Source organism: Medicago truncatula, chromosome 7 (assembly GCF_003473485.1).
Source record: "Medicago truncatula cultivar Jemalong A17 chromosome 7, MtrunA17r5.0-ANR, whole genome shotgun sequence".
Taxonomy (NCBI): domain Eukaryota; kingdom Viridiplantae; phylum Streptophyta; class Magnoliopsida; order Fabales; family Fabaceae; genus Medicago; species Medicago truncatula.
In genome coordinates this window covers 54,570,172-54,713,001 of record NC_053048.1, presented here as the reverse complement: position 1 = coordinate 54,713,001, position 142,830 = coordinate 54,570,172, and the positions used below count along the sequence as shown (strand labels likewise).

The following is a 142,830-nucleotide window of genomic DNA, read 5'->3' as shown; positions in this document are numbered from 1 at the left end:
TCCTAAAGCACCACATGTTTTGGAGAGTACTCTTTTTAGTAAAATTGTTCAAGATATGGAAGTTAAGTTTGACATGACCACTAGACAGAAGACAGTTTTAGGATGTTTGCAAGTAGCACATGCTCAGGATTTTCTTCTAGCTATCCTGATTGATGAGTTATGTCAACATATGTCAGTGGAGTAACGTACTATCCATAGATATTGCCTCATGATTCCACTATTTGCTATTGACGAGGTGTGCTCTGTTTGTCGTAAGGCGCGCTTGGATACTTTTGGGGAGCACGTCGTTTATTGTAAGAAGCTTCCCGACTTTAAGTACATCACGACTTTGTTAGGGATGTACTTTTTGATATATTCAGGCGGGCGGGGGTATCAGTGAAGAAGGAGTCGCGTGTGAACTTTCTGACTGACGCACTAGATAGAAGATCGACACTTTGACTTACGAATGTAATGGCGTGCGAATGGGTAGGAGGAAAACATACATGTCTAGACTTGACTAGGGTTTCACCACTTGTGGGGGTTAGGGGTAGCGGCTTTTACAAAAGGACGAGTATCTCTAAAAGTTGCGTCAGCAAAGTGACAAAATATGAGAAAGTGTGTTCTCACAATCAATATACTTTTATACTATTTGCGTTTGACATTTTCGGTTTCCTAGCATCACAGGTTGTTGACCTTCTAAATAGAGATGCTTCCTTAAAAAATATTATTGATCGATGTGATTATTAATATTTTTGAAACTTAAAATTGTTTTTATTTTTGTTTTAACATAAACAACAACCAGAATACTATACACGTGAAAATCCCAGTTTTATAACCCTACATCTAACAGCATGGTCAAGGAATAAATAGTACTGGTACGTATTTCACTTTGAATAACAAAATGCTGGAAGTTTACCCCCAAAAGAAAAAGAATAATGAAACCAACCAGCCCAACAAATTATTCCAAGAGAGAACTAAAGTCCATTGAGACAAGAGCAGACATAATTAATGGCAGAAATCCCGAACAGGAATTATATGCTATTAAGAGCATAATGTGCTTATATTTCCCTGTTCAGCATGCACTGTGTTGTTAAAAAAAATGAGTGTTTTTACGAGCACACTCTATTTTAACAATAGTAGTGGAGGACGTTGATGACACGCGTTTGATGTTGTTGCAATGTGAAGACCATAATACATAGCCTTTTTTAGCATTTGTTAGTTTGCAAGTTACAGCAGAGGTGAGTGAGTCCACATACATATGTCTGAGTCTGAGACCACAACAGTTCTTTGCCTTGCCTTAAATGACTTTGCAATAATGTGCGGTACTATAGTTTTTTGGCTCACTTCTGTGTTTTACCATGTGACCTGGTGGGGGAAATGCCCCCAAATTTTTGACACTTTCTGCCAAAACAAAATTCCAATGCTCGAGAATCTATCAATTATATGCATCACTCAAACCTTGCTACTGTAAGTAATACATTTACAAGGAATTCATAAGACACTTTAAGCAAATTATCACAAGTTAAATACAACTCTTTCACCATGGAGAATCCACTTTGTGTGTTTAACAAATTATTAGGAGTTTGATAGGACTCTTGTATTTTACTATAGAGAATCGACTTTGCATGTTTAATGAATTTATCGATGGAGATTAGTTATCGTTAAATATAAACCAATACTTATTGAAAAGTTAATAATATAATGGACTTTTAACGTCTAAGAAGATATCCAACACCATAATTTTATAAGGTTTTTGTTTTCATTTTTTTCTCCAATCTAACGAACCACTTTCGAAAGAGCAACACCTTTGGTATTACGTAATAATATATTGGACTAAGAGCAATCACACAAGTGAATCTTAACATCACATCTTCATATAAAATTGTAAGACATTGTATACATGTTTTCTCTAAAAAAAGAAAATACTAGTTTTCTCACTTATCCAAGTGAAGTTAAAATATGAGCCAAAGATTGTCTTTGGCTAGCTTGGTGGAGATGCCTTGATGATTCTCACGCCATATGTGTTACCGTCTTACAAAGTTTGATTCAGAGGAGAGTACTTGCGAAGATAACTTACCCAAAAAAGAAATTAATTGCAATACAAAGGACTAAGGTACCTATTTCTTTTATTTTAAATTAAACTATCAGAAATACATAGGAGGATTAAGGTGCCTACTTCATGTCCTCGTGAGTTTAGCTCAGTTGGTTAGAACAATGCATAAAATATGCAATGTTCGGGGTTCAAACCCCAACCAATACAAAAAAAAAGGTGGCTACTTCGCTTTTCTAGGGACACACTCCCTAACACACTCTTTTAACACACTCCAATTAAAATTTGCCACATCACCTCTCATTTTTATTCCTTTTACCTGTTACATGTTTTTCCGGTTGCTAAACTTAACAAAAAAAATGGTGCAGTTTTTTTTTTTTCATTGTCTTTCTAGTTTCTACTGTGACAATTTTGCAGAGTGACAAATATTGTTGTGATAGTGAGCCATCATCATCGTTCCACTTTTTTCCATTTCTTCTCCCGTTCTAATTCACTTTTATTTTCAATTTCTAACAACAACCCCTCTTCTCAATTTGTGAAGATGCAAAATGAAAGAAAAACATAAATCTTAAAGAAAATTGGTGACAGTGAGCGCTGGAACAAGTATATTGGAGTCATGGATGACAAAATGGGGATGATGAGATTTTTTTCATGGGTGCCATGGATCTTAAGGAAAAGGGGTGTATAAGTCATAAGGGACCACAAATTGAAAAAAATCAGAAATGGATCTTGTTCTGTTGGTGTCGTTATTTTTCAAGAAGGAGGATCTTATAGATGTCTCCAAACACCACCATCGGCAGAAAACAAATCAAGGAGGAAGACGGCGAACAAATTTTTTAACGTTAAGCGACTTTTTTTTTTTGAAGGAAAAGTTAAGCTACTTGTTGTGCCGGTGCCAGGTTAAAATAATTAAAAGAAGGGGTGATGTGATTAAATTTTATTGGAGTGTGTTAGAGAGTGTGTTAGGGAGTGTGTCCCTAGCATTTCTCTTGTTCATATTGTAGTTGAACTATTTTATTAGATTTGACTATTTGTTTGATTAATAATTTTGTTGTATTTGCCTTCAATTTATGAAGTTGAGAATGATGAGAATCATGACATGATTTAGCAAGCGTGTCACGATTTTCTAGGCAGTGAGCATGGTTTTGCAGGGTGTCCAATCGTGACACGATTTTGGGAAAACGTGACACGATTTTCGGCTTGCTGGGCAAGTTTTCAGGATAAGGTTGGTCGTACCTTGGGTCGTACGCACCAAACGTGTCACGATTTTGGAAAACGTGACACAATTTTGACAGTTGAAGACTGATATATAAGTGTTCTTTGCAGATTTTGAAGAGGAGCTTGAAGAGAGAGAAACTTGGGAAATCAAAGGAGATAACTTTAGGGTTGAGGGTCTTTGATTAGAGTTCTCTTGGGTTGGGAAACATTGTAAACACCTTGGGTGAGTGAAAATCAATGAGTGTCTTGTTCATTGGTGAGATTGAGAAAATGGGTAGAAATTAGGGTTGTTCTTTGTGAATTTGTTGAAGCTAATTTCTTGTAACCCATTTGTATCTCTTTGTAAGAACTCAATGATAGTGGAATGGAGAGATCAATCTCTCCCCCATATTAGGTCAAGTTGGACCGAACTGGATCAACAATCTTTGGTGTGTTTGTTCCTCTCTTCTCTCCATTTATCTTTTGCTTGTGGTTTTGTGCTTTTCACTTTGATTACTAGATTAGATCTAGGTGTTGTTATTATTGTTGTTGCTTGTGTTCACTTTGATATTGGTTACTACTTTCCTTTGCTCCACACATCATAGTTTGTATTGGTGTGAGTTTTGTGTCCGAATTCACAACATTGGCGCCCACCGTGGGGCATAGGAGTGAATTGGTTTAGTGAGTACCATGGGTTCAAAGTGGTATATTGAGAAGTTCACCGGAAGTAATGATTTTGGGTTATGGAAGGTGAAGATGCAAGCGGTGTTGATACAACAAAAGTGTGAGAAAGCTTTGAAGGGTGAAGGTGCGTTGCCGGTCACCATGACACAAGCGTAGAAGACCGAGATGGTGGACAAGGCTAGGAGTGCCATTGTATTGTGCCTCGGTGACAAAGTTTTGAGGGATGTCGCAAAGGAACCTACCGCGGCGTCGATGTGGTCAAAGTTTGAGTCATTGTATATGACCAAATCTTTGGCTCATAGGCAATTCCTTAAGCAACAACTCTAATCATTCAAGATGGTGGAGTCAAAGACTGTGATGGAGCAATTAACGGAGTTCAACAAAATCCTTGATGATTTGGAGAACATTGAGGTGCAACTTAAGAACGAAGACAAGGTTATACTCTTGTTGTGTGCTCTACCGAGATCATTTGAATCCTTCAAGGATACCATGCTCTGTGGCAAAGAAGGCACTGTCACCTTGGAAGAAGTTCAAGCGGCTTTAAGAACCAGGGAGTTGACCAAGTCTAAGGACTTGAGAGCGGGTGAAAACAGTGAAGTTCTTAGTGTTTCAAGAGGAAATGGTGGAGGTAGAGGTAACCGAGGAAGCTCAAAGAACAGTAACAAGGATAATTATAAGTGTTTTAAGTGTCACAAGTTTGGCCACTTCAAGAGGGATTGTTCGGAGGACAATGAGAACTCCGTGCAAGTTGTGTCCGAGGAGTATAAGGATGAAGGTGCTTTGGTGGTGAGTTGTTGGGAGGATGAAGAAGGTGAGGTCTCTCAACTTGGTATTGATTCCTTGTAGAGTGGTGTTCGTCTGGAGAGACGTTAAACACTCAACATCATCATGGAGAGGCGGTGGGAAGAATACTCATGGTTAGCCTGGATAGGCGGTGTGAAGAGTACTCGTGATCAACCTTTAAGGTGGAGTTGCAAGGTGAAGGCATAGTGTGTGTACGCATTTGGAAGTTGAGGTAGAGAAAGCTCAACTTAAGGTGGAGTTGATGACACCTGGAATGGTACAACTATGGTGGCCTTGAGTGATATGCTCTAGTTGTGAGCATGTGAATTCTTCATGAGGACGGAAGACATTCCAGGGTTTGAAGAATGTATGGTGTGGCTTGTGTGATTACCTAAAAGATCAAGGGTGATCGGATGCAAGGTGATCTTCAAGGAAGCGGGAGACGTTCCGTGGTTGAAGAGGGTTTGGTGTAGACTTATGGAGCTACTTGGTGTAGTTGGATGCAAGGAAAAGAAAAGATAATTAGTGGTTGGTGGTTAAAGTGGCATCATCATCAATTTGAAGTCAAGGTGGAGAAATGTTGTATTTGCCTTCAATTTGTGAAGTTGAGAATGATGAGAATCGTGACACGATTTAGCAAGCATGTCACGATTTTCCAGGCAGTGAGCATGGTTTTGCAGGGTGTCCAATCGTGACACGATTTTGGGAAAACGTGACACGATTTTCGGCTTGCTGGGCAAGTTTTCAGGATAAGGTTGGTCGTACCTTGGGTTGTACGCACCAAACGTGTCACGATTTTGGAAAACATGACATGATTTTGACAGCTGAAGACTGCTATATAGGTGTTCTTTGCAGATTTTGAAGAGGAGCTTGAAGAGAGAGAAACTTGGGAAATCAAAGGAGGTAACTTCAAGGTTGAAGGTCTTTGATTAGAGTTCTCTTGGGTTGGAAAACATTGTAAACACCTTGGGTGAGTGAAAATCATTGAGTGTCTTGTTCATTGGTGAGATTGAGAAAATGGGTAGAAATTAGGGTTGTTCTTTGTGAACTTGTTGAAGCTAATTTCTTGTAACCCATTTGTATCTCTTTGTAAGAACTCATTGATAGTGGATTGGAGAGATCAATCTCTCCCCATATTAAGTCAAGTTGGACCGAACTGAATCAACAATCTTTGGTGTGTTTGTTCCTCTCTTCTCTCCCTTTATCTTTTGCTTGTGGTTTTGTACTTTTCACTTTGATTACTAGATTAGATCTAGGTGTTGTTATTATTGTTGTTGTTTGTGTTCACTTTGATATTGGTTACTACTTTCTTTTGTTCCACACATCATAGTTTGTATTGGTGTGAGTTTTGTGTCCGAATTCATAACAAATTTAAATAATATTACAAAATAATTAAATAGTTTAAATGAAAGGTAAAATTAGAAGAAAAATGTCAATCAAAACTATATAAAAATAGAAGAAAAAATTGGTGTTGGCCTTCCTGTTCATAAAAAAAATAAACCTTAATGATATGAAGTTGGATCAAGATGTATATAAATTTTGGTAAAAAATTATTCCGCTATAAAATCAAATTCAAGTTCCTAAGGGGTGTTTATTGAAAATTTGATGACATGTCATATACTTTGAGTTACATGTAGTTCCTATACCTCTCCAAAAAAAATGTGGTTGTACACAAAAATTTCTTTTCTACAATTTCCATTCCATCCCTTTAATATTCTTTTCTTCTTATTTTCTTTCCTTTAATTTTCTTTAACAATCAAAACAAAGCATTGGAGTTAGGTAAAAATAGACACATTTTTTCGTCAAAAATCAAAATCAAAATAAACCCATTTTCATATATATTATTGTACCTTCCATTAACTTTATTTTCAAAACTTCTTGTTCCCATATACATCTACACGTCTATTGTGCAACTTGCTTGCAAACAGAATAGTACTTGTGGTCCTTTGTCAAAGGAATCTCTAGCTGATCGAGTTAAAATACAAGCTTTGGAGACATATCTATGCCAATAATAATTGAAACTAAAAGTGAATCTCTAGGTAAAAAAAATTGATGTTGACATATTTCATAAGGCTGAGACACACAAATAAAATACGTAAATGCTCCCTCTTCATCAAAGCTATTTTCACGAATTGCAAGCAAATCAACTGCACATTATCACAAGTAAGTTGTATCAATCATTTTAATGATAATGTTAGTTTGTTTAGGTTTATTTTTAAAAAAAAATTATAGTAGTTTGCATGTGGTTAGGGTTGATTTTAAAATTGACAATTTGATGATTGCATGTATAATCTATGAATTGATAAATGAATGTAGTTGTTGCCTATGTTGTTTAAATCATAATGTGGCTTTGAATGGTGGCAAATGAACACAATTTGAATATGTTTTATACTTTGCACACAAAGTGTTTGATCAAATGCCTCAATGAAAATTATATTGATTATTTAGTTAGTTTAGGTTATGGAAATGATAGAAATGATGTTAATTATAGTTTGATTAAGTGTATATTGATTTTCTAGTTAGTTTAGGTTATGAGAATTATGATGGACACAAATGATTAAGTATATAGAAATGATTAAGTGTATGTTAATTATTGAATGATGTTTGGAAATGATGAACATAAATTTTATTGTAATGATGATTATATTTAATGATTTTAGGTTATGGAAATGATGTTCATTGTTGTACTTTTAATGTGTTTGATTATGTTTATGTTTAGTTTAGGTTTAATGTGTTTGATTAGGTTATGAAAATGATGTTAATTTTATAATTTTTTGTGTAGATATGGCCGATCAATACCCCATTGATCCATCTAAGATGATTGGTTGTAGGCGTGCGATGGTTTAGGGAGATCCCAAAGAGGGGAAGAGGTCGGAGGGGAGATGGTTTAGGGAGTTCTCAGGCTACACAGCCTGAAGAGTCACAGGTTGTTGACCCGTCACAGCTTGTTGACCAGTCTGAGGTGGAGTACCAGAATTATCAGGATCAGGTACACCACGATGTGACTGATGGTGGGTATGACCAGAATCATATACCAAAGCAGCAGCAACATGAACCAGACGATGATGAAATTGCAGCAGTGGCTGCCCCGGAGGTGTTACCTGTGGACCCTCCCTTTCCTAGAGGACCGGAAAACCTATCTCTGCTGCACTCGTATGCCAAGCATGTGACATTGCCGCTTTAGTATAATTCAGAAAACGTAAGTGTAATTTTTTTAAATATTTTTTCTTTATGTTTAATTATTTTCTTTATATGTGTGTTTGTTTAATTATTATATAAACTTTTATATGTGTTCTTTTTAATTCTTTTCTTTATATTTTCTTTCTTTCAACTTTTATTGTTTTCTTTATGTATAATTATGATTTAAATTGTTTTTGTTATGTTTTTTTTTAAGTTTTACATGTGTTATGTCTTAAATTAAAAATATGTGCGACAAATTAAATTTGTGATTTTTATTTTTGCATTTGTTAAGTTTTATTTTTATTAGTTAAATGTTTACATTGTTTAAACTATGTTTATTTTTCTATTATTTCAGTGCCGCAAGTTCCGTTATGTAAAACCGATTAATCATGGTGCTAAGATTTTGAGTCTCGGACGTCCAAACGGCAATCAGAGATGGTTTTGGGATCTGCTTAGGGAGAGAGGGTTACATGATTTGGTTTTCTTGGGCTACCCCACTGTGTCTCATGCTTTGCTGATGACTCGAGAGGTGGCATCCCGAGACCAACACTTTTCACATGCCCATGGGGGAGATGATCGTGACTTTGGAGGATGTCGCATGTCTTATGCATCTTCATGTTGAAGGGCGAATGTTGGGCCACCGAAAGAAGATGCTGAGACATGAGGGAGAGGCACTACTGGTGAGGCACTTGGGTTCGTCGAAGAGTGAGGCAGAGAAAATTTGCAATAAAGAGTATGGTGCGTACATTAGTTATCCAAAGCTGAGGGAATTATATACGACTAGCCTTGGTAGGGCTAACATTTTGGCGGATACAGAGGAGCTGGAGGAGTTGGAGAGGGTTAGGACTTATTGTGTGAGGTGTTACCTTCTCTACTTGGTTGGATGCTTGTTGTTTGAGGATAGAAGCAACAAACGCATCGAGTTGGTCTATCTGACGACCATGGAGGACGGCTACGCGGGGATGCGTAATTATTCGTGGGGAGGGATGACACTTGCATACCTATACAGCAAGTTAGCTGAGAGCTGTTTACCTGGAGACAGACAGATTGGGGGAAGCATGACACTGCTCACTGTAACAAAACTTATATTTTATTTTTTTGTTAACTATTATTTTTTTGTTATATTTTTCGTGCGTAATAATTTATAAATGTGATTTGTTTGGTTTGTGCACACATGGTTTTTGGCGCACTTTCCTAAGTTTTATGTTGTTGATCCAAACACCAAGTATGTTGAAAACTTACCGGTTGCGGCGAGGAGGAAGCTTCATAAGGGTCATATAGAGGGGGTCGCGTATCGGTTGCTTGATTGTATTATGTTCGATGACGTATGTTGGAGGCCGTACAAAGAGCACAGGGACTTCCAGGCTTTTGAGGAGGTATTCTGGTATTCAGGCTGGATTATGTGCGGTGATCGTAGGGTGCACCGTCACTTGCCCGAAAGGGTTTTGAGGCAGTACGGATACGTCCAGACCGTACCTAGACATCCGTCGGAGGTTGTAGAGCTGTCACCGGCTGAGATTGTGCAGGCTTTCGTCAACTTCCGCACTCACGCGCTTAAGTCGGCCGATTGGGGTGAGCATCCAGGAGAGGAGACATGGCGTATAGCATATGGCTATGTATGATGGTACGCCATTGTGTCTCACCCTCAGAATTTGCCACTTCTTCCAGGAGATATTTCGAGGCCTCCAAATGAGGAGCAGATCATTGCAGAGCAGTGGGAGCGGTACGAGGCGAGAAGCTCGCCTGATACCTATGACATGGTTAGCGGCGATGTTGCCCATGCCGATGAGTTTTTGGGTCAGGAGGTGATGAGCATGACCCCTCAGCAGTTGTATGCGGCCTTGCATGATGTTAGGCACCAGATCGCGCCGATAATTACCAGGAGGCGATGCCAGAGGCCGAGGAGGAGGCACCAGTAGCATCAGCAGGACCAGGACCAGCAATAGTTCGTTTTTTAGGACTTGTGTTTTACTTTTGGTATTTTGATGACATTGGTTTGTATTTTGATGACATTATGTTGATTGTATTTTGATGACATTTTGATGAAATTGGTTCATTAGTTTCTTCGTTTAATAATCAGTGTTTGTTAATATGAGCCAATTTTGTTTTGCCATTTGAACCATTATGCGTAAAAAAAACAGTTACATATGTTCTGTTTTGTGTTTGAAACACATTACAGGTTCAGGAAATGAATCTACTGCCTCTGCCTTGGCTTCAGGACGCTTCGGCAGTTTACTGCAGAGGAAATCTTTGGTAGTTAAGTGTCGAGGAAATCCTCGGTAGTTAACTACAGCCGATTTCGTATTTCCTCGGCAGTTAACTACCGAAGGGGTATTTTGGTATTTTACTCGTGTTTCTCAGCCTAACAAAATGTGTCAACAACAATTTTCCTAGATCAAAGTGTTACTATGCAAGAATTTTAACTTTGTATAGATGCTCGTACTTCTAAGCATTACACTATCACTAAATTTCCAGTTAATTAAACATATATGAGATATACAAAATTTCACTCCTTTGACCTAATTTGAAGTTTGAAACAAGTCTCTTTTATCTTCTTTACTTAATGTTAAATTAGTCATCATGTTGAGTTAGTCATTTTTCTTTTATATACGTAACCAAAATAACATTTAAATTGTATGACTATTACAGTATCTAATCCATAAGCCATTCCTTAAAAGAATTTGAATTATACGTCTCTCTTCTCTTATATTAAAATATACATCTAAATGGCATTGGAAGTCAAACGTTTATTCTATCAAAAGAGATTGATGTGAATCGGATTGTGTCAGACGAGGTGCAGCTGTTGTAAGTGGTTGTGGCTCTTTTATGTTTTTTGGCAAAGGTTGAGTGTGTTGGTGTATGGTGCAGAGACTTTGTTTGATTTTGGGTTGTCGCTTTGGTTCTGGTTATTGTTGGGAGGTTTAGTATTTGTGATCTAGTTGTACCGAAGGGCTTAGTTTTATATCTTGTTGAGGCAGAATTGAGTAGGATGATTGTTTGTTAATGAATCAATTTGAAATTTGAAAGTTTATTTTGTATTGAGTTGTGTCGAATGAAGTGTGGATGTTGTAAGTCGTTGTCATTGATTTTTTTTAATCAACAAAATTTATTTTTACCAAACTCGTGCAAGACACATAGAACTGGAAAGGAAATACAATGATGTCGCATATATACGGAACACCGAAAACATTAAACTTCCTCAACATGAAAATAAAGCTACATGTTAATCCCTAAAAACACAATAGATTAACCACACCCGAAAGTAGCCCAAGCGATATGTTTGTGATTGTTGTGTGGAGGTATAGTGTCCATGCTGTTGTATTAGAGGATGTGTTTGTTTTCGGGTGGAAGGTTTGTGGTGGAGGTTTGTGGTGGATGTGTTTATCATTCAACGATCATGCACATAAATTTATAACGGATTACGAATGAAAGTTGATTCAACAATATAATTTTTTTAAAAGTTCAATAACTAATTTGGTACCAAAATAAATATAGATGACTTATTTTGAACATTTAAATTTAGGGTTAATAATGCTTTTCACCCCTGTAATATATGTCATTTCCGGTTTTCGCCCCTATAAAATTTTCGGTTTGATTTGCACCCTCGTAAAATTTTTATTTTCCGAAAAACACCCGCCATTCAAAAACCAAAATTTCTTGAAAAAAAAAAAATCTGAAAATGGCCTATTAGGGGTGTTTTCCGGAAAATAAATTTTTTACGAGGGTGCAAATCAAACCGAAAATTTTATAGGGGCGAAAACCGGAAATGACATATATTACAGGGGTGAAAAACACTATTAACCCTTAAATTTAAGTTAAATCATTCATGTTAATTGTTACGTTGTAACTTGCTATGTAGCCGAGAAATTAATTTAGTTAGTATTCAAGACCAATTGTTTTATTTAAGTAAGTGACTGTCAAATATGGTCCTCATGAGCTTAGTTCAGTTTGTAGAAACAATGCATAATATATACAAGCAGAGGCGGAGCACCATATGGGCTGAGGTGGGCCACGGCCCACCCCCAAAAAATAATTAATTTTTTTTTCTATAGGGGAAAATACAAATACACCCTAGATTTTTAAATAATTTACATGTTGGTCCATACTGTCTTTTCTCACGCAAGTTCAACTCACTTTTTCCCTCACCCTCTCCTCTCTCTTTAAATGTATTTATTCAAGAGAGAGAGGTCAAAAGCCAACAGTTTAACTTGATATTGAAATTTGTATGTTTTATTTGTTGTTTCAGTTGTTCACATATGGATTCTACATAGTCTACAGATAGATTTGTGAAACAACAATTTTGATTGGTTCTCATTTTGTACACATTACACAAAGCTGGCGTGAGTTTTTTTATTTTATTTCTAATTATACTAATTCATATACCTATTTTACTTACCTAAGTCGCTGATTTTGACTTTAATTTTACTAAGAACAAAGAGTTCAATGTATAATGTATTCTTTAATTTTACTATGAACAAAGGGTTCAATGTATTATGTATTCATCCTCTCTAGAATTTTAGGAGTCTGTTATTAATTGAGATATACACCTCTCCCATGGCTGTCACAATATTGCTGCTACTTTAATATTGACTGCATCTTGTAATTGATCATTCTATGTCGTCGTTTGCAAGCAAAACTGTAATTATTATTACTAACTTTGGTGTCCAGTTTTTTTTTTTATGGATCCGCCACTATATACAAGGTTCGGAGTTCAAACCCCAGCAAAAAAAAAAAAAATGACTGGCAAATATGGTCCCGTGGCTAGTCTTACTAAACTACTAGTTAGTAGCCCGCCAGATATGTGTCAAAAAGAAAATAGTAAATAGTATGCCACAAGATATAATAATTCAAACGTTTGAATGTTGACATGATCTTCATTTTTAGTAGTTTTATTTTATTATCATACAAATGTCAACCCTTGTGACATACTCCTTTATATTATATATAAAGTAGAAAAAGAAAATTTCAAAACCTACTCTTGACTACCACGCGGCTTGAATATAATTAGTAAAATAGTAAGGGAATGCAATGCAGCCATGCCAGCTTACAAATTTGACGGTGCAAAGATGGTTGATGAAAAGTAGATGAAACTTGTAACAAATGGCCAGAAGAAAGAAAAAAAATAATGAAAATGAAAACAAGTATACCCATACCCTTTTTTTTCTTGATATTTGTTATTATACAAAAAATAATAATTATAGAAAATTATACAAATTAATTAATTAGATCCACAACAAGAATAAAAATTGTATTCTATAAACTTTTCCCCTTCTGTAAAACAAACTATCAGCTAGGGTTCAAGAATCACTTTGTGTCTATATATATGTTACATATATATTTACCTATAATTGAATCATATATATGATATAGGAGATTAATTGGTGATCATACATGTATATATTAATATATATGATATAGCAAACTATAAATGTGTTAGTATACAAAAATTGTATGATGCAGTTAGTTTTATACATTTAACAAGTAATAACAAGATGTTTGTATCAAAAAGAAAAAATCTCTCATAAAAAAATAAAAATCAAAAAGAAAAAAATCTGTGTGTATAAAAATTACATCTTATCAAAAAAAAAAAAGAAAGAAAGATCTAAGACTGATTCATGATATTGCAATCATTTTTTAAATTGTAGATGTTTGTCTGATTCAGTGAAGGTCTTGATGAGCTCTCTTTTTTGTTCATTATTAATAACAGCTGCTCCAAACTTGGGAATTATATCTGCAGGAAAAGGTGGTGGTGATGAATGAACAACGTTAATATGTCCAGCAACATGGATTTCAGCCAAAGTACAACGCCCTTTACTGCGACCAGGAACTGTAGAGCATGGATTCTTCGTTGAACCTTTCACTGGACCTCTTTGTAGTAGTGTTCTTGCTGCACTTGTGTTCTCTATACTCAATACAAGAAGAATTAATGTTGTCAACAAGAACAACTTTATCATGTTATTGCTACCCATAATTAATTTGTGTGATCAGAACTTCAAAAGAAGAGAGAATGGATTAGCTAGGGATTTTAATGAAGGTGGAATGTAAATATGTGTTTAATGAAATTTGAAAGAGATGTTTAAAGTTTATATAAGACGAGGTTTTGATTTATTAATTAATTTAGTTGACCAAATATTCCGCGTATTGAAGTTTTCAAAGAAATGTGCAACTTGTATGTATGTATGTATAATTCAAACATCTTGAAATTTCCTTTACATTGCTAAGCATTCACATCACGGATGTCCACGTAATAATAAGTATGAGTATTAATATTATTACTTTAATTGAAACTTGAAATATTTCTCTTATTAAATCTGTTTATACTATACATTTCTACTTTATGTCCTTTGTTTATTTTTAGGCCATGGTAACGCATGTTTTCTTTCATTTTTTTATGGCTGGTCAAAATACTCAAAACTTGTGGTACACGCACGCTTCCAAGCTTCACGTTTTGTCAAAACACACTTCCGAGTTGGAGGTGTTGAACGAGTCTAACTAACACTCCGACATTAATGTATAAGTTAATTAGTCCACAAAAAGACCATACAAATATGGGCTAGCTAGTATAATTTTGCTCTCCTTTAATTTCAATATGTTAATATTTCTAGTTTTGTCGTTCATCCTCATGTTAATATGAACGTAAAAAATTGGTAACAATCATACACAAAATGTACACATTAATCACACTTCCATTTTTTTTTTTTTTAATATATCTAAAAAAGTTAGAAATGGGTTTATGTCAGAAAATGGTTTTCTTTAGGTTTAGTTCATTAACTACCTGATTAGGTTCATATTGCTTTCTACAAAAGACAAACCATTTTTCCACATAAACCCATTTCTCACTTTTTTAGATATATTAAAAAATGAAAGTGTGATTAATGTGTACATTTTGAGTATCATTGTTTCTAATTTTTTATATTAGAAAATAAATTATTAGTATTAATCAGAAATATATTTAAAAAAAAAGTGATGAATACATTTAATAATTCAAAAGAACAATTACATTTAGGGACAAATTTGCTTTTCCAAATAGTCCTTATAAGAAGGAACAGAGTGAGTCTGCGTGGACTAAAACAAAAGAAGTATTATTCGGGCAAACTAATATTTTATATAATTTAGTTATGATAAGTGGTGAAATCTGTTTTGGAGTAGTTATACATTAACCAGTAAGGTTTTGTAATTTGTTTTAGAACTCTGCTCTTCTTCCATTACGTTTTGCTCGCTCTCAATCAAACTTTCCAAAATATTTATGTTGGACATAACACTCGCTTGAGTTAACTCATGTAGGAGTTAAACATGAAAAAACACCTGCCTGAGTTAACTCATATTGAGTATAACGACTGCGTGAGTTAACTCACGCTTGAGTATTTTGGGAAGTTTAGTTGAAAACGAGCAAAATATGATGGAAGAAGAGCATACTTCTTTGTTTTACTTGTTTTTTTACGGTGCAATTTATTTTATTTCTAGTTATATATATCTAATGTTTTGGCTCACTATGAATGCTCTAGTGGCAGGCCGTGCTACAACCCATTGAAGAGAAAATAACAGTTACTTATACCGTGCGTTTGAAGGTTTAATTGGATTTAGCTTAATGATATAAGCATTTTTGTAAGTATATGAAAGTGTTCATGAAAATATCTAAATTTTTGGCTTATTTTCATAAACTTCTCTACGACCGTAAGTTGCTTCCACCTTTGCAGTGTTTTTTTCTTCTTGAATTGTAGAAATAACTTATACTTATTGAAAAGTAACCTTTACGTCTAAATAAGCTATTTCCTTCAACAACAAAAAAGTCAAATTATTACTAACATGAGTATTATCTATCTATGTGAACGTGGATTAGGTGATTAAATTGAAAGGTATTCGCTTAAGTTTTCAAACTTTAATGTATAGTAGTATATTGGTTTATAGACTAGATAACAGACATCATCTAAAACATATACACAAATGTGATTTCCATATTTAAATGTTCAGTTTAACAATATTAATACCGTCAGTTGAATAAAATCTAATAAACATCTCACTTTTATGTTTTTTTTCTTTTTTTAATAATGTATATAAGCAGTTGAGATAGGATTAAAGTGAAGTGTCAATTCAGTTGGGACATTTGTTAATCGTGTCGTTTTACTCTTGATTTAGAAAGGAAAAAAAGAGTCTAACAAAAATAATATATATTTTTCTCTCTATATATATTCACCCATTCCCACTTACATTTTTTTTAATAAATAAATAAATTTACAGTATTTTCAAAAAATTAAAGGTTGTTATTTTACTAAACTAATGATTTATTATAACGTACGTACAATATTTACCTTTGATTTATAAATCAATGGTTAATGTAGCTCACCTTATTTTTTTTTTGACAAAATGTAGCTCACTTTATAAAAGTCGGATTCCAAAAATATAACAATATAAATTTATTGATGTAACTCATTTATTTTTAATTTTTGAGGTGTTACAAGAGATAGTAAACTATGAATATTCTATTTTCGTATTTTAGCTCGATTGATGTGAACAATGTATAATATATACAAGGTCTGAAGTTCAAACCCCGACCACCACAAAAGAAAAAACTATAAATGCTCTAAGAGTGTTCTTAAGACATTGATTAAGAGAACAAAAATAGAGAGATGTTTTAAAAAGTGATGAATTAAACTATTTAAAAGTTTAAAAATTGTAATTTTCAATACAAAACTACTATTTTGTAGAAAATATAGCTGAATTGTTTTGATGATTAAGACCTGTAAAATGATACACAAAATTAAGTGAGCTCCATTTAAAGAATCAAAACTAAGTCATCCCCAACCCACTCTTATGACCTCCACCACTATCATTAGTTTGATTTCATATTTCCAAAATTTATTTACATTCGAAATTTATCAAACAAGTGTATTTTTTATCGAAGTTTTTGGTGCAAAGTATTTAACATTTTTTTTGGTCAAATACTGATGGCCTTTAACAAGGCCTTCCTCCCATAAGAGTATTTTAAATTCACATGGCTCAAAATCAGGACGCTCTTCAAAAGTTCTCCAAACTCAGTTTCATTCATACTAGTGTAATGTTGATTATCAAACAAACATGTGTTTTTAGTATATCAACTTCGCAAAGTAATTCTAAGAGATAATAATTTATGAAAGAACTTTTTAAAATTACCCTTGCTAATCAAATCAAAGCACTGTGAAATACAGACACTGTTCCACTCTCGTTTCTTTCTTATCTCTCAAATGCAAAAATTCATCACTCTCAAACTCAAGGAAACAAGGGAGAAAAACACCACATAAAATAAAAGCCATATACAAACAATGTTAGTTCACACTGTTTACAAAATACTCACTTCAATACAAGAAGACACAAATTAAACAAGCAACCACTCATTGCAATTATTATTCATTTTACAAAAGAAAATAAAAAGTGTGTAAAAGACAATTCAAATGGGCAGAGAAAAACCTTTACAACTCAATGCAGCAAAATGTCCAAGGAAACTATCCCCTAAAAAAGGAAGGGTGAAAAAGCTCTCAATATAATTTGAAATCCCATTTTCTTGTACCCTGGATGATATCAAGCTATATTGTTACTGTACAGTTGCAACCAGTCATGGTTTACCTGGTTCACCGTTGTTCAATGTACCTTCTTGGTGGCTGATCATTGGTATACGAATCTGTAAAATCTAAATAACAAAAATGTAAAAATAATGGTACACAACACTGAAATCAGAAGCCAAATTGCATTTTATAAACAAACACTCAGAAAACAATATTCAAAACAGATGCCCCGTGTCTATTAAATAATCTTATTATGATGCGAAGTCTTCGCTCCTTCACTCTTGTTAAATATCATGCTTAGGATTGTGGTAGTTATTGGAAGTTTTAGTATTGTTAAACTATGTAAAAGAGGTTGTGTGTGTTCAGTTTGTATTATCAGACCAATTTCATGAATGAAATCAGTTATTTCTCCTCTGTCTTGTTCATTTCCTGCAACTGTTTTCTTGTTCAAGTAACAACAACTCTAAATAGTTTGTTAATACAAATTATATTTGAATAACGTACCATTGTTGAGAGCAACAATATATGATGTTCCTAAAACTCTAACTACTGCACAAGTGGAGTGAAGATTTTAACTTCATATATAATATAATGGCCACAGTCATTATTTGAATTTTGGTTTCAATAGAAAATCCAAATTCCAAACCAGTTCATATATTAATTTTTCTTTGCTAGTATGTAAACAGTCACGTGAATATCTGTCATGATGAGGTCTGCAACTTAGAAGCGTAATTATGAATATGAAGTTTGGTATGACATTGATCAATGATATTCTTAGTTGTCTCTCAGTTAACGAAATTTTCTAGGGGATGATCGAACTAAACACCTTTAGTTTTGTGGCATGCACATTTCTAAATTGATTAGAATATCCTGAATTAAAATCCTGCTGTTTCACACTTGCTAGCTATAGTTAATCTCAGTCCGAATATGTGCTTACACGATTTATTTATCCATCAATGAATATTACACTCTGGCAACTAAAGAAATAATCAATGCCTTAAAGAAGACTTCACTCAATCTACTACTGCACATTAAAATTCGTAAATTCCAGCACTGAATCATACTATCATCTGGCATCCTTTTTCTATAGAACAGAACTGCAGTTAAATACCGCGATACCGACTACCAACTAAACTTGAATAACTATATTACTATATTATCCAACCGCATGTTATCTCGACATGGACACGAATCCTCCTCAAAAAACAAAAATATAAATTATCAATGTATCATTACAGGGAGGTCGGTTCATAGTTATCTTAAATTTGCATAAACAATCTAGCAGTGTTGTAAATAAGACAATAAAAAAATAACTAACCTTGAGAATAAAGTGTTCTATTTGTGAAATTTTCCCTTACTTATCTTGGATCACAGACATTTATCCATACTCAATATGCTAAAATAGATTTCATTATAGTGTATGTAAGTTTAAAAATGACTAAAGAGTGGTGCTTTTATTTACTGAAATGGTTCTGCAGAGACTACTAACCTTATATACATCCTCAAGCAACAGGTTGATCTATTTCTCTTATCCCGATCCTGCGTAATTGTTGCAGACGATCAGCTATTTCCTGCAATAACTTAAGCCCTTCACCTCCATCGCTCAGTAAGTTGATAGTATGCTCAAGGAAACTATGGTCTGCCTCAAGAGCTTGTAACCTTTCAATAAAATCTGAAACCAATCTTCCAGTAGAAGCTAAATCATTATCTCCACATAGAACAGAGGAGTTGTGTCCAGAGTATTCAAGTTCACCGTTTTGCTTGCAAACTGGAGGTTTTTTGGATGACGGGTCATCAACCATGGCATCTGAATTTAATTTGAATGACGAAACCGAATCTTCCATTGGAATATTTTTGTCCAACTTTTCAGAGTTTTCTGGGTATTCCTTTACAACATTTTCAGAATTAGGCCAATTATCCTGAGACTGGTGAGAATTCAGGAAAAAGTATACTTGCCTCTCCAATTTCTTCAAACGTTCAGAAATATATAACTTTTCATCTTGAAACTCCATTTGTGAACTTTGTGCAGATTGAATATTCTTTTCTTCCGAAGACATGAGTTGAAGGTCAGCTTTGTCATAGATATTAGGATTTGATTTTCGGGGGCCACTTTCATCATTTTCAATGAAAGTGCATTGTGAAAGATCCAATCCAATATCTTTTACCTTCATTTCAGAGTTTTTCTCCACCATGTTCTCCGGCATTGAATCATCAGGGAATTTCTTCCTATAAAACTCAACCTTTGCTTCTAAGTCTTCTAACTCCTTCTCCTTCTCAGCAAGAAGGTCATTAGCTTTTTGCAAAGCTTCCAATTCATATTCTGACTGCTCATCCATCATCCTTAAGTGCTGCAAGGCTTCCATATGTAATGTTGCCTTTTCTTCCTGCAGTCTAGTGATCATAGCTAAAGCTTGACTTGCAGCAATTGCAGAAGCGTTTCTCTCTTCCTCCAGCTCTTTATACAAAGCATTCATAAGTTTCCTGTCATGATCAACTTGTCTTTTAAGCTTGTCAACCGGGCTTTCACCTTCAATATCACTGACAATGCTTCCATCTAGAGACAAACCAGATTCATTTCTCTCAAGCGAAATCATTTTTTGAAGTATCTGCATTCCAGTAGAGTTAGTAACATCAGAACTCTTTGCTTCTTCGCTATTCATAGACAATCTAGGACTGATATCATTAAAAGACATATCAGTCCCTCGAGTGGCAGAGAATTGTGACAACAATATCTTTAGATCTTCATTAACTCTTGAGGAATCTTTCCCAAGCCAATGTTCTGCAAGCATGCCAGACAATTGTCTTCCTCTATTACTGACAGCTAGCTTATAAGCATCACCAAGATCCAGCAAATTAGAATTTTGCTGACACGTATCAATAGAAACTGGGGTTGGTTCTAAACCTGTTTCAGATGTTATTAGCTTATTGCCTGACTTAATGTTTTCTTCACGGTCCATGGCGGGTCTTCGCTCAGATGTTAGCTCCTCTTCGTCAGTTCTAAAATCATCTATACAAGAAACAATAACATTATGATTCTATATCATTTAAGAAATGGAGAAAAGGTTTTTCATATGTATAAAACTAATGCACTTATGAACTGAAAATAGTGAAATATAGATTTTTCAGCTGTATAAAAGGCACTAGACATTTTCGTCCTACATTTATAATAGATTATTTGGGTATTAAAAACTAGATTATTTAATTGCATCAACTTTCTACAAAGAATTATACCAGACTCCTCTATCCTTCAAATCCAAGCATTACATGGTAAAGAAAAGCAATCACAAAAAGTAACTTACACTTTTCCTTTGATACTTCAACAGGCACTTCTGTTATATTTGATAATATAGGAACATCGTTGAAGGAAATAGGCTCGCTTGGGGACGGACAAACATCACTTCTTTCAATCTGCTGCCAGTCAAGTTCTGTCAAACCATTTCCACTTTCCACTATTGCTTCTGCGGTTTTAATAGCACAAATATCTTTGTTTTCTACTTGTACTCGTGGTTCTGACAACAATGGCTCAAGTACAGAAGCTGAAGTCCCAGGCTTCCCGGAAGTCAGATCCTCAGTTGAATCAACACTGCAAAGCTCCATATATTCACATGGAACTCTTATATCTTCCTTGGTATCATCTTTCCCGTGAATTGGTATACTTATACCGTCGTCATCTGATATGGGAACTTCAAATTCAGACTCGGTATCAGAAGTAATGTTAAGTTCTGTGTAACCTACACGGGACAAAGGATCCGCATGATCGTTTCTCAGTCGTGCATCTCTGAATGATACAGATAGCTTTGCAGTTCTTTTCCCGTAAAAATCATTTCCAACAACACCGGAATCATCGAAATCAACAGCCCTAGACCGAATTGACTTGGCAAATACCAAATTTTGATCATGACCATCTAACTGGAATTTCTCACTACAACAAGAACAGTGTCCAGCAACTGTATGTTGACCAAGTAATGGATCATGATCAAATACAGATCCAGATTCTTCTTCTTCCCCTGATTTACCAACCAATAACCGGGAAGTCTCAGCATTGGATTTATCGACGGTTGCAGAAGACAAGACACAAGTTTCACAAACTCCTTGAATATTTACAAGCTTGTCGTGGGCACGACAAAAAACTAATTCAGAAATTTCAGACTTATGAAGACTACAAATCAAATCTAAATAGTAACCTCTTTTCTGTTTGCCTAAAACATGATCAAGCCTTGAACAAAACAAACATGGTGTTTTCAATTTGCAGTAATTAGCAAATTTAGTAATAACATAAGAGAAAATAGCACTAATAAATAAGAAAATGATCAATAACCATTCAAGTAAAGCTGAAGCCAATGATGTTGTAATTCTTGTATAGAAATTTTGCCATCTAGAAGAAGATGAAGATGAAACTTCATTGGTAGTAACCATTGACTTTCAAAGTTTGAATGAATCAGATCAAACTTATATGATTGATACAATCTGAAATTATATGAAGAACAATACTAGTTTAGTTTGTATAAACAGGTTTGATAAAACAAGATCAAATTAAGAAAAAGGAGTTATGAGTGATTAATTATTATTACATATACATGAAACTGAAAATAAAATGAAATAGAAAATAGAAACGATTCGTACCGTAGAAATGAAGTTAAACAATAATAATAATGTGTTTGAGAGAAAGAGAATGAAATAATAATAACTACTCCCTCCGTCCCTAATAATTATAAGACCTTTTTGAGAATTTTTTTTGTCCCTTTTTATAAGACCACTTTGCTATTTCCAACTACATTAATTATTTCTTTACATGCATGCCCCTATTTATTATACATAATTTTCTTCAATCAGCAATAAATATCATGTTGAAAACATAAATCAATTCTGTCTTAAAAGATAAAATTGTAAAAACAATAGTAATTATAAATATATTTAATATAAATATCCACTATCTTAATTCCCGTAATTTTTTCAAAAGAGCCCTGTAATTAAGAACAGAGGGAGTAATATGCGATCAACACAGAGTAAACCAACCCAAAAAAAGGTTTAAGCTTCAAAATAATACTAACTTCTTTTTAATTCTTTTGCGGAAAAAGAAAAGAAACGACAAGGACAAAAAGGAGTGTGCTGAGTGCTGACACAGTGAGATAATTGTAGTAATTGTATTTTTAAATAATTTACATAACTATGCGTCTAAATTCATACTTTTAATTACAAAATACTAGTTGTAGTTCAAAAAAAAAATATTGATTCTGCTAACCGGTGCTTCGAGGCACTGATTAAGCATACCATAAAAGGGAATTATTACCATAAAAAAACTGCTTTTAACTTTATTATAAATTAATTACACAATTTCAATGCATTAATTACTATATAATTTTCTTTTTCATATCCTTAACCAGTGCCCCCGAAGCACCGGTTAGCATTTCCAAAAAAAATATTTAGAGATCTTATTAGAACTATTGTTTAAATCTTTCATAATAGTTCCAAAGTAGCTAAAACTATACCAATAGGCAATAATCATGTCAATATCCTAACTTCAATAGTTAAAAAGCAATACATTATGCATATGTGATTATGTGAATGATTGTGACTGTTTTCAATCAGAACAGAAGCATTGGTTAAAAGGTTGAAACCGACAGGTGGTATATAAAATGTCGGTTTATGTGGGGGATGGTCGGCGTGACCTTGTTAAGCAAAGTGTGTGCTATATAGCTAAAAAGATTATGATTAAGCTTTGGCTACTTTTATGATAAAATAAAAAATAAAAAAAAAGATTTTTATTGCAGAATTTGTAGCCTAGCCGCCATTGAAGAAGATAAAGTTGAGTTGTTTTTTGCGACCTCTGCTCAAGTCAATTCAAAGCACAACACTATTCTTGTTCAAGGGCTCTCTTCATGTACTTTGGCAAATGTTGGATGTCAGAATTACAACGATTTGCCAAGATTTTTAAAAAACTACAATATGTAAGTTTTAAAAAATCAGTGTCATTAATGGCATAGCCACCATGATACCAAACATTAACATATTAAACGAACTGATTGATTGTTACAGCCTTTATTTATGTGTGCTTCTTGCAATCAGGCACTTCTATGTGTTGAAATCTGTCAAAAAACACTAGTAAAACGTGCTTCTTGAAAATGTGGCATTTTAGGGGATGAGTAATCATCTCTAATAAGCAAGCCCTAATAACCAAAAAGGGGATGTGGCCCGAATAACATCAAATTGAGCTACAAGCTCGTTGGCATTTCCCCTAGTATTTAACTAGCATGCGATTTATGAAAAGATAGGAAGAGACACAGATGCACTAACTAGATACAATCAAAGAACAAGTTAATAATACATTACAAGGCCATCAAAAGTTTGTTTGACCTTTCCAAATGACTGCCAACAGAAACAGAACACTGGTGTCAAAAATAAGTTACAATTTTTTGTATGATTCAGAAACAAACCATGAAGCGCAATGTTGAATAGTTGTTGAATCATTACACTAAATAAATATGTTTCCAACATTCAATAATGGAAGCTTTAGTTCTACTGCCTCATCATTGGTACCCATAGTTTGCACCATAAACTGCACCATAGGCTCCAGCATGTCCTGGATTGGAAGGTGGTGACGCATAGACAGAACTATGAGCAGGGTAGGAATTGTATCCTTGGTCTGCAGGAGGCCCACCTGTTTGTTGCTGCGCCGGTGCTGCAGCTTCAGCCATAAAATTCTGCACCACAGATTCAAGATTATATTGCTTGAGTACAATGCAAATTGATAATGTTAGGTCAATCAGTTCTAACATCCAAGACATGCATCCGGTGAGATAGGACTATGCACAGTAAATTCATAGCTTTTCTACGGAAACAAATTGAGAAAATAAAAGATAATGCATGAAATGAAATAAGAGAAAAGATTGAAGATAATTTCCTTGCATCAAATAAATGACGGGGTGAGGACGGATAAAATTACAAATTTCTTACTCAACCAGTCAACTTATTGAAAAAATACTCGCGGAAGGATAATAGTTTAATTTAGAAATTTAACAGTCTTATAGTTTACTCTCTCTATTTTTACATAAAAAATTAATCTTCGATAAAACTCTAGCGCAAAATGAATCTTTTAGGAACCCAGTAAACGATTCAATAATTTTTCATTAATCTAATTCAGTATAAATCTAAAACAAATTTCCAAGACATGCCGCATGTTATGAACTGTAATGTATAAACTAAGATGCATGCAGCTTTGACATATAAAAATGTCTTAAAATAAATGTTTTGTTTTTTAAAAGTGGCATTAATTATTTCATTCCAATTCTACCTCCAAGTATAACAATGGTTAATAACCAACTGTTAATGAGGAAAAGTTTGCCAATTAGGGTGGGCTAATTTAGCTTCAAAAAAAAATGAGTAAAAGTTTGTAAAATTACAATATTATTTTATTCATTTATAGTTTTTCCTAGTCTGAAGAAAACCTAGGACGACACTAATATTATAACGGCTGGAGCAAATCAAAGACCAAGATCAGGATTACCTGTATCAATTGCTGTGCTGTTTGTACTTGAGAAGCAGTCCCGCTGATTTCAACTGTCATCTCCCCAGGAACTCCTCTTGTTTCTTGTATGGTAACAGTGGCCCCACTAGCTCTTCTGATATAGCTTATATTTGTTCCGGCTGTTCCAATAACAGCATCAGCATACGATAGAGGAATTTGCATTTGCTGCGTGATCTGTGCCACAATAGCATTAGCAAGACAATTTGTATTGATAAAAATGTATAAATTTCTATTAAGAGGAAGAATCAAGCCAGTCAAAACAGCATGCCCACATCCAAACTGCCATTTTGAAACCTAACTTTAATTATTGGTCAACCATTACACCAATCACACTGTTTGGATTAGCTTATTTTAGAGCTTTTGCAAAACAGCTTATGTAAATAAATATGCCCTGATGTATTATATATAAGCTTGTTAATGTAGTTTATGAAAAAACAGTTTATGAAGGTACAATTTTCGTTAGTGAGAACTTATGAATTAAGATAAAAACTTATTTATTTGCATAAGATCTTTTTCATAAGCTCAATCCAAACGGGGCCTTGATCTCAAGAACTGACGATGACATTCGAATGCTATTAGACATGCTTTGTTTAGCTTTAATATTTCAGCTTAACATCCAAGTGTGGAACCTAACATCACCCTCTGCTATCTTAAATCTAAACAGCAAAGTGGAAAGCAACAGCAAATGTCAGTCAACACTGGTAAAGTTTCACAACTAGCCTTTACCACAGCTATTGCACAAAATTCATGAAGCAGCAGTCAACAAGTCGTCTCGTCAAACTACAGAAACAACGACAGATGGACTGGCAAATTCTAAGACATCCAGAAAAATGCAAACTACAAATGTAATGCCAATATATCATCCCAATCACCATACTACTTCCTTTTGGGGATTATTAGAAAACAAAATTTGAAATAAGAAAAGTACCTGTGTGACCATGGAAGGTGCAGACTGAGTATTGGATGATGCGTGAACGCCTATTGAAGCATCTCTTCCATAGGCGGATATACCATGATGGGGCTGTTTGTCCAATGGAGGAGGCATTTCAGCTGGTGGGTAGTAATTATCAACTTGCCTTCGAGGTGGCATGAATTGAGGAGCAAGTCCAAATCCAGGACCTCCACCAGCGTTTGGTGGGAGACCCTGAGGTGGACCCCATGATTGGTGGGGTGGGGGTGGCACTGGCATGTGCTCCACAGGGTGGTTATTAGCCATTTGCATCTGGAGAAAGATCAAATTAGTTGCATTCCTCGGTAAGCATAAGATAGATTCTTCACAAGTGTAATATGAATTAACACACTTACGCTCATTTCAAAAATTGGAATTATACTGCGATCAACTAAAAATTTCTTAAGGTGGGATGCAATCATCTCTACTGCCTTGTGCACTCCAATGGGATCCCCTACTACTTCAACCACCCTATCATCTTGAAGGGCAAAAACAGGCAGGTCTTCTGCAGACAAAAAAACAACAGAGGTGCAAGATGCTTAGCAACTAGAGAATGTCAAACAGCCCATCCAATCCAAGAACCAAAATGGAAAGATTGAAAGAAAAAAAAACTTCAAATTTCCACTAATATTTTATCTAAAACCATAAACTACAGAAGACTGAAAGCATAAACTTCAAATTGTATCTTAGAAATAATTTCTAATGAAAAGGTTAGACAAAAAAGGTTTTAGAAAGGGAAAGTTCTAAACTACTTAGATTAGAATACATGACTCTTACAACTGAATTAATAAACAACGGGAATTATCGGAAGTTTAGGGTTTAGGTGGTAATTATAGAAGTTTGCTATGCATATCTGAGTGCTTACATGATACTCCCTCCGTTTCTTTTAACTTGTCGTTTTAATGGTATTTACACATATTAATACAATCAATAAATTTTATTATTTTTGATGAAATCATGTCTTATTCCTATAATATTCTTGATTATTTATTATCTCATTCCACTTATTTCTCTCTGCAATAAATAGTTAAGAGTATTATGGATAAAAAATTGTTAATGTTTCATTGAGCTTTGAAAACAACAACAGTAACAACAACAACCAAGCCTTATCCCACTAAGTGGGGTCGGCTACAGGGATCAAGTTACGCCATAATGTTCTATCCGAAACCATATTTGGATCAAACTTATTAACCTCTAGGAACAAAATTCTTCTACAAAAGCGACAATTAAAGAGAGGAGTATCAATAATAGTAAAAATGGTAATAAACCAAACAGTGACAAGAACAAAACACAAAACATGTTTGACGAATAGGAAGAGGAACTTGGAACCATCCCAGTTAATAGATTTAAAAGCATATTTACACTATTGCTCTATTACAGCTCTAGTACCCAGTGGATGAATCCCAACCATATCTCTGATAAAAAATTAGGGTGAGAAAAATTTGTAATACAATCTACGATGAACTTCTCAGAATAACAAAATGCTAAGTAATAATAAAATTGACAATCAAGCAAACAGATTGAAAGTTTTAAATCAAATATGAGTAGATACCTGCTCCCAGAACTCTAACTATACAATTTGATGCTTCTTGGATAGATTTTACGGTGCCTCCTTGTTTCCCAATTAAACTTCCTGCTTGTGAGGCTGGCACTAGAAATTTTGTAGAAACCTTCCCAGCCAAACCTGAAGGAGCATCTAACCCATCAATTAACCGTTTATGAGCCTTCAACAGGCCATCCACAGCAGGTGGAAGAGAAGAACCAGGCTCATCTTTGGCTGATACCATTACCTAATCACAAAGAACAAATAACACTATCAGCCTGTCTTTGATCTCAACATTTCCTCTAATGATAATATGCAACACGAAGACAGACTATGGTGACAAACAATAAAAAGCCACCAAAGCACCAATTACAAAGCCCTTTACATGCCACCTACAATCTCGGGATTAGCAAGATAGCATGCAATGCAAGCAACTTTACTTATTAAAAATGCAACAATTAGGAGATTCAGCATGCAATGCCACCTACATTATCATCACCTGTCAGAAAAATTCCAGAAGGAATCCTTCACTTCACCACCAGACCAATTTTGTAACAGTCTTAAAGGTCGCATTATTAAGAGGAATAGCTCTAGCACTAGCACCCAAATAATCTACATTACTATTTAACCTAACCTCGTCCAATTGCAATCTTTGAAAATTAAAATGTCAAACTGCTTGTGGTAAAGTACCAATATAACAGCATGTTGGTTTTCAGATAGATAACTGAAGCACAATTTAGATATTTTAAAACATCTTTTATCGACAACAGAAAGAAGAAGAAAAAACATGGGAGAGTTCTAAAATATAATTTTGAAGATTGTGTGCCTGAACTCATTTTCTAACCAGAACGCCCACCCGCTCCCTACCAGTTTTCCTTTCTATGTCCACTGCCAATTTATGCAATACTTCTGCACCTCGTGCAACTTACCCCAGCCCTCTACCTGTTTCTTGTTAGGGAAGAAAACAAGCAACATTTTGTCCCAACCCCTTGCCAATATATTTAATATGCCACCAAATTCCAACTACCACAAGAAACATTCTTTACTACTCATATCTAATGGTGATTAAAATGTGAAAGGAATTTCCTAGATAAACCTTTTAGAAACATGGAAGTGTGTCATACGTAAACATAATTACGATAAGTGATATGACGCGTGATTTGAAATGTATGTCGCCGTGGAAGTGTCTTCTATTTTTTTTATTGATTGGGTCTTGGTTCACTACAGTGCATTTAGTTAATTATAGCTATAATTTTACCAATATTTCCTACTGAAGAACTATTGTGATAACATAACAAATATTAACATAGACATACTCCATGTGTTCAAATTAAAATTAATTGATAGCCTTAGTTAATCTTCGGATCCTTTTTTCTTGATAACATGTATGACAAACAAAATACTTATGGTTTGGTATTTATTGTTTTCGGTATTGTATTAGAGCTGGTGATAAACTTTTTTTCATTGCTAGGAATCTGCGGCAAGACATCAATCATCCAGGTTTTGAATTTACCCGCTGGAATGCAGAGCTTCGTGGTACTTTGATATAAAATGACTACGTGTTAATAAACTTTCAGCACTTTGCAATGCTCAATGCTGATCCTGCATCTGGAACTTTGGTTCTTCAGTATTGGGGATCTAATTGATGATTGAGTCGTTGCCTTTAAAAATGGAATATTGAACCTGCACAGATTCATTTTCTGTTAGAATTAAATTCATATTTCGTGGATTTTTTCCATAATTCTTTTTCGAATGTGTTTCATCTTCTTCATCTTAGTTTTTGTGTTCATTGTATCACATGAATAAGGTTTCACTTTGTTCTGACCATAAACAAGCTATATTTTTTATTCTTACAATTTCTTGTCGTGAGAATAGGACATTGCAAGTTAAGATTGCTTAAGGAAAGACAGCCACAATCTATTCTTCATCATAACATCTTTAGCAGAGAGACATAGTTAAATGGATAATTGCTATGAATTGTTTCAGACACAAATTCCAGTTCCTTGAAAAGAATTAAAGGTACTTTCCCTCTCTCCCAATAATTCCTACTCTGAATATTTACAAGCATTTTGGACCCAAATTATATAGGTATATACCTAATTACATACGTAAATATTTCTCGCATTAGTCCTTGTCTTAGAAAATGCGACGCTCAGACACACATCAGTGCATACATTTTTCATTTATTTATTGATAATGTACTTATCTAGGATTAGTAAAAGTATGGATAAAAGATATAACTATGTCATGATTGCAAGTAAGGAGTACAATCACTGCAAAGCTCCATAAAATAACAGATATCACTGAATATAATTCTACAACTCGACCATAAATTTTAAAACTATATTCAAAACCAAAGGAATCCTTTAAAATACGAAGGAAGTAAAAAAAAGCAAGAGCTTGGTAAAAAAATAAAACATTTGAGATCAATGCTACCGATATACAAATGCAGCTAACTATCTAACCAACCAGTTAATGAGAAAAACAGATATAAGCTGAATAGAGAAAACACTCACAGCCCGTTCTGAAGTTCCAGGAGGCCCGTCAAGAATCTTAACACGAGCACGTGTCTCTTCAACAATCTTCTTAATAAACTCTCCTTTCCGACCAATTATACCACCCACCTTCTGAGCAGGAACCAACATTCTGAAAACACTCTCACCAGGCCACCCCGGCCATTTCTTCTCAGGCTCAACAATCGGCACCTCAACCACCTTTTCAGACTCATTTTGTTCCGTCTCAACAATTTTCTGTTGTTCTTCGAATTCACCTGCGTTCTGATCAACCTCGGCCATGGAATTTCCACTGCCAAAAACACACTAAACAAAAAAAGACAGATTTTTACACCACATGATATCTACAAGTAGAAGCAGCATTAAAAAGAGAATAGGGGATAGATCTGTAAAGGATTTATCGAGAAAAAGTTAGTGAACCGCGAGAAATAGTGAATAAGTGAGTGTAGAGTACAATAAATGCATGGAAAAAACGAACTTGGTGAGTAAATTACCTTGATTGCAGGGTAGAGATGTAAATTAGAAGTTTGGGTGAGAGAATGATGAAGATGGAATCTAGGGTTTTGGTTTTGGGAAAAAGGGCAAAGTGAGAGTGGAGTGAGTAACTTGGAGTTATGAGAACGAACTGATGAAGGATAACAGTGGTGGCATAGCACTGGCACGTAGTATATCATTTACTAAGTGCGTCCATCCCTACTTATACGACCCTTTTGAATATTTTTTCAAGTATATTAATTATTTTTTTTACCAACATACCCTTATTTATTTTGTATTTTTTTCTTCAATCAACAATAAATATTATATTGAAAATATAAATTAACTCTCTCTCTTAAGAATAAAATTGTAAAAACAATAGTAATTATATACAAATTTAATACTACAACCAACTTTCTCAATCTCCGCAATTTTGGCAAAAAGCTCCTATATTTATGGACGGAGGTAGTAATTTTTTATTTTTCTTGTAAAAAAAAAAGCATTTATTTATTTGCTAAATTTTGTAAAAAGTTTTATATTTTTTGGGGGAGAAATTTTGTCTTGTTTGTTGGATAGTAAGGTCATGTGTCATCGTGAGCTTACCTCAGTTTGTATAGATAATGCATGATATATGTAAGATTTGGGGTTCGAATCCCCGCCACCACAAAAAAAAATAGTAAGGTCATGTTTGGATCGAGTTAATGAAAAATAGTTTATGCAAATAAATATATTTTTATATTAATTCATAAGTTTTCACTAACGAAAAATTATCTTAATAGATTGTTTTTTCATAAACTATCTTAACAAGTTCGTGAATAATAAATAAAAGTTTATTTATTTGCATAAACTCAAACCAAACTGGCCCTAAATCATTAATATAAGGTGGTACATCGATAAATAATTGGGAACTGACTTCTAATGACGGTGTTTGTGTTAATTCTTGAGCCACCACATTTACTTATCTCCAGCTAAACTACATCTTTAGAGTTGGTAAATTGGATGATAATAGTTGTCGACAATGACTAGTAATACTTCCAAAATCATTGTTGCTACTGATAGCAACAACGACGAACTTTGAATCCAAAGAGAAATCTGTCATATCCAATTATAAGTCATCCACCCACGACAACGCTTTACAGGGTCTTAAAGCTTTGCCAACCACCACCGAACACAATGATGCAAACCATACAATTTTAGTGAGTGCATAACCACCATCGACATCTCAAATACACATGCAAATACCAACCTTAATATGGGAAGACAAGAAGAAAGCATTTACATTACATTTTTGTCGACCTGAGATTGGTCTCCGCCATTCAACATTGTTCATGTTACTCGCCCTGGTGGCATATTTGGTGTTGGTGCACCTACGAGTTTTCTCAATTCATGGGCAACTTTCCAGTCTTCTAACATATGCACAACTCTTTCAAAGACCTGTGATGTTATTTCATTCGCTTGCTGCCACAATCTCAAATTATTGTGCTTCCAGATACTACAAAGGACTGATGCAAATAAAGAGCATTGTGATAGTTGAAGCTGATCCAATAAACGAAACAAAATTGTTGTTGTGTTGCCATAATCGTTCACTACATTATTTACAGGATCCCTTGGGTTCACAGAGACCCCAACTTGAGTTGCATGAAGACAAGTGAAAAGAGCATGGAAAGAATCTTCATTGGCATCAGTGCATATAACACATTCTTAAGGACATGCAAGACCTCCATTGTTTAGTCATACACGAGTTGGAAACACAATTGCAACATACTCTTTACACAAGTTTTTTTGCTTTTGACAACGCCTTGAGTTTCCATATAGAATTTCGATGGTCGGGTCTTCTCAAGTGAGATGTGTTTCAAATGACTTTTGAACATATATTGTAAGCTCTATGAACATAATACCAACTATTTTTCTCACCCTGCCATACCAACACACCATTGGTAATTTGTAGAAAAATAGGTGTATTTAGGATCTAAATGGTTGTGTGGGGGTCAAACAAATAAGAGAAATTAGAGATTCTTTTCACAAATTTGATGTCTGATATATAGGTTCACTAACAAAAATATAGCAAAATTGTGCGTTGCTTGTGTGGTTGGCCGAAAAACTATCATTATAGGCTAGATCAAAATTTAAATCTAAAGACTCGGGTCGTTCGATGTGCTAAAAACAAGGGGATCTTACATGACAATTCTCGTATTAAGTTGCATTGTGTTTGATTTAAAAAGTGTTCCTTGATTAGACGAATTGGGGGCAATGTAATGGATAAAAAAAAAAAATTGTCACTCACCAAATCACAACACAATTTTCTGTCTCAAATACAAGTTGCAAAAAATAATATTTTGTCTATCAAGCATCTTAGAAGAAAAAAAATGGCCAATACCTTAAAAGTATGTCATGTGTTGTATTATCCACTCTTATGATGTTTTGTACAATCAAATATGACAGAACACTAAAGAACAATAAATAATTGTACTTGAGTTGGAGAGAGATGATAATTTTTATGTTAAAGCATAAAAATGGTATTTTGGTGTTTTTGATAGGAGTGTTTGTGATGAGGTTCGGCTTTGAGGCTAAAAGTCATCTGAATCACAAGATGGAAAAACATGTGGTTGGTTTGGTTCGGTTGATTTTTAAAATAAAGTTTGAACCAAACCAAACCAAATCAACGTGGTTTGTGTTGGATCGGTTGGTGCGGGTTTTTTCGACTCAATAATTTTGTTTGCTTCCAACATTAGAAAGTTACAACACAACATATATCTAGCAATGTTTTAAATTTCGACCAACATTAAAATTTTATTTTCACCAAACAATACAGACGGAAATAAAAACATGGACAAAAAGTAATCCTATTATGTAAGAAATGTAAAAGACAACAACACATAAATACATTTTTTAAATAAAAAGTAAAGAAGAAACTTAACAAGAGAAAAAATATGTCATTTTATTAAAATTTCCATCGAGTTTCTATGAGTATTGGTCTAGGTGACTTAGATTCAATCAATGTTTTTCTTATGTTGCGGATTGGTTCGGTTAGTAAAATAAAAACCGCAAACCGAACCAAATAATATGGTTGAGTAAAAAAGTGATCCAAATACATTCAAATCAAATGCGGTTTCGATTTAGGGTCCGTTTGGTTCGGGGGTTTTGATGGAGAGGGGAGGGAAGGGGAGGGAATATTTTAAATTTCTTGTGTTTGGTTCAATTTTTAGAAGGGGAGGGGAGGGAGAGGAAGGGGAGCAAAATCCCTTATAAGTTCATTTATTGCTCCCCCTCAAATTGGAGTTTTTTTGGAGGGGAGGGGAGGGAAAGATAAATGATTTAATGCAATTTTAATTAAATGACAAAATCGTCCTTATTAAAAATTTAAGTGTTTTCAATATATTACTTATTACCCTTTTTTTCTTAACATGCCTATATCATCCTTTTTTTTCCAAGTAGAACCACATATTCTTTTCTTCTAATATTTTTTTTACGAGAATTTTTTTTTTTTTTTGTACTAACATTGTTCTCATTTTTTTTATTTAATATTTTTTAATTGTATTATATATTAAACCATTATCAACAAATTTTGTGCGGGATTTTTTATAAATATATTTTATAAATCAGTTCTAACAATAATTTTTTTATAAATATTTTTATATTTTTGTAGATTATTTTATAAATATATTTTATAAATCACTGCTCTAATATTTATGAATACCCAATATCTTGTCAGAAGTTTTGTGTATGATTATTTATGGTGTTTACGGTTACTAAGTTTTCATGTTTAATTTTTTATTAAGTGAATAATTTAAAAATCGTGATACTATTTTAATATTAAAGGGATAAAAAAGTAATTTAGTTTTAAAATCCCTCCCCTCCCCTTGTGAACCAAACATATATTTGATTAAAATCTCTCCCCTCCCCTTCCCTCTCATCATTTGAACCAAACATATATTTAATTGAAATATCTTCCCTTCCCTTCCCTCCCTTTCCCTCCCCTCCATTAAATTAGTTCGGTTTATGATTTTTCTATTGGATTGGTTCGTTTTTTAACATCCCTAATTTTTTTTATATCTATACTTGCAAAAGCCATTTCCTTTTTTTTTTTTTTTTTTTTTTTGGGTGTTTTACCTTATAATGCAAATGTCAAATTAGCTCTTAAAATTTTATTAAATTTTGAAGACTGGTAGTGGTAACAGTAATTTTTCAAATCTAGTAATCTGGTCTGTATAATTTTAATTTTTGCATTGGCTCATCAACATATCAAAAATCTCAAATTTGACTTGAATTTTTTATATAGTATTTCTAAGGAATTTTTCTTTGTTTTGAACCACTTTTTGTATTTACATTTTAACCACAAAGCTTTTGAAACTTATTAAATAAATTACCTAATTTCTAAGGAATTACCTCTCTAAATAAATAGGAATCACTCTATCCAAAACAAATGAATATAAGTGAACAAAATTCAATCGTAAAACTTGAATTGTCTAGATTTACAATTCAAAATAAATAAAAAATGAGTAGTGATATATGTACAATTATTTGGTATAACTTTGATGACAACTTTCATTTGCTCTCTTCTCATTGGTCCAAAACAATAGAGCGAGAGAGAAAAAGGAAGAGAGAGAATAAAAATATAATGTGAGTATGAGAGAGAAAGTTGTCAAAAAATTATAATAAAGTGGTTGTACAAATATCATTTATCTTTTTCTATATATTTAGGGATGATATTTTTTTTTCAGCAAAAAGAAAAAAGAGATAGGATTTAGAAGTTTCTTTTAATGATGACATTGGTTGGGAAAAAAATCATAGCTCCACTTCCCTTTTAAGAATTAAATGTTGTTTTTTTTTTTAGGGAAGAATTAAATGTTGTTATTGACATGAAAATGATTTTTTGAGACATAATTTGTTGTTATTGAGATGAAAATGATTTTTTCAGACATAATTTATGAGGGATCTAATTAGGGTAATTTGTGCAGATTTGGTTAGCACTCATTATTGAAAGTTTATGGATAGTCCAAACAATTTTGATATTTGTGATGGTGAAGCTAATGGAGTTGATAGCTTTAGTGGTGAACAAGCAAGTTGCGAGCCTTCATCAGGGACGTCCTTTTCATCTATATAGGAGGTGAAATCATTTTATAAAGAATATGCTTCTAAAAAGGGTTTTGATTGGAAGATTAGAACATCAAAGAAAGGAGAGGATGGGAATCTCAAGTACTTCATGCTATCTTGCTCAAGAGAAGGACATCGTGTGTCGGGAGTACCATGTACATTGAAGACACTTCCGACTAAAGTGAAAAGCTGTCCTGCAAAGATTACTGCTAAGTTGGGAAAAGATGAATTATGGTATATTACAAAAGTTTGAACCTAACCACTCTCACACAATTAGCCCCACTAAGTCAAGGTTATTCAAGGCAAACAAAAATATGAACATGCATGCAATCCAAATCAATGATGAAGCGGGCGTGAGGATCAACAAGACTTTTCAGACTATTGTTAGAGACGCGGGAGGTTATAAAAATGTAGCATTTTGTGAAAAAGATGTTAGGAATTATGTTAACATAGAAAGGCATATCATTAGAATATGTTTTTTTATGTTCAATCAAATTAACCAAGTCATTCTTCCATTTGATATTTGTTATCAATTGTCTTCTATTTTATTTTTTTGACAGTAAAAACAACTTGGTAAGGGACATTTCCCACCCAAGATTTACTACCAACAGAGGAAGCTACACCAACTAGGGTTGAGCTGCTAAATTCCTTTTCCTGCTAACAAAAGAAACGGAAACTTCTGAAACTTAAATTTGATTTCTAAGACATTTAACCACCTGTTCAATATCTGTTTCAATGAGTTCAGCCTGTCAACAAAAAGTGCAGCAGTTAAAGCTCATCAAGAAGTTGCTCATAGATATTTTTGCAGCATAACAGAATCATGATTACCAAAATAGTAAAAAAGAATCTTAGAATTCTTATACTTTTCATAACAGAAACTTCTGCATCAGTAGCCATATCAGCAGCAACAACACAGTAAGCTCTAAAATACAAAACCATCCAAACATCATATACGGGTCCTTGCATCATGTATTTTAACTCCTTTTTGAACCAATCACAAGAATTAGATATAGACCTATTCTCTTCTTCACAATCGAATTTTCAATCAAGCTAAATGCCCAAACAATTTTTGCACAATTCATAATCACCAGCGTCGTTCTTTCCTAATAGGCGGTGTCGTTCTTCCTAATCACCGTCGTCGTCGCACAGATTTCCTTAATGTCGTCGTCACCGTCGTCGTCAGCGGTGGTTTGGATTGAACTGAGGGGTGGAGAAGCGGTGGTAGTGCTATGTTAAGGCTCGGTGAAGATGGTGAGAAAGGAAATAAGGAGAAGAAAATTGATCTGCAATTTTTTTTTTCATCTGAATTTTTGGTAGAGAAAGCAAACGGAAATGTAAAGAAACAAAACAAAAGAAAGAGAAAATAATAATATTTTATTGCTTTAAGGAGGGAACTTCTACGGTACACTCACAAAATGAGATGTACCAATACTCATGCTTCTTAATTTTATAAATGAACGATCGTTTTTTATGTAGTAAATAGCTAATTGTCAATATTTATATTTTATAGAACAATATTTCATAAGAAAAAATATCATTCAATTGTTTATAAGAATCATAATAACTTTTTTTACATATTATCGTAAAAAATAATTAATGTTCTCAATTATGAGTGATAAAAATTTAAAAAATAAAAAATTATTTTATTGACACTTTTGATGAATAAGACTTAGTTATTATAATTATAAATGATAAAAAAATAATATTTTTTTTTCAAAAAACAATTCATTTAACTATGAATTTAAAGAGTGAGTGTACCGGTACACTCAAATATAATGGGTGTACCATAAAATTTGCCCTTTAAAAATACGATGCAAAGAAAGTTGTCAAAATTTGTCAAAAATAGGATCGTGGTTATAACATGTCATGTAAAAAAAATTATTTTATTTTTTATTATATAGAAGTTCCGTGCTTGGAAAAAAAAAAAAACTACAAATAAATTTAATAGGGACGGTAAATTGTCTAACATCAACATAAATTTAAAAAGAGATTTGAGTCGGAAAAGTCTTGTAATAAACAATATCGACGTTCAAGAGTATCTAAAATTTGATAAAGCATCAACACACCGACTAGCTTATTATAGGAGTGAAGCATTGCTAGGTCTCACTCCAACTCAAGCGACCTACGAACCTTCACAACCAAATACCTACCCGTGGACAGTGGCGGATCTTAGGAGAGACCCATGGGTGCCATGGCATCCCTGTGTTTTCAATATATACCATACTAGGCATATTATTTTGGTAAGTTTTCAGTTGTCGCATCGGTAAGCTAGTCTTATAGTCCCCCCATCGGTTGCGAGTTCGACACTCATGCCCACGTTGTGTTTTCAAACAAATTTAAACCACAACGGCAAGTGATTATTTTTATCTATTTCTTGAAACTGATTTACATATATTTCATGATGGTTTGACACCCCCAACAAATTTACTCAGGATCCGCCACTGCCCGTGAGACTCATTCACATTGTTAGAAAGAACACTAATAGCCGCTAAAGAATCCCAATTCAACAAATTTGAATCATAACCTTCTCATACCTCAAACATTCAACCACTTTTCAAAGCTTCGTCATATAGGCACTACACATGCCAGCACCTCTAGCAAAGCGCCATCCAACCATTCACAACCATTCAAGCATCTTTTCACATGCTTCGTCATATAGGATCCATTCATATTCAACTTAACAAAACCCTATAAAGGAGGCTTCCAACAAAGTAGAACAAATTCACAAAGTAACGTCATATCAATTCTATTAGCATTGTTTGCTTTACGATATTCTCGAATGAGTTTCAAAACATGATGAGACGAATAACGAGGCCTACAAAAATGATCTCCATGGATCTCCTTATTCGTCAAAGACCACAAAACAATGACGTGACGTGGTTCAAAAATTCTTCCACCCAATCTATGCTTTAATTTATTTTGATTTTTCAACCAAAACTTATAAAATTGCAATATTGTCCTGAGTAAACATATACTCATCGATCAAATTTCGTTCCCTGTTTATGTTAGTATGGTTTAAAAAATCATAAAAACCTTCATCATTAATTTTTAAATGAGAGACAAATTAATTAGGCCAAAAAAACATACTAATTGATTGAATGCGAACTCTTTTTTTTTTTTTTTTTGGTCAAGTAGCCTAGTGGCCAGAGCTTACACAATTAAATTGTGGAGAAGTGGAGTGTCTGGGGTTCGAACCCCAGCCCCTACATATAATATGCAATATCCCTACCAACTGAGCTAAGCTCACGGGGATAATGCGAACTCTTTATCACAACTCCTTTTCACTAAAAAAATAACATAACCTAGTATACTTTGTTCCCTATTTTGTTAAAATGACACTCCCAATTTCAATCATTTTTATAATAAACAAAACATGTAAATCACCAAGATCAAGGAATATCTCTGTAATAATTATTTTACGAATACTCTTATATTAATCATTATATATTGATTACATCAACTTATTTATTTTTAATATTCACTCATAATACACAAATGAAATTTGACCTCTAATGCATTTGAAAATTGATCAATATTTCTTAAAAATGAAAAAAAAGGTTAATAATTTTATTTTTTAAAAAGGACAGATGAAATGGTCTAAAAGTGGCGGTGGAGTAACACGTTAAACAATAACATGATATGGTTCAAAAAATATTCATCCCAAATCACATCATCAGTTGAATCAGTCCATTAAACAAATTTTATTTTTTTCTAAGGATTAAACAAATTTTAATTAACTTGCACGAAAAAACTCATACAACCATTTTATGAAAATTAAGAGTATGCTTGATTATCAACAACTTTTTTCTATATATATTTTGTTGACGATTACTGGTATATTGTCTTTTTCTCGCTATGTTTATCGTGTTACACACGTACTTTCAAGAAAATGGAGTTTTTTTTTTCCTTTTTCTGAAACAATGAATTTGTTTTTTTTTTTTTTTATCGTAAAACCAATATTTAATTTTATACAATTTTAATCCTTAAAAAAAGAAACACAATAATTTTTATAATTAGCATAAAAATCCTTAAATAAAATCATTTATGACGTCGACTTGTGTATACACAGTGATCCTAGATACCAAAATAAAAATCAGATTTGAACGAAACAAAAAAAGAAAAAGGTGTTTAGGAATAGAAATGTTAGTTTGGATCTTTTAAAAACCAATGCAACAGTAACACACATGACATGTCAATTATGAATCACTTTTGTTTCTTTCACTCAACCAAAAAAATTGTGAATTATTGATGTACACTGTTGATGCACGTGTTGCATTTGTTTATGCTTTTTGCATTAACAGGGATTGTAAAGCACACGTGTGGCTGGTCGTAGCTAAAAGAAGAACCATTAGTTTAGTAATCCACACACCAACATGAATAATGGAGTTTGTATTCCAAAATTAAAGAGACCAACAAAGAGAAGAAAGGGAATGATCAATGGTCCCTATATGTTTCATTTTCCTTGATGTATATTGAACATTAACAAAGCAATGTCCCCAACATCGTGTTGTGATTATCTTTTTAACAACTTCATTTATTCAAGAGCAGAGACATTGTATTCAACACCTTAATTAAATTTGATTAGCTTTGATGATACATAATTAAAAAAATGTTTTTGTTAACTAGTGCCCTAAAGATAATGGTTAAAAAAAGGGTTTTACTAACTAGTATCCTAAGGACAATGATTAAGATGTCAAAAATAGAAAATTTTCATTAAAAACAACAACTTTTTGACTTTTATAAAGTTAAACATTTCATTTTTCATCAATTTTCAATGAATAATTTCTATATTAATATTCTTAGGATACTAGTTAACATTTTCCTTGAAAAAAATTAAGTATCATGAGTACAAGCGTACAACTATAGAGATTTTTAAGGTGATTGAAATCTAGTCAAAGGATTAAGACGTCTTTTTTGATATATTTTTCCATTCGCATCGGTAACTTATGTCGCACTATATTGATACTTGATAATTTCCCTATTAAGATATGGGGGATGTTAACGAAGAACCATTAATAGTAAACTTTTATAAAAAATTGTGTAATCAATACATTAAAATTTGTAACATTTAATTTTTTTAAAGAATATTTTTTAAATTTAGGATCCTTAAATGTGTATATTCATTTTGCACGCGTGGGGAAGTTGTAGGCCATGATAATCTTTGGTTCATTCTAATGTTCAAATCCCGTGGAGCAATGTGAATGGACCCAACACATAGTCTTTTTGGGAGTGATTAGTCATTTTCTTAGTGATGATAATCCATAACGAAGCGAAGAAGAACATTCATACCCGCAAACCTAAATAAAGCTTAATGAACTGATGGGTAGCAACCTTGCAAAGATCAATCTTGCAAGCTGATATGTGGGATCCAGTACCTTCTGTTTTTGACAAAATTCCAAAACTTTTTGTGATTAAACTGATAGTTTTTTTTAAGGGTTATTAGTGTGTTACAGCATTTTTTGTTTTACCCTGTGTAAAATATTTTTTTTTAGATTCCGTACTTGTAAAATAAAGATTCTTCAGGATTGCCTCCTGATCCATATGACTCAACAAAATCTCTTACATGACGCTGATGTAGATATTTTATTTTATTTTTTTCATTGGCCACATGTATAATTCATTTAACACATCATATTTAATTAAAAAAACACAAAAAATTTAAAAATCTGAAAATTAATTTTTGAAAATTTAAAAAAATCGAAAAAATTAATTTTCAAAATAAAAAGTTCAGATTTTTTTTTCTCAAAAAATAAAAAAATTTGGAACTTAATTTTCAAAATAAAAAAAATTAGAAAATATATTTCGTAAATTAGAAAAAAAAAATTGAAATTAAAAAAAGTTCAGATTTCATTTCAATATAAAAATTCTGGAAATGTCTTAAAAAAAAAATTTAATAATTTTTTTCCAGAATTTTTCTTTTTTAAAAAAAATGATTTCAATATAAAAATTATGGAATAATATATATTTTTATTTAAAAACTTATTTATTTTCCATAATTGTATTTTTTTAGAAAAAATAAAATTTTTATTTAGAAAAAAATATTTATTTTACCAGAATATTTAATTTTTGTTACAATTTTTTTTTTATAAAAATAAAAATATAAACTTTTCTTATTTTCCTGAATTTTTATTTTTTTAGAAAAAGTAAACCAAACTTTTTTATTTAAGAAAAAAATTGAACTTATTTTAATTTTGAATTTATTTTTATAGTTTTCGAAATATACTTTCCAATTTTTGTTTTTTTTTTTTATTTTGAAAATTAAGTTCCAGAGTTTTTTATTATATTAGAAAATATAATCTGATTTTTTTTTTTATTTTTAAAAATTAATTTTCAGATTTTTAATTTTTTTACTTATAAATGAAGTGTAATATGTTTTTTACGCGTGACATTCAAAAAAATAATGAAAAATAAAAAATATATCCACATGAGAGCCATGCAAGAGATTCTGATGAGTCATAGGGGTCAGGGGGCAATCATGAAGAATCTTTATTTTACAAGGATATAATCTAAAAATAATATTTTACAGGAGGTAAAATCAAAAGTGTCTTATATTACAGGAGGTTAAAGCACTATTAACCTTTTTTTAATTGCATTATTTTCATTAACATCTACTATTTGTCGTGCAACAATTTCATGTACTTTGTTATGTTAAACATAATCACCAATTACTTACAAAGTGATTGGATTCAGTTGATCAACGAACTCCACGAAAGACGAATCGTTTGATATAACTCAAAATATTACCGAGTAAAACAATTTTTACCAAACTTTATTTATAGGGATAATTACATTGACCTCCCCTGAGGTCATTTAAAATGTCACTCACACCCCCTATATATTTTAATTTAACACTTACTTCCCCTTGTTTGACGGTGAGTTAACCTGCCGTTAGCGAGAAAAAGGAAACTAATGTTTTAACAAAATATAAAAAATCCTCATGTCTTTTCAAAGAAACAAAACTAAGAAATTGTGATAGTTTCTGTGTACTAAGTCTTTTGTATTCATACTTTAAATTATTTGTTTTTTCTGTGATGTCCAGACCAAACCTTAAATTTATTTTACGACACATCCAAACTTTGCATCTCCTTTTCCAAGTTTTTTCATTTGGGAAGAAAATGGATTTTGTTTCACCATGATTCTTGCTCTGCACATTGATAGGTGTTAATATGTTAAGCTATATTTTTTAATAAATACTAATGTGTTATGTTATCGAAGTAATTCAAGCAAATGATGCAGTCTACAATGGAAGTAATTCAGGCAAATGATGTAGTCTACAATATTGTGTAGCTTTCGACGCAACTCTCTTATTTAAAGATTAGATTGTTTGATAGAAAATGGTGTAGTCTTACAATGAGTCGATTGGCTATTAATGGTGATTCAACAATGATGGATTATAAAAACAAAAATTAACGGAAAATTGACGGGGTTAACCAAAAAGGGGTGTGTTTGTATATTTGATTAAAACTTAAGGGAGGTTAATGTATATTATGACTGAATTATGTATTAATATATCCAGTTTTTATAAAACTGAAGGGTTAACACAGAAAAAATTAGTAGCTAAATACAAAATGAGTTGAGCAAGAAAATCCTTGTAAATATTTATTAGTTGAGCTATCAATTAATCGTGTAATAGGTTAGCCATGAGTTTGAGAGTTGAGACACCAAGTTGTAAAATCATACGGTAGTCACGTCTCTATCTTTGGAATTGGCCTTCCTAAAATTTACATGGCTTTCATTTTTCTAAGACAACAATATACGAATGTTACAGTTAACCATTGGTATCTAGTCTTTATTAAATATGATCTTGTTTGTGAGTAGAAATTAAATTCGAAAATTCGTCATTCATTTCATTAACATATGAGAAATTGATATTTACACAATCATTCTAGGACAGCTCTCTCTTATATTTTTTATCGTGATCTTACACTCCTTATCTCTTTCTCTTTCTTTGTTGTTTTTTGTTCTAAATAAAGAGAAAGAAAAATATTATTAAAAAAAAAAAATTGTTACAAAATAAATGTAGAAATATAATTTGTGATGATATGTCGATACCATGTATAATTCAGGTGACTGGCCAGGTACACACCCTTATAAAATAAAATTTGATGATTTAAAACGCGTATGTATGTTAGGCTGGCAGATGATAAAAAATGAGCACAATGAAAATGCCTGATTCTCCACAACTTGTCTGGTATATATTCTGAGGTTGCATTTTTCCTCCTTCTTGCATCATTTTTTTTCTTACAGAGCTTATATATCTATAGAACATATGTAATCAATGATTTAATTTGATTTCTCTTATACTTTATAGGGAGAGAAGGGTGATTCTTAGTACTAAAGTATACATACATTAAATAAATTCGACAATGATCGGTTGTTGAATTAAAAGTTAATTTTATTTAGAAAATCAAACATTTATATTTTTGTAAACTTTTTTAAAAACCTGATACTTAATTTTCACAAGGATATTTTTTTGGGTGGTGTCTATCGAGTTCGAACTCCAAACCTTGCATACTATATACATTGTCTTTGTCAACTGATCTAAGCTCACATGAACCTTTTCACAAGCATATAATACTACTTAATTAGTGATTTCAATTCAAAGAAATTATTTAGAAATAAAAATAAGGGCTCGCGTTAAAACTTATTATATATAACAATAATATATAAGAAAAATGTGAGATTTTCGGCTAGATTTTTTTTTTTTATTATAATTATATTATAATAAGGATATATTGTTCAAATTAATAATGATATATTTTTGATATCATTAAAAGATAAGAGTTTAGACGTTACATACATCTATTTATATAATTTAAATTAAAATCTAACTAATTTTAATGAAAATCTAAAATCCATAAAAAAAATTGTATATAATTTACACACGTTAGCACAAATAAAAAAGAACGGATAGAAAGAGACAAAGTGTCAGTCTAATGCTAGTATGTATACATTTTTTAACTCATTTTGATTGTTTCCAATTGAAATTAAATTTAAAAAAATATTGATTATGAATGAATTTTTTGCAAGAATAAAAACATTCAAATAATTAAAATGACATAATTTTATTTAAAAACATGTTGTTGATTTTAACAACATTAAATATGTATTATTGTTTTTTTTTTTGTCAGGTAGCCTAGTGGCTAGAAATTCATTTTAAAGTGAATAAATGAGGTGTCCGAGGTTCGAACCCCGATCCCTACAGAATTAATCAAATTAAAGTGAATAAATGCATTGTCCCCGCCAACTGAGCTGTGTTTACGGGAATGTTATTTTAAAAGATTGAGATAGCAAAAGAAGAATGGAGGAGGAGTCCACGTACGTCCTTGGTTGAAAGAGTTCCGTTCAGTAACGACGTTAGCAGCTGAAACTGTCCCCAGTCAACAAATCAAAACCCACACGTTGTCTCATAGTCGTCAATTCCTTATTCATATTCGTAGTTAGTAGTTTCATACAGTGAAGTGGGGTTTGTACTTTGTGTGCAACCAAAAGGTCAATGGATTCGGCAGGATTTACATATCATTAGCTTTTTTTTTTTTTTTTTTTTTTCCTTTGCTAAAAAAAGAAAAAACAACTTTATCCATGGCTGTGATCTTTTTTCAAGGGCCATAGCTGTGATTTTGTATATAGATTTTTCTACACATATATTTGTATTTCACTATATTTATTTTTAAAATATTTCTATAAATCTATATTTAGTGAATTGTGTTGAATGCTTGTATAATTTTGTTTACACCGGTGGTGTGTATAAATCACTACGATTATATTTGTTTTTTTTTTAAGATCAAAATAAAATATATTAATCAAACTAAAGAAATCTTTACAACATAAGATGTATATGAAATATATTAACCAAATTAAAGAAGTCTTTGCAGCACATGGTATCTAAGAGACTTGAAAGAGTTACAAAGTTATTATGTTACAAAGTTAAGAAAAGACTAACAAATTAAATAAAATATAAATTTTTATATGTTTTATGGTTAAAAATTCATATTTAATTAATGTTTTGTCAAAAAAATCTAATTTTTTTGGAGACATTTTCACATTATTCTATATATTCATTAAATTCTAGGGATCACAAGGTAAAAAAAGTACAAAAACTTAAATATTAATGTACTTCTACAGTTTCTATCAACAAGATATTTACATTGATATTGATATTGATATTGAAATTTGAACTCAACTTCTTATAAGATTTGAGTTGAATACGTAGGTCCTCGCGCTTAGTCCTAGTTTGTAAAGATATATTTTTTATTTTCATTCTCTAAATTTTGTGTTAATTTTTTACTTGCTAACAAGAAGATAAAAGACTCTTAAAGTGAATAGTTGCGTGCAATTTTTATAAGCAATGTGTTTGGATCCTTTAGAAAAAAAGTATTTACAAAATAAAGAAAAATGACTAATTGGACCAACCTACACTCTCCTTAGTTAGAAGTTAGAATAGAATGGTTGAATGGTGGAGATTTTAGGTCGTACCATAAAATTGAGGGTAAAAGCTGTTTTCCATTTGACTTCCGTTGAAAGAAGGGGATTGTCGTATTAACACCGTCAATTCCACCGATAGAGAATGAAATGAAATGGATGATGGCTCACTATATATAACCATTTACCAACTAAGGAACACACGCATTTTTTCGATTAAAACCCAAAAACTCCCCTAAATTAGTGGGTTATCATTCATAAATCTTAATTTTTAGACACAAGAGAAACACAAGAACGCGAGATCTTGTCAGATCGGAGCTCAACATCAGCCTAGATTCTGGTGAGTTTCTTCTCTTTCGAGATCTCTCTCTCTCTCTCTCTTTAATTTTCTCATGTTCCATTAATATTTGCATTGCATGCATCATTCCATTTCGAATGATTCTGCTATTATTCATTCCATTCCCAGAATCACGTGTTTGACCTGCTGGTCCTAGATCTTTTTTTTTTTTTTTTAGTGTCCTAATCCCATATGGGTGTGGGACAAATGACCCTTCTTTTTGGTGTCCCTTTAGCCAACAACAACAACAAGAAGATATGCTTCCAGGGTCAAATAGCTGTTTTGCTTACCATATTCTATTCAACTTCTTATTTGTTTTATTGAAGATTCTTTTTATATTCTTTTTAATCTTTATATCTTTCTCCACCATGTTTTTCATTTTTCATTGCTACCTTTGTAGATTTAGGTTGACAAATATTGATGAAACAGTGTTAGCATTTTAGAGAATCCTGTATTTGCTTATGTTTGTGTCAACAGAGAGCTTGGTTTTGTTATTTCAATCCTAAATAAATGGCTATGATTATATATAAATAAAACCAATCAACCATTCATGTATGATTGAATAGTCAAGAGTCAAGACTAGAGCTTTGTGATACGTATAGAGATGCATATCTCTTAACTACTTCATGTTATTTGCTTCATCTGTTTGCTTTTCGCATATGATAATGCATATCATATTTTAGTCTGGTAGAAGAAATATGTTCTTGTTGTTGCAGAATGCTTCCATATTGATCTTCTTAGATAATTCATCTTTGCATGTTGTTTTTCTTCATCAACATCAACCACTTACTCTAATTGTTTTGTTTCCTACCCTGTAATTTACACCATGCAGCGTTATGGGAAGGGAAGTCACCGGCATACAAGTCATGGACAAGAAGCCAAACGGTCTAGCTTCAAATGGTAGTTTTGGCGATAGAATACGTGTTTCTCCCAAAATTGCTAAAATGGTTCAAGCAATGGATCATGAGATAAAGGAATCTGCTGAAGGTAATTCTTTTGTCGAGAAACATCAGGAAAGAAAAGATGTTTTGAATACCAAAAGCACCAAATTAAATGCTGGTTTATCTGAAGAGAAGAATGAGAAATCTGAAGAACCAAAGATGGAAGGCGATAAAGAATTAACCTCACCCACTGCAATAACAATTCCTGTGGATAAAGAGCATACAAGCCCCTCTGCTCCCCAGCAATCTGACCAGGCTACTGAAAAGCATGTCACCCACACGCAGACTGTTGATACTGAAGCTGTTGCAAATGGTCAGGACTTGTCACCAAATGCTAACAATACACACTCACCAAATACTAACAATACACACTCACCAAATTCCTCAAAGAACTCGCAGGTATTGTGTCATAACCTTTAGAATTTTTAAGTATGAACTTAAATTTGTATGTGCTCTTCTGAGAACTGAGTCCAGTATGCAAAATGGTCCTAGCATATGTGCTGCATAAAAGTTGTTAGGTTGAGTTGTTTCCTGTAACAATCGAAAAATGAGGAAGTGAAAATTTTAGCTAGTGACAGAACTGGGATCTACTTGTTTTGTTTGTTCACATGATACATGTTTCTCATACTGAGGATATGTTGTTTTCCCTCCTCCTGCCACCATTCAAACTTTTTTTTTGATTAAGAGGTGTGTGTGCTTCAAACTGCGACCGTAATAAACTAGCTGCAAAAAAAAATAAAAATTGTTTGTAAATATTGCTCGTGTGGTAGAAATTATGTGGAAGAAGTAGAAGACTTAGCTTGCCTTCTTATTTGTCTCAAGGTTTCTAAGGTTGCTTTTTAATTGCATGTTTTGTGATTTGTGTCCGGGAGTGGGTAAGTGTATTTTATATTACTGAAATGAAAAATCTTTTCAACTTTTCAGTCGAACTCACCTTTTTCATCAAGGAAGCTCGCACAACATGACAAGAAGCACCATGATGATGAAGACAATTGGTCGGTTGCTTCCTCGTATCCTCAAAACTTGAACACTTTGATGGTTTTATCTTTAACAGACTAAGTTTTAGGCATATCGGTAAAACCTTAGAATCTTCCATAAATGAAACCAAATATCAAACAGTTTTTTCTGAGTTTGATAATTTAATAATAATAATAAAAAAATTATTAACTCTCCAAACATCTATATTTTTACATGTATTTAAATATACAGCAGTTATTCTCGTTTATTCTTTAACTGTAAATAGCAGTGTTGCATCTACACGCAAGGTGACTGTAGGTACAGCGCCTACGTTTAGAATCTATGAACGTGCAGAGAAACGAAAGGAGGTACTTTGTTAATTAACCTTTAACAGTGTGTATTCTGAGGTTGATTGTATTTCCTATTAAGTATTATTATTATTATACTAGATAAATCTAATGTTCTTTTTTGTTCTTGTCACCCTGATTTATCTATCCAGTTCTATATGAAGTTAGAGGAGAAAAATCGAGCCCTGGAAGAGGAAAGACTCCAGTATGAGGCAAGGCGGAAGGTACTGCTTGCTCTTAGTTGCCTGTGCACATCCATGTGTGACTTTTAATTTTTAACTTTTTACTTTTTTCAGCCCCTCATTCTAGAAACATCTAATATGGATGTACATCTTTTAATTTCTCTTTTACTTCTTTTTGTTCTTCCTCGTTCTAGAAACATCTAATTGCTTAAGCCAAGGTCCAGTTTTAAGACCACGTACATGGTTATTTTCTGTTTATCCTCTTAGGTTACATTTTACTTGTTGAACTGATTTAAATAACTATATCTTTGTGCAATTGTAACCTGTGTAGGAAGAGGAAGAAGCAGCCCTTAAGCAGTTGAGAAAGAGCTTGGTCATTAAGGCAAAACCGGTTCCTAGCTTCTATTATGAGGGGCCTCCCCCTAAGACTGAACTCAAGAAGGTACCAAGTCTTTTCCTTTTCCACCTGTCTTTTCCAAATCTCGGGATGAACATGAAATTGCCATTGAGAATTTCAGAATTTGCATGAATAGATCAAAGGAATACAATACAATATAATAGGAACATTAGAATGCTTGACAATGTCTGGAATACAAATTTAACTGTAGGATGTAAGGGCTGTAGCACTTATTGTTTTCTGTATCTAGTATTGTTTCTTGCTCACAAAGTTGTATGTGCATTTATGAAACTCCTCATATCATTGGCTTATGATGTTCATGTTAGTTTTAGTCCTTTCCAAATGGAAGAGGCAGAATCCTAAATTTATTAACATCTTAGTTTTTAGCAAAACTAAAATTCTTCATTCCTTTACCTTTATAGCAGCTTCCACTGACTCGCCCCAAGTCACCAAAACTATCTCGGAGAAAGAGCCTTGGTGACGCTGTCATCTCATCTCCTGAAGTTTGCACTCGAGTACGTCACAGCATTAGCAGTAACCCCAAAAGTGGGTTTGGTACCCCTGTCACTCAAAAAAACAAGGACCTGAGCATGGGACGTAACAGCAATGGCGCTTGTAAAACCAAAGAACGGACTAAAACGGTAAAAGAAACAAAAGCTTCTCCCCCTAAAGCCACGGAGCAGACAAATGCGGACATATCAGTCCAATAATAAGCTTTCCAAAGATATTACTGACTTCCAGTTGAGAGGAAAATAGCCTTCAACTTTCCCGGTCACACCAAATGGGATGCTTGCAGAAGGATGGCCTTATTTTCTTTTCATCTGGACTGACATTTTTAAGTGGCCTGTTTTTAACTTGAAGTGTATATGTTTTGTATGTTATATTGGCACACATTGTATTATCATTTTATTATATATATAAATAGTTTATTGATGTAAATTGTACGTACAAACTTTGAAATGCCCCAGATGGCTTCGGGACTTTGCAAGGGAAATTTATATGAAATTTCTATTCTAAGATCTGAAATGTGTTTGTTGAAAATTGAAAATAATGTGCAGAAAATACTTGGTCATTGCAATGTAGAACGGGAGCGATTTTTTGTTTGACGACAAATCTATCAAATTCAAACATCAATGAGTTATATCACGTCGAAGTTATCAAATTTATCCTAAATGTGTGTCATGCATGAATCGTAAAGAAATACTTGCATAGCTAAAAGAAAGTAAATAATCAAAGCAATGAAAGAGCATACAACTGTTAGAAAGAGTGAAGTTGAAGTAAAAGACATGAAGATTAAGAAATGTTTGAATTACTTACTAGTAAGAAATTAATCCACTAATTTAATTGTACTAATTTGTAATTATGTATGTTTTGAGGGAAGGACAATGTGTTTTACCGGGAAAAGAAAAACGGATATATCCACAACAGAACAACTAAGCTTGACTTGAATGAAAAAATCTCCAAAACCAAAACAATGTTTGGTCTGAATATGATGAAAACATGGAAATTGTTACCCTCCACAGTTCCATACTTAATCAACCGTCCATCTTCCTCAACCGCCGTTGCCACGGTGAAAATGGAAAAACCACCATCCTCCAATTCCAAACCCCGCAGAAGATCCTCTTACGGAACTTCTCGTAAATCAATTCTCAAAAAAACCTTCAAACAAGAACAAGTCACTTTCACCGCCCCTTTCTCCGACGAACCACATGTCGCCATCATTGGCGGTGGTATCTCCGGTCTCATTTGCGCTATCTTCTTAGACAAACGCGGCATTCGCTCCACCGTTTTCGACACTGGTCTTCATGGTCTTGGAGGAAGATTGGGAACAAGGATTATTGATGATGAATATGATTCTTTGGTTTTTGACCATGCTGCTCAGTTTTTTACTGTCAATGATTCTCGTTTTGCTGAAATTGTTAATGTTTGGTTGGATAAGGGTTTGGTTCGAGAATGGAAGGGTACTGTAGGAGAGTTGAAGAATGGTGGTGAGTTTCTTCCATTTTTACCCTCTCCTCCAAGATATATAGCTACTCGTGGAATGCGCTTTCTGGCTGATTCGTTACTGTCTCAGGTTAGTTCTTCCTAATATTCATTGTTTTCAACAATTAAATACTTACAACCTACAAGTGTCTCAGAAGTGTCCAAGAATTAAATTGTGTCAAAACGAGGAAAATAAAGTTGGTTTTGGGACACTTATGGTACGAGTGTCTATGGGTGTCGGACACTGACGCGCATTGGACACCGAGACATGCCTAATGTCAGAGGTGTCTCTGCTTCAGAGCTTACAACTAAGAAAAGATTCTGTTACATTCTGCAAATAGTGGCGACTTTTGGAATTTGGATTGATATGAAAGGAGTAAATCATGATTTTAGTCCTTGAAATTATGATGGTTGATTAGTTTAGTCCCTTAAATTTGTGAAATAACAATCTAGTCCCTTAAATTGAAAAACTTCTGTCCATTTGGTCTTTTTTCCAAATTTAACACTACAAATACAATTTTGAAGGTTTTATATTTGTCTGGATGTAACACGACACCATTCAAATCAATACGTATACCTTTCGTAGGTTTTAATGGATGCTTATTAGAGAGATATTTTGGTGGAGAACTAAATTGATTGACATTATTTAATTTAAGGGACTAACTTAAATATTAATTAAAGTTGAGGGATTAAATTACTCGACCTTTGCAATTTGAAGGACCAAGATGATCATTAAGTTTTTCTAACTTTTGTGCTGCTATAGTTCTTAGATTTTGGTTTTTTGCTGTGGTTCCCATGTTATTTTTGTGTTAAAGAAACTAATTCTCGTGTAGACTAGCTTGGTGAATGTGGAGAGACCGTGCTGGATCAGTAAATTGGAGCCATTTAATGGGATGTGGCACTTGAGTGAAAATGGGAAACCTCGTGGGAAGTTTGATGCAATTGTTATTGCACACAATGGTAACTTGATAATGTCTTTATTTTTTCTCTTAAGAAATAATATTGTACAAGTTCTGTTTTTACACGTTTATCAGCCTAGAGTATTTATATGTATACAGTCATCCGACTTATGGCTTCTTTAGTAACTATTTCTCTATTTGCCAACAGGAAAATGTGCTAACCGCTTGCTTATGACATCGGGTTTGCCATTAATTGCTAAACAAATGAAGGTCGGTCTAGGACATTCCCTTTCCAGTTCATTTGATTTGATAAACTAGCACTCTATTTTTAGCTTTATCTACTATTATATTCGTACTAATACCACCTATTGTTTCTATTCTACTGTCCATTGTTCAGAGGCTGGAATTGAGTTCAATATGGGCCCTTTTAGCAGCGTTTGAGGAAACTCTTCCTTTTCTAGAGAATACAGAAGTTGCTTTTGAAGGAGCTTTTGTGAGAGGAATTGATTCAGTGTCATGGATGGCCAATAATACCAAGAAACTGCTGGCTTCCCAGAGTGACGGTCCTCACTGTTGGACCTTTCTAAGTACTGCTGCTTATGGAAAACAGAACAAGGTTCCACAGGTAAGTAGTGAAATTTTCAAAACAGAATGATATTACAATATAAAAATTAGTTTCCTGAGTGTTAGATTGGTTTTGGGGTTGCTGGATGTTTTTGGAAGGTATAGAGGAGTAATATATTGGTATTGACTCACAATTACCTTACCTAGAATAATATTTGCAAGGGATTTGATTAAAATTTATTTAAATTATGATAACCTATGCATTTTCATTTGTGTATTGCATGTGACGATTAGCACTTTTAATAACTGAAATGTGAGCCATGTTTTGTTTATCAGGAAAATATTCCTACTGCTACAGCAACAAGGGTAAAGGAAGGCATGCTAGAGGGTGTTGAGACTGCCCTCGGATTATCGAAAGGGTCGCTTCCTAAACCTTTTTATACGAAGCTCCAACTATGGTAAGAGTCAAAGTATTAGTATTAGTTGCTCTGAAATGTCCTCCTGACATGTTTTTGTTCAGGTCAGGCTTACAGAATTTTCTTATTGTTTGTGATTTCTCAAATGCACATGTGCTCTCTGAGTAGCATGTCTTGCGCGATAGTTTTCAGTGACAGTTCTTGTGCGATAGTTTTCAGTGACAGTTATGTTGTCAACAAATCAGACGGTCTAATTTAACATCGATAGATTATCTAAAAATATCCGTAACTCTAAACGTTGTAAGTAAACCTAAACGGTTTAAAATCGTATTATTCTGATATTTTCAGGGGTGCAGCTCTTCCAACTAACACACCTGGAGTTCCTTGCATCTTTGATCCCTTCGGAAGGGCTGGGATATGTGGTGATTGGCTGCTAGGTTCGAATATAGAGGCAGCAGTCTTAAGTGGAATTGCTCTAGCTAACCATGTATGTCACTTTCAATTGGACCTTCTAATTTATGTGGTTTGTTCGCCACAATTTTTTTTTTAATTTAGTAATTAGACACCTTCACCATTAGTAATTCATGTTTATCAAATTGTGAAAAGCTTTGACAATGTCCTTTTGTTGTTCAAAATTGTGTTTGGGCATTTTGACACAGATTGCAGACTATATCCAAAGTCTCGGAACTGACCCTGGAGAGTTTGCTGTTGGTTTGAATCATGAGTTTCAACCACTGGAAGGGCATGATATTGGACAATTCCCGGGTTTGGGGTCAGAAGAAAAGATCACTGAAGCCCAAGTATATGAACTTGCCAAGTAGGTTATGCCCGCTATGGTGCTCATAAAGCAGGTCTCTCCTCTGCCAATAGAAGATTCATTTCATATCCATGCAAAGGATATTCCCCTGAAAGTAACGTCACTGGTCTCAAGAGATGATTTAACTTGAAACTGAAACTCTCCGTTGGGAGGGAAGGGGCCTTATATCACTCAACAGCTACATGTAATGACAAAAGTTGTAAGTTACTTGCCTCTTCGAAAGAAAGAGATAGTGACATTATTATATTTTTGGGAATGAAATTTTATGAAATTAGTAGTTCTCTTTCTCATCCATCAAATTTTCTTGCCCTTTTAAAACGTAAGGTTTGAGAAACTGGAATTTTGAATCGTTAAAAACTGTATTGAGTGCAGATTTTGCCTTCAAAATCAGAAACAGCTTATTCCTCACATTTCTATGGTGAAATTCTTTCTAGTTTTGAAACAGCACTTTTTGTACATAATATAAATTAAATAGTGGCTGTATAATATTTGTCAAGCAACAAGAAATCTGAGTGCTTTCTATACAGAACTGTAGATACATGACATGAACAACATTCAGAATTTGTATACACTAAACTTGACATAGTAAATAATATTTAATAGATGTAGAACGTAGGAAAGTATAAAATTAGAAATTTAACAACTACAAGCAATAGAAGCGTTATATACTTCAAAGCAATGCTAATAAGCAGGTTTTATTTGCTTGAATTCCATGGCTTCCTTCAAAGCCTATAGCAAAATAACAATCAAGAAAATTTCTCTTCATCGCCCTTTTGGACTAACAAGTTGTGAGAAGATTTCAGTCGGACCCTGACTGGAAGTAGCATCTTGGCTAAGCTCATCCTGACCTCCAAGGCTTAGGTTCTTATAATGGTTTGCCATTTCGTTGTCTCCTAAATGTATTTCTTCAAACTCATTGTCATTAGTTCGAGTTGCAGAGTGAGTTGAACCATCCTTGTTTTCTTGCAGGTTGAGTGCAAATTCTAGATTCCACAACAGATCATTCATGGAGGGACGGTCAGCTCCGTGATCCGACAAACACTTTTCAGCTGTGTCCACGAACTTCTGCAAGCTTTCTGGATTTATTGTTCCCTTGAGATTGGGGTCAATAATATCCTCTAGCGTTCCTTTTTGGTTGCATAGCAATGCCCATTCTGCAAGACTAACTTGTTCCTTTGGAAGATTGGGATTCAGAACAGGCCTGGCACAGAGGGCTTCAAACAGGACAACCCCAAATGAGTAGACATCAGACTTTTCAGTCAATTGTTGCCTCCTGAAGTACTCAGGATCCAAGTAGCCAAAACTACCCTTCACCACAGTACTAACATGGCCAGCGTTCAAATCTGGACCAGTTTTTGACAACCCAAAATCTGATACCTTGGCATTCCAGTTTTCGTCCAAGAGAATATTTGTTGTTTTGACATCTCTATGAATGATGGTGTACTTGGCCCCCGTGTGAAGGTAGTGAAGCCCTCTTGCAGCTCCGATGCAGATCTCTAATCTTTGCTTCCACGTTAAAATATTTAAAGGCTTGATACCCTTGTACAAATGTTCCCTAAAGGTTCCAAGAGCCATGTAGTCATAAACCAAACACATCTCATTATCTTCCTCGCAAAATCCAATCAAGGACACCAAATGCTTGTGTCTCAACTTAGAAAGCATCTCAATCTCGGTCTGGAATTCATTGACTCCTTGTTCTGACTGTGGATTTGACCTCTTAATCGCCACTAGCATTCCATTATCAATGACACCCTTGTAAACCTTTCCAAATCCACCAACTCCAATCACGTTGGACTCATCAAAACTGTTGGTTGCTTGCTTTATCTCTTGTAACGAAAAATAGCGACATAGACCTTGGGTCATGGCAGTGAGGTTTGCACTTGTAGTGCTCTTCCCAGACGTGGATTTACTGCCATTTGTGTGTGAATTACCATAGATGGGAAGCCAGCTTGTTTGTGTGACTGCCCCTGGAACTCTCTTCTTCTTGTTGTAGACAGCAATGCATATTGCCGCCATAAAGGCAAAACCCGCAGCACCTCCTGCAGCTCCACCAATGACAGCTTTCTTGTCATATGTTTTGTGTGTATGGAAACTTGTTTCCTGTGATTCACCTTCGAGGAGCATGTCTGAAGGCTGAGGATTGGGGCCAGACAAGTCCGTGTCATTGAGCTTGAATATCTCCACCCCATTGAGTATAGCATCATAGAACTGTGGTTTTGAGTCAGGTGCTGGATGTAGTGCAAGCCAAAGTTGCTCATCCCCCTCCCCGTCTTGGACATATACCACATAGTCCTGGTAAGTTGTCATGCCTTTACCTCCTGTCCACCCAATAATATCAGCTTGAGCCTGTGCCGTATTGTTATTGAGAAATATATTGAAAACAATCTCATTGACCTTGGAATAATAGAAATCACAGAAATGCAACCTCACGAGGTACATGGAATTTGGATCAACTTGGAAAACCCACGTGAGGTTGTATCCCATGTTGACGTCCTTATCGGTACCCATTGATCTTGATGTGGAGTAGACAGTAGGAGGTGCAATGTACTTTGGCATAGTCTGATAGTCGATTAGGACATCCTTTTTAGCTTCGTTGGTGACACCATAGGATGAACCATATAGGTAAGGTGTGTCGTCGTACCACATTCTCGAAAGGTCAGAATCTTGGGCTGGAGACACATATTGCCCACCAACGTTTAGTCTAAACATGGTTTGCAAATTTAAGGTTTTGATGTCCATGGTTTGGTCACCAAACCCGACCAATGAAGCAGAGTCAAACAACTCAGGCATTTGGATCAATTGAATTCCATTGATGAAAGCAAAAGTCCCATTTTGCTTGTCAGAAGGTTTAAATGTAAGAGTCAAAGTATCTGAATTCAAAGGAGCAAGAGAATACTCTCTGTCAATGTAAGCTTGTGAGAGGGCCTGACAAGTGATAGAAGCGCTGAAATTGCTGAGGAGGGTAATCCCATTTGCAGCCACAGAGAAATATGAATCGGAGGGGTTGAAAGTTCCATAAAGGGATGGATAAAAGTGGAGCCTGAGCCAATAACGTTTATCAGGCTGAACATTAAATTTGTATGTTGTTTCTGATGTGAAAATTCTAGCTGACATGTATGGAACCACAGAGGAGAGGGAAGGATCTTGGTATGCGGCTTTGTATGTTGTTGAACCATTTTGTGTTGCCAAAAACTTATTATCAGGACTCCATTGCCTTCCATCCTCATCTTTGGCTCCCCCTTCATCCAACCCACAACCCAATATCAATGAACCTGGCTCCTCTATGGATGCACCGTGAATGACATGCAACAAAATAGAGATACCGACGAAATACAACAAGAGACTTGTATGCTTATGCATTTTTGAAGAGAAAAGATACATGTTGGGGTATACAGGAAAAGGAACTTGGTCACAAATTGTTATAATTTGCGAGACAAGAAGGATTTTCCTGTACCCCGAAAAAAAGATGTTAGCTTCTTGGTTTGATGGCGAGGTGTTGTTTTAAACCGTTCTAACTCCCCATGGAGGCTCAAGCAAACTAAAGAACTACCTGGGTTGGAATAACCAAACCAGGTTACCTACAAGAAAGGAGATGAAATTAAGTTTTTATTTATTTTTGTGTTTTGTTCTTTTGTTATGAATTCCAATTTTCCTTTTTTTTCTTCTTCTTTTCCATACTATTAGAACGGGAGGTGGGGAGGAAATACCGTATTTGAATGAATTGGATTTGTTACAAGTTTTTACAACAGTGGTTTGAATTTGATACATGTGATGAGCCTAGGCTATATTTAGCGTTGGACTACTTTTTTTTTTTTTTGAAGGAAAATAAAGCGTTGGACTACTTGTTAATTTATGGATTAATACTTTGTTAGTATTCTGTCATTAATCATCACACACACTGATATGAGGTAAAGAATAATTAAAAAGACACTTCTCCTCGCCATAAAACTCATACATTTCGTGACAACATATATAATATCTGTTTAAGTTTCACCTTAGCTGCTAATTAATTGCATATGGGGATGACATATATCAATCATATTATATGGTAATGATATAGATCATCTTCCAATTTTGTGAATGAATAAAAAAAAACGTGCAGTGTAAGTTTTAATCCCTTATATCAATCCTCTTTACCTGACTCGGATTATATCAAGGATCTAATAAAAGAATGACAGTAATACATTTTCAAACGATGATATAATGCAAATGAAGTACAGGAACGTACACGAACACGAACATGCAACACACTGACACGCCGACACCGAAATAGATAAAGATAATTCAATATAATTAAATATGTCAATGTTAGCTACCGATACATGTCTGGTGTCAGGACACGTCCAATTTAAGGAGTGTTTTTACTTCACATTATCATGTTGTCAACAAAAAAATGATGATACTATCCCTAGAGGAGTAAATATAAATTTCTTTGATGGGAGAACAAACCCCTCACGCTAAATTTTCTTCATAAAAAAATGATATATATTTTTTCCTCAAAATAACTTTACTGTAATAAATCCTAAAAAAAAACTTTATTGTAGTAACAATATACAAAGAGTATAGACCAACTTACTTCAAGTGTATTTTTGAGCTGAGTTACTCTAATAACTCAATATAAGCATTCAGTTTCACCAATCCAATCGTCCAATTAGCATTTCTTTTGAACAAATAACTTCACAACTTTTTGTAAATACTCACTAATTGTAAAATTTTACGAGAATAAGAATGCATGCAGGGATGGAACCAGAAAATAATCAAGTGTGGAAAAAAGTTATAGAGTAACTTTGGGACGACAATAGTAATAGTGTAAATGTGATTAACGAAACCAATGTCACAATTTCAAGTGTGCGGCAAGATGTTGCTTTTGTTTTGTCTTAATTGTTTTGAATGGATTGTGATCTTGAATTTGATGATTCACTTTTGTTTTCTTTCACAATAGGGTAAACAATCATTTCAGTATCTAAACACGTGATAAGTTATCACTATATAGTGTTAGAGTCTAAAGTCTAAACCCGTGACATGTTATTACTAAATAGTGTTCGGAGTGTACAAAAATTACTATATATATATATATATATATATATTTCTTTTTTTAGTGATTTTATGAATCAAATTGACTAACAAAATATACATTTAAATAATAAATTAACTAACAGATGAGTGAATGAAATTGTGAACGATCCAAAATATATTTAGGCCTGTCTTATAATACACGAATCTCTCTCTCTTTAAAATCATATGGTTGATGATCTTTGCTGATGTTGTGTGTGAAATTGAGCCTTAAGCATAAAAGTTTATTAAACATAATATTTTTTTTAATACTTGTTTGTCAGTATTAAATTTAAATATATATCTTATAATTTCTTGTATATAGTTTACATTTAAAATTTATCTATTTTCTTTACTAAATTATACTTCTAAACCTAGTCCTTAAGGCTTAATTACCAGCCCTATTGGTGAATGAGAGTGAGGCATTGTGATGAAATGAAATTATGTTGTTGTGTTACAGAGCAGTAAAACCGAAATGATATAAAGTTTGAGACAAATATATGTGCCAACGACACATGAAGGATATAGATATTTTTAGGCACTGTTTATCTTAGAAAATACGGTTCATCCAAAGCATACTCTACAATTTGAACAAGATTTTATAACCCCAAATGTAGCATCACCTTCCGAATTTAGGTAGCCACAACATAGAATAGAAGAATAGATTGTAGAATTTAAATTTACTTCAAAACAATGCTTATTATACAACTCACTCTATCTAAATTAATTAACGCAGGTGCGTGTATTATGCTGCAGGTAGTTACAAAAAATGAATGGTGAGAATATCAAACACCAAATTAACTGAATCCCTTATTATTAGACTTCTATTTAATTAAACATACCATTCCAGACATTTTCACCTTTCATTCTTTATTTCAATTACTCTTCCCTTCACGGCGACGCGGCACGGCGAGGCAGCTTCCTAACTGCCTCGGCTGTCACCATCACCACCATTACTAATTAATCATCAAAATTCATAATTAATATTATGAGTAGCGAGGAAATAGTGTTACAGGGAGGAGGAGTCTGCGAAAACGAGTTTTCAGATCAGGAGGAAGAGTTGCAACAGGAACATTCTGATCAGAAGGCCGAGGCATTGGCGTTTAAGAAAAGGAAACGTCTAACAAAGCAACTATCAATGTGTGGAACACCAGGAGACATGGCGTGGGAAAGAAGGCGTCGACAAACTCAACGTAGGAGGAATAGCATGCACGATTGCAACGACGAAGATCTAAATGAGCTTAGAGGATGTATTGAATTAGGATTTGGATTTAATGAGGAAGATGGACAAAAGCTTTGCAATACATTACCGGCTCTTGATCTATATTTTGCCGTTAACCGGAACCTGTCTCCAAGTCCGGTATCTACACCTACAACTCATCGCACTACTCACAGCCGTTCATCTTCATCTATTGCGAGTCCTACTGGTAGCATTGTTGATTCTGATTCTTGGAAGATTTGTAACCCAGGTAATTAATGTCACTCATTCATTATTGATAACCCAATTGTTCTAAATTGACATGGTTACGTTGAAAACTTTAATATTGTAGCAATAGCAATGCAAACAAATGCAGCCAATGAGGCTGCAATTGTGATTGCGATCATGTTTTTGAGACTTCTAATATATTTATACTAGAATTGTAGACCAACTTAAAACTATTATGATCGCAGATATAATTCATCAGTAATTATAAGTATCGTTTGTTACTCTAATGTGTTTAATTTGTGTATAAATGTTTCAAAGTATTCGGTTGTGTTTATTGTATATTATAGACGTAGATGTGTTCAACTCTGACTTTTAGCCCGTAATTAGTTGTTATTAATTTGGTGAATTGATTAATGTGGTTGCAGGGGATGATCCAGCACTTATAAAAACCAAATTAAGGCACTGGGCTCAAGCTGTTGCTTGTTCAGTAATGCAATCTCATTCATGATGAAGTCAAGTGTGGGATACATACATCATAAATATGTTCTGCTTTTCTTTCTTTTTTTGTACAGAGGGAGGGTGGTTCTCATTCTAGATATATGCAAAATAAATAAATAAATAAAAGAAAAAAACACCAAAAATTTAAAAAGAAAAAAAAAAATGTGCAGATTTTCTTGAGGGTTTTTGTTGGGGCTGAACAAACAAACACATTTGGTTGGTTGGCTCCAATTTGTAAATTGGTAGAAGGTTATGCTGTCATCAAATATTTGCACCATTTTCCTTTACCTTTTTTCCCTCTTTATTTGTATATTTTTTTCAATTGGATTGGATGTGGAACTGTCTCTCCGAGGAGCTATTCATTTCATGAAAACAATTTTGAGTTGAGCCACAACTGGTAAATGCTTTTTATAATATGAGCACTAAGCAAGGGTTTTTAGTTAGGCTCCAATTGTAAGGTTCCATAACTTTATAAAGATAATTGTTGATTTTGATTTCAAATGTAAGTAAACATGTATATGTATATATGTCTTTGTGTAAATTTAAATCAAATACAATTTTTTTTTTTTTTTGTTACATTCAAGACTAGAATATACTTGTCAACTTATATAGACTCTCAACCTCAACCCACATGCCGACCTTCAATACTAAGATGGTTGCTTTTGGTCCCCATAAATATATACGCAAACAGTTTGAAAGATGACTCTCAATTCTCAAACAATGTTTTTTTGTATTTTAAAGACTTTTAGAAAATAACTCTCGAATGTTACTTTTTAAGATAAAAAGCAAATATGAGCCAACACCAATTAAAGTTGTTTTCCCACTTAAATAATCCCCAAACTAATTTGGCTCACAAGCCGAGATTTTTTTTTCTAATTTTTTTTTTTAAATCAAATGAGGAAGGTTTTAGAGTCATATTACATTTGCGTTCATATGAAAATGATGTGTGTAGAGTCCATTGATGATGAAATTGGGCATAAAAATCAAGATTTTGATGTATATACTAGGGTGTCTAAGATTCTTTAAAATGAACTACAAAAACATACTATGGATTATAGAATCTAAAACGGATAACTTTGTTAAAAAAAAGTGAATTGACTTAGGAGAGGTTCAAATAATTTATATGATGTGTTCGAATTTTACACTTCAAAACATGTTTCGGATTATAGAACTTAAACAGGGGTAATTGCGTGTGTGTATTTTTTATCCACAAAAAATTATATAAAATAAAAAATTATTCAATATCATAAGTTTGTCATGTGTTGTTTTGCCTTATTTCTCTTCTTTATCTGATACTTACTATTTAGTAGATCAAACATGGTAAAAAATATGAACAATATCAAATTACATGGTTAAAACCATTAACCCGTTTTTTTTTTAATCTAAAAATGGGGTATTCGGGTTCGAACCCCTGCACATATTATGCATTGTCCTCCCAACTGAGTTAAGCTGACTGGGGACATTAACCCGTTTTTATTTTGTCAAAACAAACTCTTATCTTAATTGTGAGCTGCAGCTGCGCATATTAGGGTTTGAGCCCACGGCCCAAAACATAACCTTTATATATGTTGACTACTCTTAAGGTTTTGGTTTCTTTGAATTGTTTCAACACAGGGTTTTGCTCCTTTGAAAGAAAGAAAAACAGGGTTTTGGTTTTGCATTACAGAGGAAGAATCCCTTCAAGTCCTTGTTCTCGCTATGGCTCCCGATGCTTCCGACGCACTTGCAGTTAGGCAGAAAGTTCAACACTTTCTCAACGCTGCTCGTACCGGCAATCTCGATCTCTTAAAGAGTAATTCAATCATTCAATTAATCAACTTATTATCTACTATTTCGTTGTTCTTCATTCATCTGATTTTATATTGTTTTTATAGAATTTGCGGAACAGTTAGATGAGGGCAAAGATTTATCCAAAACAGTTGAAGCAATTAAAGATGCAAACAAGCGTGGAGCACTTCATTTTGCTTCTCTTGAAGGACAAACTCAGATTTGCAGTTATCTTATAGAGGATTTGAAACTTCGTATCAATGATAAAGACGATGACGGTGAAACTGCCCTCATTCATGCTGCACGTCAGGGACACACTGCCACTGCTAAGTATCTGATTGATCATGGCGCTGATCCTACTATTGCTAGCAATTTAGGAACTACGGCTTTGCATCATTCTGCTGGAATAGGTTTTTCCCTTTCTTTATTATTCTGTTAGGCGATCAATTGATTTTGATTGCACTATGGCCATGTTTGGAGAAACTGCTTAATTAAGTGCTTATAGTATAACTACTTATCGTATAAGTGCGGATGTATAGTATAACCAAAGATAGAATAAAGTCAAACTGTTTTCATAAGTCATCCTTGAGAGCTTATGGACTGATAACAAGTGTTAATGTCATTAGAAAATCTCAAATTAGCGAATCCAAACAGACACTATCTCATCTTGTGCAATGTTATTAGGAAAAAGTATTTTGTTGTTAAGTTTGTCTCTCTTGTTATGTGTTTGCTGATTTTGTTGTGATATGTGGTTTTTGTTCCAGGAGATACGGATTTACTTGAGCATTTGCTGTCCAGAGGAGTTAATCCTGATTTAGAAAGTGATTCGGGAACACCTTTGGTTTGGGCGGCTGGTCATGCTCAAGAAGCTGCTGTTACTGTTCTATTAAAACATGGTGCAAATGTAATTCTTCATTCCATTTCTTAATTTGTGTTACTTTGTGATAATGTTATGAAGTATACTCGATTTCTTTTGCTTCAGAAATTTGATTCGTTTGAGTATCAGAATTCTATATCTATTTGATTGGATATTTAGAGTATCAATTGGTGTTAACGCTTAGCATGTTCTTTTCTGTTTCTTCTTTCTAAAATTGCTTTGCTTTTCCTATCATCTGGATCTGTGGTCTTCTGAAGAAACAGTCATTTACCACGTTTCGATAATCAATATGCTCAAGTTTCATTTCAACAACGTTTTCTGACTTTTACATCAATATTTTATTGTTCAAATCGATAAGTGCAATCTTCATAAGCTTTATTGATACACTCTGTCATTGTTGAGATGCATTTTCTTGAATAGTTTACGAGGATTGATTAATTTATTCTTCTTGCTTGATTCATCACATCCTAATGAGACAATGTCTTAGAGCTTGTTTATTTGCCAATCTAGAAAACATTTCTGCATTTAGTGCACTTTTGTTTTTGTGTACTACTAATATGCTTATTACATGGGTATGGTTGACCAAATTTTCTTTCTTATCTATGCCGTGTTAAGTTTTCAATTTAGTTTTCTGAGATATTTTACAGAACTGCACTATTGTAATAGTATTACAAATATAATGCTTTCCCTTTCATCTTGGTGTTGTTTTGCAGCCCAATGCTGAAACTGATGATGGCATTACCCCACTCATTTCATCTGTTGCAGCTGATTCTTTGGCATGCTTAGAGCTGTTAATACAGGTTCAACATCTTGTTCAACTTGTCAACCCTTACTAAACAATATACTATGTTTATGATTTGGATATGTGAAACATGAAATAAATACTAGAATCTTTGCTGTAATATTATTATACTGATACAGAGATACTCCATGACAATTGTAGAAAATTTATCAGTGGAAATGGTGGGAAAAACGATGTATATGATGAATTAGTATATATAACCGACATCATTCATAGAATCGTGATGATTAACTATACATTTAATGATTTCATTTGAGTGACATATTGTAGGAGCAATAATGCCATTAAAAATTAAACTGCTTAATGTATGATAATGCAATCAGGCTGACAATTTCATTCCATGTTATATATCCATAACAATTAGTTAGTTGATTAGTTCAAAGTATATTATATATGCCTAGTATTACAAAAATGTACTGGGAATCAGTGCTAGTGGGTGTTATTTACTAAACATCTATCTAATGAAAAAGGGAAGAGATAGATACATCGGTAAAATACGTTCAAAGCTATAGAAAGCTGGGTTGAACCTTGTATTTTGTTGATGAATGTACCTTAAAAGGCGTCTCAACAAGTACCCATCCCGTAGTCTTAAAAGTTTGTTATGCTATCCTAGTGAATATAGATTTCCTGTATGTTTTTCAACTTCTGATCCATCTATATTTGGATTTTACTGTATACAGGCAGGTGCTAAAGTAAATGTTAGTGCTGGTGGAGCAACTCCTTTGCACATTGCAGCTGATAATGGAAGTCTAGAACTTATAAATTCCCTGTTGAAAGCAGGAACTGATCCTAATGTCTCTGACGAGGTGAGGCATATTTAATTTCGTAACATCCTCATTTGGCTCATAACCTTCTGATGCTAGTATAGAACTCAATGGCTGCCAAACAATGCCGAGAGTCTACTTATATAAGAACCGAATAGTATTTTCTTGTATTCTTGTTTCCAAGATTTTTCCAATCTTTTCAGCATCTCTGATGTCAACTTTGCTTATCCAGTGTAGTGCATATGGCTGTGGTAAACAACGTGCCTTCCATTAATATTTAGAACTAAATTTTATGTCTGTTTGGATCACAGGATGGTGTTAAGCCAATACAGGTTGCAGCTGGAAGGGGAAATCGTGGAGCTGTTGAGATATTGTTCCCCATGACATCCAAAATTGATGCTATTCCTTCTTGGACTATTGATGGGATACTTGAGCATGTGCAATCCGAAAGTAAAAAGCAGCAGGTACTGAAGCCCTAATTTTTTCTATGTCCTGCTGGACAGAGCTAATGAATATCATTGCTGCAAGAACATGGGATAAGTATGCTTACTTTTGGTTAAGATAGATGAAGCCGTGCTTACAATAGTCACCGCATTATCTTAAAATACAAAGTATTTGCCTTGTAGTTTCATAGGTTGTCAAGAATTAAATATTTTCTACATTTATTTTGTTACAAAGAAAAGAGAACTCTACAATTTTACTGTAGCTATCCAAATTAAAATGGAGGAACATAAAATATTCTCTGCTCAAGCCAGCATTCTCCAGCAAGGAATAAATTTATATGCGTAATGCTAAAATGATTTAAACTTTAACTGATTGTGGTTGCAGTTTTTACTATTATATTGTCTTGATCATATTATACTAAGTTCAAAAAGGGTTAACTAATTCTTTCTGATACTAGTTTGTATTTTTGTTGCCTGACAAAGTGGATTTCTTAATCTTTGTACTGAGTTGTAAGGGTAATGTGCAGGATGAATCGCTAAATGCTAAAGAAAATAACTGGTCTGTGGATGCTACTGTTTCTCAAGAGCAAAATATCCCTGAGGTGTGTTTTCCTATTAAATATATTAGCTGTACCTTTTTCTCAATTTGGTATGTTACAGACTTACAGCTGTACTGTCAATGTAAATAGCTGCAAAAATATTGTAGACGCTGGAGAAATATGCAAGTCGCATCCAATTATGTGTATTCAGTCAAAAGAATCGTCTGTTTACGTAAATCTCTCTTGTTTCTAAATTGTGTATTGCTTCAGAGTTTATGCACCATCTTTGTTGTTATCAGTTGCGTTCCCCTCAGTTTTGGCTGGGTTTTTTAAAGATATTTTAGCGAGCCTTTCTTCTTCTTAGGATTCTGTTTCTCATTTATCACTCTTCTGGTTTATTGTACCCTATCGAGTATGTGCACTGTCTTATTGTCAAAAAAAAGTATGTGCACTGTCTTAAACTTTCTTAAAAGATTGAGATTTTAATACATTGTCAAGTTAGAACCCATGATCAATTGCTTATTCTTATAATAAAATTTGATTTGATTTTTGATCTTTTAGTTAAGTGTGTCAACTTTACTTTTTTTTTCCTTGTAACATAATTGTGTGAACTTATCTAGGTGTCACCTGAAGCCAAAAAGAGAGCAGCAGAATCAAAATCAAGAGGGGATGAGGCTTTTAAAAGGAATGACTATCATACGGCTATAGATTCCTATACACAAGTAAAGTCTTGATCTCTCGTCTAACTCTTGAACTTCATCCTGTTTGTAACTTTTGCTTGTTGAGTACTTTTCGTGCACCATGCCCGATGTTAGTTATATGTCTCAATGGTGTTTCTGTGCAGTGTCCACTGGACATCCACATGTTTATCTAGTCTTGTTTTAGAAAATTAACTGCATTTATCTTCTTACTAAACGACAATCAATTTATGATATATTCTATTCTTTTCTTTTTGAATGTGTTTGCAGGCAATTGATTTGAATCCCAGTGATGGTACATTGTTTTCAAATAGAAGTCTATGTTGGATGAAGCTAGGTCAAGCTGAGCAGGCTTTAGCTGATGCAAAGGCATGTAGAGCATTAAGACCAGATTGGTCCAAAGCTTGTTATAGGGAAGGCGCAGCCTTGCGTTTGTTGCTGGTATGTTTTTTTTTTTTTTGGTTAATTGTTGCTGGTATGTTATCCTGAAACCTTTCCCCCTTGACATTCAGGACACGTGATTCACGTTTCTTAACTTCTATTTGCTATCCTTGTTGCAGAGGTTTGATGAAGCTGCAAATGCTTTTTACGAGGGAGTAACACTTGACCCTGAGAGCAAGGAGCTTGTAAATGCGTTCAGGTCTCCACATTGTTTTATTTAGACTTATTTGCACTTTTAGTTATTTTGCAATAGTTAATGCATGGTTTAGGTCTTCTAATACTCCCTCCGGTCCTTATTATAAGCAGCAATTGACTTTTTAGGTTCATTGTATAAGTAATGTATCTAGTCTATATTTATAACGAGATACATTAATTATTCAATGAACCTAAAAAGTCATTTGTTGCTAATAATAAGGACCGGAGGGAGTAATTTATTGAGCAAATTCAATTTAATTCAATTAAGTCTCTTCATCATTTTTTCTACTTTAAACTCTCAAATTCATATTTTTGAATCAAAATCATCACAAATTTAACTGATCAAATCTTCAAATCGCTTAGATTCACCAATGCTATCCAGCACATACAAGTCTTTATCTGTTGATCAGTTCATTAATTTGTATGTAACTAATCATGTATTCATCTTTTACAGGGAAGCTGTTGAAGCTGGAAGGAAATTTCATGGCACAACTAAAGATAAATCGTAGTTGTCATTTTTCTAATGTCCCTTACAAAGATAAAGAAACTAAAACGTTGTGGGTGATGCAGCCTTTTAACCTTATTGATATGTATTTTCTTGAGTACAATCTTACGAGTTCAGTTTACTGGTAAATTATTGCGTTAAAAAATTATACTAATTAGAAAGGTTATTGCTTATTTGACATCTTGAAATATTATAGCATTGGCGCATTGTGAAAATGGCAATGCAGGCAAATTGCACGTTGTCAAGGCTAAGGTTAATATGGACCGCCATTATAGGTGGTTCATAATAGATTACGTAGTTTGTAAGCTTAATTGAATCATCTGATTGTTATTCCATAAGACATTAGCCTTAAGTCTGAAGATCTTGTGAACTTTATCTTTCCTTCCCCCACCAGAGCCTTTCTTTCTACGACCCTTGAAATATACATACCCCTCTTAATAAGTTAGATGGGTCGGTGTAGTGTTTAATAAAAGGGTTAGTAACGTTTTGTTTTTATCCCTGTAATATTGGGTCAGTTGCCATCTTACATTTATTTTATTGAAAACAATTGCTTTAGAAACCAATATCTTTTAAAAGTGAAGACGAAGAACAGCAACATATTCCAGTGCTATGCTCTTCCTTTTTACCTGTGGTGGTTTACCAGTGTTACATTGTCGTGATATAAAAAATAGATTGAGAAGGTTGGTGGTTCTGAGGATTTGGAAATTATCTCCTTCATTTTGTCTCATTTTTTCTAAATGTTTCAACCCACCAATATTTGAAAATTGCTTTTCGAACATCAAAAAGTTCATAATAACATAAGTAAATGATCAAATTATCTTCAACGGTAATTAACTGCCTTTGGCATATCCGACAGGAGTTAACTGCCGCTGGCTCGAGAGGCGGTTAACTGCCTCTTGCACTTAAGTGCAGTTTCAATTGTGATTTTACGCGTTTCGGTCGAAAAATCAAAATAACTTATTCAGAATTCTACGAAACTTTACATACCCTCAATATATATATTTTTAGAGCTGTCTGCACAAAACCAGCTCAAAATTCAATTTTTAGGTTGACGTTTTGGTTTCTTGAGTTATTGGCGCATTTAAAATTCATATTTAATCCATCCGTTGTCGAAAAATTCTAATTTTTTGTGGGAAATATTTTTTTTATGTTCTTAATATGTGTGCAAAAAATAATGAAAAAAATTCAACCTCTATATAACTTTTCCGGACGCGCAGTTGGAAAAATATTGCAATTTTACGCGTTTCAGTAAAAAAAATCAAAATAAATTGAGGATTAGTCGAATACTACGAAAATTTTCAGATCCTCTATATGTATTTTTATAGAGGTGTTTGCAAAAAAAAAGTTCAAAATTCAATTTTTAGGTTGATGTTTTGAAGTTTCCGTGTCTTAAATTTTAGGCGCGTTAAAAATTCATATTTAATTTGTCCCTTGTCGAAAAATTCAAATTTTTTGCGGGAGATGTTATTTTTTTGTTCTAAACATGATTGAAAAAAATTGTGAAAAAGTTTAACATCTAGGACACTTTTTCAGACTCGCACTTGAAAAAAAGTTGCGATTTTGCATGGTTCGGTTGAAAAATCAAAATGAATCGAGACTTAATCGAAATGCTACGAAACTTTATAGACACCTCTATAAAAATACATATAGATGATGTGAAAAGTTTCGTAAAATTCCGAATAAGTTTCGATTTTTTGTACTTTTTCAATTGCGACTTTGCTCGTTTCGGTCGAAAAAATAAAAAAAAATCGAGACTTTTTCGGAATGTTATGAAACTTTTCACATCATCTATATGTATTTTTATAGAGGTGTCTGTAAAGTTTTGTAGCATTTCGACTAAGTCTCGATTTATTTTGACCATGCAAAATGGCAATTGGAATTGCACTTAAGTTCAGCAAAGGCAGAGGCAGTTAACAACCTCTGGAGCCAGCGGCAGTTAATTGTTTCCGGATATGCCAGAGGCAGTTAATTACCGCTGGAAGTAATTTGATTATTTAATTGTATTATTATGAATAATAGAATTTGCCATTTTCATATTCTTTTGGTGGATTTTTGTTGATATGTATCCGACCGTTCTTCATCCCTATTTTTTTTTTTGGTAAGGTCTACATCCCTATTTAGTATAGATATAGATTATTAATCAACCATTTTAATTCTTGGATGTACTTTGTTTTCTTCTTTTATATCAAACGAGTTTTGCCTCCCATTCAAGAATACCTTTGATACAATTTTCCTTTGTTAAAAAAATAAAAAATAAAAAAATCTGAGATATTGTGAGAAACTTAAACATGATCTTTTGTATACTAAAGCTCATCAAATTGAAACTTAAATGCACGAATGCCTTTCACGAATTGAAACTTGATATTTTATTTCAAATGAGTTTTGTCTGCCATTCACCAATACCTTAATCATATCTTATCTAGTTTTATTACACATCTAATGCAGCATCCTCATCTCGATTATTCTTATTTGAATATAAGGTAACAATGAAAATCATTTAAGTTGTTAAACTCTTCTATTAACATCATTAAGGAAAAGTAAAGACAGATGAACTAAGCTTTGCTCGGATATTTTACTTGTGATTTATAACCTCATTTATTGAATTTTTGTTTGATAAATTCTCTGTATAATTGAGCTTTGGGTTAGTTCTATTCAAAATGTGCTTGCAATATTATGTAGTTGCTTATGATGAATTTTTGAGTTACTAGAGAGATGTTTGACTTAGTTCTTGGTTTTGTTTCCTCTGTGTGATATGCTATTTCTTTTAGCAACTGACCGAATTATTGGCTTGTTTGGTTATGCGGCACTTCAGGAAAAATCACGTTAAAAATTCACATCAAAGCAAAAGCTTGTATTTGTAGCTTCATAGTTTCCACATTGAAATTGCATTGGGACGTAGTATTTGTGTCTTAAAATCTAATCCAAACACTCACTATATATCTCTTAATCTCGTTGTATGAAGGCCTATGCTACAAGGTAGGGTATGCTACTAGAGTGGGATTTGGTTTGCAGTTTGTTATTGAAATTAGTGATTAAATGCTGGTTTGGTATTTTGTTTGTTTGCTGTTCCTGTTAATTGTTATATTCTGTTTTGTATACTTACCGATTCATTGCATACTGGTTTGGATTTCGTCTATGAGTCTAAGAGAATGCTTATTCCATTAACTTGAGTCCGCTACATATCAAACGATGCCATAATATTTTATCATATAATATTTCTTGCTAACTCATTAATTTCTAGATTTTTTAAAGCGTCTTAAAACATATAACTCCATGATTTTCTACCATGTGACTGGAATTTTCAATAGGGTTCATTAGTTTTCATATAATAAGTCTTTATTTTCCAATAGGATTCATTAGTTTTCACACTATACTTTTGGTGAATGAGCGACTGTCATAGGGTTTCCCTTTTGATGTTGAAGTACTCGATTTTGATGATCTACGTCTATTGGGACAAGCTTGCTACTTGCTGCCAATTTTGGTTTTGGGGTTTTCTTATGGTTTGGTTATTTCTTACAGTGTTTTCTTAAGTTTAGAAGATTTTTCTCCATATAAAAATTTAACTCAAATAAAATTCACAAAATATATTCGGTCAAAGAGGAGTGTTGAGAAAAAACTGTCTAATCTTTGTCGAGTGTTTTCTTAAATTTAAAAGATTTCTTTCATTATATATTTAGATATAAAATAGGATACCATATATCATTATAGGATTTTGAAATATATTTCTGCGTAGAATATTTTTAGAATTTGTTTCTTTTGTAAATATATGATATAGAAATATGTGTTATATAATTTTTTTTTTAGGAGATTTTATATAAAAATTTAACTCTATAATTAGTTTTCCTTAAAAAGAAACTCTATAAATAAAAGATTAAAGAATTTTTTTTAGGGAAGGTTTAGAAGAGTTTTCTCCATATAAAAGTTTAGCTCAAATTGAATGTACAAAAGATAATAATATAGTAAGTTTGATATATGGTGTCAATGGATTTGACTCAAATATATATATATATATTGAAAGCTTTTATGTCTACGATATCGTGCCCCGGTGAGTTTAGCTCAGTTGGTAGGGACATTACATAATATATGCAAGGTCCAGGGTTCAAACTCCGGCCACCACAAAAAAAAAAATCTACGATATCGTTAGAATTTGTTCCTATTTTAAATATATGATTTAGAAGTAGGTTTTGTATTATAATTTAGCTCTATATTTAGAGTCATGAATAAATTTTTAGTAGATTCTTCTCCATATAAAAGTTTATCTCAAACATGATGCACAAAAGTTATTCAAAATATATATAAAAAAAATAAATAAAAAAAATAAAAAACTATTCAAAATGAATGTTGAGAATAAAATGTTAAATATTTTTTTAAAAAATTTAGATTTAAATATATTTTGAATTTAAAATAAGACACAATTAAGATTTAAAATTTATATTTGTTTAAAATAGTTTTATCACTAGTTCATTTATATTTATGTATAGAATAATTTTAGCCGCTAGGCTACATGCCAATTTTTTTTAAGCATTTGTTCCTTTTTTAGTGAATTTTTAAAGTTAAATATATTTCAAGTTAAAAGTAAGATATCATTAGGATTTATAATTTATATTTCTGCTTAAAATATTTTTAGGATTTGTTTTAGAAATATGTTTTGCATTATAATTTATCTCTAAATATGAGTCGTAAATAAAAGTTTTGAAGAGTCTTCTCCATATAAAAATTCAGATCAAATTGGATTCACAATTTAGCTCAATATAAAATGTCTATATTTTTTTTAAGGATTTTAGATTTAAAATAAGATATCATTAAAATATATAACTTATATTTTTGTTTAGAATATATTTAGGATTTTTTCATTTTTTAAACATATGATTTAGAAAAAAAAATTCTATTACAATTTAGCTCTATGTGTAGAACCGTGAATAAAAGTTTTGAAGAGTTATATATATAGTATATTTGATTATGTCAAAATATATTTCATTGAATATTTTTTTTTTAGATGTAAAATAAGAGAGCAAGATATCATTAAGATTTATAATTTATATTTTTATTTAGAATATTTTTAGGATTTGTTCCTTTTTTAAATTTAAAAATATATTTTTGTCAAAAATATTTTGCATTATAATTTAGCACTATATATAGAATCATGAACCAATTAGGGGCTTAACTTATTTCTCTCATATTGATTTTGTGTCTATTCTGTCATATTTACCTTGTCTCGTATTTGATTTAGCACATATTCATTCATTCTCCACTCTCAAACACTAAATGTCTTTTGAACAACGATCAATTCCGACAGAAGATAGGATCAGCTCCTTTCCAGACCATATTATATGTCACATTCTATCTTTTCTCCCAACCAAACTCAGCGCAGCTACAAGCATCCTCTCAAAGAGATGGAACCCACTATGGCTCTCAGTTCTTAATTTTCACTTCGACGACCAAACCTTCCAAGACTTTATCTCATTTCGCCACTTTGTCTTGTCTGCCTTTCTCTCGCGACAAATGACACTACCCCTCCAATCATTCCACCTCAAATGTTCAAAAGAGTCTAGCTTCCAGCTACACGATATCAATAGATTTGTTTACGCCGCTGCTCAACGGCAAATCCAAAACCTCAATCTCGAAATGTCCTGCACGAATCTCCAAATGTCCAGCAGGATTATCTTGAAATTACCTCGTAGCATTTTTAGTTGTAGAACCCTTATTGTTCTTCATTTGAAAGGGCTAAAAGTGAATGACCTTTCTCATGTGGCTGTGGCTGTGGATTTTCCTTTCCTCAAAACTCTCCATATGTCTTATATACTTTTCGAAAGTATTGAATATTTTGTACAGCTTTTATCAGGATGTCTCATTTTAGAGGAATTGCAAGCAGAATATATACGTGTAAGTAATATAGAGTGGCTTGTTTCACAAGAAATGTTTGTTGTAAGGGAAAAGTTTCGAAGTTTACCAAAGTTGATCAAAGCAGACATCACTAAATCGCCTTTTTTGTTGACGTTTTTGCTCACTTTGTTTTGCAAGGAAGAGGCTCAGGTTCTACGTGCAGAAGTTGTAAGAATATTATGATTGTGAATTTTAATTTACTTTGTTTGATGTTGTGAATTAGAGTTTATGTTTTTCCACTGATAATTTTCCTACGCGCGCGTGTGTGTATATATAGTTTTAAATTGGGGTTGATTTCTAACTTTTGTATCACAATAGGAAACACGTTACCTCAATTACCTAAAGTTTCCCAATCTAACTTACATGGAGCTTATTCTTCATAATCATCAACGTGAGAAGTGGAAGATGTTGCTAGAAACGCTGAAAAGTTGTCCTAAACTTCAAAATATTATCATTCATGAGGTTTTGTTGATGCCTAGCGTTTTCTTTTTACCTCAATTATTTTGCACCTATTTTATATTAAAAAATTGAATTGTTGACAGGGATTTAGGAGTGAAGAGGAAGTTGTTGATAATTGGATGGATCCAGCAATTACTCCGGAATGTCTTTCAACACAGCTGAGAACATGCTTGCTTAAAGGTTTTAAATGCACGGAATGTGAACTTCAATTTGCCAAATATATTATGCAGAATTCAAAAGTATTGAACACCATGTCAATCAAGATTGCCTCTTCTGTAGATATAAATGTCAAGTACCAATTGTCAAGGAAATCAGCCTCATGGACAAGGGCCTCATCAACATGTAAACTCTAATTTATGGATGAAAGTTAGGGCATAGTTGCAATAGTTCTTATATGTCTACTTTTTCTATTAGATTCTTCATATGCAATTGTAAGACTTTTAGTTTCAAAGGCATAGCCTCTCTTTCGTTTTGACCTCTATGTCATTTAGATTTTCAACTATACATTGACTTTCACTTTATTAATTCATGCAGAACCCTCTCAACTTTTTCATTTCCTTTCTTATTGATGATTTTTTTTACTTGGATTATATCCATGTCTGTCATTTTTTTGGTAGTCCTGTTGTAGACTTGTGGGAAGGAGTAATGGATATCAAAATTTGCAACTACATAGACTAAAATAGTAGAACTCCAGCATGCTTTTAATTGAAAACAGATAGTGTGATGATCTTAGTTATTGATTCACTTGAAAATCTGAAAAACAAGTATAAATTCTATATATATAATTGAGCTTTGGGTCAGTTCTATTCAAAATGTGCTTGCAATATTATTTAGTTGCTTATGATGAATTTTTGAGTTACTAGAGAGATGTTTGACTTAGTTCTTGGTTTTGTTTCCTCTGTGTTATATGCTACTCCCTCCGTCCCAAATTGTATGTCGCTTTAGAAAAAAAATGTGTCCTAAATTATATGTCGTTTTACAATACCAATGAAATATTTATGTTACTTTTCCTATTATATCCTTAACTATTAATTACTCTCTCTTCTTTCAATTATTTCATTTATCTTTTCCATACCATTTATTAGGGATAATTTTGTAAAACAACTCATAATTTCTCTTCCCCACGCAATATTAATTACATTTCTTAATACGTGTGAAATGGCCAAAACGTCTTACAATTTGGGACGGAGGAAGTATTTTTTAGCGACTGACCGAGTTATATCATCTCTAAATCTCTTTGTATGAAGGCCTATGCTACAAGGTAGGGTATGCTACTAAAGTGGGATTTGGTTTGCAGTTTGCTATTGAAATTAGTGATTGAATGCTGGTTTGGTATTTTATTTCTTTGTCATTCCTGTTAATTGTTGCATTCTGTTTTGTATACTTATCAATTCATCACATACTGGTGTGCATTTGGTCTGCACTTTGCTATTGCAAATATTTATAGCATACTATTTTTGTGTGACTAATAATAGTGCTTAAAGTGGCAAGAGAAGAACACATATACGTATGAGACAGTGTTACAACAACAACCACCAAGTCTTATCCCATTAAGTGAGGTCAACTACATGTATCAAACAACACCATAGTATTCTATTATATACCATATTTCTCTCAAACTCATTAATATCTAGATCTTTCTTAAGCGTTTTAAAACATAATCCCGTGATTTTCTACTATATTACTAGGCTTTCCAATCAGTCTTTATTTTCCTAGAGTTCATTAGTTTTCACACTAAACTTTTCCAGTTGAATGAAACAACCGTCTTAGGGTTTACCTCTTTATGTTAGGGCAGTCGATTTTGCTGATTGGAGTCTGTTGGGACAGTTATGATGTGTTCATTGGTTTGGTTGGTTGTTTGGTTGTTTCTGTCTAGTGTTTTGTTGCTGCTTGGTTCTGTTCTACGGGTAGCAGATTTTGTTTTCTGTTTCTGCCCGTTCTCGCAGTTTATGTTTTTAGGCTGTTAGTGGTTTAGTTTTGTTTTAGCCTGTGTGGATCTTAGGTTGGAGTGTTAGCTGCATTTCTGTAGTGCTATCACCCTGCATTTGCAATGGTTCTGTAACCTTTTCATTTGAAGGGGTTTTGTAACTTTTTGTTGAAAAGCCGCTGTGGCTTGTATATTTGGTCGTTAAAAAAAACTATCATTTGCAATTTCATATTTTCCATCGGTTTCAAAGTAAAACATGGTTTAATGCATTTTAAAAAGGAAATAGTTTTCATATATAATAAAACTATCTGCTTGTGTTTTTACAATAAAATATCTGTTTGTAACAAGTATCATTTGCTTAAAAAAAACACCTTTAACTCTTATGGCAGAACTATTTTTAGATTTAAGTAGCAAAACTTTCAATTGATTTTTAAGTCTTCAATTTATTTTAACTAAATTCTTCTATAGACACTTCAATTACTCGTGAGGACACTTAAATAGAGTATTCATAGTGAATATAAAACTTCTGTTTCATTGTCCATCACTTGGTTTTTTTTTTTTGTTAGACAGACAAAACCAAGTGATGTGTAAGTTTTGGTTATCCTTCATTCTAACATTATTATTGGTTTAGATTGTACATAATACCAATAATAATGAAAGTCGTTTTAAATAAAATAATATAATGAATAAGATTTTTTTTTTTTTTGAAGATAGACAAAATGACAATAGTCATAGGAAACTCACATACACGTAACACAAGTGGAGGTTCCTTTAGTAAGCTACAAGATGAAATCATGAAACAACATTGAATAAAAGATGTCTATCTCTCAATGATAATGAACCATACAACATGAAAATTCCAATGCGCACATGCAAAGTCACACATCAAACCGTGTTGTTGATTACATGTAAAGTCACTTATGAAAACTATAACTCACTGTTTATGATAACAAGAAGCAATGACCTTAGGATGGGTTCCATCGACTACAGAAACCTCTTCTTCATTTTGATTACGCTATGCTTTATTTAATTTTTAGATGTCAGTGTCGCCAGAGACACTATTACATCAACTCAGTTTATCAAGGACCCTGAAACTCTAAGCTGAATTCACAATCACATGGGTTCCTAACAAAGACCAACCACTCAATGATCTTGTGGTACTGAATGGAAAGGAAGAGGTGATTTAGTCATCAAAAGCGCCGAATATTGCAACCAATTCGAGTTCCAAACTTTTAGGTTCAGAGAGCCTTGTACTACTTGAATGCAGAACAGGAAAAACTATATGGTGAGATTTTTAAAGGGCTTCCATATATGAAAACTTGATATCTCAATGGTATACATGTTGGTGATAATGGAGAAAGAAACGTTTCATTCTTTGTAACAAACAACGGTGAATACAGTTGGTCTCATAATCAGAAGGAAATTTTGAAGAGAAATGGTGGGGTGAAAAGAAGAAAGAATGGAAAGTAACGTGGAATAGTTCTCAAATGGAATGTGATGTTTATGAAACTTTTGCAAGCTGTTGTAATTCACAAAGCTCACTAATATATGACACCAAAAAAAACTCACTAATATGTAGCTATTTGAAAGGGTTTGAACCAAGGAACAAAGAGAAATGGAATAGACAAAAATGGACTGGTGGGTGTGTTAGGAGGACACCTCTGCAGCAGTGTGAAAGATACAGAAATCAAAATATAAATGTAGACAGTAAAGCTGATGGTTTTTACAAACTGCAGTGGATGGTCAAAGTTCCTGATTTTGCAGATCGGTCGTCTCTCACACTTTCATCAGAAACATGCAGAAGTCACTGTCTTGAGAATTGCTGTTGTGTGTTGCATATTCTTATGATCCTGACATTGGTTGTATGTCCTGGACTGGGAATCAAGTTGACATACAACAATTCTCAAATGGAGGACGACTTATATTTCCGTGTAGCACACACAGAACTTGGAAAATAATGTATAGTTGTTGTTTGATCAAAAAACTGAATTCACTTCTGAGTTGACTAAAACTTTCAACTTTCCTTGGTTACAGGTAAAGAGAGAAACATGACAGTCATCATTTATAACAGTGTGATAGGAACTGTCTTACTTCTTACTTGTGCATATAAGGAACTGTCTTACTTCTTGTGCATATATCATGTGGGGAAGTTCATCTAACCACCATGGTAATATACCATCATAATTGATTCAGAGAACCCCCCACATAATAATCAAATTGAATACACTAAAGAACATAAATATCCCTCTATTAAGCTAGCATTGTAGCTTACCTCTTAATGAATGAAGAATTGACTACCTCTAATGTTCAAACGAGCATCGTAAAGAATCGGAAATGAACATACCTGCCATGTTCAGTCCTTCACATGTCAATCTGGATATTCAGCTCTTGCAAGCACTTTTTGAAATATACAAAAGCTCCTCCAGTTCATATAAAATTAGACAACATAATTATCTTAACAACAACATGTAATCTCCTTAAATAAAATCCATACTAAGAGTCACACTCGTACACTTATTACGAGTACATTTTTAGCATAAAGTAACTACCCAACTACTGGGTAGAAACTTGGTTTAACCAGCCTCCTCATGTAAAATATATCCATTTGATCCATAAGGGTGATCAACAAAAGAATCAAACATGAAGAATTTTTCAGAGTATATACTCTAATACAACACCATAACCTAATTATCCGTTATAATTTATCCAGTCACAACAAAGTGTGACACCGCTGATGGATAATTAGGTATCTTAATAATTTGGTTGAACATTCGATCATTGACAGATGCGTACGTAAAAACATATGTTGGAAGATGGAACAACACTCCATGAAAAGGTGCTGATTCCATCCACTAAATACCAATTTCAACTTGAGATGAAACAAAGGACACCAAAGGAAAAAGAAAGGACTAAAGAAGAGGTTGAAAATATCACTAAAATTATGTGACAAGAAGTAACCATAGAATTTGAGTTTAAATGGGGGTTGGAGAGTGTATCTATCAAGTAGCTTACATGACATTTTCACAGTTCATGCTTCAAGTTTAATATATTATATAAATAGACAGATTATTCATATATGCTCCTTTCTATTTTAATTCATAAATTCATACTAGTTGATGATAGATTACAGATTATTATCATTTCAAGTATGACTGCTTTGCCAGGTTTATAAGTTGTAATGGTGCAACCATACTACCACATAAGAAGGGGAAAGTAAAGGGATCTAAAGCTTGCTTGCAAGTATTTCCACTCACAAATAATAAAACCTATGTGGTACTTACCAATTTCATTATCTTAAATAAAAAAAAGAACATATATGAATTCAAGAATGTTAAACCAAACTAAAATAAAATAAAATTAGAAGCACAAAAATAAAGTAATGAAGTTTTAATTATCAGACTCAACATTTCTTCCACACATGTAGCTTTTCATCAAGGATGCCCGGGTGTTCCAGCCAAAAGGCTGATCCAATTATGTCAATATGTGCTACAGCGACTTTTCCGTAACTTTCAGAAGACTCTCCATTCTCCTGATGGATGAGAACATTGTCTATTCTATCCCGAAATACTGAGGATCCTTGTCGGAACATCACAGGCAATTTATTGTAGTCAATAGCCAATTCCTCAATTTTCTTTTGCAGTTGAGCACCCTTTAAACTACGTTGAGCTTCCCGTTTGCTTTTACCAGATGCAACAAGCTTCCAGAAACAAGTGTTATATTGATTGTTTATGTGGCAATCCACTTGCCTCCACGAAAGATAGTCTCGTACAATCTCAGCAGATGGATAGCACACTGCTCGTGCATCAAAAGAAGGAGAATAATTTAACTCAGTTTGAGGGAAGAAATTGTTCCATCTCATCACGTAAGTTGAAGTGAAGAAGGACACAATTGCTGAAATGATTTTACTAGCTCTCCTTTGATAAAGATCAGTGGACTTCTTAAGAATGAAACTGTACTCGTCGCTAACCCCATAAGCAAATACTATATCCTGCCTAAATTCTTCTAAGACAGCCACCGCACATGAATTCATCAAATTAAGAGCTCTGTCGTCATTTGGCTTCACAAATTCATGTATCTCAGAAAATCTATGGAAGTGGCATCCATCTATCCGAACTACAACCCATGTAGACGGCATCAACTTGCTATCAAACTCAAAGGACCTCACATACTCCGGCTTTACATTGTTAATCTCCTCCGCAAAAACACCAAGCTCCTTCAAAAGAATAGTTTGTTCGTTCCAAAATCTTGTGCTTGCTATTTTCTTGTAGTGCACTGTGTTTATCTTTCTCCTTTTTCTTTCAACCGGAGCACCATCTTCAGTGTACTTCACGACATCTCCTACCATTGTCTTCAAAACACATGAGCCTTGTCGTAACATTGGATCCAATGTATTGTAATTGACATTAAACTCATCAAATAAAATATCATTTAAGTCACGCTTCTTAGCACCATCGATAAAATCCTTCGCTTCCTTCTCATTCATTCCGTGTTCAACAAGTCGCCAAAAGCATTGATCATATTGATTCTTCAAATGACAGATATTTTGCCTCCACGAAAGATATGCTTGAAGGGCATCTATAGCTGCACAAGGTATGACTTTCCCATGGAAAGAAGGAGGTGAATGTAGTTCCATCTGCGGGAAGAATTCATGCCATTTTCTAACAAAGACAGATGAGAAAAAAGAAGAAACAATGGATAATACTTTGCTAGCACGTCTTTCATAGAACTTGGTGGTCTTCTTAAAAACAAAGGTATACTCATCACTGAACCCGTATGCGAGAACTATATCTGCATACTCTTCAAGCACCGCAACGGCACAAGAGTTCATCAAATTCAAAGCATTTACATGATAAGGTTTGTGAAGTTTAGAAGCGGTTATGGAAACAAGGATGAAATTGGGAAACATAACCTCGTCCTCGAGTTCAAAACACTTGACATACTCGTATTTGCTGTTTGCCATGTTTATTTGTTCTTCTCACAAAAAAAGTATCATACAGTTGGTGGGTTTGTCTTGTTGCGAAATAATAAAAGCCCTGCATCAGTTCATTTACAATAGAATCAAAATTTCAATACAATCCACTCATTTCACTTCAAATATCACTTATGAGTAGCATAACAATCTAACATTATAAAATAGTAATAGTGGTTGTAATAATAAATAATTTATCTTAATCCATTACTAACTTGTTATTGTAAAAAAAAAACATAAATTTTCATTCCAAAGTGGTGTTTTTTCGATATCTAATGTGAGAAATGAAATAAATATCCGCACAAAAGAGATGAAATCTTACTGACCTTTAATAGGACGATGAAAGGCACGGCGGAGAGAGGATGAATTTCTGATGTGAGTGAGGGACGACGGCGGCGTCAACAGCGGACGAGGTCAAGGAACCGCTCGTCAAATGGGTCTCCATTCATACTCACTTATTTTAGTTTTTAAAACAAATTTAAAAAATTATAAAAAAAAAAATTAAAAAATTATGAAAATAGGTTTTCTTTTATTTATACAACAATTCATCTTTTCTTTTGGGTATTTACTTACAAAAGACGAATTACAAATTTTTAGTCGAACAATCTAATTCTTTTCTATTTTTATGATTTAATCTATGGTTAAGTTGAAAGATCTTTTATCATCTCATTCAAGTGTTTTTAAGTCTTTTTATGTCGATCGACTAATAATTTACAAAAAAAAAAATTAAGAATAATATACACTATTTCTTCCGTCTCAAACTAAGTGGCACAATTTGACCATTTACAATATTCACGTAATCTTATTTTTTTTAGATCTAATTTGACTATATTTGTTTACTAATATATAAAGACAAATATTGGTATATAAGATATTCAATTTTTCTTAACTAATATTTTCAAATATCAACTTTTTATGATTTTTGTTAATAGATACTTAAATATTGGTTCGATGAAGATTACACATTAAAAAATTTCATAAAAAAATTTGATGGTATATATTGGATGTAAAATATTCTTAAATACAAATTATAATGTCTTTTTTTTTTCCTATGCAATATTGCTATGATAAACACCTAAAAATATTGCTATGATAGACCAAAGATGTGGCTTGGGGCTGTTATCACCACTGGTAAACCTATAAAAATTTGAGTTTAATAGAAAGGCATTAACAGTATAAGATAGTTTACAACATTATCCAATCATATATTCTAACATTTTAATTGCATCATTTGTAAAAGTATTATAATAAATAATTGAATCTTAGGATTCAAATCAGCCACAAACTTCCTTTTAAGAGTTTTAACTTTTAACATTGCTGCTTCTTTAAGTTTATATTTAAACTGGATAATGCTTAATCTTGCGAAGTTAAGCATAGCGAGAATATCACGAGTGGCACATCAACTCCTTTTTTTTAATCATTTTTGCCCTCTGCCTTTCTTCCAATCTAGGTCTTTTGTTATCCCAAGTCTTCCATCAATTCATATTTGTTTTCATGGCACCATGTGATTCACTTATTCTCTCTCCACTTCATCTATGTGATATCCTCATGAAAGTGGATTACCATTAGTCTCAAGATAAATGGATGATATATTTTATCACATACTTGAGCGGGGACGATGATTTCTTTTGAATTGTTGAAATGAACACCTTTAATTATATTAAGAACTTATGGTTTAATGTTATTTTAGAAAGAAAAAGTACATTCGTAAAACTCGTGAGATACTCTAATCACGATAAATAGCATCGACTCCCCTTAAAAGTTTTAACATTGTTGCTTCTTCAAGTTCATATTTGAACTAATCATATTTGAACTAAAAACCTTGGTTAAACTTACATATTAAGATATTTAATTAGTGGAAACGTATTACATCATGTTTGCTCGAGTTGCATGGTTAGCGCTTTAATGACGTCCATTTATAAATAATACTCCAATAATAACATTAATGGCATCCAACAATTCTCTTTCTGAGTAGAAGTTAGGGTACCCTACAAATCCTATTGCATTGGTAACTTTCATGCCCGTCTTTCTTAGTTAGTGACCATGCTATCACCTATCGGCATTCAGCTTGTATGTATCTAAAGAGTAAAGAGAAATCACACTTTATGCATGCTGTACATGTACTATTAGGTTCAGCTTATACTATCATTCATAGCTGAGACCATGTACGAACTCCAACCTCAACCACTACAAATACAATAATCAGTCTCGCTTAGATTCTATAAAAAGGGGAAGACATCATTTAGTCAATTGGTAGTATTTAGTATTCATGTCCTAGAAAAAAATAGCAAATAAAGCATATATATATAGTACAAAATTGGAGGGTATACATTTAGAGATTATGAAAACAAATCAAAAAGATCCACGACATTGAACAAATTCCCAAGTAGGAACACCTGAGTTTTTTTCCCCCAAGTAGTTGTATATCTATGTAAAGTAACAGAGTCCACACATATGGATAGGATAGGGGACAAGCTCAATGAGGTAAGGTCTTTCGACAGTACGATAAAGCCATCACAAAGTCCTTAGCCGAAGAGCCCACAGATGCCGGTAACTTTTTCGATGTTGATGCTGTGCAGAACCACAGATCTACTAAGTTATGCAGTTGCAATGTTGGGAGCACAGATTGACCCCGGCACATTATTTCAACCTATAGAAAATAGCACCAAACCATGTCACCAATAATGAACCAGCAAATTATTGTTTATGTGTAATTTAAATAATTAGTTTCATTTCGAATTCAAGTATGAAATATTATTGAGGTTATTAAACTTTTTTTAAAAAAAATTGCCAAAAAAAGGACGTTTTTTTCCAAAAACAAAAAAGGCTCAACTAATGAGGCCTGCAAAAAATTTCAAAAGAAAATCAGGTAAATGTCAAAAGATCTGTAGCAGGTTGCTTTGTTTCATGTAGAAATATTTCAATCAGATACACGACACCATATATTTATATGGGAAATGTTAACCAGTGCCCCGGGGACCAAACACATACTGTGGTTAAGAACTTCAACCCCAAAAAAAAAAATAGATGGTTGATATCATAGGTGAAAAAAGAAGGAAAATGAGATAGGGGAGTATAGCAATCGTTCAGTTATTAGAATGAGCTCACCTCAGCTTCACTAGCAAGATTAAGTTTCTTCATGAGGTACTTTTGAATATACGAGACAGGCACAGTACCATCCCTGTGATGAGATAAGAAAGGAGTGATTACACCTTATGAACTATTATCACAATCTTATTAGTTATCATTCAAAGAGGAATAGATTTAACAGGTTTAGTTGAGAAAGGAAAAAGTAAAGAAAAATGCATGAAACGGCAATATATTTGATTCAACATGGCAGATAAGTTTTCCTTAGGAAAAAATGTGACTTAGACAATGAATACCGATCAGAGAAATGGTGTGTGCTCATCAAGTATGTGACAAAAGTGTTAACAATCAAATCCATGTCAAGTGAAAAATATTTTTCCCTTACCGACATCAACATCCTTAAGTTCTTAACTGAAATAATTGGAACTACAGATATTTCAAGGTAACTGAAGGATTAAAAAACAGTAAATAGCTCAAACATGGCAAAGATAGCATAACCTTCCAAGACATTTCAAGATAATCCCAGAAGTAAACAATTATGAACACAAATGTTTGGCAGTTTAAAGACAATAAGGAAAGGAAGCTCTGAAGTTATGTTATAGAATCAAGGTGTTTAAAAAGTTTATATCCATTGAGTAAATGAGTCCAAACAAGATAAGAGGAAGAAGAAAAAAAAGACAGAAACTTATATTCTCTGTACCTATCTCCCATGTCAGCAAATTGTTCCAAATTTTAGTTTTAACGAATTTCAACTGACAGCATTGGCTGCCAGAAGAAAGGACTTTCTTAGAATGATGCATCGGAGTGTTTTTCACCATTACTGCTGTCATTTATATCATAGAGATCCGCTATACAGGGTGGTTATTTGTTTGTGATAGCGGAATTATGGGCAAACACGCATAATATGTTCAAGGAGGAAGGGAACATAACTATCCAACTTCTATAAACAAAATTCTGGTAAGGAGTAATTTGCATGCTTCTCTTAAAATCTGGGATAGGGCCTAACACAATCCCACAAAACCAAATTGTAAGGTCAGACTGCCCAAACCTTAAAAGAACTACTTAGCCTATACCTTTATGCATCGTGGGACTAAACTCACCCCCGTCACACTCACGACAATGAAGGTGTTGAAGGCTACAATGAAGGAGATCCAAAGTTGCTTCAATTAAGGTGGTTAGGAGAGGATCACAATTAAGGTGGCTTTCCAACACCCTTTCTCATGCCCAGGGAAATGGGTCTAGAGTGTGGAAAATGCAGGTGGTCCAACAGCAGAAGTAGGATAGACTCTAATATTATCTCATAGTTTACATTTTAGCCTTAGTCTAGCCCCAAAGCAAGCTCATGGGGTGAGAGTTACCCCTCCTTATAACTGCTTATAAATGCAAGACTCCAAACAAAAACCCCGTACACCCAACACAATAAATTGAAGGCTGCGACAAAGGCAACCCAAACTTGCTGCAATCAAGGGGGCAAGGCGTGCACTGCAATTAAGGAAGCTTTCTAACAGCTTCTAATGCTAGAGATAACTAAAAGTCTTCTAGAAGTTTAAAATCTAAACTTATGAAATAAACAAACACAAGCTAAATTTAGATGGGAGAAAAGACCACATAAGCTCTTATAGTAGAAGTGCTATGAATGCGATGAGTAGAGATTGTTGAAGAGAGGGGAAAAAGGTTGATAAACAAACAACTAACAAAACATCAATGTTTTTCTTTATCTTCACTTACAAGTCGTTTCACGAAATTAGATTAGCGCTAATTGCCATTCAACATCTATTTTAAAAGGTGAACTTTTATATAAGATATCTTTCATATGCATAAACAGTATTTTTGTTTTACCTTCCCGTTACTATTTACTCCTTGGAAACTTAAATTTTGGCCTACCTAAAGTAGTTATTATTTAGCCATACAGATTTTGAAGTTCTTTTATGAAATTATAAATAAGCACACAAAATCACATTTTTTTATCATTTTATAATTTTTGGCACAAACTAAAAAGTGGGGAATTCCGTTGTGTCGATTCACAGGCCATGTTGCTTGCTAAATTGCATACTCAAGAAAGAAAAAAACATGAGGGGAATGAAAAAGACAAGTAGAAAGACATTGTGAGTTGAAAAAGTTACTTTATTCTTAAGTAGCAAGCCGAGATCTGTGGCAAGGAAACTTCTCCATTCCTGAATAACAAGGTCAATGCAACGCTTCAGGGTCCATAGAAAAAAAACAATGAACAGAGATTGCATATAGAAAGGTTACTTACTGGTCTTCTGAAGCAACTAATGTAAACCAAATAGGATTGTTTTTCCTGTTGCACCTGCTCTCTGTTGCATCTAACATGAGTTGTGCTGAGGCAGACATCTCAAATGCTGCTGCTCTCTTCTGTTTAGAAGGACGCATCCTTTTTCGCTTCACTGGTCCTGAAGGCATGGTGTTTCCCCCCTTGTCATCTCCAAACTTTGTTTTATGTCCATTACTTTTGTTCTTGGTTTTAGGCATGTGTAATTCACCCTGAACAGATGTAGGTGGCTCCGATTTGGTTGTAATTTCAGACATCTCTAGTCCACCATGAGGAGTAGTTGGAGACTCTAATTTGGTAAGAGGGGTCCCTTGTAAATTTGATCTGGATGACTTTGTTCTATTGGCTGCTTCGACAAGACAGTTCAAGGGCGTCCAGAGATCAGCCTTCCCTTCTGTAAGGTCTATATTGTTGTCTGTATCTTCGTTGGGTCTATTCTTCTTAGAAGTCTCAGCTATTGAAGAATCCTACAACAACATAATGATCATGCATGCACATAATCACATGAAACAGGTTCGTAATTGTTCACGCAAAAGCCTAATCACAAATAAAAATGCAACGTAAGCCCTAGTATCCCATACCCCACATCTGCCATTCATTTTGTGCAGGCATATGCAATGAAGTGGAGGCTGAGCTTACCGGATTATCTTCATTGTGTGTTTCTTCTTTCTTTATGGTTTCTTCAGGGATAAAACTGCATCCACGTAAAGCAGCAGCCTTTCTTGTAGCAGTTTTTGTTCTCTTTCCTGTAAAGGTGGTATGTGTTGAAACTTTGGGAGCACTGACCACCAATGATGAAAGTGATCTTTCCTTCCTTTTTGGTGGCAGGGGTGTTGAGGGAACAACTTCTTCGGCTTTAACCTTTTGTCGTTTACATGGGAATATTTTGGTCCTAATATCTTGCAGATTGTGATCAGGCCTGAAGGTAATTAATAGGCACAAATGATCAAAATTATGAATGCGTCTTTGTATAGATTTATCAGACATCTGATATTTAAGTTCTACAAAACAATGTATGCATGAAATCATTTAAGAATAAGTCATTCCAGTTTAAAAGACAGGTTGAACTAAATAGGGGGTGTAATATGCTTGGAGATGAGGAAGATATCACTGAGTGGGATTTTCACATTGACTACTACATAAACACCAGTTTTCAATCGTCACCAAAAATGAGACGAGGAAGATGAAAATGTTGAATTTATTTCATGATGAAAATGTTGAATTTATTTCATGATGAAAATATACCAGAAGCAGAGGAAATGCACATGTAAGAAACAATTTTGGTAAATGAAAAGTCCAAATGGTTAAGTTAAGTCAACAGTTAACCTGTTACATGGCATGCAACACAATTAGTGATTTATGAGAAAGTATTTGCTAAAAAAAATTGGTGGAGAAAGTAGATATCGTAGTAAAAGGAATGAAATTTAACTACAGATAGTCTGAAATAGTAGGTAGATAGTGTAATAAATAAATGGAAGAGATTTATGTGATTAAATTTGATGGTAAGATTAATGTCATTAATAAAGCAAAGATTGATATGATATAATATAATATGCATGATTTAATTAATTAGGAATCGAAAAGCTGACCTGAGTTTTTCGACAGGAAGGATACCCAGATCAATGTTGCATACCGGACAGGAATCAACCTCTTCATCTGAAAGTTTCTCATGTATACACTTCCTACAAACTGGAACATGATTCAACGTTCAATTTCAATAATGTAATGCAACACATTAGTTAGTTAGTTAGTTAGTTAGTTGACTTGAAGAAACAAAGCTAATGTTGAACGTTGTTGATAATAAAAATGATGAAGAATGAAAAACATTGAATTAAGAAAGGGTAGCGTTGGTGTGGAACGTGGAAAATCTGAAAAGGTAATATAAATCGGGGGAGAAGTAAATTAATTAATAAAGTGAAATGAAATCAGATAGAAGAATAAATTGGGAAGATAGATAGATCGAGAGAGAGAGAGAGAGAGAGAGAGAATTACAAGTATGAAGGCATAGAGATATGGTTGTAGCATCTTTGAGTAGCTTATGACAAAGAGGACATGTCATGCATGCTTCAAGATTTTCTCTCTTCACTTTCACAACCATCTTCTTCTTTCTCTCACCGAATCAAATCCTAGAAGAAACTACGTAGATAGATAGATAGATAGATAGATATAGACCGACCCGGTTATGGAATCGAATGTCGTTGTTTTGTTGCACGAAGAAAGACAAAGACGACAACAAGAAACAGCGAGTTAGCGAGCGAGCGTAACAACGCACGCGACTCACTCACTCACTCACTATCAAAGAAACCCAACAACGCTTTTTCTGCGCTACTTACTCTATCTACTTATAATTACTCAACCCAACAACATTTTCGTGAACTCGACTCAGTTGATTCGAACTTAGACACCACCAAAAATGACAATTGTTACAACCCTCTAAGCAATGTTTTTTCACCATTCTTACCAATCATTCAAAATTAGTGGTATTAATTATCAGAACAATTAATAAAATAAAATTGAAAGTTACTGTTGTCTTTATGGAGAGACTTTCTGGATACGCGACATTTAAGTTTAATGACTTGTTAAAACTGTTTTGGTTTTAACCACTTGCTTTGCAACTTCATGACATATACACGCGTTCAATATGCTCCTACATCTATCCATCTATGTACTGCACGCAAGTTACACAACTGCAGTACATTCATTACCAATAATAATCCGGATTTATTAAAATAAAAATAAAAAAACGGATTTTTTTTATAGTCACAATAATTTGGACACAAGATTTGTGATATTCTTTTTTTGAGACATTCATTCAAATCGATAGAGTATATCAGATATAAACATCGCTGAAAACGTAAAGGGTAAATCTGCAAACAAACTCACAACACCCAAGTTAATAGCTTACAACGGCAAAATGCCTACAAATAATATGATAAAACCTAAGTCGCCGAAATACTCATGCTTCCGGATGTGCAACGTTGACGCCCAAATCATTGGTTGAATTTGTAATTGACGGATGTAGATCTTTCAATAGGAATTATACAAACACCGCGGCAAGACGCAAAATCAAACGCCGCACAAGACGACGAACAACACAACGCCGCACTTAGACAACGAAATCACAAAAAACACAAAAGGAAAAACTTGATATATGTGAAAACCACTTATTTAGATTGAAAGAATAGGGAAAAAAATGTAGAGGGGTGATTCTAGTTCAAAAATGACCTAAAATCACCCCTCCTCTATGAACGAATGAGAAAGAAAATTTAGAGAGAAGTTGGAATTTCTCTCACTAAAAAACTTGGACCGGCTAGAAAATTAGAAAGATTTGTGATATTCTAGTATGTGAAATTTGGATACAATATTTGTGATATTCGGTATTTGAAAAAAAGTTAGAAAGAGCAAAAAATTCAATAATAAATATTTTTTTAAAAATAAATGATATATGTAAAAAAAAAGTTAAATAATATGTAGTTTTGTATGTGTGCCTAAATATTATACCCCAACAACAAGGATGATGCTTCCCCCATCAAAAAAACAAGGATAATGCTTCCTTAAAAAAAAAAAAAAAAAACAAGGATAATGCTCTGTCCAAAAGGGAAAAAAAAAAAAAAACTATAATGCTAGAAATCGGTTCTACACTAAGAATGACACGGATCCTATGTATTTAACCATTTATAAAGATGTATGAATTTGGGGCATGGAATGAACTTGTCAAAAAAATAAATAAGAGATATTAAATTGGTTCATGTTTTTGTAAATTATTTTTAAATTGTCCTCGTGAGCTTAGCTCAGTTGGTATGAACAATGCATAAAATATGCAATTCATATTTGAAATTAATCTTTATCTTTGTAAAAAAAATCTTCAATTAGATCATGGTCTTTATGTTTTTGTCACATGACAAATGAGTTAATTGAAATTTTTTTGACAAAGACAATGACTATTTTAAAATATTGTATAAGTTCATCTTCCTGTATATTTTTTATGTCGAAGAAGGTGTTATCCCTCCTTTATCGTTGTTTCGTGTTTTGTTTCGATATGTCCCAGATCTGTGTGGAGGAAGTGATGGTGGTGCGAGGTGGTCACGGTGGTGAGGTAAGTCTCGGTTTTGGTGGTAAGAAGAGGTGATGGTGGTGGTTTTGGTACTGTAGTTGCGGCGGTGCTGTTTTCTTCCTCGTGGGTATTGAGTTTGCGACTTTTAGAAAAACACAGGTTGTTTGGTGTTTTTGTGTGGTGGACGTTTCCTTCTGATCCAGGTCTATGTGGATGAGATGATAGTGGTGTGAGGTGGTGATGTAGGCCACATTTTTTATGGTGTGAGGAGGTGTCGGTGGGTCTTTAACGGTTGAGTTCGATCAGAATCTTCTCATCCGGTTTGACTACTGTGTTATCTGATGATTTGTCGATGTGAAACGTTGGTGTTGCTGCTGTGAAGGTGGATTTTGTTGTTGCGCTGGTTGTTGTTGTTGTTGCAAAGGTGGATTCGTTAAGGTGACATAGATTGTTGTTGTGGCGATGGTGGTGGTTGTTGTTTCAATCATTATAGTTATAAGTTGTTTTTCAAGGTTGTTGGTTGTTGTGTTGATTCTTGACGTTGTTGTTTGTGGGCTGTGTGCGAGCAGCAGAATGTAGGTGGTGGAAGTTGTTTTTGTGGCAGCTTGTGATGTTGGTTGAGGTTGTTTTTTCTTATGTATGTTGGTTGAAGTTGTTTATGGTTGTCAACAGTGGCGGTCGGACCTGTTGTTTTGTTTGAGTATCGACTAATGCCTGTTTTTTGTTTTTACAGTTGACTGTCAGACTCGTTGTATTTTGAGCGACCTCTTTCGTACGTCTTGTGCTAAAGAGGCATCTTGGTTTTTGTGAATATATATCATTTTACCTTCTTCAAAAAAAGTATATGTAGGGTTGGTTCAAACCTTGTGAGCATAACACAAACTGTTCAACCATTGAGTCGGCATCTCATTCATTCACTTTAAAGGTGAATTTTTTTATCATTAGACCACTTAAAAAAAATATTTAAGTCTTAATATATTTGATAAATACAACAAAAAAATATTAGACACTTAAAAACCTAAAAAAAATTATAAGAGAATTTTTAAAAAATATCCAAAGATTAATGATTTTGAAATAAATAGGTATATTGTAAAGTATTATGACATTGTAATGTTGTTTGATTAGTCAACCCCCATGTTCATGGTATAAAGTTTGGAGTACCACTCTTCTCATAATATTTTGTGTTCATTCCCAATAAAATAGTTTAGCGTGAGTTAACTCACGTATGAGTATTTTGTGTCGGGAATGTGCAAAAAATGTTGTGAGAAGAGCGATACTCTAAAGTCTGGTTGTCGTTAAAATTCTTACATAACATCTTGGGCTTTAGGCCTGCCCTCCAAAGGAGATGGAATAAAAAATTATATTGATTTTACGAAAAAGAATATAAGTGTTGTTAATTCTGGATTCAATTTTCGATAAAAAAGAGAGAAAGTATTTCATGGACATAATTTCAAATAAATATTATTTGAACACACTAATATAAAACTAACAAAATTAAATAAAATTAGTCACATCAATTGATATATTGAAATTTTATTTATTTTTCTTTAATTTTTTCTTAGTTTTGTGTATTTGCTCAAATATTTTTATTTAGGTTTGTTCCCAATCAAGTGTGACTCAAAAAAGAAAAATTAAAAAGCTCCATATTCGATTAGTGTAGTTAATTTTTTTTTACTGTGATAAGTGTAGTTAACTTAATCAAGTGATAATATATATTTATTTATTTTTGCCAATAAGTGATAATAGAATATCAAAATCATTTATGATGTAACTTTTTATAGAATTTGATAGCTTTGCATAGAAGAAATCAAATTTTCAGCCATGACGTGTGACCTATTAGATATTTCATAAAATGAAACTAATTTTTTTTTTTTTGAAGGATAAAATGAAACTAGATGATACCAAAACAAAATCGCCCTTCTTATAAAATAAAATAAAATTATATCCCCCTTGCAATCCCAGAACAACTTCATACCATCACTTGATTATTATTCAATAATGAAGCACAAGTAGTTTTTTTTGGTGCACAAGTAGTTGTGTAGACATACATGGTCTGTTTGAGAAACCCAAAAAAGAGATTTTAGCTTTTAGCTTATAGCTTATAAACTCGTCTGATAAAAAAAACTCTGTTTGGTAACACTTTTCACCATGAGCTTATAGCTTATTTCACGAGCTTATAAGCTATTTTTCAGAAGCTATTCCAAGTAGCGTTTGAGCTTATAGCTTCTCACTTTTTCTTCCAATTTTACCCTTATTATTTCATTTAAATTGTATTTTTATCCATTATAATTTTTATAATAAGCTACGTAATAAAGACTATAATCCCTTTATTCCAATTTTTGTATATATATCAGTTGGCCTTTTTTTTGAAAAAATATATACCTTCGTTTTTTTTACGAAACAAAATACTATTATTCTATTAGTGTTACTTTTTTTTTTTTTTGAGGTAAGTGTTATTTTCTTTATTCTCTGTTATTAGTATTACTCTATTAGTGCTACCTTTTTTTTTTTTTTTTGAGGTAAATGTTATTTTCTTTATAAAGTGGAAACACTTAAATGATAATAAATATAAGATAAAATTTTAGTGAATAAAATTTAATTTAATTTATAATACATAGGATATATTAAATTAATAAATTTAAAGTATTTTTTTAAAGAAAAATTAGTTTACAAAATTACAAATACTTAAATTAATGATATAATTTTTATTATGAATTAAGAATACCCTTTATGTCATTTTACATTTATCAGCTAGTTGAACCGCTATTTTTACCAAATACTTCAGTTAGCTTATCAGCTAAAAGTTATCCGCTATTTTTACCAAACAGAGCCATAATATCCTTTTGCTTATTTCCTTTGTTATTAACGGCTTGCTATAGACAGCATGAACCAATCAAACCTGTCAATTAGCTAATCAAGATCCGGGGTTCGAACAACAACCATAAAAAATAAAATAAAAATAAAAATACATCTTGATCGTTCTTTATATATATAAGACGCGAGGAATAATTATTAAGGTGAATTACACGGATAATTGATTAATTAGTCACCACAGTTCACAAATTCATATTTGGCAATAAGATTGATTGCCTTGAGCATGGCCATTCCCGTTGTTTAGCTTTTGGAACATAACAGGCTGTTCAAAAAGATTCCCTGTTCTTCCACACCAATATCCAAATCCAAGTCCCCACTGCTGCACTGATCAATAGTTCTTACTGTTTCCTGAGCATTTAATCAGCTATTGTGAAAGTTAATCAGAAACAAAATTATATTATTTTTTTAGGCACGTTTGGTTGGACATAAACTCAAATAAAAATATTTGGACACACTCACAAAAGCATGAAAAAATTAAAGAAAAATAAAATTCTAATATATCAATTGATGTGATTAAATACTTTTTATTTGTTTTTGTTAGTTTTATGTGCGTGTTTGCTCAAAATTGAGGTGTTGAGTATGTGCCTAACAAAGACTTTCTCCTTTCTAAAACTCGTTATTATGTATAGTCATAAGTTATGATGAAAAATGTTTAATTAGAAATGACAATCCCTCAAAAAAAAATTATAAATAGTTCACAAGTCCCAGCTAAGTTTAAGAAAAATCCTTTGAATCATATCAAATACTAGTATTAAAAAATGAAAAATGTTAACAAGTATCATTTGTTAAAAATAATGCATTCAATATATTAAAATTTTAAAAAGTAAAAAAAAAAAATATATTAAATTTATCAATTATTTCTATTCTTGAATCCTAACAGAGTCTAAAATATTAAGATGCGTATAAAAATTAATTTTTTTTTTACATAATACTCCTAAGTTCCAAATGTTAAAATGTGTTTAAATATATATTAATTCAATCTCAAGTATAAATAAAAATTGATGTTCACCAAAAAAAATGAACACATAGATCAATTTTCTTTGACCAACTTTAGTTTGTACTATTTAATAATAATTAATACCTAAGAGAGATTGTCTATCGAAATAAATTTGAACTCTGTTTGGTAAAAACAACGGATAGCTGATAAGCTAGCTGATAGCTTATAGCTGATGACTGAAATAGCTTATAGCTGATAGCTGATGACTGATAGCTTATAGCTGATGACTGAAATAGCTTATAGCTGATAAGCCAGCTTATAGCTGATAGCTGATAACTGATAGCTTATAGCTGATAACTTATAGTTGATGACTGATAGCTTATAAACTAATTGAAGTGTTTGGTAAAATCAGCGGTTCAACTAGCTGATAAATGTAAAATGACATAAAATGGTATTATTAATATGTAATAAAGTTTATATAAATTGATATGTACAAATAAAATAAAAATTGATATTAAAGGGTATTATATGTATCCAGAAGTCCTAGCTCAACTGGCAAAATGTCGACATTGTTAGGCCGGATGCCATGACCGGGGTTCGAACCCCGGTACCTCCACTTATGTGTGTGAGTTTATAATGGTTTTGCAATTTCGTCTAACCACAAAAAAAAAAAAAAAGGTATTATATGTATTATTAACGATAATTGATAGTTTCCTAAAAAAAAGCAATAATTGACAGTCACAATGAATAATATCTTCTTGATTTTTTTTAAGGGACCTTCTTGAAATTCATTTTACTGAATTATTAAATCAATGCATTATCAATCATATTAGAGTTGTCCAGTAGCATTTTTTAACCAATGAATTATTAAAACAATTTTATACGGTTCAAAAGAATGGAAAAAAAAAGTGAGGTATATTATCATTTAAATAAAAACACACAGTGGAGGTATGTATATTACTTTTTTAGTTTAGCGGAGGTATATGACAATAGAGTTGTCCAGTAGCATTTTTTCTTTGAAGGTGTAATAAATTATAAAGGGTAAACATGGATTTGAATTAAAATAATAAGGGTAAAAATGGGATAAAATATGAGAAGCTATAAACTCAAACGCTATTTGGAATAACTTCTGAAAAATAGTTTATAAGTTCATGATGAAAAAGTATTACTAAAGAAAACTTTTTTTATCAAACGAGCTTATAAGCTATAAGCTAATTGAGATGTGTTACCAAACAGGTGTAAAAAGTTGCTGAGAGAGGTTGTGAGGTCGTAATGTGACTCCACCTGTGTAGAATTTTCTATTCAACCATATAACTGGCCATTTTGATTCAAAGAGAGACCATGTACATAAATAGAGAGATCAAGATAATGATCATGTAAATTTTCATTTCTTAAGGATAACCAATTAATCCATAAGTATAGTTTTATTCGGAGCATATGTTTGAATACTTCTCTTTCAAAACAGAAAGACTCTAGTATCAAACTCTATTACAAACACAGGATTTTTCTAACAATATTTGAGCATTTTATTGTTTAGCATCAATGATGGAGAACAAAGGGTTGGTTATGTCTAGCTCATTCCCACAATCCACAAACTGATAGCTTACAATAAGATGTCCCTGTTGGTATCCTCTGCCATCTGTGTCGATTCTGTTAAACACTCCCACATCCAAATCCAACCCTCCATTGCTGCATTGATCTACAATTCTCACTGTTTCCTGTGCTCCTGTACCTGAATTTGTCACCTGCATCATCACATTTACATTCAACTACATATCAATTCATCGGAATAAGAAACTAAAAATCATGATTTAATCAATTGAACTATGATCTGAAGAAGATATCACAAAAAGTAATAGAATTGGTTCTAATTAGTTGTTACCCTGAGACACTTTCCACAAGAAGCTTGACCACGAGGTCCAACAGGGCCACAAAAAGCAGTCCAACCATACTTGCTACGCCATGAGTAAGGTTTGCTTGCATCCCAAGTTGAACAATAAGCACTTACAGCGTTTAAGTCCCATCCATGTTGATCTGGTTGATAGTAATGATATGTGGCACGAACATTAGAAGCACTTTCACCACCACCACTACTGCCATGACAGTTACTCTGACAGTTCGGACCACAGTATTCATCTGTGGTACCACAGTAACCGTATTGGCTGCAACAAAGGTTGTTTGGACATGTTTTTCCTCCAGCTTGTCTACCGCATTGTTCTGCAATCGTTGCTGCAATCAAACACACCAGTATTAATACCGCTAATTTTCCCATGTCTAATCTAATACAATTTGATATTTTCCCCTGTGTTTGTTTCTCTGTTTATATAGAAAAATAGGTAACCATCACTTTCCATTGGTATAATTGAATAAGATTTATTTTTGTCACGATATTGACTAGGCATGGTGACACTTGACATATACCCATGTGCATGTGGCGGCTAGCTATTTGATGATGATAGTATGAGGTAATACTTGTGTGATTTTGGATATATCCAATTAATTATCGATAAATGCATGTGGGGTTGATTGGTGGTTATTAATATTAGATGACGGGTCTAAGAGAACTAGTAAGATATATGGATACATGAATGAATAAAAATATCATGGCGGCGGCTAAGAGTGTTCTATTGGTTAAGGACCCGATTTGTATTGATTTGTTTTTGAGTTTATGAAAAGAAAAAAAAAATTAATGTAAATAAATAAGTTTTTGCCTATTATTTATAAGTTTGTTAAAGATAGTTTATGGAAAACAATTTATGAAGATACAATTTTTGTTAATCAGAACTTATAAATTAAAATAAAATTTATTTATTTACATATATAATTTTTTTAAGCTAAAAAATAAGTCAATCAAAATGGATTCGAAGTGTTAATAAATCAAGTTATTTGTCTAACAGGCCCGACCCTTAGCAAGCGCAAGGTGAGCTACGGTGCCGGACCTTGCAATTTTAGGAGCCTCAGTTTTTTATTTTCTTTCTAATATAGCATCCAAAAGTCATAAATATATATAATAAAATATAAAAAAAAAATCAATAGACACCTTGTAATGGTTTGGTGGTAAAATTGAATGCATTTGAGTCTTTGGTTTTAAGGTTCAATTCTAAGCATTTGTGTGATTTGGACAAAATATAATTTTTTTTTAATTACATATACAACTATTAGGTCATTACAACTTAAATAAATGATTACTATTGATTAAAAAAATCTTGATTTTTCATTAGGGATCTCGATTAAATATTTGAACATGGCCTACAATTTTATCGGTACGGTCCTGCTGTCTAATGTGTTGCATCATGCTCAACACTAGCTAAGTTTAATACTACCAGCATAGAAATTCCAAACATTATGAAAATGGACTCTCTTCATTTAATTCTCTCTCTCTTTTTTTTAATTGTTATATAAGAGAACAAAAATGATAAATTTATTAGTAAAAACGAGATTAAACCTTGATAGTTGAGATGTAAACAATTACTCTCTTTTCTTTAATACATAAATAGTTTACAAAAATTAAAAATATTAAAAAAATGTTGGAATAATAAATTAATCTAAAAAATATATAATTATTACTAAATTATCATTTATGTATAAATGTACTCGGTGTTGATTTTCTATCTTATAAGACAATTGGTAGTAATAATAAGGGGTATACTTGAAAAAATAGTAATGAATGCATCGAAAAATTTGTAGTTATATATAAGGATAAACACCTTTTATTTTTATTTTTAAATAGTCTTATAATTAAAGACAAATATAGTGAAAACTAATAAAAAGAATCGATTCTCTAACATTATTTATTCTAGCATTGTTTAATGTCGTATTGTTGTTTCATATGAATATGCACCAGATTTAATTATTCAAGTGATTTACAAGTAGATTTGTAGCAAGATAAGGAAGAGAAGGTAATCATTACTAGTATTTTACTAGTATGATGATAATTGGTCAACAATCATATAAAAATAAATGGAGGATGTCAAATAAAAAGAGATATACAGAAAATAGATTGTAGATTCTAAAATTAATATTTATTTATTTATTGTAAAAATTTAAGTATCTTTATTTCTCTAAATTGAATAAAGGAATAAGGATAAGAATGGAGAGGATCTTTACTCTTTTTGTTCAACTTTAATTAATTTGTTTTTTCTCCCGGCCATGCAGCTTTCTTGTGTCATTAAAAAAAGTTACATCACTTAATTTTGAAAAGAATAAAAAAAGTTATGCTAACAACGTATCTTAAAGACATTTGTTAAAAATTAAAACTATATTGACTGAATCTGATATTGTAACACAAATTAACTAAGAATGAACCTCTCATCAAATGATTAAGAGATTGTATCACCTGTATCACATGTTTATATGAAATAGTAGTTAATAGTAAAAGTAAAAATGGTTCTTATATTTGTACCAAAAAAAAAAATGTTTCTTATAAAGTATATCAATCTTGTTTATATTGATCAATTTGTGAATAAAATCATGTGCCATAATTATCTGACACTTAAACTTCTTTCCTCTTTTGAAAAATTTATGATGGATGGACGATTTTTCAATTTAAGATGAAAAAAACCTTCAAACTAAAAGAGTAGGTGAAATCCGAAACAGGATTCCCTATTATCAGAGCAGTGTGCTGTAATTAATTACAGCCGTCTGATCACAATGGGAAGGTCAGGATTGTTTTAATTGGAAATACACAGTTTTCAATCTCAACCGTTTGATCTGAGATAATCAGCTGAGATTGAAAACTGCATACTAACTTTACAGCATCAAAACCTGATCCAGCAAAACCCATAACCTCCTATTTTAATGCACATTATTTTACTACTATATCAAACTCTCAAAGTTTTGTTCTATGTGTAGTTACATATGTATATGTAGCAAGTAACATCGGTCTTTCAAATAATATTTACTTAATGGCCTTTTCCTAGAACATCGAATTTTATTTTTATACTGGTTGTATTGTGGACCTCTCTTTTAGCATGGTACATCTTTTTTTTTTTTTTTTTTTAGGGTTAAATATGTTTTTGGTCTCTATAAATTTGTTAACTTTTTGTTGTCCACCAAAAAATTTCCGTCTTCACTTTTGATCCCTCTTTTTTTTTACCAAAACAAAGTTAATTATTATCATTAATCAACCAATGTTCAATACAAGAAGGATGAGAATAAAAATACGGTGACTAGCCCAAGAACAGGCCGTCTTAACTGAAGAATGAGCAACCATGTTCGCTTGTCTCCTACCAAACTTCACCTCGAAGTTGGAATATAAAGATAACTGATAAATAATACTAGATCCAATAGCATAGGACTCTGAATCACCATGGCCCGGATCCTTTTTATGTAAACTCATATGTAAAATTCATATTTTTAAATAAAATTTTACAGAAAAATTTATAATATTATAAAAAAAAAAAATCCAAAAAAAATTATAAATTTTTATCAAAATATGAATTAAATATTAATTTTTATATTTTTGGTGGTTAAAAAATTATATTTAATTTATGTTTTGTTAAAAAATTCTTTTTTTTTTGGAAGAGATATTTATAATATTTTATACATTTCTGCACAATTTTTAAAAAAATACAATATTTGACATCAAAATAGAAACTAAAAGTTGAAGACACTTTTTAAATGAACTAAAACAAATATTTGATATATTTATAGGGATCAAAAACATATTTAATAATCAGGAAAGTAAAATTGGATTGGAGACAAAACCAACAAAAAGAGCAAAAAGGCCAGGGAAAGAAAGGAAAAACAAAGCATCGCAATTGGAAGGGAAAAAGAAAATCAAACATTTTTTTTGTTGATTTTTTTCTTCTGGCGAGCACTATAACATATTTGCTTTTTGAATTGATGCAATGATCTTACAACATCTCCACAATGATTAAACCGATCATCCACTTATTATCAATTGAAAATAAATTCCCTAAAAAAAAAAATCAATTGAAAATAAATTAAAGGTCAAATGTTCTAATGGTCCTTTAAGTTTTTCGTTTTTCTCAAAGTCGTCCTTTAAGTTTTTAAAGTCTCAAACAAATCATTTTAGTTTTTGAATCGTTTCAAACATGTCATTTTAGAGGATGATGGTGATGATTTAGATGATAGCAACAAAGAGCATTATCCACCATTTGTCATTCCTAAAAAGATGGTTAATTTTAAGTGGGTGTTAGGAGCCATATTTGGTACCAAAGATGAGTTCAAGGAAGCAAATTACCAATTATGCTATCTATAATAGGACTTGTCTGAAACAATTCAAAAACTAAAATGACTTGTTTGGACTTTTGAAACTTAAAGGACCACTTTGAGAAAAATGAAAAACTTAAAGGATCATTAGATGCATTTGACCTAAATTAAACATAATTAGTTAATGTGATTTAATTACTCCCTCCGTCCCAAATTGTATGTCACTTTAGAAAAATATTTGTCCCAAATTGTATGTCGTTTTACAATACCAATGAAAAATTAATGTTACTTTTCCTATTATATCCTTAACTATTTATTACTCTATTTTCTTTCATTTCCTTCATTTATCTTTCTCATATCATTTATTGAGGACAATTTTATAAAACAACTCATAATATATTTTTCCCACACAATATTAATTACATTTCTTAATATGTGTGAAATGCCCAAAACGTCATACAATTTGGGACGGATGAAGTATATAATATGTGTGAAGGAAAAAAAATCATATTTTTTTGGGTTAATAGGCTTTTACCCCCCTGCCATTTGGGAGACTTTTGGTATACCCCCCTATAAAAAAAAAAAAACTTGGAGATTCCCCCTTTTAAAATGAAGATTCTTTGGATTAATGAGCTGATGTGGCACGCTGACTGTGTAGTGATGGGTGAAATGGCAATGACACGTCATAATTTTTTATTTTTTGTTTTTAAAATTATGTTAAAAAGATGAAATACTTAAAATACCCTTAATGATAAATTAAAAAAAAAATCACATTTCTTTTTCTCTCTTCTTCTCTAGCGTAAATCACCTTCTCTCTTCTTCCTTTTCTTCTCTTCTCTCCCACCTTCTCTGTTTATCTTCTTTCTTTTCTTCTTCCTTCTATTATCTTCATCATTCTCTTCTTCCTTCTATTCTCTCCCACCTTCTCTCTTTTTGTTATTCCTTTTCTTCTTCTTTCTCTTCTCTTCTCTCTATTTCTTTTCTGCCAAATCATACCCTCCAATCAAGAAACAGCAACACAACAACACAATCAAGAAATTGAAAGAGAGAATTTTCGAATTTTGAAAGAGAGGATTTTTGAATATGAGTTTTTGATTCTTCATACATGGAATTGATTTTTAACCACTTAGGTTTGATTTTCGATTGGAAGAGGAAGCCATCTGGGTTGATTTTTGATTTGATGATTTGTTTTTAAAGAAGTTGTTGTTGTTTCCGATTCAAATTCCATTTGATTTTGTTTTTCTGGTTTGAAATTGGGTTAAAGAAAATTTTTGTGTTGTTGTTGTTAATGATGTGATGTTGTTGTGTTGTTGCTGTGATCCAAAAATTGAAAATTGATAAGAAGGGGATGAATTGGAACAACCATGAAAGAAGAGAAGAAGAGATTGTTGTGTTGCTGGAAAAAAAGATGTTAGAAGGAGATTGAAAAAAGAGAGTGAGGAAGAAGATGAAGATGAAAAGGAAATAAAAAAAAAATCAATTAAGTTTCTATATACTACTATTAAAGTTGATGCCCTATAAATTTCCCATTTTGCCCCTAGGAGGGGTATTTTTGTAATTGTGTTGTTGCCACCTCACCATTATATGGGTGCATTTCCCATTTTGCCCCTCACAATTTTTTAATTATTTTATAATTTTTATATTTTTGATAACTTTAACTATTTTTCAATTTTTTATCCCAAATTCAGTTGCTTCTACATTGTCGTTGTAGAAGATTAAGGTATCGCTTGACCCGGTTTTTTTTTCAACTTTTCTACATTTTTAAGGAGAAGTTAGGTCAAACATAGTATCAATTAATTACTTACTAAAAAAAAGTAATTTTTTTGAATGCATAAAATTGAATGGAATGAGCTTTGGCCAAAAATTGTTGAATGTTACTTTAAAAATTACTTCTCGATAATTTATTTCACAAGCACCTCTTTTTAACTCACGCTGTTTACTTACTAAAAAAAAGTAATTTTTTTGAATGCATAAAATTGAATGGAATGAGCTTTGGCCAAAAGTTGTTGAATGTTACTTTAAAAAAACTACCTCTCGACAATTTATTTCACAAGCACCTCTTTTTAACTCACGCTGGGAACCTTTTCTTTTATTGTTTAATATTATATTTCAATATGTTTTTTTCCTTCCATTTCACTTTTTTTTTGAACCGTTCCATTTAATTTTTTAAGGATGTTCCATTTAATTTTATTATCTTTTTATCGCTTATATATTTAATTTCAATATTGTTTAATCATCACAACTCCACAAATATTTTTATTCACGCTGTCATTAAATGATACCAAATATTTTATTTCCAATTTTTATGTTTTTAACTATTTTTCAATTTTTTGTCCCAAATTCAGTTGTTTCTACATTGCCGTTGTAGGAGAATAAGGTATCGTTTGACCCGGCATTTTTCCAACTTTTCTACATTTTTAAGGAGAAGTTAGGTCAAACACAAACACAATATCAATTAAGTACTTACTACAAAAAGTAATTTTTTTTTAATGCATAAAATTGAATGGAATGAGCTTTGGCCAAAAGTTGTTGAATGTTACTTTAAAAAACTACTTCTCGACAATTTATTTCAAAAGCACATCTTTTCAACTCACACTGGGAACCTTTTCTTTTATTTTTTAATATTATATTTCAATATGATTTTTTCTTCCATTTAATTTTTTTTGGAATCGTTCCATTTAATTATTTTTAAGGAGGTCCCATTTAATTTTATTACCTTTTTTTCAAAGGAATTTTATTATCTTTTTATCACTTATAAATTTAAATTCAATATCGTTTAATCATCACAACCTCACAAATATTTTTATTCACGCTGTCATTTAATGATACCAAATATTTTTATTTTCTTTCTTCAACCTCGCAAATATATACGAACACACATATTAGCGCTTAGAGTAATACTTTATATGTGTCTGTTTTTTTGTTACGCTACTGCGTATAATTTTTTTTGACGTTGCATAATGCGTATGATTATTTTTATTCTTATCTTCAAAAAAGGTCTAGATGCCTAGAAAATTATACTTATATATATATTTTGCACCCTTATATTGTAACAAACTATGCATATCTTTTTCTTATTCGAAAAAACTAAACATATATGTTTCCATGGCACCAATAATGTAACAAATATAATATCATATAATATAAATTCTTATCTTTTTGAAAGACACCAAAATGTACACTAATAAGTAACATTGATAAATCATGATGATTGAATTTTAGCTCATGATAAGGTTTTGACACAATTGTTATTTTAACTTCTGGTACTGTGGTTGAAAAAAAATTGATGTATGTGGGTTATTTTAGTTTTTGTGAGTAATCATAAAGCCATAACAATTTTCATATTTGGTTTATTCTTTCCTATATGATTGAGCCGTACAAAAGTTGATTGGTGAAATTTGTTTTGGTCATATCATTGACGTCCAAAAAGTTGATGATTCAGAAATTTGTGCATTTAAGATCAGGTTGATTTGATGATACAAAAATTGATCACATAGGAATATGTTAGCTTCTTTCGATAACAGAATGAACAAAGGGAATAAAATTAAATGATGTATTATTGTATCTTTATATAGGACTTTCGATGTCAAGGGATTATGACTACATTAAGGATCTAAAAAATGATTTGGACATTTGGAAAATAGGATTTGGAGTGCTGGATTCTTGGATTGTAAATGGTAGTAATGAGAATCAACATATGAAGCTCATTATTTGTGATGCAAAGATTAGATGAGTTGGTTAAGATTTGTTGTAATTTCATTTATGATTTATCAATGTTACTTATTAGTGTACATTTTGATTTATTTACATTTTTTGGTTTCTTTCTCGAATTTAGGGTGATCGAGTTCATGTAATAACTCGGTATAGAGAATTGGAGCATTGAATGACTTTGATCGAGGAAAACAAGACTTATACTTTGTATAATTGTCATGTGTTTGATAATGACATTGTATTTAATCTCTTTAGGGTTGTTTTTGGTTCTGATACAAAGGTGCAGAAGTATGACAAGTTAACTAACGTTCTTACTCATGAATTTCGTTTTAAGTCATTTAAGGAAATTCAAGATGGAAAATTCAAATCTGACATTTTATATGATATAGTTATGTGCTTTAATTTATTTCTTTGTTTTCTCCGATTATAATATTATTATAGATGTAATATTTTTTTTAAGAAATCATCGGGCTTCTTCATGAGATTGTCAAGACAACACCAATTGGGACTAGAAAGAAACCGTGTACGAACATTGTGTTGAAAGATAAAAGGTATTATTTTCTAATTTGTCAACATCAGATGATAGAATTTTGTATAAGTTTGATAATGACCTGAAAGATGTCTTTCCTTATGCAGTGAGAATATAGTTGATGTAACACTATGGGAAAAATACTCCGTAGCTTGATCATTTACCATCTATTTACCTTGAGTTCTTCCATTTTGTAGTCATTGGCAACCCAAATATATGTAACAATTGGTCAGGTTCGAGGCTGCTCATCAACCTACATTATCCGGTTGTTGAGAAGTTTAAGACTTAGTAAGTTTGCATTATGATTTCAAAATATAGTATTAGAGTAACTTATTATTTCACAATCTGATTTGATTGTTTTTTGACCATGTTTCTTGAATTGTTGTCGTGACCTTAACACTTCTCAAGCTCAGAGTCAAAGTATCAGTCATAACTTAAGTTAGAGTTCGGCTTCTTCTCAACGTACTTTGTACAACGATTTTTTCAATCTGCCTCAGGTTAGGCCAATTACTGAATTTATAAACTTAGTCATGGTCTGCTTTTTTTATGCACGAACATGCTTTGAGTTTTTTGATGCACAAGTTAAAAATATATATTGCATTATTCTTTATTTCATGTGCATAATTTGGATTAGGATACATACTTCATCACTATTTGGAAAACAACTAAATTCAATCCTAACCAGTTTGGATGGTATTATAAGAGTTGCACCAAATGTTCGAAGACATCAATGTCAAATGGTGCTAGCTATAGATGCACATGCGGGAGTGATGCTTAATTTCCATTTGTTTCAACAATGTTAATTGGTCAACGGGGTTCATATAATGCACATACATGTATTTATCTAGACTTTATAGGAAGATAATAGGAAGATAAATTAGAAGTCATGATACATTTTCTTTAGCTTAAATCAGTTAAGCTACCTTTATTTTATAAATTATATGTAACTATATTCGCATGCAGAGAAAGTATAAGTGTCGTCTCATTACCGCCGAAAGAGCAAGCTATGAAAAATACTTGGGTGGGCTATGGATCAATTTCTGCAGAGAACGTGTGATGATAGAAGGTGGTAAGCTCATATTTGGTCTCGAAAAGTCACCGAAGAACTTGCACGTTCGAGTTGTTCTAAAGTAGATATTTGCTGCTGAACTATTTGAACTTCTACTATTTTGACGTATCGCTTTGGACTGTAATCGTAAACTATTTTGACTTTGGGATGTCATTTGTTCTTTTCATTTTGTCTGATGTAAATATTGGCAAAAATCTCTTTTTAGTTAGTCTTTGACACTTGGAGTCTCTTTTATAAACCTAACTATTATGTAACGTTAATCTGCACATTATTGGTTCCTTCATTGGTTCAAATTAGTATCATGTTAATTATAATGTTGTTTTCCTAATCTTTTGAACAAAATAGAACATGCCCTTTTTCTACAGCAGATCTTTATAATGCTTTGGAACCAACCCATACATATTTTATGATGAATTATAATGTTCCGTCGTTTTAACATATCTTCTTTCGATTTTTTTTTTTTTTTTTATCAAAAACGTTATTGAACCCGTGCGAAGCACGGGTTTGTAACTAGTTTAATAAAAAAATTCTAATGGAATTAAAAAATTGGAAAAAAAATAAAAAAGCCAAGTCAACATGCCAAATATTCAATTTTATACAGTCAGCGTCCCATGTCAGCTTATGTGCACAGTCAGATTGGTTCAGGGGTGCAAACCAAAAAATCTTCATTTTACAAGGAAGAATCTCCAAGTTTTTTTTTATAGGGGAGTATACCAAAAGACCCCCATATAACAGGGGGGTAAAAGCCTATTAATCTTTTTATTTTTTTATTTTTATCAAAGCACAAAAGATCAATACACCGAGAGGGAGCTTGTACCCTTTATAAAACAAGATTACATAAATGTTTTTCTCGGGAAAGGCAAATGAATGCTATCTCTCCGGAGAAAAGCAGCAAGAAAAGGAGAATAATTACTCCAATATTGAGAAGAAAAAAACAAGGGCAAGCTTTGACCATTTTTGGTCAACGCATCCGCTGTCAAGTTTCTCTCCCTTGAATATGAGTACAAGATGAATTAATCATTCTAGTCATAACCATGCAATTACTCCAACGGATCCTCAAAGGCCAAAGTACAACAAAATTGGAGTTGAAAGCATTAACCAACATCAAATAGTCGGTGTTAATCCACATGTTTGCCAACTACAAAAACTCATTGATCGGTCATCTTGACACAATTATTGAGAAAACAAGTTATCACATAATCGAGATAGGTTCTAAATAAAGTTGAAAATCACAAATATGTTTAATTGAAACAAATAATGATGTCTGGATTACAAGATTATTGTTCAACAAGGAATAAACGTCATTTTGGGGATCATCCAAGTCAACAAATTTAAATGTATTGTTCAAGATGCCGATTCAAATATTCTCATCATCGAGAAGGAAACCATAAGATTTGAATTGACGAGTTTAACGACAATAAGGAAAGATTTGACATTGTTTAATAATTGTCTAGCACGCTTGGTGTTGACCTCAAATTTGTTGTGTAACAAGTAAAAAGTGGTGAATCTAATACATTGAAGAGGAGTAAACTCAAGGAAAAAGTTTCATAGTAATTTTAGAAAAATATATATAAAAAGAAGGTTTCCAAAATCGTAAAAGTAACCTTATTTAAGGAATGATATTAAAAAGGAATGTCTAAATTTGAAAATAAACATATAAATAAGAGGAGTTTGGATCCTATCTTATAAATGAAGATTGCAATTTGGTAAGAGATATAAACAAAACATAAATTGTAGGTTCTACCAACAAGTGGGTTCCATTATCATTAATTATTTACAAATTTTATTGTGTCTTTATATCTTCAAATGGAATAAATGGATGAGATCCAAAATAGAGAGATCTTAACTCAAACGAAAGGACAAAAAGACATAATCGAGCAATATATATATAACGCATTGTTGTCTTCTTTCAATCATACAAATGTCGCGTCAGTACCAATTTGTCCCCACTATATTGAACTATGAATCCCCCAAATGTTTTATTCCTCTCGACCAACCTTTGTAGTTTGATCTTTCTTTTCAAAAAATATTTTGAATAATCTAAGAAAATTAAAATATTGCTTTTAATAACTCATGAAAATCATTAATTTTTGACTATAACGGTCAAAATACATGCAAATGAAGACTTTCTTGCAAAATTAGATGACTTCTTGCAAAATTAGATGACTTCTTTCAATCATACAAATGTCGCGTTAGTACCAATTTGTCCCCACTATCTTGAACTATGAATCCCCCGAATGTTTTATTCCTCTTGATGTAGTTTGATTTTTCTTTTCAAAAAATATTTTGAATAGTCTAAAAAAATTATAATATTGCTTTTAATAATAACTCATGAAAATCATTAATTTTGATTATAATAGTCAAAATACTTGCAAAACTAGGTGACTTCTTCTTCTAGTTGGTTGTTTGCTTGATAATGTCATTAGAAAAACAAGTCAAAAAGTTGGATTTGGTTCTTAATAAAGACGAAGATCATAAGGAGTTAATATGTTGAATTGAAAGAAACAATATTACTTAGATTCCACGATTCACGTTTAGCATTGAAAAAACACTGACTCAGGTAATTAAATTCATTGTTCTGGATGCTAATTATCACATACTTACCATCGAAAAGGAAACCTTATTATCGAATCGATGAGTTGGACAACAACAATGTTTGACAAAGGCTGTCAAGGGTTTGATGACAACCTTAAAGCCAAACTTAACAAATTAAAAATGACAAATCTTAGAGAAACAAATATTATTAAACTCATATAGTAAAAATCTTCACCAATAAAAAAATAATACAAAAACTGCAATAAACTATAAAATTAACCTTATCTCTTCTAGTAATATCCCTCTAACACGTGATCACGTGGAAGCCACCGTTGTAATCAAAGAACTAAAAAGATAAGTAAACTCGTATAGAAAAATGAAATTAAAAACTTATAAAAACGTTAATATTTACCTTATTTATCTTACTTACAACATTTGTATAAAATGTGATCACCATATAACCAATAATTAATTATTCTTTAACGCCATTGCAAGGCCGAAATTGCAAGGCCGGACGTCATGACCCGGGTTCGAACCCGGGATCTCACAGTTGTGTGTGAGTTTATTTTCAGTGGATTACCACTTCATCTAAGACCAAAAAAAAAATAAAATTATTCTTTAACGCATTTTAAAAAAATAAAATAAAATTCTTTAACACATGTTCCATAAAAAAGTTGCACCAAATAACATTAGCTATCAACATCAAAATCTAAAATCTAAAACACATTGAGAAGAAAAAAAAAAAGGTGTAAGAAAATCCAAGTATTTGTTCAAATAAAGTAATATATAAAAGGAGAGAGAAACATGAGAGAGCACCGTGAGACACAAGCCCAGAGATAGAGTGAGAAAGCGAGAGAGAGAGAGAGAGAAGAGAGAGAGTGCGGAATCACGAAAGAGCGCGTTCTTCTTCTTCTTCTTCGTCTTTCCTTTGCTCCTAATTGACAACGGTTCAAAAATTAACCGTTGTCTTTTTGACCTAAAACCCTAATTTGATTTCGATGCATTAACAGATCAAGAAGAACCCTAGAATTGAACAATCGAAATCAATGGCTACGGCGGAGTTAGGGCAACAGACGGTGGAGTTATCCACCCTCGTTACTCGTGCCGCTCAAGATTCATACAATTCGCTTAAAGAGCTTGTTGATAAATGCAGGTCCACCGAATTATCCGATTCCGATAAGAAGATTAGCATGCTCAAATTTCTTACCAAGACTCAGCAACGTATGATCCGTCTCAATGTCCTCTCCAAATGGTGCCAACAGGTCAATTTTTTCATCTCATTTCTATTTTTAATCCCAATGTTATTGAATTTCATCTTTGTTATTGTTTATTGTGTTACTAATTGTTATGTAATGTGTGTGTGTTATGTTATGAATTTATGTATGATATGATGATTGTGTTGGTGGGCTCTTACGAGTCCTGATCTTCTTTTAATAATATTTGTTATTAAAAATTAAAAATAAAATTGTGTTGGTCATGTATGATATGATTATGATAATGATAACATTTAGTGTTAGAGTAAGAGAAAGAGAGTTTGTATATGCGATGATTTGCTAATAATTTGTGGCTTTTCAGGTTCCTTTGATACAGCACTGTCAGCAACTGTCTTCAACTGTTTCGAATCACGACATGTGTTTTACTCAGGCTGCGGATTCGTTGTTTTTCATGCACGAGGGGCTTCAGCAAGCTCGGGCTCCGGTTTATGATGTTCCATCCGCCATTGAAATTCTTCTCACGGGGAGTTACGAGCGTTTGCCAAAGTGTATTGAAGATGTTGGTTCTCAGTATGCTTTGACCGAAGATAAGCAAAAGCCTGCTTTGAAGAAGCTGGACATGCTTGTTCGGTCCAAATTGCTTGAAGTTTCTCTTCCCAAAGAAATTTCTGATATAAAAGTTTCCGATGGCACTGCAATGGTTAGGGTGAATGGAGAGTTTCAGGTTTTATTGACACTTGGGTACCGAGGACACATGTCCTTGTGGAGAATATTGCATTTGGAGCTGCTTGTCGGTGAAAAAAATAAAACTGTGAAACTGGAAGAACTACGGCGACATGTGCTTGGAGATGATCTAGAGAGACGAATGGCAGCGGCCGAAAACCCATTTTCAATATTGTACACAGTTCTTCACGAGCTGTGTGTTGCACTTGTCATGGACACAGTAATAAGGCAAGTGCAATTCCTTCGACAGGGAAGATGGAAAGATGCAATTCGGTTTGAGCTCATATCTGATGGTGGCTCTGGTCATGGGGCAAGTTCAAGTTCTGTGCAGAATCCTGACGGGGAATCTGATTCGTCTGGTCTACGAACTCCGGGGTTAAAAATTATTTACTGGTTAGATTTTGACAAAAATGCTGGTGTGTCTGATTCAGGTGCTTGTCCATTTATAAAAATTGAACCTGGACCAGACCTTCAGATAAAGTGCACCCACAGTATCTTTGTCATAGATCCGTTAGCTGGCAAGGAGGCAGAGTTTTTCTTAGACCAGAATTGTATTGATGTAGAGAGGCTGCTATTAAGAGCTATTTGTTGCAATAGATATACTCGGCTATTAGAAATTAAAACAGAACTGATAAAAAATGTTCAGGTCTTTAGAACAGCAGATGACGTTGTGCTCCAGTCTCATATGGGTGAACCTGATATTGAATATAAGCAGGTTAGATTTATTGAAGAAATTTTAAAGTGGTAATTTGCATTGGGCTTTCTGTTAAACGACTCTTTTGAGGGGTTTTTAATGTCCTTGTTTGTTGTCACAGTTTTAGAGGTTTTACTTCACATTCTTTTCGTTTCATAGAACTCTACTAGAGTTCTAATTCTGAAAGTTCTGATCATTGTTATTTTCTTTCTTGTTTAGCATTATAGCATACTAGCGTTGCAATTACTTTGCTTCATAATTGCTCATGCAGGAAATGTTTGTAGTTTTGTAAACTGTGAATCTGGTATCTTGTATCTGCATTACCAGCCAATGGTTTGGGGTTTACTTTGTTGATATGCACGTGTTTTTCAGTGCAATACTGTTAACCACTTGACCAATAATCTATGCCATGCTAACTGCTGTTGCAATTTTATGTTTTCATTTATGGCACCTTATGGATTTTCTGTGGGTAATCTTATGCATACCTTTATTTAATCTTGATGGGTTTTAAAATTAAGATATGTTCTGTCTGTAGAAGGATAATAAGAGATGCGATAAGGATTCTGAGGGGAACGAGGTACTGCACGTGCGTGCTTATGGCTCTTCTTTTTTTACTCTTGGAATTAGTATCAGGTACCTTATTTCACTCACTTGTTTTTTTTTCCCTAATCTCTTGCATTTTAATCTAGGCATTTTCAAACCAATTTCCCTGTTTTTTATTCAGGAATGGCCGATTCCTTCTTCAATCATCACAAAATATAGTTGTTTCTTCTGCCTTGTTAGAATGTGAAGAAGCTTTAAATCAGGGATCTATTACTGCAGCTGAAGTCTTCCTAAGCTTGAGAAGCAAAAGTATGTTGCACTTATTTGCATCTATTGGAAGGGTTTTGGGCCTTGAGGTACATTTTCTTGTTACTCTCTCCATTTGTGTTTCAAAGAAAAATCTCTAAATCAGTTTGGACTGTCTTTTAGCTTACTTTTATTCAGATCACCAGCTTCCCTAAGATTTATGGATTATGGGCCACCCTTGCAGGTTTATGAGCATGGATTGAACACAGTCAAAACACCCAAAACCTTGTCGAATGGTTCAACTGTGCTGATGATGGGATTTCCAGACTGTGGAAGCTCTTACTTCCTGCTTATGCAACTTGATAAAAATTTTAAACCCTTGTTTAAGTTGTTAGAGACTGAACCAGATCCATCTGGAAAAGACAAAATATTTGGTGACCTTAATCAGGTGCTGCGGTTCAAGAAAATTGATATAGCACAGATGCAGGTGCTTGAAGATGAAATGAATTTAAGCCTGGTGGACTGGGCAAAGTTGCATTCCATTTTGCCCAATGCTGCCTGTCCAAATCAAATGTCTGGGCATGGGCTCTATTCTGATACCCGCCTTCAGAATTCCATGCACACTGCTAGAGGCCATCATCCGTCAGGTTTTTCATCACTGGTTGACGATGTTTTTGGACTTGAGAAAGGGTCTTCTGCGCCACCATTCCCTGTTCAAAATATTTCTTCACCGTTGAATTCATCACTTCCTTCTCATTATGGTTCTCTCCCAATAAACAGTCAGAGTTTAAAGGCTGGAAATATCCACTATAATAGTTCCCTGTTCTCATCAGGCAATGTGAAGGGTCCAGTTCAATCCAGTTCTGTTGGCTCAGTTCCTACTGGACATGGAAGGAGCGCTGTTGGGAAAAAGCTATCTGCCTCAAAGTCTGAACAGGATTTGGCTTCTGTTAAATCTCCGCATTCAGTTGACATTAGTTCCTCTACTCCAATGGATGAAGACACTGCTAATGATGCTTTATCTGGAAGTCGTTCATCTCTATTATCTCCTTCCTGGCCGATTAACTCTCGAATGTCCGCACCTAGTTCCAGACCTAACGGATCTAGTTCATGTGCCACAACTCTCGTATGTAAGATACTTTCTTTGTGTATTCATCTAGTATACTCATGCTGTTAAATTTTTCTACCTTTCTTTAAACCATATATGACTCTAGCAAATTGAATGTTTACAGCCCAGGGACTGGACACAGTTAACTTTAGCACTAGCGAAGATGTTATCTCCGAACAAGATAAAAAATCTCGTAAGCGAACGGCATCAGATATGTTAAATTTGATTCCATCTCTTCAAGAGTTTGTCAAAAATCAAGGAATCTGCAAGAGAAGAAAGATTTTAGATGCATGTAGCTCTCAATTGGCTTTGCCACAAAGCAGTATAACCCCAGAAATAATTCCCAAAGCTGAAGGGTGCAGTTATGGAAGTTTAATTGCAGAAGCAAATAAGGGAAATGCTCCTTCTAGCATTTATGTAGCGGCTCTTCTTCATGTGGTCAGGCATAGTTCACTATGCATTAAACATGCTAGGTTAACCAGCCAGATGGATGCATTAGAGATATCGTATGTTGAAGAAGTGGGTTTACGAAGGGTATCCTCTAACATTTGGTTTCGACTTCCATTTGCCAGAGGTGATTCATGGCAACATATATTTTTGCGGCTTGGCAGACCTGGTTGTATGTATTGGGATGTTAAAATCGATGATCAGCATTTCAGGGATTTATGGGAGCTTCAGAAAGGTAGTAGTAACACATCATGGGGTTCTGGTGTTCGAATTGCTAATACATCTGATATAGATTCACATATACATTATGATCCAGATGGTGTTGTTTTGAGTTATCAATCTGTTGAGAAAGATAGCATAAAGAAATTAGTGGCTGATATCCAAAGGCTTGCCAATGCTAGAACATTTTCCATTGGCATGCGGAAATTGCTTGGCATACGAGCAGATGAGAAGTCAGAAGAGTTCCTTACAAATTCTGATGTCAAAATATCCGGTGTCAAGACTGCTTCAGATACTGCTGACAAACTACAGATGAGAAGGGCATTTAGAATTGAGGCAGTTGGACTGATGAGCTTGTGGTTTAGCTTTGGTTCAGGTGTTCTTGCTCGTTTTGTTGTTGAGTGGGAATCCGGTAAAGAGGGTTGCACAATGCATGTATCTCCTGATCAACTTTGGCCTCATACCAAGGTTTGTTAATTTTGCTTCAACTGATTGCTATTTGATTGCTGCTGTCCCTAGTTTCCCCCAAAAAAATTGTATTCCTTGTGCCAGTAATAGATACTCATATTCTTCTATCATGCTTCAGATTATGTTAAATTATAAGAGTTTATGAATGCCACAATAATCCGTCATGATTGTTTCTTCCCTCCCAACCCACTCTACCCCATTTTTCTTGTGTTAACCCCCCTTTCACCAGATTCAATTTCCACGATCCTTCAAGGTATTGTTCTCCTTTGACTGTACCCATTTCATGCTTACTCTGCTTATTTATACTACCCTAACTACCATGGAAAATGTTCACCTGTTGACCTGTTTATGCATCATAAACTAGAATGTGCAGTACATCAGTTTTTTATGGTTATGTTGGCTGATATCAGCTTGATGCAATTTTATTTGTGATATTTCAGTGGTAAATGGTAATAAGTTATATAGTAATAAGAAACCAGTCACTTTATGGAAAGCTGTCTTTTGTATATAATAGGTTTATGAATTATTGTCCAATGTGATTCCCGACCAATCCCAAAAAAATCCCAGGCCTATATATTTACTACATTGCTTGTATTCTGTACAGTTTTTAGAAGACTTCATAAATGGAGCTGAAGTTTCATCGCTTCTGGATTGCATTCGTCTGACTGCAGGGCCATTGCATGCTCTCGCAGCGGCAACCAGGCCAGCACGAGCTGGTCCTGTTCCGGGCGTCGCAGCCATTATATCTTCTTTCCCCAAACAGACCGGTTATACATCATCACAAGGACTTCTTCTTGGTAGTTCAACTTCAGCCACTAATGTTGGTCAGCCTGCTTCTGGTCTTGGAGCAAATACTTCCGTTTCTAATGCTAGTGGTATCTCTAACCAAAATCTTTCAATGTTAGCTGCTGCTGGCCGTACTGGCCCAGGCATTGTTCCAAGTTCACTTTTGCCCTTTGATGTCTCTGTCGTGCTCCGTGGTCCTTACTGGATACGAATTATGTACCGGAAACAGTTTGCAGTTGATATGCGTTGCTTTGCAGGAGATCAGGTGTGGTTGCAACCTGCCACACCTCCTAAAGAGGGCCGTCCTTCTGGAGGATCATTACCATGCCCCCAGTTTCGGCCTTTTATCATGGAACATGTGGCCCAGGAATTGAATGGATTGGATCCTAGTTTTACAGGACAACAGGCAGGTGGGCTAACCAGTTCAAACAGTCCAAACCCAAATTCAGGGACCCAGTCAATGGCTGCAAACGGGAACAGAATAAACTCTGCTGCAATGTCTAGGACAGGAAACCAAGTAGCTAGTTTAAACCGTATGGGAAACGCTTTAGCAGGCTCTTCAAACTTAGCTTTGATGACATCAGCTGTACCTCTTCGAAGGCCACCTGGAACAGTTGTCCCGGCACATGTCAGAGGTGAGTTGAACACAGCCATTATCGGCCTCGGTGACGACGGAGGATATGGAGGTGGTTGGGTTCCTCTTGTTGCCCTCAAAAAGGTTTTGAGAGGCATTCTCAAGTATCTTGGAGTGCTATGGCTATTTGCCCAGTTACCAGATCTTTTGAAAGAGATCCTAGGATCCATCTTGAAGGACAATGAAGGTGCCCTTTTGAACTTGGACCCTGAGCAGCCTGCATTGCGTTTTTTTGTTGGGTAAGTCCTTTTTTTTGTTAACTTTAGTTTGAACATGATACATCAAATTAACTTTTCCATGTCAATGGTTGTTCATATTGATACTTTATGACTTATAAAGTTTTAGTTGGCCAAAAATAATAATTTTGATCCTTTATTATTTGTACAAGTTCGATCTTGTCCCCTTAGTTTTGATTACAACATGTCCAGTTTTCAGTTGATTCAGCATCCCTCTTGCCTACCAATTATTTATTAAGAGTGTCTGTCTTTTCATCTTTCTGCAGGGGATATGTATTTGCTGTTAGTGTCCACAGAGTTCAGCTTCTTCTGCAGGTGTTAAGTGTAAAACGCTTTCACCACCAACAGCAGCAGCAGCAACAAAATTCCAATCCTGCACCAGAGGAACTCAGTCCATCTGAAATAAGTGAAATATGCGACTACTTCAGCCGTCGGGTGGCATCTGAGCCCTATGATGCTTCACGTGTTGCTTCGTTCATAACCATGCTCACCTTACCCATACCAGTTTTGAGAGAATTCTTGAAACTAATTGCTTGGAAGAAGGGATTATCTCAGGCACAAGTTGGAGATGTTGTTTCAGCTCAAAAACCGCGAATTGAATTATGTCTTGAAAATCATGCTGGGTTGAACGCGGACGAGAATTCAGAGAGCTCATCTGCATTTAGAAGCAACATCCATTATGATCGTCTGCATAATTCTGTTGATTTTGCACTTACTGTTGTTCTTGATTCTGCTCACATCCCGCACGTCAATGCTGCTGGTGGTGCTGCCTGGCTGCCTTACTGTGTTTCAGTAAGGTTGAGATATTCATTTGGTGAAAGTCTTAATGTATCCTTTCTTGGCATGAGTGGTAGCCATGGTGGTAGGGCATGTTGGTCGCGTGTTGATGATTGGGAGAAGTGCAAACAGAGGGTGGCACGGACAGTAGAGGTTAGTGCGAGCTCAGCAGCCGATGTAAGTCAAGGTAGGTTGAAACTAGTTGCAGATAGTGTGCAAAGAAATTTGCATATGTGCATTCAAGGGCTTAGAGATGGGAGTGGAGCCACAGCCAGCTCTGGAGCAACATGATTTTGTTATTTTTGGCAGAGGTTATATCTCTTTATATTTATGTTGGGTTAGTGCGGTCAATATACATAGTTTAGTATGGTATGGAAACCATGCCATGCTCTGTTAAGCAAAGCATGGCCTTTGCTGTAATAATGGAGTAGAAGCACTGGTGATTACAAATGATTTTGATAGAACTCGTAAGATTGGCATTTGAAATTCGAGCTTAGATTTGAGAGCACCAATTTTAGATTACTGACATTTAAAATGAGCATTTGACGGTTCTCAGATCATAAGATTCGACATAGGTTGTACAATATTTTGCTGTAGTGTAGCATGTAAGTTTTAACTTCTGGTTGGTGGATTTTATTGTTGTTATAATGTTGGTGGATTTTCATGTACATATGACATCTCAAATGAATAGATTAGTTAAAGCAATTTGTTATGCTCGACTTCTATACTCAAACTTGCTCTTGCAAGCTGTTGAAAGATTTGGTGCACATTTATTTAATTTTAAATCCATCTGGCCTGTGACCGTGCCATTGTTTAACACATGGAACAGAAAAATTGTAGTATACCCACACATATACTACTGGCCATGTCTTCAATTGTGTATCGTGGTTCTAGCCATCAACCAGCTGTGTGTCACCAGTGGAAATGTTTTTCTATTTTTTTTCTAAAAAAAAATTGTTATACTTACTTGTTTAGTAAGAAGAAAGAACCTTTACTCTCATTGAAGGAACATCAAACCATTATCGCCTGTTTATTTCCATTATCGCCTGTCTATTTGTCACTCCCTCCACCCAACAAAAAAAAAAAATAGTTCGATTTTTTCCTTAAATAAATGCTTGTAAGATGCATTTTCATGTTAAAATTCAATAGCAATATGACCTGTTTATTATGGATTAAAATAAAAGTAATTCTGATATAAATAATTTGGCGATTATTCTTTAGAAACTTGATATAAACAAACCATAATTGGAAAAGTATTCAAATTAAAAATCATGCATAGTAAAATAGTGTTTCCTTGTATATCACAACCAACCACCGTTAGGTTAAATTGCAACAAAGACCTTTTTTCTAAATTAAACCTCCACATAGTAGAAATTGCAACAAAGACCATTTTCTTCTTTTCATTAGCTACATACAGTTCTACACTATCAAGTTTTTTGGCGTCTTCCCCATTAATAATAATAGTATTCTGTATCGCTACGAAATTGCCTGTAGTAGAAGTCGCTTAACGAGTGCCTCATCAAATTCACATTGCAAGCATGTGCTTCAAAGACAAGAACCATGGTTGTTGATGTAAAAATTAATTTAAAAGCATTTTATATAACTGCACACTATTCAGATTTAAACTTTCCTTCTAAAAGCACAAGTTTAAACTTAGATTTTTTTATTTTATCACTTCTTCCAATTCATCCTTCCTTTCCAAACCACATCCATGAGGCTAAGATAAGTTTAATAACACTACTGCTGTCAATCGTTTTTGTTCTCCTAAAAATACATTTAAAGCTTCGTCGTGACTGAATTGGTGAAAAGAATATTGATATAAATTAACAGATATTTGTTAAAGAAGAATGTTTTTTTGAATATATATTGTCATGGTGAAAATTTGATACCTACTCATCATATCACATCTATTACAAATGTCATACACTCTCCTTAGAACTAGACACCTCAGTATCTTGCTTCTTCTCTTCGCTAACAGCAATTGATTTTTCAGATGGCTCCCCTCCTGAGGAACCTGGTTCCTTTTTAAGCTCAGACTCAAACTCCTTTGCTGCCTACATGATTTACAAAATATATTAAATAACCATATAAGCAATGAGGAAAGTATTTGAAAGTTTGTAGATGACAAGTTGACAACATAGCATTAACAGAGTCACATAAAAGTCAACGCCAGAATCCAAATTATTTGGCTGCTTGAGTGCATGGCGAATTCCAAATTCTCCATGAGTCAAGAGCGTTGAAACACCAAATTCTCTTCTTTTTATATAAAGATCCTTTCCACGTTTTAGAAGCTATTAGTTTTTTGAAAGAATTGCTTAATTTCTTCCTCCCTTCTTTGCTTGTTTATTTTACTTTTACAACAAGGGGGAATAGTAAAACAGCATGCCTGGAACAATCCAATGAGAGTTATATGAGCCAAACAAGTGCCTCTGCCTCCAATATAGTTTATGGGGCCATTTGATTGAAAACTATTTTCTGCTTTTATTCTCTATTTATACTAAAACGTCACTTTTTTTTTGGTATTGAAACCAAATAAGTTTGTACGTAAATCTTTGAAAACATGATATACGGCGAAAATAAGATTGACATTTTGATAGTCAAAATCAAGAAATTAAATTCCCAAACCTAATATAAGCTTTTCAAGTTAAATTTGAACGACTGGATCGGTAGAATCCTGAGATGCTACTTAAGGGAAATGAAATATCAAACTAATCTTATAATAACAACTAATTTTAAAGAGCAGCTTCTAATATAAATTATCATTAGATTCAACATCTCAATAATTGCAGAAACTATTTAACTTATTCACAGTATAAGCTCACAATGACTATTTTGTATGTGCAGAACCATAAACTTTATTTTAATTAGGAAGCTCTAATGAACTAGAAGCTAATCTACATTAGGCCTTTGTTTTCCCCTTGTATTTCTCAATAAAGTTCATGAGAAACAGAGGCAGGAGGAAGCTAGCTAAAGAAGTAAGCAGAAAAGGTGTTTTCGAGGGAGATTATACGGTACACACATTCGTTACAGACATTAAAGTTTTTGAATTATATGTTTTTCATGCTTGAATTTCTTATCAGGAAGAGAAACAACACCAAGCAAAATGATAAATGTTTCTCATTAGGAAATACAAATACACAAATATCCGCAAAGAAAACACATTTTTCATATCTAAGCTCTAATGCAATAAGTTTGTTTGGTCCTACTCTTAAAACATCTTATATGTAGTCTTCTTTGGCCGTAAGGCCTAATTCAAATGGCAATGTAGATATTGCTTGGCTGGACACTTTCACTCGGGTTCAAACCCATGACTTTCCAATTGTGTGCGAGTTTCAAATGGTATTCGCCACTTTGTCTACAGACAACAGAAAAGAAGCAGTCTAGTTTTGCTTATTAATGAAATCGTTTTGCCTTTCGCCCTATTTAGATAAACAACTTAATTATATGCTTATAATATAAACACTAATCATATAAGTGCTTATGAATAAGTTATTTCTACAACAAAAATAAAATAAAATAAAGTAAAACTATGTTTTTTATACAAACTATAAGCTGTTTTCATAAGTTATTTTGGAGAACTTATGAAAATGAGCCGAAAACAACTTATGAACATGTCAAAAGCTCTACGAATCAGTTTCAGATGTGTTTATGCCCGTAGATAATAAGCTCGTAAATTTAATTTGAAGGAATAAGAAGAAAGAAAGAAAGGGAATGAACCTGTTGAAAGCTTTTGACAGTTTTACCGATACTGCGACCAACTTCAGGCAATTTCTTAGGACCAAAAACGATGGCAGCAACACCAGCAATAACAACGAGTTCAGGTACACCTAATCCGAAAAGTGCGTTGCAAGTGAAACCATTATTGTTTATTCTTCTTCTTCGTGGAGGATTAATAGAAACCCTTGAAATGGAACAAAGAGATGAAGAAGAAGAGAAAGCGAGGTGTTGTTGTGTTGCTGCAATTGGGGTTGGAATTGAAATTGAAATTGAAGAACAAAACGAAACGCAGTTCATCATCGCTATCTCTTCTATCTTGTGCCTCTGGGTTTAGAGTTTCCTTTTTTTTTTGCTTAAATATGCATTTATCTCTCTAATTATAGGCCATTATCCACTTACTAATCCTCCCATTTTCTCCCTGTAAAAATTAACCATTTAAAATTTTGTTCCTCTCCTCGGTTAATCACTTCCACATTAAATTAGCAAAATGACATGGAAATGGACAAAAATACCCTCATAATATTGTTATAGTATTGTTGTTACAGCGCACCATCACCGTCCCATTTAACTCGCTAGCCCATGATTCTTCTCACACACCCCATCAATTTTTCACTGTTTTCATCGCTTTCTTCTTCCTTCATTTTTCTGTCTTCACTAGTTCATAATGAAAGTGAACGTTTCATTTCAACGCTGATTTCGAATTGAATTGCAGATTCGATAACCCTTTTGGATTTTCTTTCTTCTAAAGCAAAAAAGTTGGAGTTATGGTGAAGGGAGAAGAAGAAAGTTGAAGGGGGTGTGAAAAGAACAAAGAGGTGTTGTTCTTGCGGTGAAAGTCCATCGGTGATAGCAAAAACAACGCAAACAAGAACAACAAAAACAACGCACACAAGGACCCTTACACGTGGAATCCATGTTCCGGTGACTTAGCTTTGCTCCGACGAAGCTCCGGTAACGTTTTTTTTTCGTTTTTCTTTTCGATTCTGTTTGTTCTCTGCTAGTGGGTTTGGTTCTCCCTCTTGATTCAAATATTTTGTGGTTTTTCGAAGCTGTTGGCTTCGGTTCTGCCTTGTTTCGGTGAAACTTCGTCGTCGACCCTTTTTCTAGATCCACTCTGCTTGTGGTTTTGTTTTTCCTTTGATTTCTGGAAGATCGAAGCTTTTCAGGGTGTTTGGTTTGAGGTTGGGTCGTTCAGTTCGAAGTTTTTCTGGTTTGAGGTTGGTTCCCTTCAAAGAAGGGAAAATAAAATTTTGCAGAAAAAATGTGAAGCTTGAAGAAGAAGGATGATGAGGGTATTTTTATCCATTCCCATGACATTTTGCTAATTTGATGACGTGACAGTGATTAATCGGGAAGAGGGACGAAATTTTAAATGGTTAATTTTTACAGGGGCAAAATGGGAGGATTAGTAAACTCAGGGATGAAAAATCAAATAGCCTATAATTAAAGAGATGAAATGCATATTTAAGCCTTTTTGTTTTTATTATTTACTCCCTCCGTCCCATAATATAAGAAAAAAAACACATTTTCTTTGTCCCAAAATATAAGCAAAAAAGACAAACTTTTATGTTTTTCAAGATTTTTTTTTTTTGTCTTAGATGAAGTGGTAAACCACTGAAATTAAACTCACATACAACTGTGAGGTTCCGGGTTCGAACCCGGGTCATGACGTGCGACCTTGTAATTTCGGCATTTACCAGTTGAGTTAGGACTTCTAGACCAAGATTTTTTTTGTTTATTCTCATAGAATTAAATGCAAATTACATTTAATTTTCTTTCTCTTTCATTTTTTCCATAATTAATAGCCAATGAAAATTGTTTTTACATCTTCCTATAAATTTTTTTTAAAAAAAAAAACACAAAAAACTATACTCCAAATGATTTTTTTCCTTTATAATTTGAGATGGAGCGAGTATTTAATTTAATTTGGTTGGTCCATTACCCGATTACGGCCTCTGTATAGTTTACCCAATCTTTCTCCACTCCCCTCTATGAATTTAGAGACATTTGAAAAAATTTAATTTATTTGATACTTATAAACTTTAATTTAATCTTTCTAATATTATGAACATTTTTGCAAATAAACCAATTTTTTATGTCATGAAAACAATTTATTCTTCTCTATTATGCAACAAATATAAGAAAATCGCTTTTTTCCTCTCTTATATTATAGATATAGGAAAATAATTTATTAGTATAGTTAATTTTTTTAGTAGATTTTTTTTATTTATTTAATCACTGCGCACTAAAATTGTAACAATAATTTATTTTTTTTGTTGATAAATTGAAACAATTTTTTTTATATAGATTTTTTTTACCGAACATATTTGGATATCCCACATGAGTCCAATTACAACCAAATAAGATACTCCCGTTAGTTACATTTATAAGCAAAAATTAAATTTTTAAGTACATTGAATAACTAACTATTGTATCTTATCTATAAATGTGATCAAATACATTAGCTATTTAATGAATCCAAAATTTTGTTTTTTTGTTTATAAATGCGACTGGATGGAGTATGTGCCTAGCTACCATGTGTCAGTGTGACACTTACATATTACTTTTTTTTTTTTTTTAAGGAACTTACATATTACTTGGTAAGTAAGTAATTTACGTATCCTTCATGGGGAAGCAAAGGGGTTGGAGGATGACGTGGTAGAAGTGGGTAAGTCTATCGGTGTACGGTGTAAAAATAGTTTTCAGGCACTATCTAGAGGAAGTGTGCGTGGAGGTATCGTAGATGGTGGGGAGGCGAGGGGGTTAGAGGTGAGGAAGGTGACAGAGGTTTAGGGTGTGTGGGGCTGGTGTGGGGTGTTTTGGTGTGGGAGGAAGTTATGAAGATTATTTCTTTAAATATTAGGGGCTTAGGGGCGGTTGAGAAGAGGAGGGAGATTCGGAGGTTGGTGTCAGAGAGAAAACCGGCGGTGTTATGTATTCAAGAGTCGAAGTTGGAGGTGGTGGATGAGTTTTTGTGTCGTTCCTTATGGGGGGCTGATTTGATGGCTTATTCCTTTAAAGCTTCAGTCGGTGCTTCTGGAGGTATTATCACGATGTGGGATCCTTCTGTGTTGGATGTCTGGTTGTCAGTAAATATTGCTAATTGTTTGATTGTTAAAGGCTCCTTTGTAGCAAATAATGAGGTGTTCTGTTTGGCGAATATTTATGCTCCTTGTGATAGTAGGGGGCGACAGGTGTTGTGGGATTCTTTGTCTAATTTGTTTCCTTTACATGGGGAAGCGGTGTGGTGTGTTCTTGGTGACTTTAATGATGTTCGTTCTAGTGCTGAAAGAAGAGGTCGTGTGGAGAATTATAATTACGTCGATTACACTCCTTTTAATCAGTTTATTGATGGTAATTGTCTTATTGATTTACCGTTGGTTGGTCGTAATTTTACTTGGTACCGAGGAGATGGTGTGGCTATGAGTCGTCTTGACCGTTTTCTTTTATCAGAAGCTTGGGTTTCTTTGTTTCCTAATTGTATCCAAGTTGCTCTTCCTAGAAGTTTATCGGATCATTGTCCTATTATTCTAACCATGGATGAGAAAAATTGGGGGCCTAAACCCCTTCGCATGTTAAAGTGTTGGGCGGATGTTCCAGGCTATGTTGACTTTGTTAAAGAAAAATGGCAGTCTTATCAAGTGCAAGGGTGGAGTGGCTTCATTCTGAAAGAGAAACTTAAATTTTTGAAAACTAGTTTACGGAGTTGGCATTTGAATCATACTGTTAACATTGATAGTAAGATTAAGGGAGCTAAGGATCGGTTGGCGGTTTTGGATGCTTTGGGGGAAACTCGCACGTTGGGTGCTCATGAGGTGGAAGAGCTTCACTTGTTAGCGGTCGACATTATGGCTTTTTCAAAACTTCAGGCTAGTATGCATTGGCAAAAATCAAGAGTTAATTGGTTGAAGGAAGGTGATGCTAATACCAAGTTTTTCCATGGCATTATGTCCTCACGGAAGCGATCTAATTCTTTAATTTCTTTGTCTGCTGATGGTGTCACTATTGAAGGCGTGGAACCTGTGCGCCAAACAATTTTTCAACACTTTCAAAATCATTTTAAGAGGTCTCAACATGAGCGACCGGACATAGGAGGTTTGTTGTTCAAGTCTTTATCACCAGTGGAGGGGGCTGATCTTATTAAGCCCTTTTTGTTAGAAGAAATTAAAGCAGCCGTGTGGGATTGCGATAGTTTTAAATGCCCCGGACCAGATGGTGTTAATTTGGGTTTCTTTAAAGACTTTTGGGAGGTTTTGAAGATTGATGTGCTGAATTTTTTTGCGGAGTTTCATCGCAATGGTAAGTTAACTAAAGGTCTTAATTCCACTTTTATTGCTTTAATTCCTAAGGTGGACTCTCCTCAGCATGTGGCTGATTTTAGGCCAATATCTTTGGTGAGTAGTGTGTACAAAATTTTATCAAAGGTATTGGCTAATCGTTTGAGAAGGGTGATAGGTAATGTGGTATCTGATTCTCAGTCTGCGTTTATTAAGGGTAGACAAATTCTTGATGGTATTTTGATTGCAAATGAATTAGTCGATGATGCAAAGGTCAAAAAGAAAGAGTTACTCATGTTTAAAGTGGATTTTGAAAAAGCTTATGATTCTGTTGATTGGGGTTACATTGATGAGGTTATGATTAAGATGAATTTTCCGTGTGTTTCGCGGTCTTGGATTATGGAATGTATTACAACGGCGACGACATCTGTGTTAGTTAATGGGTGTCCGACTGATGAGTTTAATCTCGAAAGGGGTCTCCGTCAAGGGGATCCGCTTTCTCCGTTTTTGTTCCTTTTAGCAGCTGAAGATTTAAATGTGATGATGTCTGCATTGGTAACGTCTGGGTTGTTCACTCCATATGCTATAGGGGCGCAAGCTAATGTGCTGGTTTCTCACTTGCAGTTCGCAGATGATACTTTACTAGTAGGAGTTAAGTCTTGGGCAAATGTCCGGGCTTTGAAGGTTGTTCTGCTTTTATTTGAATCTATATCCGGGTTGAAGGTTAATTTCCATAAGAGTATGCTTTTTGGCGTGAATGTAAATGATTCTTGGCTTCATGAGGCAGCCGTGGTTATGCAATGTAAACACGGACGAATTCCGTTTCTTTATTTAGGATTGCCTATTGGTGGTGATCCACGGAAACTTCAATTTTGGCAGCCCCTTGTTGAGAGGATTCGTAATCCTTTATCTGGGTGGAAATGTAAGAATTTATCTATGGGTGGTCGGTTGATTTTGCTTAAGTCCGTTATGTCGTCCATTCCGGTTTATTTTCTTTCCTTTTTCAAAGCTCCCTTAGGTATCATTTCTACTCTTGACTCTTTATATATTAATTTCTTTTGGGGTGGTAGTGAGGATGTGAGGAAATTGTCTTGGATTAAATGGGATACTGTTTGCTTGAAAAGGGAGAATGGAGGTTTGGGGGTGAAACGGTTGAAGGAATCTAACATTTCTTTATTGGGAAAATGGGTGTGGAGAGTGTTGGAGGATGAGGAGAGTCTGTGGAAGGCGGTGTTAAGTGCGAAGTATGGAGAGGTTGGAGGGAGGGATCGATTTGGTGGCGTCATTTAAACCAAATTCGTTCAGGTGTGGGAATGTTGGATTCTAGGTGGTTGGTGGACAATATTGTGCGGAAGATGGGCGATGGGTGTCATACTCTTTTTTGGGAGGATACGTGGTTGGATGATGTTCCGTTAGTTGTGTCTTTTCCTAGGCTCTTCGAGTTGTCTAATTTTAAATTATCTACGGTGAGGGAGATGTTTATGTTAGGTTGGGGGGCTGAAGGGGGCGCGTGGCGGTGGAGGCGTAGATTATTTGCGTGGGAGGAAGGTTTGGTGGGGGAGTGTGTGGGGCGGTTGGCTAACTTTGTTTTGCAGGTTGATGTTTCTGATAGATGGGTGTGGAAACTGCACTCGACAAATTGCTATTCGGTGCAATCGGCTTATTCGTACTTGACGGAGGTGGACTCTAACATTGCTGAAGATTTCAATCAATTTTTATGGTTGAAAGCAGTTCCGTTGAAGGTTAACATTTTTGTTTGGCGTCTCTTTCTGAATAGACTTGCTACAAAAGATAATTTGCGTAGAAGAAATGTAATTGATCCCACTCTTACTGCTTGCGCGACTTTGTGTGGTAAGGAAGAGGATAGGGACCATCTGTTTTTTACTTGTGATCATTATGGGCGACTTTGGCTTCTAATTTCTCAGTGGCTTGGTATTGTTACAACTCTGAATGGTAATTTATACTCTCATGCTACTCAATTTAGTGCTCTTGGAGGTTTCTCTAAAAAGTCTAGGACAGGTTTTACAGTTATCTGGATTTCAGTTTTATTCGTCATTTGGAAAGATAGAAACAGGAGAATTTTTCAGAATCATTTTGATCATCTTGACGCTCTGCTTGAAAGGATTAAACTTCAAACGTTTTGGTGGCTGAAAGCGAATTACATTTTGTTCGATTTTGACTACCCTTTTTGAAGGAACAATCCTTTACTTTGTATTCAGGCTATGCTGTAATGTCTGTTTCTGTTTATTTGGCTGTCTATCGCCTGTCTTTTTTGTAATTAACATTGTTCAGCTTTCTTAGGCATACCTTGTGTTTGAGGGGCTGGTTGTTTCTTTAATATATTTTGTTTAGTTTATTCAAAAAATCTAATAGAAAAAATATCTCAATTGAGTACCAAAATATATTATATCGAATACAAAATTATATTATGTTATGTACCAAAATATTTTTTTAGATTGTGCGCCAAATTAAAATATACCAGTTGCATACTAAAAGATACTTACTTTGGGAACAATTATATGTTACTTTGGGAGTAAGTAATTCACATATTAGATTTAGTACAAAAATATCTCAATTGAATACCTATATATATATATATATATATATATATATATATATATATATATATGAGGTTTGCTACAATAGACCCACCCTTTTTCATGAAGATCTATTTTAGCATGATGCACCTTTTACTTTAGACAAAAATTACTATTATGTTGTTTTTTGAGAAAGACAAAATTAAAGGATAAAATTGTAAATTGATGTTTAAACATTTATTTTTATTTCTTAATTCATGCTTTTGGGTCCCACTCTCTCTTCTCTCTTTTTGTTTTCTTCACAAATCGCGATATATTTATTATTATTTTTTTGTCAGGTAGCCTGGTGGCTAGAATTCACCTTATAAGGTGAATAAGTAGGGTGTCCGGGGTTCGAACCCCGGCCCTTGCATATAATAATGCATTGTCCTACCAACTGAGCTATGCTCACGAGACGTACCAAGATATATTATATTAAGTACAAAAATATATTATGTTATATACCAAAATATATTTCAGATTGTACACCAAAATATATTAGATTGCATATCAAAATATTTTAAATTGTGTTCCAAAATATTTTAGATTACTTTCCAAAATATTTTAGACTAAGAAAACACTTTCTAATAATGATTAAATTAAATACTTAATTTAACATTTCCAAATAGTAAAATATATAAAAAAAATCTCTTCTTAAAAGCTTAAAATATTTTTTTCTTTAGTGCTTAACTTCCTTCACTTAATTATACTCCCCCCTAATAGGTACACCCATACTATACAAACACTACCAATGCGATTGCGAATGATTTATCCGATGCGGAACTTCCACTTTTTTCAATTGACACAACACAAATTCTACATAATGTGAAAATTTATGTTTCATTTTTAACTCAATTTCCACGCATGTTCCGATAAGATTAAATAAACCAAGCAAACAATATCCAATTGAACCCTGGTATATATCGCGAGACTCCTTTATTGAAATTCCCCGACAGCTTACGTGTTTAATTTCTAAAAGAAAGAGAGAAGCATAGAGTTCCGGATTTCATGGAAAACATGGGTGGTCATGGTTTAAGTAGCCAATAGGAATTAGAAGGTAGTTGCGGACGGGATCAAATACATAGTGTTTAGGCGCACACACAATGATGTATTTGTCTTCAAAATGTTTATTTTATTTTATCTTATATTATTAGAAAAAATGTCTCTTTATATGTGCCTAAACACTATACAAAGTCTTGTGATCATAGAAGACTCCCTCGTGGTCGTGATATTAAGCATTTCCGTATCCAATTTGGATAAAACTGATTCAATAATAAGAACATAATATCTAAGTTACACATCAGCCATTGATTAATCAAAGCATTCTCAATCAATATTAAGAAACATAAAAACAATTTACCAACCAAGTCAACAATATATGTTCCAAACATGCATCTGAAAGAATGAGTTACCACTAACGCCTATTTGATCTGCTACCCTAATTCCTAACTCATGAAGTTTCCCAGTTAAACAAATTAACAAGGGCCTTAACTTTCAAATAGGAAAGAAAAGTATTGTTTCAGAACAATGTGTTCATGAAAACATCATGTAATCAAATTGTTCTATCACTTGTCTTCTTCAGCATTGCATCACCACAAAAAGAATCCAGTTGATGATCAAAGCTATCCACCCGCGGCAGGGAATTTGTTGTTTCTATCTTGTTCGATCCTGCTGCGGTGTTCTTCTGCACACTTTCAACTGAAGAAATAATGCCTCCCAACCCATTATTGTCTCCTCTCATATCATGACTGGACATTGGATTATTAAAAGTTGGTTGAAAAAAGAAATTATTTCGATTTTCCTGCACAGGCACATATGCATCAGCTGATAACTCAAGGGCTTCCATCAAGTAATGGCATTCCCATTGACGATGCCTCAGACATTGGCATTGCATTAAACGCCGGAATTGATCCAGTTAATCTTTTACATCTCTCTTTAGCCGCATTCACCTTAAAAATGAGAACAACATAAAGGGAATAAATGAGCATATCAGATGATTGTCAATACACATGTATCAATTGAAAATGGATTCCTTCCAGTTGGAATATTGCTGCATTCACGCAGTCCGTGCATTGGTTGATATTGGATTCAGATCGGACAGTTCACAATAAGCCTGATTTCGAAGGAGACAGGAACATATGCCTGGATGATGAATAAAGACTGTGACGATCAGAAGGTGTTGTTGGGAGACTCCCACTCCACTGATGTTGCTGGAATCGGAGATATAGAGCTGAAGTTCACCTCTGGAAAGACTCTGATACTGAAGGATGTGCTGCACACTCCTAAAATTAGGAAGAATTTAGTTTCAGGTTTTCTTTTGAATAAGGCTGGGTTTACTCAAAGCATAGGGGCTGATTTGTACACCATCACTAAGAATGGTATTTTTGTTGGGAAAGGGTACGCCACTGATGACATGTTTAAGTTGAACATTTATATGAATAAAATTTCTTCTTCTGCTTATATGTTGTGTGATTTTAATATTTAGCATTCTAGACTCTGTCACGTTAACAAAAGAATTATTTCAAATATGAGCGGTTTAGGATTAATTCCTAAAATATCTTTAAACAATTTTGAAAAATGTCAATTTTGTAGTCAAGCAAAAATAAATAAAGAATCACATAAATCAGTAACCAGAATAACTGAACCTTTTGAATTAATTCATTCTGATTTATGCGAATTAGATGGAAACTTGACTAGAAACGGAAAAAGATATTTCATCACTTTTATAGATGACTGCTCGAATTACACACATGTGTATTTAATGAGAAATAAAAATGAAGCGCTTGAAATATTTAAACAGTATGTAAAAGAAATTGAAAATCAATTCAATATTAGAATCAAGCGTTTTAGAAGTGACAGAGGTACTGAATATGGATCACATACATTCAATGAGTATTATAAAGAACTCGGAATTATTCATGAAACAACTGCTCCTTATTCTCCTGAAATGAACGGTAAAGCGGAAAGAAAAAATAGAACGTTTACCGAATTAGTAGTTGCAACAATGCTTAACTCCGGAGCAGCGCCTCATTGGTGGGGATAAATTTTATTGACTGTTTGCTATGTGCTAAACAGAGTACCCAAAACAAAGAACAAAATTTCTCCATATGAAACTTTGAAGAAAAGACAACCAAACTTGTCTTATTTTAGAACATGGGGCTGCCTAGCCTATGTAAGAAAACCAGACCCCAAAAGAGTCAAACTAGCAAGTAGAGCCTATGAATGTGTATTCATTGGGTATGCCTTAAATAGTAAAGCCTATAGGTTTTACGACCTGAAATCTAAAACGATCATAGAATCAAATGATGTTGACTTCTATGAAAATAAATTTCCCTTTAAGTCAGGAGACAGTGGGGGTAATAGTGGGGGCACCGATAACTCAGTTCTTGATCAACCTTCTGAAATCATAACAAGCAATGAAAACATCGAAAGAGATGTTATAGAACCTCGTAGAGGTAAGAGAGCAAGAATTGCTAAAGAATATGGCCCCGAATATGTGGCGTATACTATAGAGGAGGATCCATCAAGCATCAAGGAAACTCTGTCTTCAATTGACGCTGATTTATGGCAAGAAGTTATAAATCATGAAATGGATTCTCTAATGTCCAACGAAACCTGGCACCTAACTGACTTGCCTCCTGGATGCAAGACTATAGGTTGTAAATGGATCTTGAAAAAGAAACTAAAACCTGATGGGTCAATCGACAAATACAAGGCACGCCTTGTAGCCAAAGGTTTTAGACAAAGAGAAAATGTAGATTTCTTTGACACATATTCACCTGTAACTAGAATCACGTCCATTAGGGTACTAATCTCTTTGGCGGCCATCCACAATTTGATAGTACACCAAATGGATGTAAAAACTGCTTTTTTAAACGGTGAATTAGAAGAAGAAATCTACATGGACCAACCTGAAGGTTTCGTAATCCATGGACAAGAGAACAAAGTTTGTAAGTTAGACAAATCTTTGTATGGTCTAAAACAAGCACCGAAACAATGGCATGAGAAATTCGACAATCTTATGATTGAGAATGAGTTTAAGGTGAATGAAAGCGACAAGTGTATTTATTCCAAGTACGAAAATAACACTTGCACGATCATATGTCTATACGTAGACGACTTACTCATATTTGGTTCAAACCTTAATGCCATTAAAGATGTGAAATCATTGTTGTGCCACAACTTTGATATGAAAGACCTAGGAGAAGCAGATGTAATTCTTGGAATCAAGATTACTAGAACTGATAATGGAATTTCCTTGAATCAATCTCACTACGTTGAGAAGATCTTAAGGAAATATAATTACTTCAATTGTAAACCTGCGAGCACACCTTGTGACCCAAGTGTGAAACTATTTAAGAACATTGGAGATAGTGTTAGACAAACTGAATATGCGAGCATCATTGGCAGTCTCAGATATGCCACTGATTGTACTAGACCCGACATCGGCTACGCCGTGGGACTATTATGCAAGTTTACGAGCAGGCCAAGCTATCGAAAGAGTCATGAGATACTTGAAGAAGACCATGACTCTAGGACTGCATTATCAGAGATATCCTGCAGTGCTTGAAGGATACAGTGACGCAGATTGAAACACCTTATCAGATGATTCCAAAGCGACTAGTGGCTATATATTTAGCATTGCTGGAGGAGCTGTTTCCTGGAAATCCAAGAAATAGACCATTCTGGCTCAGTCCACAATGGAATCTGAGATGATAGCACTAGCTGCTGCTAGTGAAGAAGCAAGTTGGCTAAGATGCTTGCTATCTGAAATCCCTTTATGGGAGAGACCGTTACCAGCTGTGTTAATTCATTGTGATAGTACCGCGGCTATCACAAAGATTGAGAATCGTTACGAAAACACAGCACGATAAGCGAATATCTTTCGAACGGAACGGTAAGAGTAGATTTCGTACGAACAAATGAAAACTTAGCTAATCCTTGACGAAAGGACTAAACAGAGAGAAAGTCGCAAATACATCCAGTAGGATGGGACTAATGCCTATTGATCATAAGTGATGGAAACCCGACCTAAATGATTGGAGATCCCAAGAACTAGGTTCAATGGGTAATAACAAATCACAAGTGATTGAACATGCTATGAGAACGCATGATCCTGCAGTGACCGAAGGTTGAGATAATAGAAACTCTTAATGAGATCTATACTCCTTATGGAGTGAAGTACATAGCTACAGGAGTACTTCTGATAGACTCACCTATACATATGTAGAACTGAGGCCGGTTCTTATGGAATTTCGAGGCAGAATTCCTAGAGCATTCGTTAAAACTGGGAAAGACGTACAAGGCCATTAACTCACGGGCTTTTTAGAAAACACCTAAGAAAAGTTTGTGTGTGGGTCCTATGTCTGAGATAGAGTTCAATGCTGTAAGCAACTCTTGTTAATCGGAATACTACTCACTATGCAAAGGTTCAAGTTGTTGGCGACACCTTTTTTTACTAGCAATCTTTAAGAAACGTTTAAAACGTAACTTTCGAAACCAATTTTGAATTCAAGTGGGGGATTGTTGGAACACTAGTGTATAATGAAAAAAACTTGGAGTATACTAGTGAGTTTGTGGAGCCTTTGGAATGTAAAGAAACTAGTGTAAAGTGTGAATTGAAAATTTTATGTCCCACATCGGGTAGATCACACACTCTAGTAGAAATCCTCCTTATAAATTGAGAGCTCGGGAATAGTATTCTTCACTCCAAAACTGAGAATCGAATACTCTTCTCTGGTTTTCTCTCCTCTCTTCTCCCTCCCGCGGTTTGTGTTGACGAACCGTTCTTTCTTTCCTCCTTCTTTGGTTTATCGAGTGGTCTACGTACCATATTAGAGTGGTTTTTCGAAACTTTTCGAAAACCATATTGAGGTGTTATTCTCGAGCGATTTCTGGCAGCCTTTAATCGTACAGTTAGAATCTGGGCTGTTTTATCCTGGAGACGGCGCGGTTGCTAGTCTACCTTGCACAACTTAGGTAGTGCCGCGAAACGTCTTAAAGAAAGCGACCTGATCGTGACTCACCCCGGTAATAGTTTCAAAGCTCTGTCGTAATTTTCAAATTACAAAAACAACATTTTTAAGACGTTTCGAATACGATACGATGAGTTCTGAAAAAATTACCGCGGTTTCAGCTGATGACTTTAACAAACCGTTTCTGTTTACGGGTAGCCACTTCAAACGTTGGCAGCAAAAGATGATGTTCTTCTTGACCACTAAAAAGGTTGCCTACGTTTTGAAGGAAGCTATGCCTGTAGCACCTACGAGTTCGACTCCTGCTGGAGCGAATAATAACGGTAAGGCAGCAGACCCTACTGCTGCTGAGAAAGCTGAACCTGAGAAAGCTGACCCAGATAAACAGCTAGCCATAGATATTGCTCTATGGAAGGAAAATGACTACCTCTGTAAGAATTATATTCTTAATAGACTCACAGAGACCCTCTGTATGATTATTATAGACTCTGTGATACTGCTAAACAATTATGGGAAGCACTTCAGAAGAAGTATGATACTGAAGAGGCTGGTGTTAAGAAATACGCCGTAAGCCACTATCTGAATTTCAAAATGAGTGATGATAAGTCCGTTGAGGCACAATCACATGAGCTGCAACAAATTGCTCACGAGATCATAGCTGAAGGGATGACACTTCCCGAACAGTTCCAAATAGCTGTGATTATTGATAAGCTGCCTCCTGCCTGGAATCACAGCTATTTGGAACTGTTCGGGAAGTGTCATCCCTTCAGCTATGATCTCGTGAGCAATTTGTTGCAGCTCATGTGATTGTGCCTCAACGGACTTATCATCACTCATTTTGAAATTCAGATAGCGGCTTACGGCGTATTTCTTAACACCAGCCTCTTCAGTATCATACTTCTTCTGAAGTGCTTCCCATAATTGTTTAGCAGTATCGCAGAGTCTATAATAATCATACAGAGGGTCTGTGAGTCTATTAAGAATATAATTCTTACAGAGGTAGTCATTTTCCTTCCATAGAGCAATATCTATGGCTAGCTGTTTATCTGGGTCAGCTTTCTCAGGTTCAGCTTTCTCAGCAGCAGTAGGGTCTGCTGCCTTACCGTTATTATTCGCTCCAGCAGGAGTCGAACTCGTAGGTGCTACAGGCATAGCTTCCTTCAAAACGTAGGCAACCTTTTTAGTGGTCAAGAAGAACATCATCTTTTGCTGCCAACGTTTGAAGTGGCTACCCGTAAACAGAAACGGTTTGTTAAAGTCATCAGCTGAAACCGCGGTAATTTTTTCAGAACTCATCGTATCGTATTCGAAACGTCTTAAAAATGTTGTTTTTGTAATTTGAAAATTACGACAGAGCTTTGAAACTATTACCGGGGTGAGTCACGATCAGGTCGCTTTCTTTAAGACGTTTCGCGGCACTACCTAAGTTGTGCAAGGTAGACTAGCAACCGCGCCGTCTCCAGGATAAAACAGTTCAGATTCTAACTGTACGATTAAAGGCTGCACTGCTAGAAATCGCTCAATAATAACACCTCAATATGGTTTTCGAAAAGTTTCGAAAAACCACTCTAATATGGTACGTAGACCACTCAATAAACCAAAGAAGGAGGAAAGAAAGAACGGTTCGTCAACACAAACCACGGGAGGGAGAAGAGAGGAGAGAAAACCAGAGAAGAGTATTCGATTCTCAATTTTGGAGTGAAGAATACTATTCCCGAGCTCTCAATTTATAAGGAGGATTTCTACTAGAGTGTGTGATCTACCCGATGTGGGACATAAAATTTTCAATTCACACTTTACACTAGTTTCTCCATCCTTGTGTTTACATTCCAAAGGCTCCACAAACTCTCTAGTATACTCCAAGTTTTTTTCATTATACACTAGTGTTCCAACAATCAATGCACCGAGGTTGAATCTCGATCATCCAAACTTAATCTAAGTAGTCTCCGATGTTCTGACTGCGTAAGCTTAAGGCATTCCGGTTTGGAGAGAGTATTGATCCAAGTAGTAGGTTTCTATAACAAGTTTTACTAGTAAAGTAGTTAAATCAAGGACTTACCTTCGCTTTTATTGTTTCAAAATCAGCGTTTAATATTCTGTTCTCAACAGCAGAATTGTTATATTTTTGGTCCACATCTGAAAAATGCTTCAACAATGAAGAATTTTCACCTCTTAATGTAGAGACCTAATAAGATTTGAAAGACTAATTAGGATGGATACAGAGATCAGATAAGAGAAGGCATAAGACTTGGATTTAAAAAGCATGCATGCAGACCTGTGTTTCAAGCTCAGTATTCTTAGCTATCTTTCTATCTCTCGATCGTTTAGCTGATTCCCTATTTTGGAGCATCCTGAAAAGGCAATGTCATAAGGCATTAAGACCATGTTTGGATAAGCGATTTAAGCAAACACACACTTATAACACAAGTGTTTATCATGTCGTATGTGAAACATATTGAACTCCTAGAATATTGTTACCTCTTAAGTCGTTTTGCATCGGAAGGGTTATTGTCTCTATTCATATTAACCTCTCCCTGATCAGCTTTCTCTTCGTCTGAGGATCCACTTGTCGTTGACCTGATTGCTGTAACAACAGGTTTCTGTGGCATGGAAGGAGCTCCAGCAGGGCCACACTCTACAGATAAATAAAATACAAAAGACGGATAACTTTTATAAATTTCCCATGCAAATGTTTTCTATGTTAAACTTCATAATTGCATACAAATGTGTTTAACAATTCAAACCTTTTGCAGTAGGATGAAGTCCAAGTTCATAAGGATCAGATGTCTGTGGTCCAATTTCAGGCTCCTGAAATTTGCCAGAAGATCCCTATTTCCAGGAATATTAGAAGAAGATAACATTAATACTGCATAGTAAATCCAACTTTGATGATAATTGAAATACAGTAAGCCAGAAATTAAATATGAGGCATGTACTACATATAATTTTTTTGAAGAAGCTAAAATGAATTATAATACCACCTCAAAAGAGTCTTTCCGAGCACAAGACGTACTCAGGAAAGGACATCAGAGTCAAGAACAATATATACAAAAGTTGCCTAACAGATCATAAACAAAAAGCAGAAAAGAAACTCTTAGCCAATGCCTAAAATGGTAAACGGACTAAGCCATCACCCATGATAATTGAAGGGAAGAGAACTAAACTTCGTCTTCAACCACGTAAAAGCAAGCGACTTAATCTTGTCGACCACCTGGATAACCGAACAATCTTTGACATTAAACAACCTATTGTTTCTTTCCTTCCATATTTCCCAAACTACAGCAAACCAAATAACCTGAAGAATAGAATGGTGCACCTTAGTGGTACCAGCAATACGAGAAAACTGAGCAAAATGATCCGGCCGGCACCTGTAAAGGGACAGCCACGGACAAGCCTAACCACCTATAAATGAAGTGCCAAACAGAACCAAAAAAATTACAATGTAAAAATAAGTGTTGAGACGATTCCAACGATCCACAACCAGACACAACATATAATTGGAAAGCGGAAAATGAAGGATTTAATTTATATTCACGAGTGTTCAACGGAGTCTAAATGTTATCTTAATCTAATATATAATTATTTTGTGGTCGCAATGAGCTTAGCTCAGTTGGTAGGGGCATTGCATAATTTATGCAGGGGCCAGGGTTCGAATCCCGGACACCCACTTCTCCATATTTAATTTTGTGAGCTCTAGCCACTAGGCTACTAGACAAAAAAAATTAAAAAAAAATTATATGTATAGATAATACTAGATATTTTGCACTTTAATAATATAACAAACTATACTTTTTTTTTTAATGATATCAATGATATAACAAATATAATACAAATTTCCCTTAAAAAATTATAATATAAATTCTTATTTTTTTATAACACCTACAAAATAACATTATGATCTTTATATATAAATATACACTGAAGTTTTTATCTTGTGAATCAATAATAACCGTCACATCAATATATAGAGAATGGTTGTGATGTACTAATAAGGTAGAACTTTTACGCAGAGTCAGGGACAACATAAAAATTAATCTCATATATGTGCTTCCATAATTCAAAAGCATATAGGGAAAAGAATAACATATACTTCAATATTTCAAAGCATTTGAATTTTTTTTTTTTTGTCATTATACAAAACACCTATACATGGAAAAAGAATGAGAAATTTTTTCCATGATTAAGAAGCATTACTGGAAGGTTAATTAGTTAAAGGAGTGATGGGAACTATCAAATTTAAGGTCTAAATGACAAAAAACTAGCATGATATGAAACAAAAGAAGTTCAAGTTCAAGAGAGACAAATTATATAGCAATTCCAGAAACCGGCACCGAGAAGAACAACAAATCTATCCTAATAATAAATATAAGTTGGATAATTAAAACATATGATTCATCAGAACATTTTATTTTTGAAGAAATTTAACAAAAAATTACTCCATTCGTTCCTTTTTAATTGCCTTTTTAAAAAGTTAACGTTAAAATAACGAGATGTATTTTTGCACGTTTTCTTCCTATTATACCTCATTTTAATCCACCAATAAATTTCTCTGTTTTTTTTGCGCACACTTTATCTTTCCAATAAATTTAATATGTTATATTTCTCTCGTAACAATAACAAACAATTGTCAGTTATTATTTTTTAATCCAACAATTCCTATTTTTTTGCGCACTATCTCTCTCGTAGCAAATAATTGTCAATTTTTTTAAATATTTTGCACATCTTAAAAGATAAGAGTAATTGAAAAGGGTATAATTGACAAATTGTACATTTAAAATATCAAAAGGCAGTTAAATAGGAATGAAAAATTTACCATAAAAAGACACTTAAAAAGAAAATGGAGGGGGTATTAATTAGTTATCGAACATCTAGCAATAACTTCTTTTCCTCCGCTGTAAAGTGCTTATGATTTTACGTGTATAAAAAGTTTTTTTTTTCTTTCGAAAACTCGATCCGATCTAAGGATCGACTAATCTAAGGGGACCAATTCCACTGTCCACTTGCGGGGGGCCCGTTCTAAGCCAAAGCAAAGCCTGGATGAACTTGTCCACCGAAATTGACACCAAAGAGAATCAAACTTAAAACCTTGAGAGGAGCACACTCCAAGATCTGAAACCAACCATTAGGCCAATCCCAAATAGGTTGTGTATACATAATCAATTACCATTGTCACTTGAAAAATAGTTAATTACCATTGTCAAATTATTAATATTTTTAAAATTTTACCTAAGATGATTTATGATTAAGAGTTTTTCTATTCACACCCTATATATTTCTGAAAAGTTTTTGATAATACCAAAATTGTCCTTTTATATAAATTTTCTTAAAATCTTGATTTCATTCATTGTCACTCTAAAATTTCACTCTCTTTCACCCACCAACGATCAAACAATCCTGATGTTCAATTAATCTCTATGGAAGATTAAAGAGTAAATCAAAACATCTTTCATTCATACTCGATTGCATATAAATAAGTGAATTTTTTCTTCTTTTTCAATAACGCTGGTTTCAATTTTCTTCTTCTTGTTCAACTGCACTGTACGACAGTTTCAGTTTTACATTGTTGAGGTTAACTTAAATACAGTTTAAGTAGGTTCATGTAAACTTAGTTTACATAATCTACTTAAACTTTGTTTACATAACCTACTTAAACTGAGTTTAAGTGTAACTCAGTTTACATAACCTACTTAAACTAAGTTTATATGTACATACTTAAACTGATATTACATATAATCATTGAACAAGGTTGAACTTTTAGATGTACACTTAAACTCAGTTTACATGACCTACTTAAACTGAGTTTAAGTATATACTTAAACTCAGTTTACATGAGCTACTTAAACTAAGTTTACATGATCTACTTAAACTGAGTTTAAGTATGTACACTTAAATTTAGTTTACATGACCTACTTAAAATAAGTTTACATGTACATACTTAAACTGAGATAGAATCATTGAACAAGGTTGAACTTTTAAATGTACACTTAAACTCGATTTACATGACCTACTTAAACTGAGTATAAGTATGTACACTTAAACTCAGTTTACATGACCTACTGAAACTAAGTTTACATAACCTACTTAAACTGAAGAGGGATTTTAGGGTGTAACCAAGAAAAAAAGGAAGATGCTTTTTGAAAATTAAATTTTATGGAATGATAATTTTATCATTTTTAAGTGTAATCAGAATTAAACAGGGTGTAATTAGAAAAACTCAATAATTAATTGACGGTCAAATAATAGATCATATATTAAACTAAAATAGTTAGGTTATATACGGTGCGGCTGTGAGCAACAACAATGCAAAAGACCGTAATATGATAGTAGTACTATCTCACTCACACGAGTCAAACGTAATAGAGTCATGTTAAACTGTTGTGTGGTCTATGGTATGTTACCTTTATACTTTTATCATGGGAACCGTCCAAAAAGCAATTTGACTTGTCGAGCTTGTTTTAGTAAATTGTTAGTTACAAAAAAAAAAAAAAAAGAGAGAAACTTGCCTTGTCTTATCTACCCTGTCCAACCCTACCCACCTTTATTCTCATAAAACTATATTTTCATACACACAAAATATATAAATTAAATTTTATTAATTTAGGGCTAAATCATGACAAAAAAAATATATTTATGGTTGCTGTAAAGTTTAAAAAAAAAAAAAGTACATACCCAAGTTATAATAGCAAAGGCGGCGCATATCTGAATCAATAATATTATTATTGATATCAACGGTAGAAGATATAGAAGTTGAAGAATCACTTCTTCATTAGCTTCCATTAGATACTGCTGGAGATTCCATTCAGAATCACTTCGATTCATATTTGTATTCCCTTCTTTGTTCATATTGGACGTCAGCCAATATTCTTCTGATATTTCAGCCAACGATATGACACTCTTTCCATCTTTCTTTGTTTCTCTCTATGCTTATGATAAATGCTATTCTATTGTAGCAAAAACGCTAATATACTTATACTGTTTTCTTGATTCTTGGGTAATGAATGATAATTAAATTTGGATCGGTGAAAAGATTTGATATTATTTTATTTCTATTTACTTGTATTTGTAAAACCGTGTAGTGATCATATATTTCCTAACTTTATTATTACTACATAAATGTCAATTAGTTTTTTTTTTCTATTCTTAAATTAATTGTAATCGTGACATGGCAGTCTCCTTCATCTCTTTTTGGTTTGTTTTTCTTTTCTTTACAACTAGTGTGATATCCGAAATTAACATAATTAAATTAAAAAATATATACATCCCACACAAAATTAGTATTTGCTTAGGTCTTTTAATATATAAGTTAGCATTAGTTTAAAGTAATTTTATAATAACTTTTTTTCTTTATGTAAAAGTAATTTTATAATAATTTATAAAGTTTTTAAAAAAAAAATTGTATAGTTTTTGTAAAGAAAAAATATTATACAGTTAGATTAAGATATTTTGTTTTACAAATCTGAACTATATATGTAGTTTACACAATATTATATAGTTAGATTAAGAGATATTAGTTTTACAAATCTGAATTATATATGTGTTTACAATTCTATTATATTTAAAATCAGTATCTTTATTTGTAAAAAAAAAATCAGTATCTTTATATATTTCCTTCGACCATTATTGTAAGCAAAAATTACTTCTTAGATTCATTTAAAAATGATGTATATAGTCTATATTATTGACCAAATACATCAATTATTCAATAAATCTAAAAATTAACTTTTTACAATAGTGATTGAAGGGAGTAAATTTTTTCAACCTCTACAACATAATAATATTTGGATTAAGAATATATTATATTCACATTTTGAAATAAAAAAATTACTTCTATTTTTATATTACCAAATATTTGAAGCAACTTTTGATTGATCGTCAACGAAGTTATCACCGAATAAATAAAGTCTCTCTATATCTATCTATCTATCTATCTCTATATATCTAAGTTACACATCAGCCATTGATTAATCAAAACACAGTCTGAATCAATATTGAGAAACATAAAAACAATTTACCAAGTCAACAATATATGTTCCAGACATGCTTCTGGAAGAATGAGTTACCACTAAGGCCTATTTGATCTATGCTACCCTAATTCTTATCTCATAAATTTTCCCAGTTAAACGAATTAACAAGAAAGGGCCTTAACTTTCAAATAGGAAAGAAAAGTATTGTTTCAGAACAATGTGTTCATGAAAACATCATGTAATCAAATTGTTCTATCACTTGTCTTCTTTAGCATTGCATCACCATTGCAATCAAATGTATTCACATCTGATAAACGCGTCAACAACGAAGAATGTTCACCTTTTAATGTAGAGACCTACTCCCTCCGCCCCTTAATAGATGACCTAGTTGACAATATACATTATGGACTTGACATACCTTGACCATACTTTTCTACTAATTCACAAAGATAAATAATATCATGTAAGATGTTGTTGGATTCGTCTCGATGAATATTTTTAAAATATTAAATTTTTATAATTTTTTTTAGTAGAGAATTGAAGATATCAAAGATAAAACATATGCATTGGTACGTATATCAGAATCAATTAGATCATTTATTGAGGGACGAAAGAAGTAATAAGATAGAATATCATGTCAGATTTAAAAGACTAATTAAGATGGATACAGAGATCAGAGAATAGAAGGCATAAATAACCAAAAACTATCTTGATATGAAACAATACAAGTTCAAGTTCAAGGAACAAATCTATGTTGATAATAAATAATATAAGTTTTTTTTTTTTTTGACAAGAATAAGTTGTCTAGTTAAATTTAAAACATAATAATAAGTTGGATAGTGAAATTTAAAACATATGATTCATAACGTTTTTCTTTTTAAAGAAATTCATCAAAACTTATTACTTACCGACACATCAACTAATTATTTTTTCCCGCCATGAAGCGTTTATGATTTTAAATTTTTTACCCAAGATGATTTATAAATGAAAAATTTATTATAATAATAAGGAAACTATAAATGAAAAATTTGTCTTGAAAATATAAGTTTTGATTTTTGATTAAGTAATAATTACACAACTTTTTATAAAAAGTTACCTGTTTTAGTTGCTTAACTAATGTCCTAAGGGCACCGTTTAACATTCTCTTATTTATTATTATATTATACTTTATACTTTGAATTAAATTTTAAATTTGTTAAACTTTTTAGTAATTTAAGTTAATTCGTACACATTAGCTTTTTGCATACTTAAATGTGTTATTATAAATTATAATTAAAACATGATATAATATATAATCAAGTTCTCTAAAAATTCATCGATATATGAGTATCATAAGAAATAGATTTTAATTTCATCAGTCTATTAGTATCATAAAGGAAAGGCTTAATATATCCCCCGGTCCCTTAACTTATTTTAACTTCTCAGTTTGGTCCCTTAACTATTAAATGTTTCAATTTGGTCCTTATCTTTATTTTCGTCATCAATTCGGTCCTATTTTATTAATTTTAAATCCCTAAAAAAGTAGACAATGGATAAAGGAAGTTCATTATATTTTACCGTGTATCACCAACACTTAATACATCGTTTGGTCCCTTAACTTAATTCTTTTTTTCGAATTGGTCCCCTAACTATTAAACACTTTAAATTGGTCCTTTATCTTTGTTTTTATCATCAATTTGGTCCTATTTTATTGATTTTAAACTTCTCAAAAAGAAGACCGTTGGATAAAAGAGGTCTATCAGATCTAATGGTGTATCACCAACACCTAATTATATTACTTTCTTCATCTTCTTCCCAACGTATGATCCTAATCTTATGGATCTGTTCCTGAGATTCTTTCAAACCAGGCATAATGAATTTCATTGCAGCATATGCCATTTTTTTCTTCCCCTTAAGAATTGTTGTTGGATGTGATTTCTTCTTCTATGCTGCTTGGGGATGATGAA

At 33.4% G+C, this 142,830-nt stretch overlaps 13 protein-coding genes and 1 pseudogene across 21 annotated transcripts; 6 read left to right on the top strand and 8 right to left on the bottom strand.

Annotated features, from left to right (window-relative positions):
* Positions 1-17,130: 17,130 nt before the first annotated feature.
* On the bottom strand, positions 17,131-22,115 carry LOC25499692 (myosin-binding protein 1). Of its 4 annotated transcripts, none has more exons than XR_003007312.2 (4): positions 20,712-22,008; positions 18,902-20,419; positions 18,731-18,808; positions 17,131-17,537 (listed from the first exon to the last, which is right to left on the bottom strand). XR_003007312.2 is itself a non-coding variant. In XM_024771573.2 (4 exons), exons 2-3 carry the CDS (start codon positions 21,826-21,828, stop codon positions 18,915-18,917), a joined length of 2,622 nt encoding a protein of 873 aa, XP_024627341.1. In that variant the 5' UTR covers positions 21,829-21,879; positions 22,036-22,115; the 3' UTR covers positions 17,131-17,537; positions 18,902-18,914. The 4 variants fall into 4 exon arrangements, 3 of the variants coding, with proteins under 3 accessions (XP_024627341.1, XP_024627340.1, XP_024627342.1); XM_024771573.2 differs by lacking the exon at positions 18,731-18,808 and adding an exon at positions 22,036-22,115 and having other exon boundaries at positions 20,712-21,879; XM_024771572.2 differs by lacking the exon at positions 18,731-18,808 and having other exon boundaries at positions 20,712-22,007.
* Positions 22,116-23,687: 1,572 nt separating this feature from the next.
* LOC25499691 (flowering locus K homology domain) lies at positions 23,688-30,599 on the bottom strand. 2 transcript variants are annotated; one of them, XM_024771258.2, is made up of 7 exons: positions 30,437-30,599; positions 29,946-30,328; positions 27,439-27,676; positions 26,243-26,391; positions 25,866-26,159; positions 24,917-25,111; positions 23,688-24,113 (listed from the first exon to the last, which is right to left on the bottom strand). In XM_024771258.2, exons 2-7 carry the CDS (start codon positions 30,222-30,224, stop codon positions 23,940-23,942), a joined length of 1,329 nt encoding a protein of 442 aa, XP_024627026.1. In that variant the 5' UTR covers positions 30,225-30,328; positions 30,437-30,599; the 3' UTR covers positions 23,688-23,939. The 2 variants fall into 2 exon arrangements, with proteins under 2 accessions (XP_024627026.1, XP_013450538.2); XM_013595084.3 differs by having other exon boundaries at positions 29,946-30,248.
* A 15,417-nt stretch (positions 30,600-46,016) lies between these two features.
* On the top strand, positions 46,017-50,119 carry LOC112416494 (protein WVD2-like 1). Of its 4 annotated transcripts, none has more exons than XM_024770383.2 (7): positions 46,017-46,272; positions 47,102-47,609; positions 48,135-48,220; positions 48,457-48,535; positions 48,667-48,738; positions 49,028-49,138; positions 49,519-50,119. In XM_024770383.2, exons 2-7 carry the CDS (start codon positions 47,106-47,108, stop codon positions 49,801-49,803), a joined length of 1,137 nt encoding a protein of 378 aa, XP_024626151.1. In that variant the 5' UTR covers positions 46,017-46,272; positions 47,102-47,105; the 3' UTR covers positions 49,804-50,119. The 4 variants fall into 4 exon arrangements, with proteins under 4 accessions (XP_024626151.1, XP_024626150.1, XP_024626149.1 ...); XM_024770382.2 differs by having other exon boundaries at positions 46,019-46,272; positions 49,516-50,119; XM_024770381.2 differs by having other exon boundaries at positions 46,021-46,272; positions 48,454-48,535; positions 49,519-50,112.
* A 359-nt stretch (positions 50,120-50,478) lies between these two features.
* On the top strand, positions 50,479-54,071 carry LOC25499689 (renalase). The gene is made up of 7 exons (XM_024770379.2): positions 50,479-51,167; positions 51,910-52,036; positions 52,184-52,245; positions 52,373-52,600; positions 52,876-52,997; positions 53,304-53,442; positions 53,615-54,071. Exons 1-7 carry the CDS (start codon positions 50,568-50,570, stop codon positions 53,774-53,776), a joined length of 1,440 nt encoding a protein of 479 aa, XP_024626147.1. The 5' UTR covers positions 50,479-50,567; the 3' UTR covers positions 53,777-54,071.
* A 279-nt stretch (positions 54,072-54,350) lies between these two features.
* LOC25499688 (receptor-like protein kinase ANXUR1) lies at positions 54,351-57,132 on the bottom strand. Its single transcript, XM_013595081.3, has one exon. The coding sequence runs from the start codon at positions 57,130-57,132 to the stop codon at positions 54,535-54,537; it is 2,598 nt and encodes an 865-aa protein (XP_013450535.2). The 3' UTR covers positions 54,351-54,534.
* Positions 57,133-59,688: 2,556 nt separating this feature from the next.
* LOC25499687 (uncharacterized) lies at positions 59,689-60,820 on the top strand. The gene is made up of 2 exons (XM_013595080.3): positions 59,689-60,293; positions 60,676-60,820. The coding sequence occupies exons 1-2, from the start codon at positions 59,813-59,815 to the stop codon at positions 60,756-60,758; spliced, it is 564 nt and encodes a 187-aa protein (XP_013450534.1). The 5' UTR covers positions 59,689-59,812; the 3' UTR covers positions 60,759-60,820.
* A 1,487-nt stretch (positions 60,821-62,307) lies between these two features.
* On the top strand, positions 62,308-67,959 carry LOC25499686 (putative ankyrin repeat protein RF_0381). Its single transcript, XM_013595079.3, has 11 exons — positions 62,308-62,540; positions 62,623-62,925; positions 63,280-63,419; positions 64,106-64,192; positions 64,875-65,000; positions 65,270-65,422; positions 65,929-66,003; positions 66,561-66,662; positions 66,909-67,079; positions 67,199-67,278; positions 67,729-67,959. The coding sequence occupies exons 1-11, from the start codon at positions 62,447-62,449 to the stop codon at positions 67,781-67,783; spliced, it is 1,386 nt and encodes a 461-aa protein (XP_013450533.1). The 5' UTR covers positions 62,308-62,446; the 3' UTR covers positions 67,784-67,959.
* A 5,085-nt stretch (positions 67,960-73,044) lies between these two features.
* Positions 73,045-74,646, top strand: LOC25499685 (F-box/FBD/LRR-repeat protein At4g00160). The gene is made up of 3 exons (XM_024771132.2): positions 73,045-73,830; positions 73,981-74,124; positions 74,205-74,646. The coding sequence occupies exons 1-3, from the start codon at positions 73,045-73,047 to the stop codon at positions 74,472-74,474; spliced, it is 1,200 nt and encodes a 399-aa protein (XP_024626900.2). The 3' UTR covers positions 74,475-74,646.
* A 4,595-nt stretch (positions 74,647-79,241) lies between these two features.
* On the bottom strand, positions 79,242-81,498 carry LOC25499683 (tRNA(His) guanylyltransferase 1). The gene is made up of 2 exons (XM_013595076.3): positions 81,344-81,498; positions 79,242-81,081 (listed from the first exon to the last, which is right to left on the bottom strand). The coding sequence occupies exon 2, from the start codon at positions 81,006-81,008 to the stop codon at positions 79,449-79,451; it is 1,560 nt and encodes a 519-aa protein (XP_013450530.1). The 5' UTR covers positions 81,009-81,081; positions 81,344-81,498; the 3' UTR covers positions 79,242-79,448.
* A 1,760-nt stretch (positions 81,499-83,258) lies between these two features.
* Positions 83,259-88,838, bottom strand: LOC25499682 (E3 ubiquitin protein ligase DRIP2). Its single transcript, XM_013595075.3, has 7 exons — positions 88,390-88,838; positions 87,987-88,086; positions 87,037-87,316; positions 86,362-86,864; positions 86,228-86,278; positions 84,126-84,198; positions 83,259-83,667 (listed from the first exon to the last, which is right to left on the bottom strand). The coding sequence occupies exons 1-7, from the start codon at positions 88,493-88,495 to the stop codon at positions 83,494-83,496; spliced, it is 1,287 nt and encodes a 428-aa protein (XP_013450529.1). The 5' UTR covers positions 88,496-88,838; the 3' UTR covers positions 83,259-83,493.
* A 6,768-nt stretch (positions 88,839-95,606) lies between these two features.
* On the bottom strand, positions 95,607-96,569 carry LOC25499681 (wound-induced protein). Its single transcript, XM_013595074.3, has 2 exons — positions 96,145-96,569; positions 95,607-96,007 (listed from the first exon to the last, which is right to left on the bottom strand). Exons 1-2 carry the CDS (start codon positions 96,532-96,534, stop codon positions 95,789-95,791), a joined length of 609 nt encoding a protein of 202 aa, XP_013450528.1. The 5' UTR covers positions 96,535-96,569; the 3' UTR covers positions 95,607-95,788.
* A 12,519-nt stretch (positions 96,570-109,088) lies between these two features.
* On the top strand, positions 109,089-117,102 carry LOC25499680 (mediator of RNA polymerase II transcription subunit 14). Of its 2 annotated transcripts, none has more exons than XM_024770609.2 (8): positions 109,089-109,542; positions 109,856-110,932; positions 111,450-111,544; positions 111,636-111,810; positions 111,945-112,830; positions 112,933-113,942; positions 114,547-115,601; positions 115,865-117,102. In XM_024770609.2, exons 1-8 carry the CDS (start codon positions 109,327-109,329, stop codon positions 116,664-116,666), a joined length of 5,316 nt encoding a protein of 1,771 aa, XP_024626377.1. In that variant the 5' UTR covers positions 109,089-109,326; the 3' UTR covers positions 116,667-117,102. The 2 variants fall into 2 exon arrangements, with proteins under 2 accessions (XP_024626377.1, XP_013450527.1); XM_013595073.3 differs by having other exon boundaries at positions 111,447-111,544.
* A 1,067-nt stretch (positions 117,103-118,169) lies between these two features.
* Positions 118,170-120,454, bottom strand: LOC25499679 (sec-independent protein translocase protein TATA, chloroplastic). The gene is made up of 2 exons (XM_013595071.3): positions 120,093-120,454; positions 118,170-118,429 (listed from the first exon to the last, which is right to left on the bottom strand). The coding sequence occupies exons 1-2, from the start codon at positions 120,390-120,392 to the stop codon at positions 118,295-118,297; spliced, it is 435 nt and encodes a 144-aa protein (XP_013450525.1). The 5' UTR covers positions 120,393-120,454; the 3' UTR covers positions 118,170-118,294.
* Positions 120,455-128,433: 7,979 nt separating this feature from the next.
* Positions 128,434-137,447, bottom strand: LOC25499677 (light-inducible protein CPRF2-like; annotated as a pseudogene).
* Positions 137,448-142,830: the final 5,383 nt, after the last annotated feature.

Excerpts from the sequence above, each read along its gene's own strand:
- LOC25499692 (XM_024771573.2), bottom strand. The coding sequence starts at position 21,828 with ATGGTTACTACCAATGAAGTTTCATCTTCATCTTCTTCTAGATGGCAA. Across the intron at positions 20,420-20,711 it reads TGAAGTATCAAAGGAAAAGT|ATGATTTTAGAACTGACGAA; the intron begins GTAAGTTACTTT and ends TTTCTTGTATAG.
- LOC25499691 (XM_024771258.2), bottom strand. The coding sequence starts at position 30,224 with ATGGCCGAGGTTGATCAGAACGCAGGTGAATTCGAAGAACAACAGAAA. Across the intron at positions 27,677-29,945 it reads CTGGAACTTCAGAACGGGCT|GTAATGGTATCAGCCAAAGA; the intron begins GTGAGTGTTTTC and ends CTTTGTGATTAG. Across the intron at positions 25,112-25,865 it reads CACCTTCCATGGTCACACAG|ATCACGCAGCAAATGCAAAT; the intron begins GTACTTTTCTTA and ends ATTGTGGCACAG.
- LOC112416494 (XM_024770380.2), top strand. The coding sequence starts at position 47,106 with ATGGGAAGGGAAGTCACCGGCATACAAGTCATGGACAAGAAGCCAAAC. Across the intron at positions 48,739-49,027 it reads AGTATGAGGCAAGGCGGAAG|GAAGAGGAAGAAGCAGCCCT; the intron begins GTACTGCTTGCT and ends TAACCTGTGTAG. Across the intron at positions 49,139-49,515 it reads CTAAGACTGAACTCAAGAAG|CAGCTTCCACTGACTCGCCC; the intron begins GTACCAAGTCTT and ends TTACCTTTATAG.
- LOC25499689 (XM_024770379.2), top strand. The coding sequence starts at position 50,568 with ATGTTTGGTCTGAATATGATGAAAACATGGAAATTGTTACCCTCCACA. Across the intron at positions 51,168-51,909 it reads CTGATTCGTTACTGTCTCAG|ACTAGCTTGGTGAATGTGGA; the intron begins GTTAGTTCTTCC and ends ATTCTCGTGTAG. Across the intron at positions 52,601-52,875 it reads AACAGAACAAGGTTCCACAG|GAAAATATTCCTACTGCTAC; the intron begins GTAAGTAGTGAA and ends TTTGTTTATCAG.
- LOC25499688 (XM_013595081.3), bottom strand. The coding sequence starts at position 57,132 with ATGCATAAGCATACAAGTCTCTTGTTGTATTTCGTCGGTATCTCTATT.
- LOC25499687 (XM_013595080.3), top strand. The coding sequence starts at position 59,813 with ATGAGTAGCGAGGAAATAGTGTTACAGGGAGGAGGAGTCTGCGAAAAC. Across the intron at positions 60,294-60,675 it reads TTGGAAGATTTGTAACCCAG|GGGATGATCCAGCACTTATA; the intron begins GTAATTAATGTC and ends ATGTGGTTGCAG.
- LOC25499686 (XM_013595079.3), top strand. The coding sequence starts at position 62,447 with ATGGCTCCCGATGCTTCCGACGCACTTGCAGTTAGGCAGAAAGTTCAA. Across the intron at positions 63,420-64,105 it reads TATTAAAACATGGTGCAAAT|CCCAATGCTGAAACTGATGA; the intron begins GTAATTCTTCAT and ends GTTGTTTTGCAG. Across the intron at positions 65,423-65,928 it reads CCGAAAGTAAAAAGCAGCAG|GATGAATCGCTAAATGCTAA; the intron begins GTACTGAAGCCC and ends GGTAATGTGCAG.
- LOC25499685 (XM_024771132.2), top strand. The coding sequence starts at position 73,045 with ATGTCTTTTGAACAACGATCAATTCCGACAGAAGATAGGATCAGCTCC. Across the intron at positions 73,831-73,980 it reads AGGTTCTACGTGCAGAAGTT|GAAACACGTTACCTCAATTA; the intron begins GTAAGAATATTA and ends GTATCACAATAG. Across the intron at positions 74,125-74,204 it reads AAAATATTATCATTCATGAG|GGATTTAGGAGTGAAGAGGA; the intron begins GTTTTGTTGATG and ends AATTGTTGACAG.
- LOC25499683 (XM_013595076.3), bottom strand. The coding sequence starts at position 81,008 with ATGGCAAACAGCAAATACGAGTATGTCAAGTGTTTTGAACTCGAGGAC.
- LOC25499682 (XM_013595075.3), bottom strand. The coding sequence starts at position 88,495 with ATGGTTGTGAAAGTGAAGAGAGAAAATCTTGAAGCATGCATGACATGT. Across the intron at positions 87,317-87,986 it reads CTTCCTGTCGAAAAACTCAG|GCCTGATCACAATCTGCAAG; the intron begins GTCAGCTTTTCG and ends AATTACCTTCAG. Across the intron at positions 86,865-87,036 it reads CACACAATGAAGATAATCCG|GATTCTTCAATAGCTGAGAC; the intron begins GTAAGCTCAGCC and ends ATGTTGTTGTAG.
- LOC25499681 (XM_013595074.3), bottom strand. The coding sequence starts at position 96,534 with ATGGGAAAATTAGCGGTATTAATACTGGTGTGTTTGATTGCAGCAACG. Across the intron at positions 96,008-96,144 it reads CTTGTGGAAAGTGTCTCAGG|GTGACAAATTCAGGTACAGG; the intron begins GTAACAACTAAT and ends GTGATGATGCAG.
- LOC25499680 (XM_013595073.3), top strand. The coding sequence starts at position 109,327 with ATGGCTACGGCGGAGTTAGGGCAACAGACGGTGGAGTTATCCACCCTC. Across the intron at positions 111,811-111,944 it reads GAAGGGTTTTGGGCCTTGAG|GTTTATGAGCATGGATTGAA; the intron begins GTACATTTTCTT and ends CCACCCTTGCAG. Across the intron at positions 112,831-112,932 it reads ATGTGCCACAACTCTCGTAT|CCCAGGGACTGGACACAGTT; the intron begins GTAAGATACTTT and ends GAATGTTTACAG.
- LOC25499679 (XM_013595071.3), bottom strand. The coding sequence starts at position 120,392 with ATGATGAACTGCGTTTCGTTTTGTTCTTCAATTTCAATTTCAATTCCA. Across the intron at positions 118,430-120,092 it reads CTGTCAAAAGCTTTCAACAG|GCAGCAAAGGAGTTTGAGTC; the intron begins GTTCATTCCCTT and ends TAAATCATGTAG.